We start from the raw sequence: 142,133 nt of genomic DNA on the forward strand, positions 1-142,133 counted from the left end.
AGACCGCAGAGCAAAATGTCATGGGAAGTCATATTCAGGCCAGGATGGGGCGGTGGCGGGTGGCGGCTGGGGGTGAAGTGATTGATCTGTGACCTCGAACTCAGCCATAAGATATTGTGGTGAAGAACGTGTGGGGTGACACGGATAGTGGTAAAGGGAGGAGCATGAGTCAGTAACAGAGTCTGTGAAAAGCTGTGGGAGCAGAGGAAGTGTTAACAACATCACAAGTAGGAGCAAGTCAAGTTTACCACGTCAGGAAGCAAAAAGGACTGAGAGTAGGATGATGGTAGGAGCCCCGGAGTTGATGGGATACAGACATCCTGATCATTTCATCATTAGAAGTGAATGAAAGGAATTGTTCATCCACAGCATGCCGTCCCCACCGAGCTGATATGTGTTACCTCTCTCTTTACGTCACTCTCTTTTATTAGTCGCCTTTGATGAGTGGCCACCGTGTGAAAAGCTTACATTTAGAGGAGGGAGTTCAAGGATAATAAGCTATGTGTGGCTCTGAAATGCAGCACTTGTTGCCTGTGTGGTGTGTGTGTGTGTGTGTGTGTGTGTGTGTGTGTGTGTGTGTGTGTGTGTGTGTGTGTGTGTGTGTGTGTGTGTGTGTGTGTGTGTGTGTGTGTGTGTGTGTGTGTGTGTGTGTGTTGTGTGTGTTGAGATGTGCATCTTTCTTGGCAGATTATATTTAGAATTTAAAAAAGCATTCGAATTTTATCTGATTATGCCATCTTGTGTTTTTGAGACAGAAATGTATTGACAAAAACTGCAAACTAAAAACGTTTGCGTCTTCCTCTACAAGCAAGATGACAGAGAGAGAGCAATGCGCAGTTATGGATGAGGAGGTTCAGACATAGAAGTTTTGTTGGCACAATATTGACGGAGTGACGCTGATAACAGAGAAATCTAACCCCCCCCCCCCAACACACACACAAACACACACACACACACACACACACACACACACACACACACTTATCAGAAATATGTGGACTATTTAAAGTCATTTTTCTATCCATGCGTAAGAGAGAATACCCCTCCACGACCCCGGTTAAACGTTCTGTTCTGATCCACGCGTGGAGATCTGTGTCCCAAGTGACAGGTCTGAAGGGCACCGAGTGTACCCAAACACTTGGATGAGCAGCTCTTCTTTTTTTTTTTAAGCTTTGTGAGAGAGAGAGAGAGAGAGAGAGAGAGAGAGAGAGAGAGAGAGAGAGAGAAATCATGGATTGTCTTTGCAGACGCACGCCTACAGGTTCTAATTACGCGCCACCTATGCGGAGTGATTTCCATAAACTATGACCAAAAAAAAAAAAAAAAAGAAAGAAAAAAGAGTCAATTTATTACACAAGCATGACACGTTCCTCACAAACACTGTATAAAGTTTTGAAATGCTGGCAAGAAGTCAGACAAAACATCATCTACAGTATTACTCATTTTACTTCGTACATTTTGGGCTTCACTTGCAAGCACAGCGCTTTGTCACTGCATAACAATCAGATGGCTGAGTGTTGGTGGTGCAATAGATGGAATTTTACTGAAAACGGATTTTGCTTTTGAACTTCCAGATATTTCTTGACAGGAAAAAAAGAAGAAAAAAAAAAGTGTCATTCCCGGCTTTACTCGCTCTCTCTCTCTCGGTGTGATTACGCCTCTGGAGGACGTGGATTAAGTTGTTTTGGAGGAACAAAAACAACAACAACAACAACAAAAAAGATCTATTTCTCTGATATCTGTCCAAGGGTGGGGGGAAAAAAAAGGCAGCATCCTTGTCAGAATTTTACAATGTAAGTATATTTGGAGTGTTTCAAAAAAAAGAAAAAAAAAAAAGAATTAAAAACAAGAAAAGAAAAAGGGTGGAGATGGGTTTCTTTTTTTTTTTTAAGCAGCAACAAGTTCCTCAACTTGACAGCCAGACGTAGGGGCGCTATTAATTTGCTATTTGTTTGCGTAAAAAGCGATCTGGCGGGGTGTATCGTCCTTATTTGATGAATCGAAATGACCATTTCTTTCTAAATAGGCCAAACGGTGAGCCCATAACCCATAAATACACGATATGGATAAATGTGCATTTCTTTTTTCTTTTCTTTTTTTTTTTTAAATTATTATTATTATCATTCTTATTATTTATTTGGTGTGTGTGTGTGTGTGTGTGTGTGTGTGTCGTTTGGATCCCCGATGCTGATTTAAAGGTGTTGAATCGTTGACCATACTGATCTCTCAGGGAAATAGTATCTCCATAAACTTGGATCGCCGTCGCTTATTTCAATCACGTAAGACCCCCTGATGGCGTTTGTCCTGGCGTGGGGTGTTACGTATATGTGTTCAAGCTTTAGTGACAACCGGGGCTTGATGATATTTGTCTTTTAGTGTGGAGCCACCGAGGTGTTGCCTGAGATATTGGAAAAGGGTTATTAGATTCATAAGTCAGCGGAGTGGTGGGCGATCTACTGAGCACAGCAGAAGTTCTCATATGATGACTTCAAACAAGACACATTACCTACCAGCATCTGTTGGAGTGAGTGGATATTAAGACACTTCTATCTCCAGGACAGCGTAGGGGGGGGGCGAGAGAAAAAAATGGTAAGTATAGCAAAAAATGGAAAACACACGGCATATATATATATATATATATAACGGAGGATTACCGGTAAATAGTCGTGCTTGCTGTTTTAGTCAAAGGGAACGCATTGCTTGGAAGGGTTGGACTCAGATGCTTTACTTGAGTAACTCAGTATCGAGACCCATGTTTGATGAGGCTGGTGTTCACAAAGCTTGTGTGAAACAAGATTGTTGTGGCATTTTCTTGGATATGCCGGTACAGTGAGAGAGAGGTAAGGAATTATTGCATTGTGTCTGCGCGCAATGTGTGGATGGGATGTAGGCTGAGGTCTCTCTCTCTCTCTCTCTCTCTCTCTCTCTCTGTGTGTGTGTGTGTGTGAGTGTGTGTGTATTGGCAGCGAGGGGCTTTATATTTTATGCATGTATGTATGTATGTTCTTTTTGTGGCGTGTCCATGTTTTTAAAGCAACATGTGCCACTTAGGTTTTCCTTGGGGTTTTTGTTTTTCCTGACACTTGCCATAAAGCATGACACACGAAGGAACAATAGGGATCAGTGCGAGCGGTGCCGGTTGTAATTCGGCGTGAGAGAGAGTGGAGGGGTGGTGGTGGTGGTGGTGGTGGTGGGGGGGGAAGTATTTTTAGGCGACTACTCTGAATCGAACCGGCGTTTGTGATATAGGTGTCTGTTATCTGGGAAAGGAAATGTCCGACCAACATGTGATCAAATATTAAAAAGGACCGGTTTGGCAAAGACAAGGAATACACGTGACGAGACGCGGGGAAGCAGCAGTACAAAAAAAAAAAAAAAAACAGTTTAAAGTGGGCGCTCAAACAAAGTCTATAATTTCTTGACCCTTCATAGTTACCCTGACTGTGTTATGCTTTCAGCACGTTGGACAGAGGCACCGGAGTCGTGCATGGACTAAAACGCCGAGTGGACGCCAACTCTCTTTCTCTCTTTTCCCAGCCCCCTTTGCCAAACCTTGGATTGTTTTTTCAACTTTTGGTAAGCTTATTCTGAGGGCGCCTGTGGTCTGTAAATGGAAATTTAACGGGATACGAAAGACCGAGAGAAAAAAAAGGCAAATTAAAAAAATAATATATATATATGTATATATATATATATATATGTATATATATACATATATATATATTATATATATATATATAGGAGAGGAAAAAAAGAAAATCGCTTTCCATTTAAAAACAAACAATAACACACACAAAAAAAAGACTTCGTGCTTTGAGATGTGCTTTTACAGAGCATTGTGAAAGTTGAAATTGTTAGGTCGTCTGCACACAATATTCTGGGTATCTTATAACCCCCCCCCCCTACACACACACACACACACACACACACACACACACACACACACACACACACACACACACACATACACACTGCGTTAAACTTTGGGACATGCAAGTCTTGGTCGCGGAGATCTAACCACGCATGCAGTGGTTGTCAGCCCTCGTAAAGGTAAGAGCACAATCCATTGTTTCCATGTCACTCTTCTGTTCCTGTCGTCTTTTACCAGCTTTTTTTTTTTTTTTTTTTTTTTTTGGAGAGGGGGGGGATAGCTCCTCTCTTCTAACTTCGTCTTTTAGAACTACAGCATGCATCCTTCGCCCTATCGGTGCTTTTATTGTGGCCATCAGTGACCGAAATATCTCCGATACGAAACCCGATCCGGGTGGCCAATATCTCCCAGACCGTCTTATTCCTTCTAAATTTGAACCCGATGTCTATTTATAAAATACCGTGGCCAGGCGTCCGCATTCGGATGAACTTTTTTTTTCGTGTGTGTGTGTGTGTGTGTCGGGGATTGTTTGTTTTTTAAACGGAGCTTTTTTTTTTATTTCAATTTTTTTTTTTTTTTTTGGGATGCGTTTCTGGAGTTTCCGAACACTGCCTGCTGCAACATAATTTGCGTAATCGTTGCGTTGTGCCTAATCATGCTCCCAATATGGAACTTAGACGCTGCAGTGATGCTTCCAGCCTGCATGAAGCTGCTGCACATCCATCCATCCATCCATCCATCCATCCATGCATCCATCTATCATCTATCTATCTATCTATCTATCTATCTATCTATCTATCTATCTATCTATCTATCTATCTATCTATCTATCTATCTATCTATCTATCTATCTATCTATCTGGATGTATTTTCTTGTTTGCTCTGCTGCATTCGTGCTTTTTTTTTCCTTCTTCTTTCAAACCCTCTGGATTTTGTTATCGACCAAAAATAGCCCTACACTTTACCCCCCCCCCCCCTCACCACCACCACCACCACCACCACCACTCCCTCCTCCCTCCATCACCCCCCCCTTCCTCCTCCTCCTCCTCCTCCTCCCCGTCATCGCCATCAAATCACTTGTGTTTTTACTACGTCCGCTCCACGGTTTCATTCATAAGGTGCTTTTCACTTCACCTGCTCCCCTACCCCCCCCCATCCCCCCTCCCTTCTTTGTCCAGGCGCGGCTCCGTGTCGTCCTACCAGGAGCGGGCCACGGATGAATCATGTGTGAGAGACACACACACACAAAAAAAAAAAACCACACACAAAAAAAAATGAATTGACTCTTAATCGCTTTGACTCGTGTCTTTTTTTTTTTGTGTGTGTGTGTTTTTTTTCTGTCCAAGCCTGTCGGGTTGACAGGACACACTTTGCTCCATCATTCCCGGGTAACATTACGTTGAAGATGGGCGTGGCTAGAGCCGCATCCACGGACAGATGTTACTGCTGAACGTGATGGAGAGATAAGATGGCTTGATGTGCAATTGTTCGAGAGGCGTCAATTTGTTTCCTCTCCCTCTCTCCCTCTCTCTCCCTCCCCCTCTCTCTCTCTCTCTCCACCCCCCCCCCCTCTCTCTCACTTTTATTTCAATTTGCGACACGCCTGAAACGCGTCACGTGTTGCTGTTAGATGTAGATGTTCGTCACACCAAACAGCTCTGGGATTTTATTTCCTATCCTGAAGGATTTGTAGCTTAAAAATTCGTCTCGCACTGATGCAGAAGCGGTGGATATTGTCTCTTTCCTCTCTCTCTCCCTCTCCCCCCATCTCTCTCTCATCTCTCCCTCTCACACACTCCCTCCTTTTTCGGCTTCTTCTTTTTTTTCTTCTTTCCTCTGGTCAAAGATTTAAGATTTCTGATTCAGGACGGAGCAATTGCGAGGCAAAACAAATGCATGAGAAGAGAATACCTCCCCCCCCCCTCACCCCCACCCCCACCTCCAATGCCCAGCAGTAGTCCTGTTTTAATCAAGACTCCGCCGCCCCCCCCTTCTCGTAGGCTGCATTTCCAAATAAATACTCCGAACGAATGAATTCCTAATTGTTTTTGGATGCTTTGACATCTCCGTTAAACATTTTCGGTCGCCCCCCGCCCCCCCCCCCCGTAATGATGCGCTCAAACCGGTTTATATGTATTATAGAATATTACCTCTCATTTTGAAAGACATCAACACCAAAAAATATTTTTCATTATGCTGATAAAAATGCTTCTTTAATTGTCCAAAGGCTGCGTAGCCACGAGAAGAGCCTCTTTGTCTGGTTTATCAATACCACCAATAGCTTTATTATTATTATTATGAATCAATAATTTATCCAACGAAACGTGAGCGTTTTATTTGATTTTAAAATCGAGGAGGGATAGAAGTAAAATACTTCAATTAAATATTTGTCTTTTTATTCCCAGACGCCGCCAGAGAGTCGCGTCTCTTTTATGCAAGGCTCTTTTCCGGTTGTATTTCATTTAAAAACGGGATAATTTCTTTGCATAATACTCATTTTTTTTGGGCATGTAGCAGTATTTCTATTATTATGATTTTTTTCCTAACCGAGACGTGGGATTATGTGGGCGTGGGCGTGTTGGGTGGAGGAGGAGGGATGAGCGGAGGCGGGTTAGGAGGGGTCTGTGGGGTGGCACGACACACTTTGTATGTATGAAGGTTTTTTTATAGCACTTTTCTGCAATGTACGTCAGCGGATCAGTCCATAAATGGGGCTGCTCGGGTGTGTGTGCGGGTGTGCGCCTGCGTGCGCCCGCATGTGCGTGCGTCTCCGCGTGTGTTATCTTTACCGAGAATCTCCCCCCTCTCTCTCTCTCTCTCTCTCTCTCTCTCTCTCTCTCTCTCTCTCTCTCTCTCTCTCTCTCTCTCTCTCCCCCCCTCTCTCTCTCTCTCTCTCTCTCTCTCTCTCTCTCTGCACTCTCAGCTCTGCAGAGTTGGGGTGGGCGTCAATAACAAACCTGATGGTAGGTTTTCATCGCAAACATCTGATGATTTTTCTTCCCGATAGGCCTGTTTACTAAAACGGAAAAAAAAAAAAAGATTTGCCCGGATGAGATTATTAAAAAAAAAGAAAAGAAATCAACGTTAATAGAACATTAGATCGTTTCCTATAGCTAGAATGTTTGCTGTCTTTTTTTTTCCTATCATGTAAATGTATGTGCGTGTCGAGCGTGCGCGCGCGCCTGCGTGTGTGTGTGTGTGTGTGTGTGTGTGTGTGTGTGTGTGTGTGTGTGTGTGTGTGTGTGTGTGTGTGTGTGTGTCGTTCATTCCGTTGCGATCAATTCGTGCACTTTGAGGCGCTAAAAGGATTTTGTGCTAAATCTGGTTTTCAAAATTAAGAATAAATTTCCTTTAAATATAAATAACAAAATTGCCTTTTAATTAAACTCGGATTGGCCTTTACCTTTTTTTTTATATATAGTCCTTTCATTCATTTCATTCATGAAATGTTTCACTTTTCTATTTATCCAAGATGGTGATCTAATATAAATTATAAACAGGCTATTGATTTGTAAGGCGTTGCAGCAATCTTTGTCACTCCTTGGGAGGGCGGGGGGGGGGGAGGTGTCGTGATATATTTAGGACGAAAATTAATTATCCTAATCATTATGGAAATTTAGGCTACGTTACCCGCCGACGTCACCTCCACCATCATTTGCGTAGCCGACACCTTCATCCAATTGACAGCCTTGTTTAAGCGAGTTAGGGCGGGTGTGGGGGCGTGGGAGTGGGGGGTGGATGGAGGCAAGAGGGTGGGGGGGGGTTCCAATGAGCCTTTATTGATCAGTTTTCGTCACCGTGACGTGATTGGGGTATTATTTTAATGTTATTTTATTTTATTTTTTTATTCTAATCCTCATAGAAGACAAAGTTATTCTGTTTGTTACAGACATCTCGGATCACTGCGGGGATACAAGGTTCCATGACGCTCATTGGCGCGTGCACGTGTTGTTGCCGTGCGTGTGCGCGCCCGACCGGCGCGTGCATGTGCGTGCGCATGTGTGTGTGGGGAGAGGAAATGTTCGATCAAATGTAAATGTGTGTACTTTTGCCGGCAAACCATTGAGGTGTGTGGACATGCTGTGAATCCAATCAAACCCTCGACAAAATAAAACTCATGCAGGATGTCAGAAAAAAAAAAAAAACAACTTCCTTGTAGATCTTATTTTTTATTTTTTTCATCTTCTTCAAAAGGATCGTTTGTTATTCCTGTAAGTTCATTGAAAAAAAAAAAAAAAAAGAGACTCAATCTTGCAGGATGTGTCATATTAAACCAAACGGGAGACAATTTCAAGCCGCTGATACAATTTTGTCTGCAGCCTCATTTGTGTAGCGGATATAGAAAAAAAAAAAAAAAACAAACACAAAAAAAAAAAACCTTCTGTCTGAGTTGGACCAAATATTTCAGCATTGTGAAGTAATTTTGTGTCATGATTAGTGTGTTGTCCTCCAGCAGTGAACCTTGGAAAGGTTATTGATGCTGTGGTGATATTGGATTGGGGTGGGAGGGGGTGGGAGGGGAGGAAGGAAAGGGGAGGAGAGGAGAGGGGGGGGGGAGGCAAAAGGCAAGAAAAGAGTCAGACAGACAGAGAGAGGCTTCATAGGCTGTGGACTGATTTACAGTCTGTGCTGCTGGTGAAATCGTGTTGACGTTCGGATGAGTGTGTCGCCGCTACATGTGTTTAAGCTTTCAGGAGGATCTTCTGAGGGTGTCATGTGATCAGAATGAAGGTTATGACATCACAGGAGAGACGAGATTGAAGCCTCTCCAGCGTCTGATTATAAAAAAAAACAACAACCCTGCATTCAGTTTACCCATTCACCAGTCTGGAGTTTTCTCAACTGTTCTCCTTGTCTCTCGTTTGACGTCATCCATTCACACACACACACACACACACACACACACACACACACACACAAAGCTTGGTTTGACGTGTTTGCTGCTTGAAGGTGCGATGCCATTCTTCTTTTGATCAGCATACCCTCATCTCCTTTTCTTATGTCCTCTCAAATGACTTTTTACACAAAATGTCATTTGGTGTGTGTTGCACGATTCCTCTTTTTGCACAAGGAGCTAAATCTCTATAAGAGAAGCTCTCGGCAGTGCGGACCTGTCAGCGTCACGCTGCATTTGAAAGGGAGAAGCCTTGAAAGGTTATACAAGTGTGTTGTGTTGTGTTTTGTTGTGTTGTGTTGTCAGCAGCTGTTTCTTTTGTGGTGCTACAAAAAAAAAAAAAAAACACAAATAAAGGTTGTTTGTGGGGAAGATGCGAGGAGACCCAACTGTTCCCGTGCCTTTCTCCATCAGAGGTCTGATTAGACCCTGTAGAAAGTCACCACATTAGCATGGAAAGATAAAAGGTTTCATTACCAACACCTCAGATAGTTTGAAGTCATTGTTACTGGCACAGCCACGAGAAATCTTAAACCAGAAGAAATCTTACACCTCAGCTCAGATGAAATAGTTGTTTCTAAGTTTTCAGAAAAAAGACTCCCGGTTGGCTTCCAACAGGCCGACGCTTGACCCCGCAGACAGACGAGTCAAACAGATCCTAAGTCTGCTCGCAGCTCCTTTTTCCTCTCCCAGCTGTTCGACATTTTGCTATTTTCATTCAGAAATCCAGTCCTGAAAGCTTCAGTCACACTCACAGAGCCCTCCCTTGACAGTCCACCTTCAGTAGTGTTGTATTTGCAGAAATGAAACAGACCATGTTGTTGTTTTTGCTCTTCTAATGAGATGCCAAGTGATTTATTTATGAATTATTTGTTTGGAACAGCCCCCTTGAGCAGTGTGCATTTTATATCCTCTTTGGAGTCATGTCGCTCAGTGATTGCTGATGCAACTCTTTGTCATCCAGAGTTTGCCCTCACCTCCTGTGAGCCTTAGGGGAGGGCTATATCTATCTTGGCATGTCCCCGGGTGTGTTGGAGGTGGGAGTGACTCATTAAGCAGGTGTGAGCATCCACTCCGATGCTGCTGCATGCCAAACAAGAGCTATGCAGCTCATATAAGCTCATTCAGAGAAGAATTGCAATGGCCAAAAAACACACACATCACAATAAATCTTTGCACTGGAGGAGGGCCAAGTCGCAAGGATAATGAGCTGCTATTTCCCCCATTATGCTCTTGTTTTCATCAGAGGTGGAGTTTCCAAAATGTTCATCGCCGATGAAAAAAGGTTGTGACTCCACTGACGTTTTTTATTTGAATTCTACGTCATTAAGGGGTTGAATTGCTCCCAAATTGTTCCCAAAGAGGGGAAACTAGGGGAGGGGGGGGGGGCTGAAGGAGGGGTAAAGCAGTTTCATCCTCAAAGTGCTGCCTGTACATGATTGAACCATGTTTGTTTTAGCTGACATTTGGTAATGATAACCTGTGAAAGCTGGTCGCTGGACTTCAGAGGACTTGCAGGGGTGTCATCCATCTGTTGTGGAGAAAGCATGTTCTGTTAACTTCACATCCTCCCGTTCAGTTGTTGTATTTATTTTTTTTTAAAAAGCCTCCTAAAAATAGATATTCCCTTTATATATACAGTAATAGAAATGACTCATAATTGCAGATTGTATAATCTTCATTTCATGGTGAGGCTTATTCTTAGACTACCAAGGATGTAGGGGAATAGATTTGTATAAAGACTCGAGCTGCTTGGATCACATTCTGATCAAACAACCAGTTTCTCTACGAAATCTGATCAATTCTATCATCTTTATCGCAAGACATGTTTCAGTTTGTCATCCTTTAAAAAGGCACTACATGTACTTGGCGATGTACTTCGCCAAGACGCGCAAAAAAAAAAAAAACCTTTAAAAAAATGCGCCCACCTCTTCAGCTCCAGTGCGCAAAAAAACAAACAAACAAACAAACAAACAAACAAACAACACAACACGGAAGTGCAGAAGCGTCCGCTTGTGCTTTCTATACAATGCCAGACATTATGTTGTGCATGCAGGCTGCAAACAACAGCAGATAATGCACACTGAAAGCGCATTAATAGTTCCGCCTCGGGGCTGCTTAAACAGGAGTTGTGTGGCCACCAGCCAGCCAGCGGCGGGTCACATGTTGCAGCGTCATTGTGTAGTAAAGTTACTGTAGTTGCAAAGAGGCTCCACATTTGAGCTCCAGAGCTTCTCTCATCTCGTCGCTTGCTTCCGCTGCCTTTCAAGCATGCGACCACAACTTGTGTTTCAGACGATCTCCAAAGGAACCGTACAGCCATGGGAGCGCATTACCTCATCCATGCAATTTCCACCATCAATAATTTAATCTATTTGCTCCAAAAGCTGAAGAGATATCCCCGAAGCTTGTCGGGAGAGCACTGAGGAGGGACAAATATCGCTGAAGTAGCTCACATTTACTCAGGGAGTTGTCCAGAACATCCCCAGATGACACGACTGTCCTGTTGAATGGTCTGCTTTACGACTGGACAGTAGAAGGTACGTGTGCGTAAACCTGTTTTCAGCTCTTTTTGTTGGTGGAGTTTGTTTGTTTGTTTGTTTGTTTGTTTGTTTGTTTGATTGATGCTGCGTGAGGAAGAGGAAAGGTGTGTTTGTGTATGTGTGTGTGTGTGTGTGTGTGTGTGTGTGTGTGTGTGTGTGTGTGTGTGTGTGTGTGTGTGTGTGTGTGTGGTGATGGGAGGGAGTTGAGGAGGAGGAGGAGGTGGGGGGGACTAAAAGTAGCTCGATCAAGTCCGGTTATCCTGCGAACAGCCTGAGAGGGGATATGCGTAACCTTATCCCGTCGTTCATTAATAAAAAACGGAGTTATTATGTTGATTGGGTTTCCAGGCCAGAGCGAGGCTTGGCAGATGTAATCTAGAGGAGGGAGGAAAAAAAAGACAGTTTCATTATCGGGGCAGTCTGAGTAATGGGACTTCTCAGTAGTATCTGTCGTAAACAACAAAGTGGAAACACTCCAGTGTCTTTGTGGATGAAATCAGCCACGTCTGAACGTTTAAGGGCAGCTTACGTCCCCAAATAACCGGTCTATACGTGCTGCCTTTAATATCCTGTACTGTGAACAAACACAAATAAAAGCCCAGACAGGTTTTTTTTATTATTCGTTTTAATTTATTTTTTTTTCTTCAGAGAGGGGAAAAAAAAAAAAACTTTGATGAACTCATTAAGACTTTATAGGAAACCCGAGAACCTAAACGCCCATCTACGTTGGCCAAGATAGACTGTTGCGTCTACTTGTTGGTGTGTTGTACGCTCGCACTGAATAACTTCAAATTACAGGCCAGTATGAAGAAAATAAAGTCACATTTATAGGGTGGTGGAAAACACAGCTCATTTGTGACAGCTTCGTGTGAAAATATGTTGGCCAAGAGTATATCCGGATCATAGCAGACCAGGGCTTGTTAGATGATGGTTTCAAGATGAATTCCTGATACACTTTCCAAAAATGTAAATCAGGGCCATATTGCGACTAAATGGACCCACCGCATAGTGAATTTAATAACCTGTTTACAATTACGCAAAACCAAAACTGCTACTGCGTCCAGAGTATGACACATTTCATCTATCTATCTATCTATCTATCTATCTATCTATCTATCTATCTATCTATCTATCTATCTATCTATCTATCTATCTATCTATCTATCTATCTATCTATCTATCTATCTATCTATCTATCTATCTATCTATCTATCTATCTATCTATCTATCTATCATAAAAAGGGAGGGAAAGAGTGATGAGGGGAAGGTGGAGGGAGGGAAAAAGAAGCGGCTCTTATTATTTCATGGTCTCATGCGCCATCTAGTGGCCACAGCCAGGAACTGCAGCGTGTTTCAATGAGAGTTGCCCGTCTTGTCGGTCGGTGTTCGGTTTCAGGGTTGCTGATTCATGGGTTAATCGAACCGTCAGTGGTAAGACTGCAACTGGAAATGTGCAGCTTTGATGTCTGCGTGTTCTTGTCCTTTTTATCCTTATTGCGCTCGTCCGCTGTGGCGCGCAGGGCGGGAAACGGAAGGGAAGCCGCGGCCCAGTTTGACAAGCCCGGATCACTCAACAGCCGCCTGAACGCAATGCTTTCTGTGGCAGGAGGTGGGATCGGCCTGGTGGTTGGGGTGGGGGCAGATATAATCCCTTAGAGGTGCTTATGTGTTGGTATACGTGCTCTGAAACCGTGTCAAATGGAAAGCAGAGCTCAAGGTAGCAAGCTCCCACATGTGTCAGCCACTACTGCAGATGACTCTTAATTGCCTCTTTCAAGTGCTGCATTGGGGCAAACCTCTGGTACAAATTTTGATATTGTGCACCATATGTTTTACTTTGTTAGTTTGGCATTGCGCTATATGTTGAACATGACAAAACATGTTGCAGGAGAAAGTAGCTCCTGCCAACACTGTTCTGGAGGAATTTAACAACAACAAAAAAAGGATGGCCTTTAGGGAACAGTAGAAGCAGAGATCAGTTGTTGCCATGGGTGACGCGTTTTCTTGCTAAAAAGTGATGGTGAAATAGTAATATTTTTGTTTTCTGGTGAGGATGAAGCCAATACGCACGGCTAGGAGCCTTTTTATGACTGTGCCATGCTTGTCTATTCATGCGTGAGAGAAACTTTTCAGCATCTCTCAAAGGACGCATTTATCACTTTAATCCCCACCTGGCAAAAAAAAAAAAAAAAAAAAAGAATAAAGGTGAGGGTAAGTTACATATCGTGTCCTGAAAGCGGATGAACAGGTGGTCATCTGGAAACGTCAAAGCCCAACAGCAGACGCCAGTCCGCGCACTCACCTGCTGCTATTGTTCCGGGTGTTTCATGCTCTAGATGGATTGTCATGAATAAAGGCGTGTTTGAGCAGCGGTTATTGCAGGGCTTTATCCTCCTCCAGTCCATGTTAAGTGATTTACGTGTTTGGTCTAAAGAGCTGTCATACTTGGAAGGCCGTGACGCAGCTGGGTTGGTGGGAAGTTACTGGATTTCATTAAATGTTTTGAAGAATCTAGACAGAAATAAAAGTCTAAGTAGATAGAAATGTGCTCAGACACTTCTTTGTGTTTATAATGGAATAAAGATCTTTAATGAAGATCCATATATTCTTTCATATAACTATATATAGTTCCTTCCTGGCTTTATTATTCCATCGGTTGCATTAATCTCATGAGCCGCCTCTTTATTAACAGTGATACTCGGCAGTTCACAATCAAATATTCCTTTACTGGATGTATAAAAGAAGAGCAAACCAATCAGTTGTCACATTTAGCCTCTCGTAGATAAAAGCCAGAGATTCTCCGCCAGTCCCACAGCAATTAAATGATTCATTGGCTTTATTGCATTTTAACAGGATGTTGATTGAGAGCATGAGCCATATTGATTGCCCTGATGGAAACAGGAAATCACAGAGATACAAATAAAATCATTTGTTGTTCCCGGTGTGAGGATACCCGGGGAATGGCATGTAATTGCGCGCCGTTGAGTGGCATTACCCCCAGCAACCTCTTTCCCCTCCATCCTCTCCCCTATGGAGACCTGTAAGAGACGTCATCTGTGGTTGTTATGCTGCGAAATGACGCTGGCACTCTCTCCACCCCCCCTTGCTACTGCAATATTACCCCTGTGGTCTGTTACGGAAGATGCAGCACTCTTCGTCTGCACCATTTCCAGCACGAAGTTTGACGCCAAACAGTAATCAGCTCTCTGCCTTCATTTCCTTCATGAGGAAGTGGAACCATTTGAGCGTGAAGCTGATAATAATATCAGCCTAAATACATCCTACACATAAAGCTCGTGACTGGCCTGGATCCCATAAACCTACACGCTTTTTCTTTGCTGGGAATCCTCATAGAAATTCTTGCTGGAAGGAAAACTTTAACAGTATTGAAGGGATAAGAGCTCACGTCTGTACGCTACACAAACACACACACACACACACACACACACACACACACACACACACACACACACACACACACAACACTGATAATGAACTCCTTATTCTTGGCTTTGTCCTCATTGTAGTTTTAATTGGTGAGAAGAAAAAAATACCCCCATCTTCCTGCAAACATACATCCAGCCCCTTCCCATACCCTCCCTCTAACACACACACACACACACACACACACACACACACACACACACACACACACACACACACACACACACACACACACACACACACACACACACACACAGTGGAAGAGTAAGTCACAGAGCTCAGGGAATGAGTGGCTCATTAAGAAGAAGGATGAGATATTCTGACTGTGAGATTTCCAGCACATCTATTTTTAGATGAGATCTCTCTATGCCCGTCTCCATGTTGTTGGTCAATTGGAGCCACGGCCCCAGATACCAATTAAGAAGGAAACAAATGCTTTTAAGGTGGGGGTGGGGCAGGGGGGGGGGTGTCGTTCCTACCTATTAGAAAGGTCCTCGTGTCCGTCCAAAGTGGAGGCTGGGGTGTGTTTGCTCTCAGTGTTTTCCTGTATCAAGTCGGGACATGCCGACTGCAGTCAAAGCCTCGGTCGGGCTATTTTTAAATGAGCCTCTGTGGAAAGCGAGTCGTCGATTTTTTGTCTTTTCATTATGTTTGCGTCTTTTTTTTTTTTTACATATATGGGACTGTTGGATGTCTACCGGCTCAATTCGCTGTGAGTTTTAGAGCATTTTAAAGGTTAGGGGGTGTACGGTATTTCCACCAGGCCACACCCTGACCCGGCAGCACTAAAGACAGGATCGCATCAATATCCATGAGGGTAAGGGTCAGCGTCAGAGTGAAAACACAGACCGGGATGGGGTAATAGTGAAAAGCTAACACATGATCTCTTCAAACAAACACAACCATCCTTTTGTCAACACAACCACCGCTTTTCTCACAGTTTACCCACCCGGATGCTTCCACCGGTCAATTCAAGGATGGATTTATTACACAATACATTGGTTTAGACAACTAGAAGCCTTAAGGAACACAACACAACAACACAACACAATGATTCAGGTGCGGACGGATGAAAATTACCAGGTTGGAGACAGACTTTGGTTCATTTACACCTTAAATCATCTAAAAATGACCACATACACTGTTAGATTTTATTTGTTTGTCACCTTACATCATCCTAAACATTCCCAACAATGTTCCAAAAGAAAAATAACAACACATTTTTATTTGAGGTTAGTGTGAGTTTCACTTTGGATTACCTGTCGCCTTCGAGAACACAGTTGGATGGAAGCACACGAAACACAACGCGCCTCATTCACCAAGTGTCAGGTTGATTTTTTTATCCACCTTGGTTTGTTTTACATGCAACTTCCATCTTGTTTTGATTGACAGACCCCAAGAGGAAGAAATGATGTACTGTCTTCTTAACACTTCAATAAGAAAAGCTCGTAAATATTACCAAAGCTGTGTGGATGTAATGACATCTATTTGTGTAATGTTTGTGTAATGGTGTCTTTTGTAATAAGCGATCTCTCTGATGCTCAGCACAGCTTTTGTGCGTCGCTGCCAACAAATAAAAATCTAAGCCAGACCTCACATAGGAATAGAATGCTTACAGTTTGTCAACAAATTGAAAACACCAATGATACTGTGCAAATATCAGTTTAGTCGTAAAAAAAACAAATCATTTGTAATTATTCCGGAGCTTCTGGCTCGCTTGTTGGCTTAGGGGAAAAAGAGGAGCGGGCCGAAATGACAGGACCGGCTTGAGTGGTGCATTGTGGATCAAGAATGAGCCAACTTTGTGGAAAATGCTCTTCAACTGACCCACTTGTCCCCCCACCCCTTGTCTTGTGTTCTGTCTCCCCCTCCAGTTCCACCAGGTTAGAAGAGTGATGACCATCCTGTTCCTTACTATGGTTATTTCATACTTCAGTTGCATGAGAGCTGCGCCCCTGAGAGACGCCCCGGGCATGCGGGGCCATCGGACTGAAGGCTACTTGGGCGCCGCTGCAACGGCCCCCCGAGGCCACGGGACTCCACAGAGCGAGGGCGGGCCGGGCCAGCGTGGGGAGCTGCCCTCCCTCACAGACACGTTTGAGCAGGTGATAGAGGAGCTCCTGGAGGTGGATGGAGAGGCGGCGCAGCTGGGACAGGGGGCTGATAAGAGAGAGGGTGGTGGTGGTGGGGGCCCGTCCTCTGTGGTCACCACGGAAGCCAAGGATGTTGACCTGTACGACTCACGTGTGATGATCAGCAACCAAGTGCCTTTGGAGCCGCCGTTGCTCTTTCTTCTGGAGGAATACAAAAACTATCTGGATGCCGCTAACATGTCCATGAGGGTGCGGCGACACTCCGATCCCTCACGGCGTGGAGAGCTCAGCGTGTGTGACAGTATTAGCCAGTGGGTGACAGCTGTGGATAAAAAGACGGCAATAGACATGTCTGGGCAGACAGTTACCGTCATGGAAAAGGTCCCTGTCCCCAATGGCCAACTGAAGCAGTACTTTTATGAGACCAAATGCAATCCCATGGGGTACACGAAGGAGGGCTGCAGAGGAATAGACAAGCGGCATTATAATTCCCAATGCAGGACAACCCAGTCCTACGTGCGAGCGCTTACCATGGATAGCAAAAAGAAGATCGGCTGGCGGTTTATAAGGATAGACACTTCATGTGTATGCACATTGACCATTAAAAGAGGGAGATAGTGTATAAAATGTATAGATTTTATTGAAGAGTTTAAAAAAGAGAATAAAGAGAAAATATCTATTTGTATATATACATAACAGGGTAAATTATTCCGTCAAATGAAAATTTTATGGACTGCATGTAAAAAAAGATGAAGTTTATACAGTAAAAGTAATACTACAGTCTATTTATTGAACATATTCATGACCTTGTAAACAATTAAAAAAATCTGATCAGTCATTTTGCGCCCAGTTTAAATTACTATATCACATTCCTCAAGACATTGTGATTTGTTTTCGTTGCCAAGAATTTAAAAAAAAATGAAGGAAAAAAAAACAGGCAAGGAAAGAGAGAGGACAGTTCTATCTTCAAAAGCTTGCATGCTGCTTCAATTGTGAATTGAGAAATTCTCCACTTACAAAAAAAAAAAAATGATATGATGCTGACTAAAAACATTCCATTACATATTCAGCAGAAAACAGTTTTCCTCTCAAGTAATTTATCTGTTTACTGTTCTAAACTTCTCAAGGTAATGTTGGAATTACATACTATGTCAAGGTGCTGTTGTCAAAGCTTTGCTGTTTATTTTTTTATCCCCACAAGAGGACGAGATATATATTTAAAACATTATATATATATATATATATATATATATATATATATATATATATATAATTTATTCATTGACATGTTTCTGGGTTAATAATATTCATTTTGTATGTTGTGAAGTTGTTTGCAATATTAAACTGAAATATTTGAAGAAATAAAAATGACTATAGGCAACTGAAAAACAAAATCAATGTCGATAAAGTTTCAACCGTGCTTTTCCAGGCCAGATAAACTTTATTATACAGAAAGGCACACATACAGAAACATGCATGCGCACAAACGCTGCCAAACAGCAGCCAGATTAAATTTAGGAATGATTAGCAATGATGAATTTAATTATCAAATCTTTTTTAAATAATCCCTATAACAGTGGAGCCACTGGGTAGAACGTACAGTGCGTCCTCGTTCCTCGTAGTTAATGCATTCCAGGAACCACCCGCAATTAACGAATTCCACGATAGAGCGACAAACTATTTGTTATTATTTATGGTAACGTAAACCTTTATGAACCCTCCCCATACTGATATTAAACCACCTTCTGTCTGTATTACCTTTTCCCACACTCTTACCGACTGTTTAAAGCACTTTTGTGTCTCACGTAACTCCGAGACTAACGGAACATACCGCACTTCCGGATGCCGTCAACCAATAGAATGCGCGTACTGTATCACGTGACTGCCTACCAAAAATCCGCGATGAGGTAAAGTCACGAGCTTTGATGCGCGAGGGCGCACTGTATACTGTATAGTGATAATGGTGATAATGCTGCACTGGGGAGGGAGATTTTTTTTTTTCATCTTGGTGTGGAAAAATGTTCCTAAACCACTTCCTGCTCCTTACTAGCCCAGAACAAGACCACAAACCCACTCTAGGTCCATTTGCACTTAGCCGTTCATACCTACCTAATGGTAACTACAGCAGCACAAAAGATCATTTACAATTATAAGAACTTAACATCACAGGAAAAGTGCCTACACATGCAAGAGTCGACTACACAAATAGGTTATGGATTATTAATGAACCATGTCTGACAGTAGCATTGACCTCACCCGCACTTTTGTGTACGTTTAAAATATGCACCTGACCTTTTCTTTATCGAGGCATGCTAATCCCACCTTTAGACATGTCTTTACTTCATGCAGCTGCAATTCACTGCGAACAAAATAAAGGAACAAGTAACTGTTTTGGTATCTGGGTTGAAAGACCTCTATGGCTTCACATCAACATTCCCTCCGACAGATCGTAACTCAGCAAGGTCCAGATGTCACAGATACCTCCACCAACAAGTAACTAGCAACAGATTCGAATGTGAATGAAATTCTGCTGGGAGATGGCCTATGGAATGGGGAAGAGGTAATGAGATTTTGAGGTGGATCCAGATAAAACCAAAGATTCAGGGATTATTTTTCAGCCGTGGTGGAGGGATACGCTCTTTGTGTGTCCTACTTTAAGGTGGAAGCGGGATAACAATAAAATGTGTTCAACTAATCTAAGATCAGGGAGCATCCATGAGAGAAGAGAACACACACAAACATGTGAAAAGAAACAAACCAACGAAGTCTCATATTTGTATTAAATGTGACCCCAACCACTTCCCTTAACATCTTCGTCAACCTGAAGGTAGGTGTGACCTCTGAGATTTGGAAGAACAAAATGCTGGAAACGGAAAGCAGAAGAAAGAAATTCCACCGTCTATTTTTCTTGGACCCTACTGAGGAGGCTGATGAAGATGCTGTAAGTTTTTATATATATATACATATACACACACACACACACACACACACACACACACACACACACACACACACACACACACAAGCTCAGAACAAATAGTCTCCTCTTCATCTGAGAAAGATGACAAGCATTCAGTTGTTCCTCTCCAAAGATCCATTATCATAAATCTCCAACAAGAGGTATAGTGAGATTTCCTGTTACTGCTGCATAAGTTGTTCTATTACGTTACGAGAAGAGACTGCTCTTCAAATAAAAATAGCTTATGATAGAACAGGAATGATCCGATCATGTCTGAGAACTAACACGTCCCCAGCACACAGGCCGATGAATCAAACGCTCCTCTATTATTACATTCTGGGTCTGAACATTTTCATTCATTATGAGTAAAAGATCAGGGTATTTTTGTCCAACAAAGCTTAAGCAATAAAAAAAAATCTGCCATCCACCGATCAATTGCTAAAGTAATACGCAATATGCTCACAAATCAGTTGTCTTTGAGTCGGAGTGAAGCCTGTGTTTGCAGAGAAGGCCAAACCATATCATCTGTTATGATCATACATCTCACATGTGAACAGATTTGCCGTTATGATGTAGTGTGCATTTGTGATGAATCTTAAATACAAAAGAAAAGAACACGTTTAAACAATCAATGGACACATTTTATCAATATAAAGGCAAACATTGCTGTGTTCCCCCCGTTCAAGTGATATCACAGCATGTGTGTTTCATCAGCTGTCAAAGGAAAAACCTTTTGTATGTCATCACCAACTGGGGTGTGGTCAGAAGTGAATCATACTTGATTTTTTTGATTTTTTTTATTTTTTTTATTTTTTTAGCAGTGCAGCAGCAGTTTTCTGCACTTCTTTGCTCCAGCCTCAGGTTTTGCTGCTGACGAACAGGGGAGGGCAGCAGAGGGAGAGTTCCTCCAAGGTGTCAGCAGAAAGCCACAGACTGTCTGTTCCATGTCACCGACACACGGGATATCATGCAATAATCCCCTACTACTACTACTATTTAGGACCTGGTCTCATTTTGTTAGCTGTGGCAGCGTTAAATCGTGCTGTTTGCATGACGTCACAGTCTGCAAATTTCACTTTCTCACGACACTGACATCAACATGATGGGAAGAACGAACTAAAAAGGCATGGATGAGCTGTGAAATACTCATGTGTGCTAAATTCAGTCATCATATAACTATGTGTGGATAAGGCGTTACGTCATATTAAATATAACTAATTCTATGAAAGTATGGTGTTTATTGATGACTTATGTGGACCTAATAATTTAAACTGTAGTTAGGACAGAGCGCTCGACTAATCAAAACATGCTGAGCGAGGTGGGTTTTCCATTTTACGAGGTTTCCTAAACGTACCGTGACACTGGCAGCTAGCCTAGCCAGCTAACTTAGCTAATCTGATTTATCATCCCTGTTAAGCACTTGTAAGGCTAGACAGGATTACCGAATTTAGTTTTCTATATCTATCATTTGACGGAAGATTTATCAGACGTCAAACAGCTCATCATTTCAAGAATGGCATCGCTTGGGGAGCCCGTGCGATTGGAAAGAGGTAAAGTTAATTGGCTAGCTAGTGGCTAGCTTGTGAAGGTTCGTTGATGGGGAGACATTAACCTAGCTTAATTAGCGTTAGCCAAAGCTAGCTGGTGTTTTGTGATGTTTACTTTCTTGTGTTAGTCAGCTAATGTCGCGTTAAAGATGCGCTACGGATAGCTACATGTCGGCACCGAGCTAAAGTAGCAATAATCTGAAAGGCCAGTTTGTTTTAGCTCTATTAGCGAACTAGCTATAGAATTTGTGGTAACAGAGTAAGAAGTTAGCCTAGCTTGTTTGCTAACATACAGCGTTTGTTTACTGTCATAAACAAAACATCTTCGTGCACTTGAACAGTTTAAACGCCATTAGCATCAGGATCTGTTGTCGCAGCAAACTTTGATTGTGGCTCATTGTTCGTCAGCTCTGGTCGTGTCTATCAACACACAATGGGCAGTGAGTTGGAGAGGAACACACTTCCATTATTAAACGTTATTGAAAAGGTGAATGCAATGGTAACTAATTATTTTATCCAGGTCACACAAACAGATCTAGACTGACAGAGCAATGGGTCCCGCCATGTAAATGCGACAACATAAATGAGATAGACTAATGACGAAAGTGCTTGTTATTTATTTCGACTTTATGTATTTCCCCATCACTTCTGGTGACTGAGGATTTTTAAATCAAATTTAACTCTTTTTTTTTTAATGCAATGTCACCCTTTATTATGGTCTATATCGTTTTATTTTATTGTTTCATTGCTCTAAATTTCCCCCCTGGGATTTTGTGTTTTATAGTTTTATTCTGTGGCCTGGAGTCTTCTATCTGATATTGTCTTTTGTATTTTCATGTTTTCATTCCATTAGTTTTTATGACTCATTTTTTAGCGTGACTTTAATTTTTCTTTTCTTTTTTATTCGTCTTCTTTTTATTACTTTTATTTTGATGTGACTTCATTTCATTTTTCTTTTATTTTCTTTTATTGTTTTTACTCCCTTTGGTTGTATTGCTTACATTTTGTGATGTGATGTCATCTTTTTATTACTTTACTGTCTTCATTCTCTTTTTTTCTTCATTTACTCTCATTCGGATCTTTCTTGCTTTTATCATCTATGCATTTTGCATCTTTTTATCCTCTTATTTTTAAATTGTCTTGTGATCATACATTTTTACGTCCTGTCTTTTTTTTTGTCTGAAAAAGCACTTTGTAAGCAATTGTTTTTAAAGTTAACTTTAAATTTTTGAATAATTTTTATATTTATAGGTGCAGTATAGCATTCAGCACCATATTTTACTCTGGTTCTATTGATTTGTGGTACTAGTATTTGACAGAATATTCCAGCTTCAGTGATCATCAAATTTCATTTTTCACCTGGAACAGAGCATTCATTGCTTCTATTTGCAGACTTAACTTAAAGGCCTGGTGATGATCTTTGTGTTCTTGCAAACAGATATTAACCGTGCTGTTGAACTGCTTGATAAGCTGCAAAGGACAGGAGAAGTGCCCCCCCAGAAGCTTCAGGCGCTGCAGAGGGTCCTACAGAGTGAATTCTGTAATGCCGTCAGAGAGGTGAGATGCTGTGTTGTCCTTAAGTGATTGAACTGTGAATGACATTCGTTAACTCGGCCAAGGATGTTAGGTTTTCACCGGGGTTGGACTGTTTGTTGGTCAGTAGGACTTCTCAAAAATGCTCAGTGGATTTCCTTGAAACTTACTAGAAATGTGTTGCGTGGAGCCAGGAATAAAGCTGTTAAATTTACTGAGGGACTAAAGATTTGCTTGAATTGCTAGAACATGTGAATTTCACCGTTTTTCCTATTTACACAGAAACTGCTGAATGTATTTTACACAAACTTAGATGAAAGGTGGGATGAAGTAATTTTACACATGTAAAGGTTGTGGTAGGATATAAACATTGGAGGCCTGTCCTCCACAGAGCACCACCGATTGTCTGTTCTGAGTCTGGTTTAGCGTGGACAGCCATTTGAGGAATGTGATAAAATGTCTCTTCAGGTTTATGAACACGTGTACGAAACTGTGGACATCAACAGCAGTCCTGAAGTCAGGGCCAATGCCACAGCTAAGGTTAGACATCCCCACCCACACCCCCCGCGCCTCAAGACAATGTGTGAAACGCACGAAGTGTGATTTTACATGGTTCATGTGGTTTATTATTAGGCTACTGTGGCAGCCTTCGCAGCAAGTGAGGGACACTCTCATCCACGTGTCGTGGAACTGCCCAAGACAGAGGAAGGCCTCGGTTTCAATATAATGGGTGGGAAGGAGCAAAACTCACCCATATACATCTCTCGGATCATCCCAGGAGGAATCGCTGACCGGCACGGAGGCCTGAAGAGAGGCGATCAGCTTCTCTCTGTTAACGGGGTGGTACGTTCAATGTTCACGGCTCATTCCACAATATTAGATTTAAAGCCAACGTACAGTAGCTGATAAAATTAAGACTTCAGCACATGGGACGAGAACAAAACGTCCTTAAAAAGAGGTAAATTGTGAGAGCACACACCCTGTTGCCTTTTTAAACCCTACATGGGGATTTTTAAATCTCTGCTTTATTAACTACAACATTTAGAGGTTGTTATAGCTGCACGCTATGCATGCGTTGCATTTCCAGGATCATCCATTTGACTGTGTTTGCTCTCTCATAAAAAAATTTCCAAATTGCAAACTTTTTATATGGCGCGTCTAGCCCTGCTGCCAAAGCTTATGTTATATTCACTCGAATACCCATAAACTGCTGGGATCATTGTGCCTTCCAAGGTTACTGCATACCTATTGCTTAACGGTTTCCCGCAGTATATTGCTTTTTGGATTATGAAGCCATAAAAGCGTGGACTTAACTGTGGCTGTTATTCCTCTTATAGTTGTTTTTGTTTATTTTTCAGAGCGTGGAAGGTGAGCACCATGAGAAAGCTGTGGAACTCCTCAAAGCGGCTCAGGGCACAGTGAAGCTGGTAGTAAGGTACACCCCCAAAGTACTCGAAGAAATGGAGTCACGCTTTGAGAAAATGAGGTCGGCGAAGCGCCGGCAACAGAACAACTATCCCCAGTAGGATCTTTTGTGTAATCCAGCTTCCTTGCCTCCCCTCCCTCTACCTTCTAGCCCTCTGGACGTACGTTCTGGTTCCTTTCTTATCCTCTTAAAAAAAACTAAACAAACACAAGTTTAGTCTGATTCCTGCTCACACATGTTTTGTTCCTCTCTTTTTTTCTGCACCATATTTAATATTCACTGTTGTAACACTGGGCACTTCAACTCTAGATAAATATAAGAATGGTCATGACTGTCAGTGTAGGTGGTCACTCACGTGTGTGCATTATTTTTGAATGGATAATTTGAATGCATATTTGAGCCTTTCGGACTCAACCACACAATTCCTTTGACTGGAAAGTTAGTGTTTTTATTTTTTCTATCACAGCTACTGCCGTTTGCCTCAGGGCATATCAGTTTATCTTACGTACTGTGTTCAGTTCTGTCTTTTTTTTTAATGGTTAAATGTTATGTGCTAGTAATTAAAACGCTTGCATCAGGAATTATGGAATGCTTTGTGTATGTTATTCTCACAAATGATGTGTTTAAGTATATACACTGCCTGACCAAAAAAAAAAAGTCACCATTTGGGTTTCAATAAGCAAATTGCAGGGTTATGATCAGGGGTTGCTTCGGTTGGTGAAGTCTAGGCTCAGCAATATTATTCAGCAAAAAAATTAAGTCAGCTGAGTATCTGAATGTACTGAATGACCAGGCAATCCCATAAATGGATTTTTTCTCCTGGATGGCACGATCATATTCCAGGACAACAATGCCAATATTTATCGGACTCCAATTGTGAGGAATCATTTTGACACATCAATTGGCCCCCACAGTCCTGAGCTTAACCCCATTCAAAGTCTATGGGATGTGCTGGAGAAGACCTTGCAGAGTGGTTTGACTCCTATTGTCAATACAAGAATTAATGCAATTCTGGACAGAAATAAATGCTGTGACGTTGTACGAGGTTGTCGAAACAATGCCGCGGCAAATGCGCACCACAATCAAAGCTACAGGCAGTCCCACAAAATATTAGAGTGTGTGACTTTTTTTTGGGCCGGGCAGTGTACTTAACTTGTGCAAAACCTTAAGCGATGCCGTTTTTATTTTATAGCTGCCCTGCAAGCATGTCGGAGTAAAGAAGTTATGGAGGTGTCAGTAAATTAGGCTTAGTTACATGTTTGGTGGGACAGAAACCACTAAAAGGACAGTTCAGAACAAAAGTAATGCATTACTTTCAGGTTCTTCTCCAACTTTGCCCTTTAAGTTAACGTCAAACCACTATGAGAAGCTCTGTTGGTGCTGAAAGTGATATAACGGAGCCTCAGTGACCTTTGAACTGCATTCCTGTCACCGCAGAGGCACACATTTTTGCTTTTATCAAAGTAATAAATCATAATCATAAACTTCTGAGTAACATGAGAGGGAAACATTGTGTTCTCTTTGCTGGATGCAGCTTTTACTGAGAAGTCGTTTAACGTTTGCATCCATCATTGACATCTCAGTTTAAGTCAAACTCATAATATGAAGCAGTTTGTTTCATCCACTATAATTGTGCTCTAGTCAGACTTCATCATTGTTTTGAGTCATAAAAACAGATGTTTGTAATTGACATATTATAAACTGTATGTTCATCAGGAATATAAACCATGTTTAGGGTACTGAGCTATAAATCAGCACATGATGAACTTTTATTTTGGTTCTTTTTTTATAATCAATATCACATAAGGAATATTTTTTATCCGGGTGTTTACTGACATCTTTGAAGGACTTGCTTTTCCTCCATTCAGAGACATTATGGACGTTTTGCTGCCAAATACACACATTTTTATTCTGATACGTACTTTTTAAGCGTATCATAAGACCTGATTGTACTAAAAGGGAGAAAGTAAGCATTCAGAAATTGTTCTCACTTTCCCAGCAAAGGAAAGAATAAAGTTGACTTCAGCGTAAATGGTTATCTGCAAGAACCCCTCATCATTCTGTGTTCGACAAAAAGTCAACCCCTAAGCGAATTTAATTTAATTCCAGCAATCTATTGATCAGTCTTTAGGTTCCACAGCAGATGTACCATCAAGCGTTGGATATAATGTAAGCTCGTCTTTAAGCCATATTTGTCCCGGCTCAGGATAAATGCATCATGTAGTCGAGACAGAACCAATGATTCACGTAACCAATGTCAATGCTGGATAGACGATGGATAAAGAAACCGCTTCTGTGGTCCTCTGCCGTTAGACTTCTGTTCTTCAAGAACTCTTGATGCAGCGTAGTTGAGTCCCACCTCATTGATGTTTAGCGTTCCCCATCGTGACGGGAAGTTTGTCTGGAGTTTGGTGAAGCGTATCGTCATGAATAAACATTGTGCACATTTATGCACAAGGCACAGCTGCTCAGCATCATTAATTCTTTAAAGCTAAGCATTTTGATTGGCCCCACTTGTCAGCACCCAAAAGATCTGTTCTCCTGATGCTTTTACCCCAACGCATCTTTTCTACTTGTTTTGTTATTTTATCAAAAGTCTTTACACATTCAGTGAGGTTTGATGAGGTCAGCTGCTTGATTCGGAAAACATCAAATGTCATTTTCACACTTAACTTTCTGACATTTAATGGCACCTCATCCTTTATAAAGTTAAAATGTGTTTTTTGTTGTTTATTGGTCTATCCGTGAAGTGGAACATGTTTGGCTCTAAAGAGATGATCATGTGATCGTTTCTTAATAATTGGAAATATAATTAGCCAAGAGCCCAAATTTAGCTCCATTATCACCATCAAGATAACCTCAAAGTCTGCTGTTCCCATAAATACGAAGTTTACTTGTGGCATTAGCTTCACACAATTTAGCAGAGAGTGTTTTGCATCTATTTAATTGTTACTTTAATATTGTCTATATAGTACTTTTCTATTGCTTAAAATAGCTTAATAATGACTACACTACATGACAACAGTGTAGCCCAGTTGTATTGCATCCTTTAATTCATTACTCCTCATTAAAATTTAATAATAAAATTGAAGTATCTATGCAAGGTCTTTTACAACATTCAAAAATATTATGTAATTGTGCACCTCTTGTAATAGCTGTCATTTTATCACAATGTCACTATAAATTACCACTTTGAAGCAGCAGAGATGCATTATGGGGGCCCCGCATTCAGAAACACAATGTGTAATTCTCACAGGGGTAATCACGCAGACCCTTTGCAGTTAAAACGTCCAGGCATTAGCCTTGCTTCCTACCTAATGATTGTCAGGATGCATGCAGAAGAGAAAGTGTGTCTAGCTAGCGACCATTCCACAAGCTACTGTTAGCATACTTCTGTTATGAGGCAGATAAATGAGTAGCAGGATTGAGGTTGTACATAAATGTTGAAGAGTCTTAAAATAATGTATAGCTCGTCTTTTGATTGTGTTCTGGCTTTGGCTTGCTTCAGTAACTGCTTGAACTCATGTCATACTGAATCAGGAAAAAAAATGTAACGAGGCTTGGAATCGAGCTCTCCACTGAATGTTAACCATTGTCATTTAACCGAATCGTAACATTTTGAGAAGTACTGTTCGGTATTCCTCCTGTTTTTCTTGTCTATGTATTGGGATGGTCAATAGAGTATTTTTTATAATACTTTTCTTTTTGATATTTTTCTCAATTTTTATAAGTGATTTTCCTAAAAACAAATATCTGGAATGATTGGTACTTGCGTGTCAGCCGAGCCTCTCCGAAAAGCAGCACAGACGTAGACGAATCCCTGAGGCCTCTTCAGCTGTACGAACTCACAAACGCAAGATCGAAACATCTTTTCTGAAATCTGAGCTGAGGATCCTTCTGTCTAGTACCAAGACCAAACGTGCAACAATTGTGAAATTTTTGATAATGTTTAGAAATGTTTTAGTCGGTGCTCATTTAGGATAAATATTTTGAGGTTGTGTTGTGTTATGTTGTGCTCTCTGTTTTCCTATATAAGTTACTGTTACATTGATGTGGAATGTAAAGTGTTGTGATGTAGAACAAACTGGTTGGAAGCTAAATAAACACTATAAAAATGTGTTGCTTTTCAGTGTCTTTTTTTACATTTACATCACAGATTACAGATTTAGTTCAGTTTTTGTCCGCTAGCATTCAGAATAAAAACGTGGTGGATTAGCAGCGAGACGACATTTGATCCCATTCTTTAGCAATGAAAACCAAGAGATGTCTCTGTTCCTACTAATCAGAACCAAAAGATGTCTCTGTTCTTAATAATCAAAACCATCGCTTGTCATTTACTGCAGGTTTAGCTCCAACATCTAAGACTCATTTTCGAAGACATATCTACACGGCAACACTCAATGATGGTCTTCAAGTTTCTCGCTGTTGGTCACGCCTGACACATGTAAGGCAGATGTTTTTCAAGAATCCATCTTTAAAGAGATCGCACACGACTCACATTAAGAGTTCTTTTTGATCTTGATGGAAATGCAGAATATCAATGTGTCAGCATCACTTACTGCTGAAGGGCTGGAACCAGAATGAACTTGAAATTCCAGGTCTGGAGACTAACAGGTGGTGTTCATCTTCTGACAAATCTGACACAACTGTTGTTGACGCACGCTGTAGCTGCTACTCCAATAAATGCCTCTCTGCTTCAGTCGTCCTCTATCGCTCTGTCACCGTAATTATATGAAGGGGAGGAAACTGTTAATGGAAGCAAACTTGAGCGTGTCTTGGTCGTTGAGGACAAAGATGACATTTCATTTTTGATTCCTGTTGGATTCAGTTTTTTATTGATGGTACTTGAGTACCTCCGCTCAAGGACACCATGGCAACACCGAGGCCGTCAGAGGTCGACCATCACCTCTCCAGCTACCAAACTACTACCCATGAGATGTACTTCATATTTCTAACCTTTGAATCTTGATCCCTCAGCTGGCTGATGAGTATGACCTCTAATTATGATTAAAAGTCAACAGGAAGAAAAGATGGTGTGATTTTACCATCAAAAGGTCAAAGGTCAGCCTCAATGCGATGTCAATCTGCCTTTCTGTCTTTTATCAACACCATCAGGTGCGAAATGGAGCTTCTGAGCGTATTACTGAACTAGTGATACTAAGTTCAGACACCCGCCTTGAATCTGCAGCAACTGCAGAGAGCTTTTGGTTTAAATGTGTTTGTGAAGCGTCCATATTTTGGAATGTGTTGCGCTTTGGGTGTTTGCCACCATGTCTGTCTCTCTCTCTTAAATTAGCATTGCCATTAAAAAATTAGGTTAAAGAGAAATTAACTGGAATCATACACTTTACGTAGAGATAACTTTCATTGTTTGAAAAAGAAGTACACTTTATAACTGTTATTAAATTCCCTCACAGTCATTACTACACACAGAAGTACAGTATATGTAAAATAGAACTTAATTGGTTGGTGGAGCCGTGCAACTGGGAGGCCATAATTTTAGTTCTCATTAGTTGCAAATAAAAACTTCAAGTAACACAGTCCCCAAAGAGTTTTTACTTTCCAACAACAATAGTTTCCTTGTTGTACTGACACAAGACCCTTCCCTGTCTTCAGTTTCTCCATCCTTTACCGCAAATGAAGTTCTGCGGTTCAAATTAATACCGTTGAGCTAAATTTTTGGTAGCTTTTCTAGGATTAATTAATTAAACTGCAAAAACTCCAAAACTGTCAAATGTATTTTGTTGTTTTATTATTGATGTGTATGGAAAAAGAAACGATTCCATAACACAGTTTAGTCTGAAACCATTTTGTCACAGAACACCCCCCCCGCCCCCAATTGGTTTAAATTCCTTGTTATTTGATGTTGCATTGCATCTCCATCTCCCTTAATGCAAACTCTGGATACAGTTATGTTCACAAGACTATGTCAGTCAGAATCCTAAGTGCACAAATTTTTTTATATACCTTCATTAAAATTGTCTGCAACAGGAGCTCAGTGTTAAATCAGTGGCTGGTTGCCTGGAAGAGAATAGTGCATGTGACAGCAATTCATTAGAGGTGGTTGTTCACACTACAGCTTGAGATCAGAGCACAGCTGCTGGTTTCGCATGGTGTGGATCAAATCCATCGAAGACTGTTGTGCCACCTCATCTTTCCTGCCAACCATAATCAATCACGCCCGGGACCGGGTCCAGCAGCAGCAGCAGGGGCTGAGGACAGAGCAAGAGGCCGGAGTGGACTGGGAGCCCCGCCAGCAGTCGGAGTGCCAATAGATGAAATTGATTCGGGTTAATAAACTAGGGAGTAATGCAAAAATACACAAAGTTTTGCGTAAACTGTTGGACGAATGGAAAGTGCTGAAAAATGGATGGAGAAATGAGACTGCTTTTCTCTGTCATAAAAATGTGGGCACTAAAACAGACGAGATAATTACGAAATATGTAATCAAATCAAATACTGATGAAATATATCAACTATGATAAATTTAAGATTATTGCAAGAAAACAGATATTAGTCCGATTTCAGATTTGTCAAAAATCTGAAATCAGACTAAAGCAGCCTTAATTAGACAATTTTTTGTTCTTAATAATCTGTTTATTTGAAAGCAGTTTGGGTTAAATCTTTTACTTCTAGTCTTAGGTGGATCAAGTACAGATTTCATGCAAAAAAAACAAGGAAACAAAAAATGGCATCATGCCAGTTAAAAATGTTTGCTACATTTTGCTATATTTCTTCATTTAGCATATTTCATCGTTAATATCTCTTGCATATCGGTTCATTTTAATTTGGGTGTTGTTAACAAAATTATCCTCCTGGCTACCAGGAAAAAAAATATTGTCCAATCACAATTATTTTTAAATAATGGTCCCTCACCTAGGACCTGTTTGTCATGGGTGACCCTGCCAGGGGCAAAAAGCCCCAGACAACTTAGCTCCTAGGATCATTGAGACATACAATCTCCTCCACCACGATAAGGTGGAGGGGATTGTGAATACTGCAAACTTTTTAAAAAATATATTTTTATCATAACATGTGCCCATTATAGTGGGTGGGTGTCTGTCTGTCTGTCTGTCTGTCTATTTCAACGCCATACATGTAAAACTGAACCTTGATGGTAACCACTTAGTCCCAAAGACAATATCAGAAAGTCAACATTTGAATGAGTTTAACATCAGCTTTTAACTTTCCATCATCACTTTTGCTTTGTTGTGCTTATTTGGAATGATACTTCGAAAAGCAATTCCCCCCTTTGGAAACACAAGTGAATACCTTGCACTTTATGCACATCACAAAAGTTCTGCTCTTGCAGCCGGATCTGTGACACCTTGATGCATGTGTTTCATCCACCATCTCTGGAAGATGAATGGCGCCGTAGTGTCTCACAGCTGCATTTGGCTGCGGTTTCCACTTTTGACATGGGGGAGTGGAGTCATCTCCACTGTCACTTGCAATTCCTGCTTGGGCCCAATCCACTCTTCAGCAAGGAGCAGTCAAGGAACTTCAGTGGTTCCTTCCCCAGAAACTGCCTTTCACTCCTACACTGAACCCATGAGTTGGTGATTGCCAGGTCAAAAAAGTGAAAAAAAACTTCACGCACTGTCCACTTCCAAGTGCGAGACGTCATCCTGCAGAAACAACATTCGGTCGGCCAAGTCCACGTCACCCATGTTGGTGTTGTACTCAGCAATTGCCAGTGGCCTTGACACCTAAACAAACATTTTTGTCATTCTTGGACCATCTTCTGCGTGTGTCCTGAGGTCTTTGACCATAGATGAAAGCTAGTGCATGGTTAGATTTTTATTTATTTTGTTTAACCTTTATTTATCCAGGTGAGTCCCATTGAGATTACAGATGTCTTATGCAAGGGAGCCCTTGCCAAATAAAAGCACCAGCTTTGATCTACGGTCTTACACTGTTCCTCTCCCTCGTCTTTCTATCTCATACGGTTCCTGAGTGCACAAAAGTTGAAATTTGTCCTTGACCTCAAGGTCAAGGTCATCATCTCATTTTCATACACTTTGCCGCCTGAGTAATCTGCTTTGTTTTATCTTTTTATCTGCAATGGTTGCAAAGATATTTGGTGGACAAACAAACAGAAGAACGAACGAATGGACGAACACATGAACACTGACAATTATAATACATCACTGCTCTGAAGCGGAATGTAAAAAGCAATACAGTAAAGGGAAAAAACAAAATTATAATGTGTCTCAACTTGTCAAAGAAACTGAGTATTTTTTTTAGAATACAAATTTAAGATGTACTTTGGATCCTTGCTCCACAGTGGACGCCGACTGGACTTAGATGTGGACTGTTCTGTTTGATCTGAATCCTCTGCATCTGCTTGCCCTGCCTGAATTACATCCTCAGAGCTCCCAGAATCATCTTCTTCTGCATCTGGTTCAAACACTGCATCTTGATCTTCTTCATTGGATAACTCAATATCTGAGTTTCCTCAACAATTCTAAGTAAAAGTCTCTCTGCTTTTGAGAATGACTCCCTTTCTTGTCATTTGAAAAAACAGAACAATTTGGAGGAAATAACTACAAATGTCCACTCCAGAGGACATTTTTTAAACAATAAAATACTATGCTAAAATGCAGTCAAAATAATTGAGACAATGTTAAAAATTTTGTTAAAAGACTGATACAAAATATGCCAACAACATTTCAAGCCAAAATTTTTTCACCTTAAACACCTTTATTTAACGCTTATTTTCTCCATGTGTTGTAAGTGCATAAGTATGATGCACTTACTTTTCTTCTTCCCATAAAATGCACTTGCACTGATGGATTTAATGAGAAAGAGAAAGGTACCAAAGCCCCACCCTTTCACATTAGGTATCATTGAAAAGCCCTAAACATCCTTTGTAGATGACAGCTGCCGTTAATTCAGTATTGTGCAGTAAATGGGAGATATTCAAGTTTACAAATGTTCTCTACAGAGGACAAATTTGAACTACAGTACTGGTAGTCAGGAGGATTACATACTTTCATTAATTCAGCATGTGATCAATTGATGTAAAAAGAATAAAAACGTGTAATGACGCATTACATCCTCTATATTCATACTGATGAAAGTCGTTATAAACCTCAGGTGTTTCCTTCCAACATTTAAAACACATAAAAAGCTCTATCACTGGAACTTTGGTGGCGTTGACTTGAACACTCCGGTACACCAGGCGACCATCGAGTCCCTTTCACTCTTTTAACGGAGACGAAGAAGAAACGAAAGCGTCTTCCGCTTTCTTCCAATGACGTAACTTCCTTTCTGTTTGTGCTAGCGCTGAAGTGAACACGCGTTCGCCTTTCTAGCAAGTGAGTTTTCTTTTAATGCCTTAATAAATGTGTGAATCACAAAGAAAATAAGTGTGTTATATCAACGAGTAAGCAACCCTCCAACATAGGTAGAAAATAAGTGTAAAATAAAGGGGTTTAAGTTACATTGATGGTTTTCAACGATGCATAGTCGGTTATTAGCATTTAGCTAATGTTAGCGGAACACTAGCGCGCCTCCACATGTGTGTAAAGACCAGGACTTGGGTGTATTGTTTAACAGTACACTGAGTGACTAGCGGATATGTCTGTGTGTCGTTTCAGTTCTATAAATAACAATACATGGCGCACATTATGTTCTTGCTGTTATTTTCCAAAGCATGGTAATTTCTCATGATGGTAGCTAGCACATCCGTGAAATCTGTCATCAGTGTTGTACTGATTCGAATTTGACCTATTAACTTTTCGAAGTTCATACACTCCAGCTGATTGTTGAAGAGTAGTTTCGGGTGAAAGTTAAGGCTGTTTGACAACTGACAAAACTCAAATGTTTCCCAAACTCTAGATTGTGTGGATTTGTCTGGTACAGAGGTTTTAACTTGTCTTTATATAAGAAATGGGATTAAACTGGCATGTTTGTTTTTGTTTTTTGGTCAGTGATATCTGTTAAATTTGGTGCTCACAGCTCCTAAGTGTCCTGGTTATTTTTTAGGATGCGTTACGTTGCTGCTTACCTGCTCGCTGCCCTGGGTGGCAATGAGAAGCCTGAAGCTAAGGACATCAAGAAGATCCTGGACAGTGTTGGCATTGAGGCTGATGACACACGTCTGCAAAAGGTATAAGTATCCTTCTCCTCATTGTTTTTTTTTTTTTTTGGTGGTCAGTTGTGATTCTTACAATTTTCATCTGAACAGGTCATCTCTGAACTCAGCGGCAAGAGTGTGGAGGAGGTCATTGCCTCAGGTGGGTGTACTTGATACTACCGATCAAAAATGTGGGGTTAATGGAGTTGCTTCTTTTTCTTGTAATTATTTGGTAAGATATTGTGACGAATGACTGGATCATGAATAACATGTTATAGCATGCTTGAACTTAGCATCTTGGCTCTCAGAGCTACTGTACCACCACTGATTTTAAATCCTGATAAAAATTCTACTGTTGCATAACATTGAAAATAAAAAAAAATCTTTGCCTCAGGGGCATCAAAACATAATTTATCTTGTTTTCAGCAGTTGTGTGGATTAATAGTGTGTTGCTGGCACAAGCTTGATCAAATCACAACTTTTATTTTTAACTGTTTATTCTGGTGCTGTGATAATGCTTTGGTATTAGTATTGGAATTCTATAACATATACAACAACAGTGCAAATGTCATGGGAACTGTAATAGAATTCACTTGGCAAAATGACATACAATATATTTAAGTGTTGATTCTTATTGTAGAAAGAAGTGAACTGATTATATTTAGTGATCATAGATATTATTTTTGACTTGGCAAATACATATGTATTTGTCAATGTCATTGTGTGTGCTTCATATCTGCAAACCCATGTCCCCTTAGGTTGCAGTAAGCTGGCCAGTGTGCCAGCAGGTGGCGCTGTAGCCGTTGCCAGCTCTGCAGCTGGTGGCGCTGGAGGAGCCGCAGCCTCTACTGCAGGTGGGTTTGAAGCTTAGCTTTTACCTTCACTTCATGTTTTTTTAGATTTTCTTGGATTTTAATGTTTAACTAAAAAAAAGTAATCCTGATGTCCACCTGGACAGAAAGTTGTCTTAATTTGTTTGTTACAGTTATAAATTATTGGCCTTGTATTAAACCAGTAACTGACATTAAGATGAATGACAGTAATTGCATGAGTTACATTAGTGACCTCGTGAACATGTCTTTTAAATGTGATAGTAGCTGGAAATGATACCAAACGATTCTTGTTTTGCAGTTGAGGAGAAGAAGGAAGAGAAGAAGGAAGAATCTGAGGAGTCTGATGACGACATGGGATTTGGCCTCTTCGATTAAACTTTTTCAAAAGACAAATAAAAATTTGTTTAAAAAAAGTCTTTTAAGTGTCTTTCTCTGCACAGTGTATGAATAAAGTAGTTGTGGCATGTTATCACTAGAAACTGGAATTTGATCAGTATTAGTGGAATCTGTGTTCTTATGACTGGTATTTTTTTGATATGATAAAAGGCTAAAATACCTCATTCCAGACTAAATATTAGACACTATACCCATTCACAACGCTAGATGGCGCCAGATATCTTTAAAGCGAATGTTGAACTGAACTCCCCAGGCCAAAGCGAACCCCTGTCACGAAGAAGAAAAAAAGATAGGGGTAGCACGAAAAATAAAAAAGAAAGCGGTAAGAGAAAGAAGAAAATTAGAGAACAGAAAATGGAGAAAAGTGGGTCGGTCCTCGGATGGTAGCAAGGTTGGTGCCACTCACCATTCATTTACAAATATGATTGCACTTGAGTTTGCATATTCAAATGTTCAGATATTAAGATGTGATAGACAGTTTTTGCACAATTTGAATGAGGCAAAATAACATGCTTTTTCTCTCGAATATATTGTTATCATTTGTTTCAGATGTACTGATGTGTTTACACAAATTTCCCCACTGGGAAAATAAAGGTTTATTATTATTAGTGTAATTATTTTCTGTATAAAAATTAAATTTGGTGTTCAAAAAGTCGTTTTTCAAACTTGAGTCTTGATAAAGAGGGGGTCGTCTTATTTTCGGGCCAATACGATATGTCTTCTTCTTTTCCTTTCGGCTTTTCCCTTCAAGGGTCGCCACAGCAAATCAATTGCCTCCATCTAATTTTGTCTTCTGCATCCTTTTCTCACAGCAACTACCTTCATGTCCTCCCTCATTACGTCCATAAACCTCCTCTTTGGTCTTCCTCTAGGCCTCCTGCCCGCCAATTCAAAACTCAGCATCCTTCTACCAATATATTCACTATCTCTCCTCTGGACATGTCCAAACCATCTCAGTCTGGTCTCTCTGACTTTATCTCCAAAACCTCTAACATGTGCTGTTCCTCTGATGTACTCATTCCTGATCCTATCCTTCCTGGTCACTCCCAGAGAGAACCTCAGCATTTTCATCTCTGCTACCTCCAGCTCTGTCTCCTGTCTTTTTCTCAGTGACACTGTCTCTAGACCAAACAACATCGCTTGTCTCACCACAGTTTTGTACACCTTTCCTTTCATTTTAGCTGAAACTCTTCTATCACACATCACACCTGACACTTTTCTCCACCCGTTCCATCCTGCCTGTACACGCTTCTTCACCTCTTTTCCACACTCCATTGCTCTGGACTGTTGACCCTAAGTACTTAAAATCCTCCACCTTCTTGATCTCTTCTCCCTGTAACCTCACTCTTCCACTTGGGTCCCTCTCATTCACACACATGTACTCTGTCTTACTGCGGCTAACCTTCATTCCTCTCCTTTCTAGGACACACCTCCACCTCTGTTGCTTCTCCTCCATCTGTCCCCTGCTCTCACTGCAGATCACAATGTCATCTGCAAACATCATAGTCTATGGAGATTCCTGTCTAACCTCGTCTGTCAACCTGTCCATCACCATAGCGAACAAGAAGGGGCTCAGAGCTGATCCCTGATGCAGTCCCACCTCCACCTTGAACTCCTCTGTCACACCTACAGCACACCTCACCACTGTCTTACAGTCCTCATACATGTCCTGCACCGCTCTCACATACTTCTCTACCGCTCCAGACTTCCTCATACAATACCACAGTTCCTCTCTGGGCACCCTGTCATAAGCTTTCTCCAGATCTACAAAAACACAATGCAACTCCCTCTGGCCTTCTCTGTACTTCTCTATCAACATCCACAAAGCAAATCCTGCATCTGTGTTACTCTTTTTTGGCATGAAACCATACTGCTGCTCACAAATGTTCACTTCTGCCCTTAGTCTAGCTTCCACTACTCTTTCCCATAACTTCATTGTATGGCTCATCAGCTTCATTCCTCTGTAGTTGCGACAACTCTGTACATCTCCCCTGTTCTTAAAAATGGGCACCAGCACACTTCTCCTCCATTCCTCAGGGATCTTCTCACTATCTAAGATCCTGTTGAACAACCCAGTCAGAAACTCTACTGCCACCTCTCCTAGACACTTCAAAACCTCTACAGGTATATAATCAGGAACGACTGCTTTTCCACTCTTCATCCTCTTCAATGCCCTCCTCACTTCATCCTGACTAATCTTTGCTACATCCTGATCCACAGCAGTCGCCTCTTCTAGTCTTTGTTCTCTCTCATTTTCTACGTTCATCAACTCTTCAAAATACTCTTTCCATCTTCCCATCACACCACTGGCACCTGTCAATAGACTTCCGTCCCTATCCTTAATCACCCTAACCTGCTGCACGTCCTTCCCATTTCTGTCTCTCTGTCTTGCCAACCGGTATAGATCAGTTTCTCCTTCCTTATTGTCCAACCTAGCATACAAGTCATCATAAGCTCCTTGTTTGGCCTTTGCTACCTCTACCTTCACCTTACGCTGCATCTCTCTGTACTCCTGTCTACCCTCCTCAGTCCTCTCAGTGTCCCACTTCTTCTTGTCTACTTTTCTTCCAGATGACACACCAAGTACTCTCCTACCTGTCTCCCTCATCACATTAGCTGTGGTTTTCCAGTCATCTGGAAGCACATCCTGACCACCCAGAGCCTGTCTTAACTCCTTCCTAAAAGTCATGCAACACTCTTCCTTTTTTAGCTTCCACCATTTCACCTTCTGCTCTGCCTTTGCCCTCTTCATCTTCCTCACCACCACAGTCATCCTGCACACCACCATCCTATGCTGTTTGGCTACACTCTCGCCTACCACTACTTTGCAGTCACTGATCTCCTTCAGGTTACACCGTCTACACAAGATGTAGTCTACCTGTGTGCTCCTACCACCACTCTTATAGGTCACCCTATGTTACTGCCTCTTCTGGAAGAAAGTATTCACTACAGCCATCCATCCTTTTTGCAAAGTCAACTACCATCTGTCATTCTGCGTTCCTTTGCTGGATACCAAACCTGCCCATTACTTCCTCATCACCTCTGTTACCTACACCAACATGTCCATTGAAGTATGCACCAATGACAACTCTCTCACTTCTAGGCATGCTCTGTACAACTTCATCAAAGTCCAACCAGAATTTCTCCTTCTCCTCCAGTTCACATCCTACCTGTGGAGCATACCCGCTAACAACATTGAACATCACACCTTCGATTGCTAGCTTCAGACTCATCACTCTATCTGACACTCTTTTTACCTCCAGGACATTCCTAACTAACTCCTCCTTCAAAATAACTCCTCCATTTCTCTTCCTATCTACACCATGATAGAACAACTTGAACCCCGCTCCTAAACTTCCAGCCTTGCTACCTTTCCACCTGGTCTCCTGGACACACAGTATGTCTACCTTCCTTCTCTGCATCATGTCAGCCAACTCTCTACCTTTTCCTGTCATAGTTCCAACATTCAACGTCCCTACTCTCAGTCCTATATAGTCTTGGCGCTCCTCTTCTCTCTCTTCCTCCAAACACACTTTCCTCCTCTCCTTCTTTGACCAACAGTAGTCCAATTTCCACTGGCACCCTGTAGGTCAATAGCGCCGATGGCGGTTGTTGTTAAACCGATGGCGGTCGTTGTTAACCAATGGCGGTCGTTAAGTCGGGCCAATACGGTATGTACTGGGGGCCAATACGGTATGTACTGTATATATAAAAATGTTGTTTAGGAATTGGCTTCAAAGTCAAGGCTTTGTTCAATACCTTGTCCCCATAACTGAAATTAAACTGATATTTTTCTTCAAGGAATCAAAATGTGATAAAGTGACCTCAGAGTCCAGATAAAGCAATTTCAGTGTTGAACTTTTTCCAGAACAAGCAGAGCATTTCTCAGTAAGCTTGTTAGTCATGTCCTGGTGTTTGACATAATCCTGTATCTTTGTCAGTCCCTGACTCTCCATTGTTTTGTAATACCACTAGCTTTCTGCTCTCGTGAGGAACTTCATCTTGGTCCCTTCGTCTGACTCTGTTGTGTAAAATTTACCAGCTGATATCATTCACCCAGTCATTGTCATGGGATATTGTGAAATCCATAATAAGGGGATTTACAGTCTATATCTTGTTCCAACACGCTGCAATAAAACAAATCAGCTACTTATCATAGATTCATGAGAAGATGAAATAAAAAAAATCTAATAATTTCCACACACTAGATATGATTACAACATAATAAAATCAAACTGCTTCAATTAAATGTAAACTTGTTGCACAAAAATGTAAAAAAAATAAAATAAATTCACAGCTTCATTTAAATATTGGGAGAAACATTTATTAAATGTTCCTAAAAAAACATGTTTAGAAACATAAAGATGTTGATTTTTCTTTTAATGTTGGTTATTTATTTCAGTTCCTTACAGATAACTTAAAGTCTACTTTAATTACAACAGAAGACAAATAAATGGGCTGAGGTGAGCAAGAAGCTGATGGTACTACTGTATTATGCTTACTTGTGCTTCCAAATATTAATATGTTCATCTGATCAATGGTTACATCCCGCTTCAAAGCGGGGATTTATTGTAATTGTCAGTATTTGTGTGTTCTTCCATTAAATCGTCCGTTCGTTCCTTCATATGTCCACCAAATATCTTCACAGACAGAAAGATGAAACAAAAAGCAGATTACTCAGGCGGCAAAGGGGATGAAAATGACATGATGACCTTGACCTTGAGAAAACTAGGTCAATGTCAAATATCAACTTCTGTACACTCAAGAACCGGATAAGATATCATGATGAGGGAGGCCAGTGTGAGTAAGACCATAGGTCAAAGCTAGTGTTTTGATCAATGACAGTAGGTCAGAGCACTAGCTTTGGTGTTTGACCTATGCAAGTAGATCAGGGTAAAATTTTGAATTCTGGGGTGTCGCAGGATGTTGCAGTCTGTGACTGCCTTGTTACATTTATAACAACCTAACACACGCAAGCACACGCGCGTGCACACACACACACACACACACACACACACACACAGGTGACACCCTATTCATAAATATTCATATATCATAAATAATTTTATTTATTTTTTTAGATGACAACACATGTTAGATGTGAAATAATTCTACATTACTAAAGCCTGAATTTTTTTCTGTGTGGTCATGTTCATACTCAATACCACAGCTTGTGTTGTTATTCTCTTACATTTAAGTAATGTTTTATCTGTGAATTATGACTATGGTACTTCCTGTAAATTCCAGTGTTGTATATTTGCAAATTAATGTTGAAATTCTGTAATCATAGTTAATATTGCAGTTTTTAGACGTACAAATTAGAACGTATAAAAATGTGAAATTACTTTATAAGTTCTGCACTCTGCACAGGTACTTTAATGAAATCACAAAATCATGTACTGTAGCTAGGACGTGCCAATATGTGCCTGATTTGAAGACTGGACTGAATGTTTTATTTTCATGAGTCATCATTTGTTATGACTTTTGCCATGCTTTCCTTGTTCTGCTTTATCTGTCCGCTCCACCTTGCTTGGTCACCACGTCAGACATGGAGTTATTCATTTTATATTTCCATTGTATCATGAACTGTACGTGTCAGTAACCTTGTTTGTTCAAAAACAATGTTGGAGGATAGACGTATTATGCAAATAAAAACGAAAACAAAATGTCAGAAGCAAGCAAATTGAATTTTTTCTTTTTAAACATAGGATTTACACGTGTTTTTTTTATTCGTAACGAAACACATTTCAGTGAATTCACATATGTCCATGTTAGGTTGATATGACATGGTTCATTTACAAATATTAATCAATAATTACCTGAAAATCAAATGTGTGTAAACTCAGTCAACACGTGGTTTACAACGAGGTCATGTACTATTAATGATGAGATTAAACTAAAAGGGGTCATTAAAATAGAAATGTGTTCAGGTTGAAGGTTTTTTTTTACAACCCAATACTTAACAACAAACTACAGTACATAGATCGTAAAATTATATTCACTTAAATATCACGTTTCAGCACAGGGTAAAGTGGAAATCTACAGACTCCACAAACACATGTACGTACGGAAAAACAACAAATGTTCATGTCCCGCCCTCTTCCTGCTAGTGACGTCACGGTCGCGACCGTTCTCATTTATATTGTGGTTCCCGCTGTAGTCGGTAATTAATCGTGTTTCCTGCGGACAGTGAAGGTTACCTGCTTCAACAGTGCTTGAACGGAAACCTTTCTACTGTCTTTAACCAGTGCTTATTTCGATCACCCGCTCTATCATCTTTAACTACTAATCAAAGCTAATTTTACTTTAAAGCATCAGCTAGCCAAATCATCTTAAACATCATTAGCTTGCTAGCTAGCTGAAATTGTTCTGCCAGCAACGCAAAGCACTTGACTTTCCACCTCCTCACAGACGCCTTTGAGAATTGGTAAGATCTTGTTTTTATACATTTCTCTATCTTGTTTCTATTGACTGACGTTAAAAGTTGAGCATAGGCAGAGGAAACGTCCTTTGTAAGGGTATGGTTAGTCGTCTCGTCGCGGCCGTCTCCCATTGAGGCTGTGACGCAGTTAGCTCTTCGGCTCGTAACGTTAATGTCCAACGAGTCGAGCGTAATTTAAGCTAATTCCTTATCATGTGTTAATATTACATATGTTATTAGCGTGACGTTAAAATTAACCACATTGGATTGGAATTCTAACTTCTCTCCGTCGCATGACGTAGTTTTATCACTGCTCGAGCTGGTTGTAAACAGATGGAAGATTGTTGGTTTTTATCTACGTGGTTACGTTTGGCGGGTCGTGTTATGGAGTCAATAAGGAGGTTTGCTAGCGAACGGACGCTTCTGTTCCGGGAAAGGGGCCTTTATGTCTGTGTCAGACCACGTTTTATAAAACCTGCTCACTGTGAGATCATTTGTTTTCTATGTACACCGTTTTCAGTCATACAAATTGTTTCTGAGTTCAAGAATATTGAAAGTGTTTGTGTTTGACAATTTACCCTGAGGTTCATTTCAACAACACAAACTGTGATTTCACAAAGTTGTTATGAATGAAATCAATTTCATTTTTTTTCAATGAAAGTTCTCAACTAAAATGTTAAAGAAACAAATACAAAACTTGATTTTCCATCTACTGACACTTAAGTGTCATTACTTTTCCACTTCCAGGAAAAAATATGAAATTTGACTTTAACATTCAGTTGATGAATAAAATTAGTTGAAACCATCTTGCAGCTCGTACTATTGAGTTATTTGTGGTATTCATAAAGATGGAAATGTCAGTATGTCAGAAATTCAGGAAACAAAATTGTTACTGTAAATAAGAAATAAAAGAAGTTAACTAGTTCAAATTTTAATGTATTGCATTGAGAAATTGCAGTTTTTTTTAATTTGGCCATTTGGTTGAACTTTTCCCTTTTCAAATTAAGGTGATTTCTTAAGATCAGTTTTCCTGCTTCTGTTGTATTGGTATTGGAATTACACATTCTTTAGACCTACAGTACATCTATACCTGTCTCTTGTCTCGGTCTCTCTCTCTCTGTCTCTCAGCAGAGTAAGTTTGAGTTGTTTGTTTTCTATGTTTCAGAACAATGAGTTCTCTGGTGAGACAGAACTTCCATCAGGACTGCGAGGCAGCAATCAACAGGCAGATCAACCTGGAGCTGTATGCCTCCTACGTCTACCTGTCTATGGTGAGGATGTCTACCTGTCTATCGGACCAGGAATCGAGTTTGCATAGTGTGAACAAATGAAAACGCTGAAGCATGACAGCAGATAATAATATGGGTAGCAGATGTTAACGTGAGGGCAACAGTTACAATGATAGGTGTTATTACTGTAAAGCATCTATGTTTAGTGGGCCACAATAATGTGTATTCTGACAGCCTGCAGAGTGCACCCTACAGATGGAAGTACATGTGAATCATGAATAAGCATGGTCAGCAGAGAGTAGGTTATAGCAGCGATGAATAAAGTCATTCAGGACAAACATCTTCATTAAAGATTAACTGGAAAAAAGTGATAAATGACGTGTTTGAACAGACATGAACTGGATGATCGGTGTCCATAAACCAAAGGTTTAAGTCCCTTTAGGGATTATGTCAGAACACAGAGCAGTGTCTGCCCTGAAAAAACAAGCCCTACAACCTTTCAGTCCCTCACACAGCTTTATGGCCAAGTTTCCTTATAAATGTGCTTTTAAATTCTGTGTTTCAGATTGAATTCACTGCTTTATGTAGCATGAATGTTTTGTTTAGTTCAAAGCCTATGGGCTTTAAATATAATTTTTTGTGTAGATATTACTACTTGCACCAAAATGTTATTTTTCATTTTAAAGTGTGGGTGTATGAATAGTTTTTTGTTGTAGTTTCTTGGTTACAAGGTAGAAGAGTGTAATGTTTTCTCGGTTTGGTTGGAATTTTGTATATCTACATTCTACTCTTGTCTTTACAGGCATACTACTTTGACCGGGATGACAAGGCATTGCACAACTTTGCCAAGTTTTTCCGTAATCAGTCACACGAGGAGCGGGAGCATGCTGAGAAGCTAATGAAAATGCAGAACCAGAGGGGGGGAAGGATCTTCCTACAAGATATCATGGTACGAGCTCACATTTGATGTAAAATTTTTATCAATTTGTATAGTTTCAACTTCAACGTGGGGTGTGAAAACACTTTCTGGTTATTATCGCGCAGTCCATGTCATTAGGGCAGCAATGGGATAAAAGATAAGAAGGGTGCGAGTCCGCTGACCAGCTTATCTGCCACAGACACACAAACACAACCCATTTAACGTCTGTGTCAAATGTTAAAATTTGACTTCATCGTTAAACTGTAAAATATCTTCGATGTGGACAGAGAATTTCCCTCCATTGGCCTTTTTGACATCTTCTTTAATAAGTGTTCCTGATCTGCTGTCTATTGCAGAAGCCAGAGAAAGATGAATGGGGCAGTGGTGTGGAGGCTCTGGAGTTTGCTCTGCTCCTTGAGAAGAACGTGAACGAGTCGCTGCTGAACTTGCACAAGCTGGCCACAGATCACAATGACCCACATGTGAGTATTAAATTACAGCAGGACAGCAAAGCACCTTCATATTCAATGGGCTGCTTGTTTCAGCTCTAATTTGAGTATCTCTTTCTCTCAGCTGAATGATTTCATCGAGACACACTTCCTGGATGAGCAGGTGAAATCCATCAAAGAGCTGGCAGACTGGGTGTCAAACCTGCGGCGCATGGGAGCTCCTCAGTGTGGCATGGCGGAGTACCTGTTTGACAAACACACCCTGGGCAAAGAAAGCAGCTAAACCTCTACATATATCACTTTCTCCAACTTCCTTTATATGTGTATTTGGTTTTTGTTTTTTTGCTTCCAAATATGAAGCCATCTGCATGCTATTGGCACGTCCTTTAAACCTCTTTATATTCGGCATAATGCTATTGTAGATTTGACCAAATTAGTGACATTTGTACTCCTGCTTTTAGAGCTGTGAGCTACATTTAAACCTATCCTCAGGTCATGCACTTCTCTCTGCAGTCAATGCCTGTGCTGTTTAAGTGTTTTTATGCCAGGATCTGTTCATCCAACAAATAAAACGATCCCTCTGGATTCTGAACGGTGTCACGTTATTTAATGTTAACTGTGGAAATTTAGATTTAGATGTACTTCCTCAAGTGTTAAATATCCTCAGTGATGTGATGTTTCACTTGTTTTTCCAGAGAAACCAGAAGTAGGTGTTCAGGTGACAGATGTGCGGTGTATTTATACCTGTTGGAATCTATTACTGGGACTGTTGTCAGCTCTATCATTATAGCCCTCCCAAGTGGGCATTATATACGTCTTCATTATTAATAATGGTATATAGTTTATTGACATATCAAATCACAGGATAGAATTGGAGAAATTCAAATTGAGTTATTCCTAAACTAATGGACGGCCCTTTTGCATTAGGAGGCACCTGACTGCTTGACGATTTATATGAAGAATGTGATTAGTTTTCAGTTTTAGAAAGCAGACTCTCCCCGATCAAACGAGCAGTTTGATGTGTAATTGTCTCTGGTCAGTTTCACATCATAGTATATCATAGACTTCCTCAATCAAGTATTCTATGGCATGTTTCTTGAATTTTTTTTGGCCCCCATACAAAAATAAATAGGTGAATTTTAAATGATACATAACTGACAGTTTAAAGAAGATTCCATACATTTTGTTTGTTTTATTATACCGATTATCAAACTTCCTGGAATAGATCCGTTTAAATGAAAAGCCCCTATAATCCCTCTCAAACTGGTTCATGCTTCCTCCAGCTCTACCAGCACTCCGTCACAGTCTTTAGGGTGGAGAAACATCACTGGTTTACCATGAGCACCGATTCGAGGCTCGGCTGACAACATTCGGATGTTCTTCTTTTTCAGGTCCTCTATTGCAGTGTTGATGTCGTCCACCTGTAATTTATAGGAAAGTAGTTATTTATAGAGATTCCTTATAAAACCTTACTGCTTGTGAATAAATCATTTTGAGGCTAAAAGACATCTGATATGTCTGACTTATATTTAAACTCAGTTTTTAGTACTGTAACTCTTTGATTCCTACATCATTACTGCTTTTAATGCTTAAATTAAAAAAAAAAAATCACCATATTCACTATATTTGTCTTAGGGTTAAATTAGATATATTTAGTATTTAATACTTATGTGCACCTTAAGGATGTAAACAGGTGACCGTCTCACCTCAATACAAATATGGTGCATCCCTCCAGACTTGTTTTTCTGTAAGAAGCCAGCGATTGGGCTCTTTTCCCCCAGAGGGTGAAGCAGCTCCAGCTTGGTGTTACCGAGCTCCACAAACACGGTGTAGACTCCATGTTCAGGCAGGGGCACCTGGCCACTCACTGTGGCCCCCAGGACATCCCGATACAAAGCCGTGGCTTTCTCCATGTCGGGCACAGCTATGGCAATGTGGTTGAGTCTCCCCAGCTTCCACAGTGATCCAGGAACACCCTGACGGAGGTGAGCCGTCGTGGAATGCGACCTCAAGAGTGTGAGGCGAGAACATCTGGAAAGACCTGCTACTGGATAAATAGATGAACAGCCATGATTTATTGAATGCCCTTCTTTTCACCTCAAGTAGCTTAGAAACTGGAAGAAATTTTTTTTACATCATCGCATATACCATGTGTGGTTTGTCAACCTGGTGTTGTTTCCCAGAGGTCATTGCTTAACTGCTAGCAGGAGGTCCTATCTACGGGGTGTCACAAAAAACGCGCACACCCTGTAGCAGCTGATAACCAAATTGTGGGGTTTTTGCAGATTAAATTCATTTAAAATCAATGATGTCAGCAAGACTAAGTTTCAAAGAAAGGAAATTCATTCTAAAATGCCACTGGAAGTATGAAAATGCAGTTGAAGTGCAGACTTGCCGCACAGACTTTCTTGGCTTTCACTGAAACGTTCCAAGAACTCTGTCTTCCTTTGTGGGGCTCATTCATGTCCATGGTCTTAGGGAAAGAAAGCACCCTGAATGCTCATCCAAATTGATTTGAAAAGTGTCTTTATACAAAGGTGCAAGATTTCTGTTTTGGTATGATTCTACTGATTTAAACAATTATGGAAAAAAATGAATAAATAAAGGCAAAGGAGAAAAAAAACTGCATAAACTAACTGATGCCTATGAGGAAGAAACCTTCTAAACTCTGGATTTCAAATAAAGGTTTGGACATTTGTGCTGCACTGTGAGTTTAATGATTTATACACACAAGGAATATTAAAGACTAATCAAACAAACTGCGAAGGCAGTTTTATCATTTTCAAATATGAGACGAGACAAATAGTGCAGCAGTGAAGCCAACACTGGTCTGAGAGCCGGACAGGACCATAAAATGCTTTTAGTCGTTATCTTTGCCTGTTTTCTGATAAGACAGTCGCCACGAAAACTAACACGCACCCAAACTGCGACGTAACCTTACATTTTGTTAAACTTTAACACTAATTTTATTTCCTGTAAAAGTAGAGCTATAAGTTTGATAGTTAATAAAAAACAATTACTGGTATAAACCAACCTGCAACCTTCAGTATGCCGGACGCCATCTTTGTATGTCGGAACCAAAGCACCGTCGGAGGTTTCGGGTAGAGCCTGTTTACCTGTGGCACACACGCGCTCACGTGTGGGGGAAATGATGGCTACCGGAGCGGTACGGAACGTGTTGGACGAGTGTCTGAAGAAACTGAATTCTAGCACAGCAGAACCAGAAAACTTTCTGAGGCAAGTGTTTGCTGACGTCATGTTTGCGTCACGGAAACTGTTGTTTATTAATGTCGCTGTCATTGTGTCAAGTTTGAAAAGAAGGGGAGGGTTCAGCTAGCTAACTGCTAACCTGTGCTAACTGCACAGATGTTAGATGGTGAGTAGAAAGAGTCACAAATAGCATTTTTGGTATTCTAGGTGGGTTTTTTGGAGGATATTTGGTATTTGCGAAGTTGTTGTGGTCATAACGGCCTGTTTTAAATAAGATAGCATCGTTACACGTTTGTAAACGGACCTGTTCAGAAATTATTTTTGACACGGGCTAGGAATGTCTGCTAATAAACCCAATAGCCTTAAAAATACTGAACTAACTTGGATTTTCTATTTATCTACTACCTTACATTAGCGTAGTTTTTAGTGAAGGACTTAGACGTACTGTATGTATGACCTAGTACAAGTGCTGCAGCTGTAAGAATCATACTGTTATGACACATGGTATTTTTTTAGATCATCTGAGATAAACAAAATAAGAATAAATAAAGGAAAGCAAAAATTCATTCATTGAAGATTTCAATCTGCGCCTCAAACATTATGGATGCCCTTTAAACAATAAACACCAAAAAGCTCTCATGTGCTTTAAATTATACTCCAGAGCTGCCATACTGATTGTGTCTTTGTGTCTCTTCAGTCTTCAAGATGCAGTGGCAGCAGAATTTACCTCTGTCACAAAGACCCTGTATGATCTCCACAAAGCTCAAGAGCCTGCAGATTATAAAGGCAGCCCTCTGGCCCAGCTGGTGGTGGAAAACTTTGATGAAGAGCAGATCTGGCAGGAGCTGGAGCTACAGAACAATGCTGTACTGAAACACTTAACAAATGCCACTAAAGAAGCTTTTTCCAACGAGACATTAACATTGCTAGCAGAGGAGGAGGAAGAGAATAGTGACATAGAAGACATAGAGACTGACAGTGAACATTTCGAAGAAGATGAGGAGAAATCACCAAGAACGTTTAAGAAAATGGCTGAGGAGCCCGAGGATAGCGCAGAGGATTACACAGATGAGGACTCAGATATAGATTTTGATGTAGATGCTTTAGAGAAGCGAGAGAAACAGAAGACAGGCCTGGGAAAGAAAAGCACCAAAACAAAAGTAATTCCCTCTGAGGTTGATGATAAATTCTTCAAACTGTCAGAGATGGATTCGTTTCTGGATGATATGGACAAACGAGAGGGAAAGGAGGATGCAAATGAAGATGACATAGACTATTTCCAGGACCTGCCATCTGATGAGGATGAAGATCTCAGCATTGATCAGATGCTTTCTTCCAAAAAGAAAAAGAAAAACACTGTATGTATTTTTCACTTTTTTATTGCGTCTTCATGGTGCAGAACACTGAAAATATATGTTGTGTTTCTTTCAGGGAAAGAGCTCCAGGAATCTCAAATACAAGGACTTTTTTGATGCTTTGGAGAGTGAACCAAACAAAGGAGATGACCAGTCTCTTGGTGAGGATGATGGGGCAGATGAAAGCCAGGAAGAAGGTGACCAAGACATGACGGATGAGGAAGATGATTATGTTGATGAACAGGAGGGTGATGATGAGTAAGCGTGATTCGATTATGATTATGCAGTGCATGTAATTAATGTGGGAGAACATTTGGTTAATAAGTGAATTTGGTTCAGTCATGTTTGTTTGCAACCTTTTCCAGGGATGAAGAGAGAAATCAGTCCAAAGCATCTGGCAAGAAAGTGACTTTTAACCTCTCTGGTGACGAGGGAAGCGAGGGAGAGGATATGGAAGACATTTTTGGAGGAAAGAGTCTAAGCACAACAAAATCGGAATCAAAATCATCCTTTGAGAAACGACAGGAGAAGGTAAACGTAATGAAATTTCAGCGTGACTGAAACATTAGCCATCATAACCGCTGAATTATTGAGTTGCATTGAAGGATCTGGATTAGGGTTAGGGTCATTATACTCTATACCAGGGGTATTCAATTAAAAGTCACGGAGGTCCAGTTATAAAAATTTCCTCTGAGCAAAAGGTCCAAACCCAAGTCCAGTTTGTGTCTTATAGCCGGCCCCTATATCCACATTATCATTTATTATCATTTTTCCATGCAGAATATGTTTAAGTGAGTGCGCAGCTAGCTCTTTTACCTCACCATAAATAAAAGTAGACCCAGGCAAATACATTTCAAACCTTTATGTTAGATTGAAGAACACAATAACCTCAGAATTAAAAATAAAGTGCAAAAATAGCTGAATAATCATTTTTCTCTTAAATTAAAAACGTCTCGGCCTAAAGAACTGAAGGCCTACACTTCAAGTAAAAAAAACATTAACATGTTCAGAAAGCATAAATAAAAACTGGTTCTTTCAGGGGAAAAATGCTAACAGAACTTTCTTCATGAGAGAAAGGGGCATGTGGCCTGCCAGTCATTTACTTGTACACAAGGTTACTTGTGCAAAAAGTGTGCACAGAGCACACCTTGACTGTTTTGGAAAGCTCCCACCGTTTGGCACAGCCCCCCTCTTTTCCCAACATGACAAGGTGGTGGAAAAAAAGAGGGTGGTGGTCTCTCTCATCTGTGGTGTCAGAGACCACCCGCTTCAGATCTATGTCCCTCTTTGTCAGTATCTTATTGCTGCATACATGTCCCCTCCTCTTGTGTTAGTGGTGTTACACTCAGCAAAGAGCTCCTTGTCTTTGTGAAGGAACCCAACACACACAAAAGCTGGACATTAACATCTGTAGACTCATCAGTGGCCACAGATATGCATGAATAGCTGCTCTGAGTAGCTGCATCAAAATGTTAATATTTCTGATTTTCTGGTTGCTGTTGAAGTTCATATCGGGATACATTTGATTTTTTCACACCTCATCTTTCTGTTTTCCCTCAGATAATGTCTCAACAACAGCGTTTAAGCACTCCTTCACAACTGTCCCATCACTAAAAGATGTTTTATGTTGCCCCAAACTCCACCATGCCTTTAGTGAACATTCGTTTGCATTTTTCTCGGTTATTTTTCCCTCAGCTCGGACTTAAGGGGATAACTTGGCTCAAAAGCTCTGCTTTGTTTCATAGTGGCACTTCACGTTACCATTTTTAATTCATGCTACGTGTTCAGACTATATGAACTGCCTGACGGAGGAATAAACATAAATTTCGTCCACTCATTATTAACCAGCTGTTTTCCTCATTATCCTCCCTTCGTTTGGAGCGGTGCGGTCTTCACGTCTCCCTTCCTCTGTACTCCTGTAGCAGTAAACTCAGTGGTAGTGGTAATGAGCCGTCTCACTTCCTGGTGCGTTGACAGAGCAGGTAAACCGTATTACCGTATTAACTGGAGGAGCAGCGCCCACCGTCTGTAGCTGCGACCATCAGTTAAAATGCTCCAAGAAAATCTACTCTCATGAATGTATCATGGAGTGGTCACTGGTCCAGACAGAACCATCATTCAGACCGCGGTCCGCCATTTGGTTACTCCTGCTCTATAGAAACACATTCAAAGTCTTGCTTGGTAGCAATTTACTTTCTCCAATGCTCTTGACATTTATAGATGTTTTATTTGTGCGACACAGTGCTCCCTCCCGTGCACAAAATGCAAACTTTGTTGCACCCTCTGCAGTTCTACCACCAGATGGTGCTGTTACGACACCTACAGGCAGTAGGAAAATCCATCCATTTTCTGCCGCTGTATCCGCCACAGCGGGTCACGGGGAGCTGGAGCCTATCCCAGCTGGCATAGGGCGTGAGGTGGGGGACAATCCGGGCATGATGCCAGTGCACCGCGGAGCCACACATAAAGACAGACAACCATGCATACACACACTCAATTCTACGGGCAATTTGGGAACGGCCAATCAACCTGAAGCGCAAGCTTTTGGAGGTGGGAGGAAGCCGGAGAACCCGGAGAGAACCCACGCAGACACGGGGAGAGCTTGCGAACACCTCATAGTATGACACCTACAGGCAGTAGGAATAGTCACACATAAAGTTGTCATTTCCCTTGCCGTGGTCTGATACGTCTTAACATTAATATGCTGGATTAGAGTCCCATCTTGAAGATGACTTTATTGTGTAGTTGATAGCGCCACCTCCTGGCAACAGCAAGTACTCTATAAGATAATCACATCACGTGTGGGGTACATCACACAGTAGCTGTGAGAAAGACAACGGAGAGAGACAAAGGTTTTTGGGTGTGAAGGGCTGTCCGACGCTGCTTGAGGCTTGAATGGTGTCCTTTTGTTCCAATCTAAAGATGTCAAAGAATATTGAGGAGCTGGAGAAAGCAGCGTTGGGACAGAAGGCCTGGCAGTTGTGTGGAGAGGTGACGGCACAGACTCGTCCAGAGAACAGCATGCTGGAGGAAGATGTGGAGTTCGACCAGATGTCTAGAATGGGTGAGTGACTCCGCTGTCAGCTTGTCCAAATGGAGAAATTCCTTCTGTGATCAACTGCAAATCACACTTTTTTTTTTTTCTTTGCTCTATCAGCACCTGTGTCCACAGAAGAGACCACACTGCACCTTGAAGACATCATCAAACAGAGAATTAAAGACCAAGTTAGTGTCACTTTTTTGCATTTTAAATTAATGTGTGGCGTTGCATTTCTGTTGCCTGCCTAAAGCTGACATATTTGTCTGCAAGGCGTTTGACGATGTTGTCCGGAAAGAGAAACCTAAAGAGGAAGTGTTTGAATACAAGAAGAGGCTAACGCTGGACCACGAGAAGAGCAAGCAGAGTCTAGCAGAAATCTATGAACAAGAATACCTCAAGCAGAATCAGGTTCCACTTTTATTTCGTTCTCCCCACCGTTTTGATTATTGTTAGCCAGTTCTGTATTCACGGCTGAATTTTGTACTCTAATTTCAGCAAAATAAAGAAGAAGAGAATCCAACCCACGTAGAAATTCAAAACTTAATGGACACACTCTTCCTCAAGTTAGATGCTCTCTCCAACTTTCACTTCACGCCCAAACCAGTAAGTTTTGCCTTTTCGAATTTTTCCAAACCAGTTTGGTCTGAAGATTTGGTTCAGATCAGGAGGATGAAACATCTTTAACATGTTTAAATATGTTTTCTCATCAATAATTTCATTGTAAGTGTTTTATAAATTACTGAAAAGTTCTCAGCTTCAGGGGAAAGGGTGGCATGAACCTCCCATCAGTGGTTGAATATTAATAGTTCAGCTGAAAAAAATATTTTCCTTCCACCAGCTCTCCCAAAAAAGAGCACTTGCACAAAATGAGATGAAAAACAAGCTATTTTAAAGGGTTCATTCATTTTGTCTTCTGGTCCACAGCCTGTTCCAGAGGTCAAAGTGGTGTCTAACCTTCCATCTGTTACAATGGAGGAGGTGGCTCCGGTCAGTGCCAGTGATGCCACGCTACTCGCACCAGAAGAAATCAAGGTGTGCTGTCAATTTTCAAACATTTATTTTGATCTCGTTATATGAAATGAAGCACCATGTGTCATAATGCTATCCTCTCACTAAAGGACAAGAACAAAGCAGGAGATATTTTGGGTGACACTGAGAAAACATCAACGGACAAGAAGCGTGAGAGACGTCACAAGAAGAAGGTGAAGCGCCTAAAGATCCAGGAGAAGGAAAAGAGTCAGAAACTTAAGGAGGCCAAAACAGCTGGGAAGAACCACAAACCTTCAAAGGCTGAAGTCGCCCAGAACGTCAAGAAACTCACAAAAGGAGGCAAAGCCACAATACTGAAGGTGAGTTATTTCTTCCACAGGTCAGTGTGCATTCAGTGCCTTGTCAGTGTGACGATCTGAACAGGAGAAAGAGGAATGTGATCACTGACTGCTCCAAAGAGTTAAATGAGCCAAACACCAGGGTTTGGACTTCAATTACAAAATGACGTGATGATAAACTGCAGACAGAATAGAGTTTTGGATAGAGAACATTCATGCCCTTAAACTGGACATATGGGAATACCATTGTCTGCAAAATGTGTAGTTAACGTGGGTTTGGTCTATCCATACACACTTTCCCCAGTGATTAGTGATACAACACCACTGAATCTTTGTGATGCATTATTTCTGATACAACTACCCAAAGTGACAACCAGCTGACACACATTTTTGAAATCATCACTAATAACAATCACATAATCGTGTACTATATGCAGTAAATATAACACACCAGCCATGTTGCTCCATTGTGAAGAATTTAACCTTCAGTACTTGGAGAACAACACGTCTGTACTTCCACCTCATTGACACTCTGAATATTTTAACAGGTAAATTGTTACGATGTTGTGGTTCGTCTTTTTTAAATTGTCAAATTGATCAGTCTTTGCTTCCACTGTCAGCAAATGAAGAGCAAAATAAACATGAATGAATTCCAGTGTAATACAGTGTGTCTCTGTTTACGACCACATGTGCATTCCTCTGTTCCAGGATGAAGGAAAGGACAAAGCCCTGCGATCATCGCAAGCTTTCTTCTCTCAACTGCAGGATCAGGTCAAAAGTCAGATAAAAAGTGCCAAGGACCAGTCTGCAAAGAAAAAGAATCAAAAAGTCGTTTCTGGTAGCAAGCTCAAGTTATAGTAACTGGTGGTTTGTTGTGGAATACCAGGTTTTTATTGTACAGATCTAAATCTGCAATGTATTACAACCAATAAGCCCTTCTTCAATATTTCTATTTTTTTTTAATCAAATTGATTTAATGTCCAGATGTGTTTGTGTAGAGGATTTTCTACTGAAATAAAATTCAAGTCACATGAATAGCGCCTTTATAGCGCCTTTGTAATCTCTTTCTAACTTTGTAATTACAAACTGCTAAACATTTTCCATAATTTGTTACCTAAGTAAAAATCCAAAATATAAAATACTGAGTTCACATTAGAAATCAAAGGACCTTTGATTAAAATCAATGCTGGTTTTCAAAATTTTCATATATTGGTTTTGCAGGGTAATATTTGTATAATTTTAAAAGATTTCTTTCACCATATTGGTTACAAAAAAACTTACTGAGGAGCATAAGTATTTACACCCCCTGTGACTTTGCAAGTTCTCTCACTTAGAAAATAGGGAGAGATCTGAAATATTCATCATAGATGCATTTCCACTGTTAGAGACATAATCTAAAAAAAAACAAAAAAAATTCAGATATCACATGTATGATTGTTTTAATGATATATTTGTATGTTACTGGGATTCGTAAGTATTTGCATCCATGAGAGCAATAATTAGGACTCAAAGAGCTGTCAGTCCACCTTCACCCCACAACTAACCACCCACCCACCACCCCTTTGAGCTCATTAATGTCACCTGTGCACCCCACAGTCGGTCACAATCCAGTTGCTACCATGGGGAAGACCAGAGAGCTTTTCATACCAGAGACAAAATAGTCGATCTCCACAAAGCTGGAAAAGACTGTGGGGCAATTGGGAAGCAGCTTGGTGAGAACAAATCAACTGTTGCAGCAATTGTTACATCTCATTTCAAAGCGGTGATGCATTGTAATTGTCAGTGTGTGTTTGTCTGTTGGTTTGTCCACCAAATATCTTCGCGACCGTTGCAGATAGAAAAATGAAACAAAAAACGCATTACTCGGGTGGCAGGGGATGAAAGGGGATGAAAATGAGGTGATGCCCTTGAACTTGAGATAAGTAGGTCAAGGTCAAATTTCAACATTTGCACACTCAGGAACCGAATAAGATAGATGAAGGAGAAGACCAGCGTGAGACCGTAAATCAAAGCTGTTGCTTTGATCTATGAAAGTAGGACAGAGTACTACCTTTGATCTTTGACCTATGCAAGTAGGTCAGGGTAAAACTTTGAATTCAAGGGTGTCACAGGATGTTGCAGTCTGTGACTGCCTTGGTTCTAGTTAGAAAATGCAAAAGGCTAAACATGACTGCTAATCTACCTCGGACTGGAGCTCCATGTAAGATCTCTCCTGGTGGGGCATCACTCATGATGAGAAAAGTGAGGAATCAGCCCAGAACTACATGGCAGGAGCTGGTCAATGACCTAGAGAGAGCTGGAACCACAGTTTCAAAGGCTACTGTAGGTGGAACACTACAGCGTAATGGTTTAAAATCGTGCATTGAACAGAAGGTTCCCCTGTTGAAGTCAGCACATGTGAGGGCCCCTATAAAGTTTGCCGGGGACCATCTGAATGATCCAGAGGGTTCATTGGAAAACGTCGTGTGGTCAGGTGAGATCAAAATGGAACTTTTTGGTGTAAACTCCACTCGTCGTGTGGAGGAAAAAGAAGGATGAGTAAAATCCCAAGAACACCATCCCTACTGTGAAGAATGGGGGTGGAAACATCATGCTTTGGGGGTACTTTTCGGCAAAGGGGACAGGACGACTGTACTGTATTAAGGAGAGGATGGATGGGTTTGGGTTAGAGTGGGTGAAACACATTTTTCCGACCATAGCTTCTACCAAACTGCGGAGAGGAAAAGGCAGTATGTTAAAATTAATACTTCTAAATAACATTTTTACTCTTGTTGGTATAGCATAGAAGACAATTGTCACATTTTTTAGGTGTGGCTGGAAATTTATATGTACTGTAATTTAAAAAAAATTAATACAACATGACATGAGTTGTCCATTATAATAAAAAGGTTCAATGACCAATTAGAGAAATATAGTTATTTGTTTTTGTACAGTATGTCCCGATTATTCCATATTAAATATTTATGATTAGAAAAACTATCATTCCGACTTGGGTCACTGTTCCTGACGTCACAGAAAGACCCCGCCCCAGAGGAAAAATCCCATGACGTCACGAAACATTATCACGGAAGTGAACCAGGCGACGAAACCCTGACAGAAACCAAGAAGAGTTTGTGTACGCTAGGATACTAAGAGGTGAGTTTAGTATGGATTTACTGACCATTCATCTATTTGAACTAGATTATCGAAATGAATTGAGTGTGTTCGATCAGTTTGTTTTTTGACAACGTTAGGTGGCAGCTAGGTGAGTTAGCTTGCGCAAACGACGACAACAGCCGACAAACACAAGGCAAGTTGCTAGTTGGGGCTGGAAAACAAAGCCACAGCGTAGTATTTGTAGTCTCGTTTAGTTTCGTTAATTAAACACTCCAGGAAGTAAAAAAGATAAATATCGTCACGTTCTAAATAGCCTAGCTTAAGTTACGACGTTAGCTAACTTTCGCATCAGGCTAAAGCTAACTTTTTTTTAGCTCTTCGGCGTTAAACTAACTTTCAACAAGCTAGCCCGATGGTTTTACTCGTGTTGTGTTTGTGTTGAATCCTTGGAGTCATTCCGTCACCTCCTTGGGTTTGTCAGGCTCACATGATCACATGAGTCACCGGGTCAGAGGTGGGGGCGATCCGGCGGATTGTATGGGTTGGTTTCGGTCGTGTGCTGCGCTTCATTTGTTCCCCTCACGCCCTCCTGTTCACAGACACTCCCAGCAGCATGTTTGGCTGTAGGTTCGATAGACTGAAAGTCAACCTCCGGCTTGTCATCAACCGACTCAAAAACCTCGAGAAGAAGAAAAGTAAGTTCTAACAAGGCATAAAACACTGGTGCTAGTGACAGGTGATGCTCATGCAGTGTGTTGTTGTATGTAAGAAAATTGTTTTGATCTCTTTCCACTCAGCTGAACTTGCTCAAAAGGCACGGAAAGAGATTGCTGATTATCTGTCATTGGGTAAGGATGAGCGGGCACGGATCCGTGTGGAACACATTATCAGAGAAGACTATATGGTGGAAGCCATGGAGATCCTGGAGCTGTACTGCGACCTGCTGCTGGCTCGCTTTGGCCTCATTCAGTCAATGAAGTAAGCAACGCAGCCGAGAAGATTCAGTAATGCCACTTGTTTCCCGACACACGGATGCACAAGGATTATGATCGTCTGTGTGGAATAAGGAGGGACCATTTCTTTGTGGATTCTTAATCTATTCTCTTCTTCTTCAATTAGGGAACTAGATCCAGGTTTGCAGGAGGCAGTTTCCACCCTCATCTGGGCAGCCCCTCGTCTTCAGACGGAGGTGCTTGAACTAAAAGTTGTAAGTGAAACACAGTGACTCCCTAAACAAAAATGACCATCATGGTAAAGAATTATGTGACAGCGTAGATGAATTAATGAAACTGCTGCACAAGTATTTTTCTTAAAATAACAACCATGCTTGAAAAAAATATTGTGGAAGCCTGACTTCCCTTGGCTTCTGGGACGACGCGCCATTGGGTATTTCACCATTAGTAGTTGATTTTATTTCCTTTAGTCTATCACTGTTTTTTGATTGCTTTCTTGATTGAAAATTAAAATCATTAATGGAATGCATACTTCACCCTCACAGAAAGAATGAACTTTTTGGATGCATTTCATTGTTTAACAATGCATCGTTCCCGCAAGTCTTATGACCTGGTATCTATCCTCAAGTGCTAATCCCCATTTGCTTATTTGCATACCCAAAGTAGCTTCAAGTCACAGATTTTATGCTCTTGGAAATCAGTGCTATTGTACTCACCTCTCCCTGTCATGTTTTCTGTTGTGTACCTGCAGCTGTACTTGACAGCCTGATCACTAAATGCTCGTTTCAGGTATCAGACCAACTATGTGCAAAATATAGCAAGGAGTATGGCAAGCTCTGCAAGACAAACCAGATTGGCACAGTTAATGACAGGGTAGGTAATTACTTCAATTATATCCACCGTCTGGAGTCAAGTATGTTCAAGGATGTAGTGATCTGCGGCTTTGCTGCTTTTCATCTAAACCTATCGAACGTGTTTCCAGCTGATGCACAAACTGAGTGTTGAGGCCCCTCCCAAGATCTTGGTGGAGCGCTACCTGATAGAGATAGCCAAGAATTACAACGTGCCATACGAACCTGACGCTGTGGTCCGGGTGAGCATTGAAGGAGGAGTCACTCGCGCTGAAAGATGAAGTCGCACGTCGTTCATTCATCTCTCATCTAACCTTTCTTTTAACAGTCTGAGGTGACTCTCGGAGAGGAAGCAGACCTGATTGATGTGGACATTGACAGGAAACGTGGAGGAGGAGGAGGAGGAGGAGGTGGTGGAGGAGGAGGCTTCACTGCTCCTGCTGCTGGGATGCCCATGGGCATGCCCATGCCAATGCCCATGCCAATGCCGACACCTATGGCACCACCTTTCAACTATCCAACTCCCAAAGGAGCTGTAAGAGACTCCCAATTCTGTTTGTGTGTGTGTGTGTGTGTGGGTGTGTGGGTGGGTGGGTGGGTGTTAAGGTTTTGCAAGACGTTAGAGTGCGATAGAAGGGAGTGATTGGGATGTAATTGAATAGCATCACCTAACCTTGAAATTCATTTAAGTTCTTAAAATTTAGGATTGTACATCATCACTATTAAATACGCTGATTCAAAAAATATTTATGATACAGCAAGAACGTCGGGTTTTTCTATTCAGTTGGGTTAATAGATACCGATCGCCCAAATCAAAGGAGTTCATCTGTCCCCCGTGTCAGTTGTAGTGGTGTGAACACAAGCACATACATGCATAGTTTTGGATCTATTATGTTGACGCCACCGACTGACAACAGCAGAGGAAGGTGAAACTAAAACTGTGGTAGTCAGAGGATCGCTGTTGTTTTCCCTCTGAGTCTACACCCAGCTGGCGACCCAAGGTCACTTCCTGACTTGTTTTACCTTCTTTCTTCAAATTTGCACCTGACTTTTTGTTTTCTCCAGGACCAATTTAATATTGGAACCTACAACAACTTTCAGCAACCGATGGGAGGAGGGCAGCCCCCTGAGCTGCCCAGTTGTCCCCCCACATATGAGTCCGTAAGTGACTGCACTTCTTCCCAAGCCCATTCCCTGTTCGCTCAGATGGACACAAGGACAGGGCAGGGCAGGGCACCACTCAGGGAAGAGCAGTTCATTCAGTTTATTTGCAGTTTTGCTTCTGCTGTACTTTTTAAGGCTATTTCTCAGAGAAGGGACAGATTCTGCTTCATTCCCTTACCTTAATGGTAGCAGGGGTGAGTTTACTAACTTTGAGCTGCGCTGAATGCTTTGCAGGAGAGCTTATGCCGGCCCATCAGTCATGAGGTCGTTTGCAAGTGAGGATTTTGAATCATCTAGATTACGCTCGTCCTCAGAGGTTTGATGGAAAGTCAAAGCTTCCCATATAACACCTAAACCATCCTCAAAAATTAAAAAAAAATCCAGTTGCTTCTGTTGAACAGCTGAGGACTAATAATGAGGTCTATTTTAACACAACACTTTTCAGGTGATGGTTTCTTTAGTATCCCCTCCTGTCTTCCATTTCCCACTCACTTTTCCATAAACATAATTGTAAGGCTACCTCACTGCTACTTCAGATTATTTCATACAGTGTTTCACTATGACACCGTCCTTTACACGCTGTCTTTGGCTTCCAGATTGATGACCTAACTGACAAACCCTCTGTTCCTTCTCAGGCTGTAGGTGAGTTCTGAGTCATCATCGTTTCTTTTAATTACGTTGCATTTCCCCCCAACCCTCTCATGTTTGTCAAATCCATAAAGCACCACGTAATCTTACTAAAAAATGTAGGCATGAAGAAACTTTCAAACATAAATATCCAAACTGACACATACTGTATATCAAGGCCTGAATTTAAATCAATGCTTTCTTTTGCTTCCCAGGTCCTCACCCTTCCTCTAGATTATTTGACAGCGACACTCTTCCAGAACTTCCCTCGACTCCCAGCACGCTCCCCAGCAGCGACGACAACAAGGACGTCATCGACTTTGACGATTTGACACGGCGGTTTGAGGAGCTAAAGAAGAAATACTAAAGGATTTTGCAGACACGTGAAGGTGTGTGTCGTCACCGACACGGCTCAGAACAAAAAATGAAAAAGGTTCTAGGCTCCCCTTCAATATCAGTTTGATCTCCCCCCTTTTGAAGTCATTTTTTAATAGATAATGTAATCTACATACTTTCTTGCCTCATTTCTATAAATATGACCTGTGTGCTGATTTTTGATTCTCAGTACACCCCATGTTTTCATTTCTTTCTGTTCTGCACACCATGTATATTTCTGTGGGTTTATTCGACCGTTTTATCGAAGCTCACACCAACGTTTAACGTTTCCCGGTTGTCTGAGTGATATACTGTCTGATCAAACTTTTAATTTTTACATTTCAGGTTTTTTTTTGTTTTTTTGTGGTTGTGTAAATATTTGCGGCGCTAGCGATTGTACTTTGTACGTGCTTCGTCACTGTGATTTCTTCACCCTGTCACCCTCTTTTGCCTCATACCAGTTTAACAAGTCAAACCAGTCGCCTCGGTTTGGTGGAAAGCTGGCATTTATACTCACATAGACCTGGGTTCCTCCTAGTCCGTAGTCATACATCAGCCATTTTCCATTGATGTCACCTTTAGGGGTGCTGAATTACTGGCGTAATGCGACGCTGCTGTGTTCCAGACTGGGAGGCTTTAAACTGTGATTTCACATCTTTTTTGATTGACCAGCTGCTAAAAAGACAGAGGAGTGACGACATGGATGGATGTTGGATCATCTTAAGTCGTGTTCCAGAAAAGATGTGAAGTTTGAAAAATAATCCCACGTGGTGTAAGTGTTCATGGAAGCCTTAAGGTGGAAGAAAGTTTTCAAATTGTTAACTTCCATAGTGTCCCGTCACCAGACGCGAGTGACATTGTGGTGATGTAATGGTACAGATAATATCAACACAGTTTGTAGTTTGGGATGTAACAGCATAACACAAGATTCCCACCCAGAATATGACGTAAGAGGAAAAGGAAAAGAAAAATATAGTCTGTAGTCAACAATCTTATTTTTTTGTTAGTTATCAGAACACACAGAAGCCATATTTACAGCCATATTTATTTATGTCCCCGTGGAAAGGGCATTTTGAAACACTCCACACTTTAAAGCTTTATTTATACCTGGGGAAAGAGGTGTATGGTGACACACATTACAGCGGTGGTGGGACAGGTGATGTATAGTGACAGAAAAGTATATGGCAATCTGTAACATGTACAATGATATTGATCGACCTTTGAATGATTGACAAATACAACGAAAAGCAAGGTAGTTGCAGTAGGTCTGTTTTTATCCACAGTGGCTCTCTACCCATTCTGAATGTCAGTAAATACCATCATGTATAAACTCCTGTGACAGATGCGTTGGATGCTAACATGTAAATATTAACCCCTGAAGTAGTCATTTTATTTTGGGCCTGTGTGCATGTGTCTTATACTGGAAGCGCACCACGACATTTGCCTTGTTGCCACTTCCATTCAGAGGCCTTCCTTTCTGGGATTATACATTTAGTGTCTGCGTTATGTATGCATTATTTATTAGATTTCACTTTGCTCTAACCAGGAAGAATTCTCTGAAATTTAAGGATTAGATTAACGAGATGAAAACAAAAAACAGCCCATTTGTAGACAGTAGGGCAACTTTTTTTTTTTTGGAGAAATCGTAGTGAGCGTTTTGCTTTCGATGTGATGATTGCAGGAAACACACCAGGCTCTGCTCGCATAATAAATGCACAGTGTCCATCAATAAAATGATTGAAAGTCACATTGAAAAGCCTAACGGCTGGTCATACACTGCTTTTTATGGGTTTTCAAATATGTTTGATATAGTCAAGAGTAATAATCAACAGAACGCTGATGTAATCCATACGTTTTCTTTGTTGGATTGTTATTTTAAGTGTTTCTTGTTGCAAAAAGGATGTTATTTTTTCCTCTCTGTGGACAGAATAACTCAACAGTTGAATAAAGATTATTTGGAACTGGAGTTTATGGATTTTATTCATACCGACTCACGATTCAAAAACTGGTGTAATGTCAAAGGATGACCAGCAGGGGTCCTCAGCGTAAATAAGAAGAACCTATTTCATTACTTAAAATAAAAAGGTGGTTTTTGTGTCTAATACTACCCTTAGCAAAAAGTATGGAATCACCAGTATTGAACGAGCACTCAGACATGTAGAACAAACCCAGATAAAAATAGTGGAAAAATAATTACGTTATACATAAAGGCAACTCCTCGGCATTCAGAAACACTAAAAGAAATGAAGAAAAAACATTTTGTTGGGCAGAAAATGTTACTTTTATAGAGCAAGTGCAGGGAAATAAATATGGAATCACTCAATTCTGAGGAAAAAAATATGGAATCATGAGAAGCAGACAGAGAAATAACAATCAAAACACATCACTAGCATTTAGTTGCACCACCTCTGGCTTTTATGACAGCTGTGAATCTCTGAGGCATGGACTTGGTGAGTGACAAACGGTATTATTCATCAATCTGGTGCCAACTGTCTTTGATTGTAGTTGCCAGATCATCCTTGCAGGTCGAAGCCTTGCTGTGGACCATTTAAATTTCCACAACAGGTTTTCAATTGGGTTGAGATCTGGACTATTTGCAGGCCATAACATTGACTGGATGTGTCTTTCTCCAAAGAATGCTTTCACAGTTTTTGCTCTGTGGCATGATCCTCTTGGAAAATGATTTCATCATCCCCAAACATTTTTTCAATTGAAGGTATAAGAAAGCTGTCCAAAATGTCAATGTAAACTCGTGCATGTATTGAAGATTTAGCCACAGCCATCTCCCCAGTGCCTTTGCCTGACATGCAGCCCCATATCATTAAGGAACGGGGATTTTGATGTTTTCTTTAGGAAGTCCTATTGGTAAATCTCACTGGAACGGCACCAAACAAAAGGTCCAGCATCATCACCTTGTCCAATGCAGACTGGTGACTCATCACTGAAGATAACCTTCATCCAGTCATCCACAGTCCGTGATTGCCTCTCCTTAGCCCATTGCAATCTTGTTCTTTTCTGTTTAAGCGTCAATGACGGTTTCCTTTTAGCTTTCCTGTATGAAAATCCTTTTTTCCTTTAGACGATTTTGCACAGTTCTGTCACATACATTGACTCCAGCTTCCTCCCATTTCTTCTTCATTTGTCTTGTTGTACATTTTCTGTTTTCAAGACATATGGCCTTTAGTTGTTTGTCTTGACGCTTAGATGTGTTCCTTGGTCTACCAGTACGCTTGACTTTAACAACCTTCCCATGCTGTTTGTACTTGGTCCAGATCTTCGATACAGCTGACTGTGAACAGCCCACATCTTTGGCAACCATACGTGTAGTTACCTTCTTCAAGAAGTTTGATAGTCCTGTCTTTGGTCTCAGGAGACATCCCTCTTGTTGGAGCCATGATTCTTGCCAATCCACTTGGTTCAGCAGCCCTCCAAGGTGTGATGACTGCACTGTTTTTAACTGCTGACTAACAAGCAGATCTAATCTGAGGCAGAAATTGACTGGGTGTGTCCTTATTTTCTACTCAAAATGGAGTGATTCCAATTTTTTTCCCTCAGAATTAAGTGATTCCATATTTATTTCCCTGCACTTGCTGTATAAAAGTAACATTTACTGACCACCACAATGTTTTTTCTTCATTTGCTTTTAGTGTTTCTGAATGCCAAGTAGTTACACTTTTGAAAAACTTCATTATTTTTTCATGCTTTTTATCTGAGTTTGTTCTACATAATATAATGTCTGAGTAAGTGCTCGTCCACGACTGGTGATTCCATACTTTTTGCTAGGGGTAGGTAGTAGTAGCAACCAAATGTTATTTTACAATAAGTGCATTAAATTCATATAGAAAATGAATTTATTAGAGAAAGAATTGGATTAATCAAATATCAGTTGTATGTATAACTGTGTTTGTGTGTGCGTTTATGGATTGTACAATCACACAACAGACTGGCCTTGGCAAACCACAAAGTCTTTTCAACATGATCACATCTTTACACAAAGTGAATTGAGTCAGCCGCTCACTGACGGCATGAGATGCTCTTCTGCCTGAGAGTTGGGAAGAGAACGAGCTCATGTACGTGGAGGGACGAGACACTGCAAAGCAGGAATAAATTAATTTAATGCACCTTCAAAGATTATTCCACTTTATCTTGCAAAGGAAATGATTCATGTTGTGGTTTTCTGCGCTGATTGTGAAGTTAGAGAACGTCTAGTACAGGTGATGTGGGGTAGCTTGTTATTCTCTTACTAGGTAACTAATGTCTTTGATTCCATGAAGACACAAAACTGCAGCTTTTCAGTTAAAAGTCATTGAAGTAAATAAAATGAGGTTTGAATAGAGATCAGTTTATTCACATTGAAACACACAAAGTATCAATAAATGAAAATAATGAATCAATCAGTGTGATTGAAGCGGAGAAGGCATAAGATGGGACGTTAGTGTCCACAGATCTGCTCATATTACCACTTAGCTGCCCTGTAGTTAGATCTGCTGCTTGAATCATTCAGAAGGGAACGACATGCTGACGCAGAGAGAAGTAAGCATGTATGATGACGAATCCTGACATGCGCTTTCAGCAAGTCTTACACTGACAGCAGCGAAATGAAATAAGTCTTGAATTAGTAAGTAGCTCCTATATGTGAAACGAGAAACATCCTCCTACTCCTCCAAAAGTGAAAGTCCATGTTGGTGTACAGCTGAGGATGAACCAGCAGGCTGTGGCTGTTCAGGCTTTGAAGGCTAAGCATATCAACATTTTCAAATGTAGTAACGAAAAGTCACTTGTGCAAACAGTTAATATTAAGAGTAAAACAGCAGTTAAGATATACTGTACAGTATATATGAGATCCTTTTAAACACCACTGAGAATAAAAATGCTCCACTATAACCTGAATTAAAAGGAATTAACAGTTATACATATATGTACACACACACACACACACACACACACACACACACACACACACACACACACACACACACACACACACACACACACACACACACACACACACACACACACACACACACACACACACACACACACACACACACACACAAACACACACACTCACACACACAGCGTTTATATATATTCAGCAGGTTTTGCAGGTTGACAAGAAATGATCGGCCCTCTATACTTTTATAAATACACACACATGCATCATCCTGGATAAACATCTTGTGTAAGAAGACACACTTTGACCAGAGCAACATTTATTTAACCATCCATTTCCTCTGACTCACCAATTCGAAAAAAAAAAAAAAAAACACGTGCAAAACACCAGAGTGTGTTACATAGTTTTTATCTTAGAGATGGAAACGTCCAATAAGTGCCAAAGAGTGTTTAAGAGCAGGGGATGGGATCAGAGACAACGTCTTTGTTTGCAGCTGCAGCTTCTTTCTTCACAGCGTGTCCCTGCCCGAGTAACATCTTAGCTTGTTTTGTTGTTCTGTTAAGTGGAAGAGAAGAAGCAGAGAGGGAGAGAGCAGAGAGTTGAGAACTGAAAAAAAGGTAGAGCTAAGGATAACATTTATTTGCTTTGACATCTAAAGCCTTTTAGTTCTTGACATCTGTGGTTCATCTCTGCATCAAATAATCTGGATAAAACTATTGGATGAGAGGCTTTTTCTTCAAGCTTTTGCTAGAAGTTGATTTTATTTAGCCATGACCTGGATAGCTGAGAATCTCCACAGGCATCAAGGACTAAGAGGTTTATATTCGTCAAAACAAATATATTTATTATTTAACCATCTCTGAAGCTGATGTGGTGAACCCGTATGTGAACAGCAGCCGCCATAGTAACACCTTTTGAGTGAATGTAAGCCTCGTTTAGTTCCATGTTGGTCTCCACCAACCAGTGAGAATAATCTGCTCAACCAGGTAACCAGCTAATCATTGGCTCGCTTGTTTGATGCCGTGTGGGTGTTGATAGAGGACGATCTATAATTCTGTGTAGGTTTGCCACTTAACTAGTCTGTAAAGCCACTGAATATAAAAGAATACTGATTATATCAGTTTAAAGGTTAATGCAAAGCATAGATGTGAACAATCTAAATGAAAACATGCTGCATAAACTGTTTTCTTACCCAACAGCACTTGCTCAACTTCTTCTGTCTCCTCCACGGCGACAGGTTTCAGCAGCAAAGCAAAGAAAACAGCAAGACCAATGACCTGTGAATGCAAACAATATCAAGGTTGCATATGTTGTACACAACTTTAAAATATTACATTTACATCTAGTCTCTACCTACCTTGAGAGGCTGCAGGATAAAGATGCTCTGGAACAGCGAAAGGGCCAGAGACATGACCCACTTGATGGATGTGGATTTGCCGTATTCCAAGCCATAGAGAAGGGTGAAGAATGTGGACACTCCACTGATGGACAGCAGCAGGAACCAGCCCAGGAACACACACCACCAGGGCAGCCAGCAGCTTGCTGACTTCTTCTTCACTGTCACAGAGGGAGGGCTGCCCAAGGAGGAAATAACGGTACAGGGAATGTTTTGTTTCTCCTCAACAATGCGAGACATTTTCTCTAATTAGACAGAAACTACTGAAACTATTTCAATGAAATGTTGAGTATTTATACTGTTAAATGTTAATAAAGAGCTTGACTAGTTATGGACGGTCAAACACTGTGGGTAAATCTTGCTCTTGATTTTGTATACGATCTTAACTGCAGCAGGATTTAAGTCCATGTTATCAATTACCATAGAAACTGGTCACATAAAATCTTGTTTATGCACAGTACTTGAGTAAATATACTGGGACAATTTCCACCACTGTGTGTCTGTGTGTTGACCGGATTGCTGACCAGTAGGCCAAGTGGCTGGTGAAGACCATGTCCGCCTTGCGCACCAGCAGGTTCATGAGGTTTTGGAGCTGATGATACTCCTCAGGGCTCTGGAAGTTCTTTGGGTCCAGTTTCTCCAGGCTGGTCAGGAGGTGACAGAGAGCAGCTAGCAGGAACTTACTGCAGTACACCCAGTGGGGGTCACTCTCACTCTCCCCTTTGACGGGATTACAAACACATGGGGTTACTGCGTTTGGACAGACTCATCCTGTAAACCTCAGGAGTTTTCTGTGCCCTAATCAGTCATGCTTCCATTCGTGGGTTTGATTGTCTCTTTCATCATTAATCTGATTGTTTCACAACCTTATTTACCTTAACTGCACATGGCAGACAGTGAAATTTATTTGTTTTGTCAAACTAGACCAATAGGAGCTAATTAAATTGTTTATGCAATATTAACAAACAAGTAAAGATATACTACCTTGCATAAGTTGAATGAATTCATGCAACCTGTCCAAAGCAGCGAAAAGGTCAGGGGTAGACACGAGACTCTGCATCTCTGACATCTTATTTCTTGGACTTCTGCTAACCAAAGTAATCACTTCCTCTGTATCCTAGATAGGATGCAACAGAGAACCAATGCTACATCTGTAACAACTGACTCCATAGACAGGCAAGAGAGCATTAGTGGTACAGTAAAAGATCAGCAGAAAGGGCTGAAGAAGCAGTTAATGAAACGTCAGCTCAATGAAAAGTGACGACGTGTCACGATCGCTCAAGGAAATAATGCCTGACGCACCTTCAGGATACTTGGTATGTCAGTTGCATGGAGATTTGATTTCCCCTCAGGCTTGTCTTTCTGAGACTGTGAAGTAACGCGAGGTCTGATGCTTCGAAAGATGGTGATGATGAGGATGTTTATGGGGAACATGAGGAGACCGCTCTGTATCCCCACCATCACCTCCTGCCAGGTGATTTCCAATAGGCCTTGAGAGAAACAAGACACAGTCAGCGATGGGGAGAAATCAAAGGTCCATTGGGTTCATTGGTTTTATTTTAGCCTTGTTCAACAGAAAACCAATAGAAGGTATTCTATTGGTTTGAAAACAGGTATATTGTTTGATTTTTTATCCACCTGTGAGGCAACAAGTGGGTCACAAGGCTCCTCCATTGTCTAATTCCACACGTGCTCTATTCCTGCATTGATATAGAGCTGTATTGACATACCCACGGTGACTCTGTTACTCGTAAGGATGCAGAGGTGAGGAGACAACTACACACAACTTCTGCTCCAGTATAAGTTGTTTGATCTTTGACCTCTCTAAGTCATGGGTTTGCTGTTCAATTAAACTTTCTCTCTAGATTCAAGACACATCTAAGATATTTTAAAACAATCATTGGACTCACCCAAAGAGAATTTTGGGGTATCTTTTTGGGCAGGAATGTTCCAGAAGGCAATATTGATGGCCATGGTGCAGAGGAGGAGGCTCATGCAGCACGACACCCTCTGGGCACGGGTAAAGGGACTTCGTGAAGGAGGATCCACTATGGACACCCAGATGTGTTCATCCCTGAAGCCGGTTGATGTTCTGTTTGTGAAAATATTCCTGTCAAAGAGAGAGAGAGACAAAAGCACAAATCGTGTAACTTGACTTTTTTCAGAGAGCTGAGTTGGTTTATTTCAACCGGTTTAAACAGTTCCAGGTCTGACCTGAAGCAGGTAATCTCATTGTTCTTTGCAACATTAAAGGTCTTCTTAGTCATGGCGTCTCCGCGGTCGCTGCTCAGCCAGCAGTTGCATAAGAAGTGCCACACCTTTCGAGCTTGGAGGTCTTGTACAATCACTTTGTTTATGTACCTGTTAAAGAGGCACATTGAATGGAAGTACATTTAAAGCTTGCATCCCAGAGACGCACACTGTCTGACGATCGTGTGTCCCTGTCAAAAAATGTGTATCCAAGACCCAAGGAAGCACGGAGAACACTGTATTCATCTCCAACGCAGTGGCAGCGATTGACCTTCTAAGACAGTCGACATCTTCCAGGGCTCTCTGGTTTGGAACCAGCAGCCTATTTCTTCTTGCCGCCATGTCCTTGTGTCCTCACCGTCTTCATCACCATGCGTAAAATATGTTGTGACGTTTCCATGTACCTTTTACTGTATTCACAGTGGTTTTCATGTAAATCTTGTCAAAGCCGATATTTGTGTAATTGTACATGATTGTACATTACGGGAGGTGATAACAAGTGAGTGTGAAATAATGAGACCAGACTGACATTTAAAAGCGTCACTTTGGAGAAGTCTGAACACTACTTGTCCCCAACCACAGATTCACATCCATCAGTTATCCACTTGTTCAGCTGGATCGGTTCGAGGATGAAAAACACACAACTACAACATTGAGGTCCAACGACAAGATGATGATGCTACACAGACACGTTATACTAACGCCCAATCAAATGATATCTCTTTCAGTCAGCTGCCACGCACCAAAGACTGTCTATATTTGAAGATATCTTCACTATATTTGGGTTGTGTGTTTTATTGATTTTGTCCTGATCTGGTGTAGCACCACACATAACATGCTCAGCCTCTCGTACCATGACGGGTGACCTCCGGAATTGTCGTGCTGCAGCTTGAGGTTTCGCACCTCGCCAAGCGGGAAGGGTGTGGCCAACAGGAACATATCGACAGCTCCTCTCTCAAACACCGGCTTGTCAGGATCTGTGAGTTTGTGTGTGCAACTTTCCCCCTCTGAGCCAGTCAGCTTCACTGTCACCTGCAGGAAAGACACAACATGCTGATGTAACGGCACTGGGTTCCGACATTCGTACCCTCAAAACAGATGGTGTAACCGCTTTACTGTGCCAGTCAGAGCCGTTTGTTCCAAACATAGTTGATGTAGCTGTTTTGTGTTCATAAACTCTCACCATCTTTTATTACTATTTCTGGTTAGCATTTTTAGCTTTGCCATTCAATGCATTCACGTGATATACAGTATTACCTCTCTTTAAAGTAGTGATTATTGTCAGTGTTTTTTTAAAGAGATTTTGGAAAGCACAAATATATCAGATGAACTTTTGAGTGTTTTAGCACACATGCTAATTCTTGACACTTGTCTGTCACAGTCTTCCAAGTGAAAACTAATAACAAGAGTAATTACATTAGTAATAATAAAGTATGGAGCAAAGACATCATGATCCAACAATAAACCAGAGGTTAGCTGATCAGTGATTTTAACCATTCGATTCAGTCCAGTGTTAAATCATTATTATTGTTATCTAGTTTTGTAGATATTTCCAGAGTTTGCAGAAAATATAGACCGGCCTAAAGAAGTGATACTTACCGGGATTAGATCCTATCTTACTGTTAGGTCTGAGAATGACCGCTAACACTCACATTAGCCGTGGTTCCAGCGTTCTTGCGATGGCCAGTCTGAAAACTGATCAAATAGTTGTACAGAGCGCCGGGATGATTGTCCTCCAACAGAGTCAACTTCCTCTGATGGTGTAAAATAAAACATTGTGGTGCGTTAATACAAACGTGTTCAAATGTTCTTTGTCTTTATTCTGGCACTTACAGAATTCTGTGTTGAATTCTGTTTTGATATAAGGAGTTTTGGACAGGCCGACCTTAGAGCGTGACCTGCGGTCGGCGTAGCAGGCCCAGAGCAGAGTGATGAAGTAGAGGCCGAAGAACGCACACAGCAATGCCAGCACCACATAGTTCTTAGACACGGTGGAAAACAGCTCTGCTGTGCGAGATATGTCCACGTGGTTCGGCATCACGAAGAAGGAACTCCCAAAGAGTGTGAGGTGGTTACACAGACAATGTGTTTGCACTGGTGTGGTTAAGATCCCCACCTAAGATAAAGACAGCTCATCACTGACATGTAATGGTTAGTATTACTATGGCATTAGTCTAAAAACGTGAAGAGTTTCAGATTTTATCTGGGTGGCAAACCACCTGGCATCCCTCAGAACTCCACGTCTCCTCCTCTGGGTCCCAGTACAGGCACTGGCTCGCAAAAAAAATGATCTGCAGCATCACGTCTTCCTCCACAGTGGAATTGACTTTGATGTGAATATGCCAGGTTCCTGCAGTCCGTTGTCGCATCTCTGGGGTTATCATCCACAGATAATCTCCTGATGCACAAAGCAGTCAACATACGTTGAAAGAAGTAGAGCCACAAGTAAAACAAGCCGAGAAAATATGTGTCTGTTTCTATTTTGTAATCAAACTGAGAGTGCGAAGCATCAGCGATCGCTTTCATTACCCGTTTTGCTCAACGTGGCCGTGACGTTGGAATTAATGCGGTTAGAAGGTGACCCTTGGTACAATGTAAGAAGTAATGAAACACTACTGTTGGGCTCCACCCTGAAGATGACAGTCACATCAGGGTTTGAGATGTTGATTGAGGTCGTTAAACTATGGTTCTTTTGCCACACGACGGAATGATTCATGTAGGTTGTAGCATTTGGACGTGGCATGAAGATCTAGAGAAATCAGATATAGCATTTTTTTATTAGACCGATAATAAAATCACAGTTTATATGCCAGATAACATAAGAGTAGTATTTTTCTTTGTAGCCATTGATTTAAAAATAGGCATGTGGGCTCTGTGAGGATAACGGCCCAGGGTCAAACATCTTGAAAGAGAGGGATGTTATGTGAAGAAGAATCAAACAAAGACCTATGGAGTATTTCTCTTTAACACTTAAAGTAACCTTCATAACCTCAAAAATATTTAAATACTGATCTGTTCTGTCAGTTTGGATTAATGCTTTCCAGGAACTTATTGAGGAGCTGGTGGGGTGCAGATATGAACTTTAACATCTTCATGTTAAAAAAAAAATGATATAGATGTTTGAAAATTACAAGATTATTTGAAACCAATGTTTCTGTAAAGAAGATGGATGGACTTTTTTAATGGATGTTATTTATGAGCAATGGGCATAATTTAATTGAAAACAGGAGGCTTCTAAAACTTGATAGTTAATTTTGATCAGTAGCTATAATTTACTTCTGGAACATGCAAATGACACAATTAGAAAAAATTGTTTCTTTGTCTCAAATGGAACAGAATATTTATTCCTAATTCTTAGCATGAGTACATTTATTACGACTATTTTTATGGTCTCTGAATCCCTGCTAATGCCTCTTGTGATCTGTGGTGGGGGCTTAATTTAAAAAATGCCTGTACCTCTATTAACTCTGGTAAGTTTTTCAACTTTATATCTGCGTTTCCACCATTGAGCAAAAGGCTGCAAACGGTTCCTGAGACGTTTTTGTGAGACGGATGGGGATTCCTTGAGAACGTGGCCATCTGCGGAGGAGGATTGCTCTGTTAACAAGGATGCAGGTGACATAAATGTGGAAACGTGGAAACATGACAGCAAAACGCACAAACCTGAGTGACGATTCTGTCGTGTCGTCCAAGCTGGGGCTTAAGCGCAGAATATGATGGGAGTTTGATGAACTCACCATTTGCTATTGAACCCAGCACTACATTGCTGAGGTCAGCAGGTTTGAAACTTAGGGAGGGAAATAAAACGTTGCATGTCTTGTGACAGTTTATAAAAAAAAATCACAAGGCATTTGAAGAAACATCAGGTGGAGAAAACACTAACCTGCTCTGATAGATTGTGCCGGTTGAGTGCTTGATAATAACCTCTTCTGTGGTTGCAAGACCAAGAAGCATCGAAATGGTCCGAAATATCTCAAAAACATCCTCAAACAAAGACTGGAGGGAGACAAAAGTGCAACACAACTGATTGTGATGGCAATAATGGGGACGAAATGAGTAAGATTTCTAAGCTTTGAGCTCACTGCCGGGTTTGGGTTGTCGTCAATGTCACATTTGGTCATTGAGAGTAGGAGGATGCCGGAGCTGCAGTTAATGATGTGACTTAGTATGTCACTGTTGTTTAAAGCAAATTCTGCAGTCAGGTTTTTTGTACCCATCAACAAATTCTGAATGAAACTGTCCTGTAAGAGGGAAAAACAAACTGAACTGAAACACAATATGTTAGTCAAAATTTTGATTTTACAAACTTTCAAAAACAAATCCTTAATGTGTTTTTGGGGTTTCAGTTAATGGAATAAATGGTTCACTTTTATTTTGCTGTATAATTTGATAAAATTCTGAAATTGTAACTGGAGATGAATGTCCTATCTTGAAGGTACCCACCCTGTTTTCATTTGTTGGTTCCCCTGGTGTTGTTTCCATTCGCCTCAGTTCTTCACCTGCTGCCTGTTTTCGAAGAACAGCAATTATGAACTTTAACGTGTAAAAATAAGCCATTTATTTATGATTCAAGGATCAAACAGTCTCACCCTCAACAGCTCGTGAATGTCCGCGGTGTTCACGGCATTTATAGCTCTTTTCAGTCCTTAAAGATCAAATTTTTTTAGTAGACATATGCTCACTTTTGCTCGTCTCTTTCATGTTGTAACTGGAATGATGGGAGACGTGAGTCCGTCTTACTTACTAGATCGGGTTGCATAAGAGGAAATGATTGTCTTCTGCATAGAAAAGACAGAAAACATGTTACAAATAAAGCAAGCATGATTATTTCAGTCAATTAGTCCTGAATGTAAAACATATCTTACCTTTGTGTGTGATGAAGATGACAAATCTTAAAAATAGAATGACATTGTTCACAAAAAATCATATACATTTAAACCATAATGAACAACAAGGCAGGCAGGAAGGAAGGAAGGAAGGAAGGAAGGAAGGAAGGAAGGAAGGAAGGAAGGAAGGAAGGAAGGAAGGAGGGAGGGAGGGAAGGAAGGAAGGAAGGAAGGAAGGAAGGAAGGAAGGAAGGAAGGAAGGAAGGAAGGAAGGAAGGAAGGAAGGAAGGAAGGAAGGAAGGAAGGAAGGAAGGAAGGAAGGAAGGAAGGAAGGTGCTCACTGTGGGTGCAGAGGAAGCCTCGTCTTTGGCTGCAATTGGGTGTTGTGATGAGTTGGAGAGGATTCAGCTTCATGAATGTGCAGTAGTCTACACATGAAAACACACACACACACACACACACACACACACACACACACACACACACACACACACACACACACACACACACACACACACACACACACACACACACACACAATTAGGACATATGGATTCCTGATCTACAGCTGTGCAAAAGTTAATGAAGGTAGTGTTATAGCAATTTTTCATAATGATAGAAAACTCAAAATATATCTGGGTTCCATCAAAACCAGTCATCGGAACCAGTGGACAGTCCTCTAATTTTGAATGAGTTAATAAAGACAAATACAATACAATATATATATATATATATATATATATATATATATATATATATATATATATATATATATATATATATATATATATATATATATATATATAAGATGCTGAGAGAACTTTGCAACTTCAGCCTCTGCCCTGATTTATCATCATTGTTATGCAGTAGTGTTTGTCTTTTGGGATTACTTTTCAGTGAGAGGAAGGGAGATGCAAATGAGACCTAAATCCAGTTTTGAATGCAGTCAGATTAAGTGCTATTGATTCTTTAAGGAAGGTTGTGTTTTCTGGTTAATAATTCTAATATCCATCCATCCATTTTCTTATCACCACTAAATCCGCTGTCTTGGGTCACTGGAGCTGGAGCCTATCCCAGCTGGTTTAGGGTGTGAGGCGATGCCACTGCACCACGGTAATTCTCATATCACATTTCTAAATATCTCAAGTATTAAATTTTTCTCTTTAACAGTTTTTTTAAGGAAATACTGCATATCCTTATTTTATATTCTTTTATACTGTACGGCAAAGCTATAATGTAAAACACAGATCTATTTCAGAAGTTTGTCTAATTTTGTTACATCATGTATATGTTTATATTACCCCATGCAAAAGCATCAAAAAAATCACAAATAATATAAAAAACAAACAAAAAAAGAGCAACAAATCAATAAAGAAATAAAAATTAAAAGAAACAAATGAAATACTACTAAAAGAAAATTGAGATTATTGTCCTCACCAGATTCCCCTGGGACCCCCTTCCCAAGCCACCAGGTAAAGTTGCTGATGTTTCTTCTACTGTTGATGTTCCTTAAAAAAATCTTAATTGAGCTGTTCAAAAGTTCTCCTCCTCGCTTTTCACAACTGCTACTGGCTTGAGACCAGTTTTTGGATTCTTCCACAAACTCAAAACAAAAATTTCCAAAAACAAATTCACAGGGCATTGGGAAGGCATGACCTGGACACGATTCGGAGTTTTGCAATGAATATAAAAATCCTGAAATCCACAAAAACACAGAGGCCCGGAGTAAAATAACCATGGTTTCTCTAATGAACAGAGGTAAAACACATAGTGCTGTGGGAATGGCGGTCTGTGGATCCAACTGAGTAAGCTCAATTCCATTTGTCACATGGAAATTAGGCACCTTCCTGCAAAAAACCTCAGCAGACGTACTCAATACATTATGGAAATCTGTGCAGCCACTCAAACAAGATGCAAAGTGTGAGGAGTCACTAGAAACACCAAATGTTACAGTAGAATCTTCTCTCTTCTCTCTGACCTCCTTATATTTCCTATTAATGTGAAAATCTAATTATATAAATAAATTATTGTGATTTTTTTTGTTTGTATTTGTGTAGTGTCATAGGCTCACCTTTACTGTGCAAGTGATTTGTGTTCCTGTGATTTATTTGTGAGCCTGTTCAGTCAAGGGAAGGGGAATGGTCGGGTAGGTGTGAATTTCTACCTTGATTTGCATGTACAGTATACAGCAAGTCTTTCATAACTTGAAAAGTAATTTAAAAAAAAACTTTTCTGTAATTATTGTGTTTCCGTTATGACGAGAACTTATTTTACATAGATAAATTAAATTGTTTTTAAACTGAACAGCGTTTTTCCGGTGGTACCAGGGTTGTGATTGGTCAACCAAACCCCTGCGTCAGTTCCGGCTTTCGCCACCAGGACTGAAATATCGCGAGAGTCTGTGGAGGAAGTCGCGCCCGCGTGTGATTGTGAAACCTGTCAGGACGTGAACTCAGTCCCCCGATGCAATGAGAGCACTGGGTCAATGGCGGGACATCTGAAGGTAATCTCAGAGACGAATGAATTGTTGTTGCGTCTGGCAGAGGAAATATATTAAAATATTCAATTATTGCCTCGATATTGTTTAATTTTTCAGTCGCTCTTGGGGAAAGTAGCATTAAACAACCCTGTTAGCTCTTATGCTTTATAATGACAACACACGACCACAAACATGTCTTTGGAAAAATGAAAGAATTTCTGCCATTAAACTGCACACATTCAGAAGAATTAGCATTTGTGTATGGAGTTTTTTTTGCTAAAGTATTAACTTATTAACTTAACAGACCCCTGCTCATATCAAATGGAGTGAAATACCTGTATAAAGAAGACGTAAAGACCAAAAAGCAAAATCAGAAGGTGGGGTACATCCCGGATAAGACGCCAGCTCATTGTTAGGGCTCATGAAAGACAGACAAAGTCACACCTGCAGACAATCCGGTGTGAACAATTCACCTGAGCTGCATGTTTTTGGTGGTGGGAGGAAGCTGGAGAACATATGAACCCTACACAAAGGAATTGAACCTGGAACCGTCTTGCTTTGAGACATAGATAGATAGATAGATAGATAGATAGATAGATAGATAGATAGATAGATAGATACTTTAATAATCTTGGAGGAAATTGCACTTCAGAAATGACCCCTTCAGATCTTATATAACATGTTAAAGGCCCTTCATATCCACACAGCTCCTGGCTGATATACCTCTATTAATGGGTAGAACAACTCTAAATAAATCTTTGTGTTATAGGAGGTTGAGAAATTCACCACAATGAAGCAAAGAGAAAGAAAGTTTTGGCATCTTGTTATTTTTTATGAATTGATTTCTTTAAACACTGATTTGTCGGGAAAAACCACAAGTGTAACTTCTGGATGCTGCTGTTAATGATGGCTCAGTTGCAGTGGCCTCCCATTAGCCTGATGCTCATATACAAACAATGAGCTATGTAATTAACCTGCGGCATAAACCCTAACCTAAATGCTGCTATGGATCTATAAGCGGTATTTGCAATTCAATATGTCTTCATTTTTCACTCATATGAGCAGAAGCAGCTAAAAGACGCTGTGAAGATCATCAGCTCAGGTAGCCTTCTGTTTGCCTCATACCTCACTGCGGTTGGAGATGAACGTTTCTACGCCAACCAGCTGATGCCCCTGCTGCAGAGGATTGTGGGGGCGGAGACGGCGCATGTGTTGGCGGTGAAGATAATCGGTTTGGGTTTGGTTCCTCTGAACCGTTACCAGGACCCAGCATCATTGGTGAGCAAGAGTCCACACTTCCCACCGTATTTGTGTTTCTCAACAGTGTGATTCTAGATGCTGATGAGCTTCCTTGTATGTGCCTGCAGGAAGTAAAGGTTTTAGGATTGACGTTCAAAAACCCCGTTGGCATCGCAGCGGGCTTCGACAAGCATGCAGAGGCTGTAGATGGGTTATACAAGGTGGGATTTGGCTTCGTTGAAGTTGGTACAATCACTCCCAAACCTCAGGAGGGGAACCCCAAACCTCGTGTGTTTCGACTCACCGCAGATCAGGCGATTATCAACAGGTACATTTTGACAAGTTCTGCTTTTACGTACAGTAGTACCTTGAGATACAAGTTTAATCCATTCTGTAACTGCGCTCGTAAGTCAAACAACCTTTCCACATTTAAAATAACTTGAATCATTGAAATCGTAAAAAAGTCCTAAACCACCTAAATTATGAAAAATCACATTTTTTTATCAACCAATAAGACATACAGACTTTGCCTGTGCATAATTAGTTATATTTAAGTTATGTAAACAAAAAGTTTGAAAGGAAACAAAGTCACAAGAACACAAAAGGTCTGTCTTTACCAACGAAATGAGATCCGGTCTCAGCTGATGTTTTATCCATCCGCCGTCTAGCGATGGTGTTCCGCTGTATGGCTCGTATCTCAAATTTTTGCTTGTATATCGAACAAAAGTTTGGATAGAGCAACGATTTGTATCTCGAGTCACTCGTATGTCAAGATATTACTGAGGTTTCTTTTTTTGTTCAGTGAATGACTAAAAAAAATGGCCGCGAGTAAAGACTTTCCTGTTTTTGACAAGTTCTTCACGGAGAATTCATTTACATTATATAACGGTAAAGAAATCGCATAAGTCTTAAAAGGATATCCTTAAGAATGAAAACAAGAGAATGTAATGTTTCTCATTGTTATGTTGTCGGCTCAGTTTGTTTTTCAGCAGCATTTCATGAAAACATTCCAACCTGACTTTCATAAAACATGAAAATGTGCATTATGGGACAATGAGGAAGTACGGTAATTACATTTTCAATTAGCTCTGATTGTGTACAGAAATGAGCTGTATAGCCCTGACTCACACAATCCAGCAGGATGCTGCAATGTTACTGGATCTCATGAAACACACACACTCTTACACACACACACACACACACACACACACACACACACACACACACACATCTGCAGCTATAATACACACATTACACAAGAAGCAGAGGAGACGGAGCGGGTCATGAAACCTGGTTGCTGTGTATTCAGTCTGCCGTGATGACTGAGGGGTGAAGCTGAAACTGACCTGTTATGTAACTCCTCTTTTTCGACTGCCTGTTTTTCTGGACTTGAAAACATGAATTTATTTTGGTTCTATTCAAACCTGTTGCTGCCGCCGTTACCAACCGGTGACACATCTGACCGTGTTTGCAAGACAGAACAAAAGTAAAGGTGAAAGGAACTCAAAACTACAACCCCCCAAAATTTTTATTTTCCAAATCTGTGATTATAGCAGGTTAAAATGATCCAATTACATCTGTTCATCAGATATTTACATTAATTTTTAGCATTTTTTTCTAGGTAAATTGCCTTCAACACTTCTTTTAGTGGAATGGTACAGATCTTTCATTTACTCTACCTCTCTTTGCAAAGCATTCAATGAGAAAATAGGTTGTTTGCATGAATTTTATTGATTTATTTTCAACAAATAATTAATCTCTCAAGGTCAATCATCATCAGTGGACTTTGAAGAATCTGATATTCTTTTTAACATATCCCAGACTTCCTTTATTTTAAGCTTTTTGTGTTAAGTTCTGGTGATCAGGTTCATTCTCCAGATTGTGTGGTGTTGCAGCTTTTCCACAGATAACCTTGAGAGAGTGAGTCATAGTCATCATGTGGAATATCTATAAAAAAAACATATTGTATGTATATACCAAAACATGAGCTTAAACGTTTTCCGTCTCGTTATGATCAGATCAAAATTATGAAGTTTTTCTTTATTGCAATTTTATCTTTAGACTTCATCCATGATTATATGGAAGCCATTCCCGCAGGAAAACTATTGATGGTTGAAATTTAGGTAGGTGAACAAAAATCCAAGGTGTTTTAATTTATGCACAAACAATGCCACTGAGAGCAGATAAACATCTAAGAGGTGACTCTGGTTTTGTGAAGCGGTTCCACGGGAGAGAGTCATCACTACATTAGAGCCCAGAAGAGAAACGTTTCCCACCGGCTACTGACTGATCCTTAACTGGAGGAAAATGTTGATGTATTTAACGATAAAACAGTCATTTAAAACGTTTGTGCTCCTGTGTGTGTGTGTGTTTCTCACCAGGTATGGATTCAACAGCTGTGGTTTGGAAGAAGCACAGCTGAGGCTGAAGGCGAGAGACGCCTCACGGCAGCAGCTAAGCAGAGGTTAGAAAACCCGCTCCGTGACTTCTCATTTCAGTTATGAGTTTAAAATGTCCATTATTATCTGTTGGCTGTTTGGTTTCCATTGTTTATCATTTGTGTATTTACTTTAACGATCTTGACCCGTCCTTGTTTCCCTTTTTAGTATTTCTGAGCCATGCCTGCTTACAGCTCATTTAGCAAAACAGTTTCGGCTCGAGCTGAGTCACGAGTGGGATGAGGAAGCCTGTGTTTGTTCTTGCCTGAATTTCCCAATTTTATGTGTGTGTTTGTGTGCATAGCTGGCCTTCCCCTGGGCATTAACCTGGGGAAGAACAAGCTGTCCCAGGATGCAGGTGCAGACTACCTGGAGGGGGTGAGAGCGCTGGGGTCCCTGGCTGACTACCTGGTGGTCAACGTCAGCAGTCCGAACACGCCGGGTCTGAGAAATCTGCAGGGGAAGGCTGAGCTCCAGCAGCTCCTGCAGAGGGTAGGATCTGACTATGTGGGGACACAACAGGGATAAAAGCAGGAACACAATGAAAATTCATCTTCTGACCTCGTTGCTCAGTCTTCCACCTTCTGAAAACTGTTTGAGTCACTATTGATTGTCTAATACAAACACTACGTCTCCCTTCGGGGAACATCAAGTACATCACAGACAGATTTATGTTATCAATACAACTTCAATTAAAGCGTGAATGCTAGGTTTGAAAGCATTCTTTGGATTTGTACAGGTGTTTGGCTTTAAATCTGGTGTTATGTTCCTCTTTACAAGAGTGACTTTTTAACCCTTCCCAGCCATGGAGAGAAAACAGCTCTTCGTCTTCTGTCCACTGGTTTTGTCTTCCTCTCTGTCACACCTGCTATCCTCACATTCTCATGATGTGCTCAGGTGTTGAAGGAGCGCAATGCCCTGCAGGGAGAATTCAAGCCTCCGGTCCTTGTGAAGATCGCTCCTGACCTCACTGCACAGGACAGACAAGACATCGCTGACGTTGTCACTGAGGTGGGGGTGGGGTCACTTTGTTTTAGTTTATATTTTCTTCTTTAAAGTTCGTCACACGAGTTGTTATCATAACATTCTTTGTCATATTGCTGTTTTCAGTTTCATCAGTTTCAGGGACATCGATTTTATTTTTTGTTCATTTTTAGAATATTAGTCCTGCGTACAAAATATACAACTCATGACATTTATTCTTCAATCAGTCTGCTTCTAATAATCTTGAACCTGTAGCTTTTTCTTTTTTGGAGTTGATTATATTCTGATTCCTTCTAGAATTTAGGAAAACACAAACCAGAACACCCAAGTCCAGATCCTAGATTGTGTCTTACACATGCTCTTATGCAAACCACACAAATCTCTTTCAAGGGTGGAGCACCTTTCTTTGAATAACAACTGGGTTCTTGACTCTACAAGCCAACTTTAAGATCACTAAAATTAGCATATTTATTTAATAATGTGTGTGATGTCTGTGAAATTGAAGCTACTTAGTTATGTACAAGTTTGTTTTTAAATCAGCGTCACATTTAATGGCAGACCAGAGTTTTTGTTTTGTTTATAATTTTAATTTCTTAATTTCTCCGCCCATTACGGATCACCCCCGTATGGAGGGTAACACAATTTAAAGAGGACTCACTACATTACCCTTAAAGGTTTATAGGTTTGCCGTGGGAAGCGTGTTGGTTCTGCTCATCCAGCCACAGGCGGTATGCAAACATTTCCGTCTGCCTTTGCAGCTGGGAGTGGACGGATTAATGGTGTCCAACACCACGGTGTCCAGACCAGAGACTCTTCAGGACCCAAACAAGTGTGAGGTTGGGGGGCTCAGTGGCCAGCCTCTCAAAGACCTCTCCACAAACACTGTGAGGGAGATGTACAGCCTCACCAAAGGTACCTGTTTACTGATGGGTGTCCGTTTCTGATCACATCAGCACAACGTTCACATAAAATACATTTCTAACCATGGCTTTGTAGGTACAGTGCCAATTATTGGAATCGGTGGTGTGGCCAGCGGGCAGGACGCCCTGGATAAGATCCGCGCTGGCGCCTCGCTGGTTCAGCTTTACACAGCCTTGACCTACCAGGGTCCGCCAGTAGTGACAAAGATTAAGCGGGAGTTGGAACAGCTTCTTGAGTGAGTATGACTGAATTAAATTCCAGGCAAATCTTTTGAGGAAAAAAAGTCACATTGCAGAAAGTAACTCGCATTCAAGTGAAATCTTGTAATGCTGCCGTTAAATAGCTGCATGCCAGGAAACACAGGCAATAAAACAATGAGACAAGGTCCCAATAAACCCCCAGGTCACCAAAGGTTATTCAAAGGAGTCAACAGAAAGTTATGTCCTGATCTCCTCTTTACCCAATGAAGGTTTGTCTCACGTATTTACAGTTTTCAGATTATTATGTGCAACTGATCAGACTCAATAACAAAAGTAGTAATGTCATCAATAAAGTATAAAAACATACAGAAAAATTAAATGCATGTTATGTATTTGATAAAATGTTAGATTTTAAATCAGTTGAATAAATAAACCTACATTCATACATATCTAGGAAAGTATATAAATGCACCCTGAGGCTGCTGCTTTGGTAAAGAGTTGTTCTCTTGTACGTTCGTTTGCTGTCATTTTCAACATGAATATTTTCCCACTCCCTACAAACAAGCTGTTTTTTTTTTCTTGCGTTGTATTTTTCAGAGAACAAGGTTTCAGCAGCGTATCGGAGGCTGTCGGAGCGGATCACAGGGAAGCGAAGGGCTTGATTCATAAATGCAGCTCGCAGCAAAAGACAATAACCGTTGAGAAAGACGTAGCACCGCTGGCTGCCCTGACCTCCAGCTAGACGGAACGTTTCCTGTACGGATGCTGTTTGCCCGACTCCCTCGCCGTCCGTGCTGATTTCTACAATGAGATGGTCTAAATCTGCTAGTGTTACTGCAAAGTAACCGTAGAAATGCTGCGCACACAACATCTCAGCTCCTCTGGTTTTACTTGAACATTACTGTAAAGAGAATTACGAGTCTTTAAGCCGTGATAATCCACATTAAGGAGCTGAGGTTTCAGATCCATCCTTTGTTTGAATGTTTTAGCTGTTAGTGCATTTCGTGAACATGCTGACACTAAAGTGCCACAACTTTCCAGATATTAATTTCTTTTATAGGTGAAATAACTTGTCTCGTACGGAACTTTAGACATGAATTCAAATGTCGACTTTGTGTTATTAGCACATCTAACAGTCTGCATAAAAACTTAATTTTCGATCAGCATATTTATTCCTTGCCGTGTTGCAGGATTTGTTCCAGGACTGTTTGTGAGATCTCAATTTTAGTCTGTCAAACGACCTGCATTTACAAAATAAAAGTCTAATTTTTCTTAATTGCTTCCTGTTCAGAGAAAGAAGATTCCACAGAGATCATTGTTCAAATCAGAGCCGGGCTTATAAACAGACTGTTTTCATGAACCATTGCAAAACTGTGGCCTTAACTGTCCTAAATGACACAACCTTTGTGTCCTTCCTGGCATTAAAGGTTTTACTGCCATCTGATGAGGCATCCATTAATTTAGTGATTGGTTTGTAAAAGATATTGTCAGCCAAAATAAAAATCACTGATTTAATTATCTCTGGAATATTGAATTGTCACTTCAAATCTTTTAAAGTCATCCAATCTACTGTGAAGACATTGAGCAGCAAATTTCACGTTCTAGATTATTAGAATGATGATGTGTGTCATCATCCAGATAAAAAATGTCAGCTATTGGGTGGATTGCTGTTCTCAATGGAGAAAAAGTTTTGCCCCACTCTTCAAAACTATGTATCTGGACTTGACCCAACAAAGTTCATGCTAAAAGAGACAAGAATTTCACATTTTGAATCCCCAGCTGCCTGGCAATGCAGCAGTTTTCGAGTTAAGTCCGACTGAGGTCGGCAGGTGGAAGTCGAGAAATGTGCACGCGCCTTTGATCAGCCTAGAATTTGAACAAAAATATATTTCTTGGAGCTGGAAACACAGATTACTGAAAGCTAACTGAAGCACGTGAAGGCATGCTTGTAAGCAGCAACCCCAGAGCAGAGAGAAGATCTGTGCATTAACTTGCCAAAGCCATGAGACAGATGTTGCCATCCATATGGAACCGTGACCAGGAACACAGAGGAGAGATCAGTGCTAACCTCAAAGCGGGAGCGTTGAAGCCTTGCAGAAGCAAATCTCATTGTGTGGAGGAAATGTTAATGCGCTGAATTGAATATTTTACATATTCAAAGCAGGAATATGCCTTAAATCTAACATGAGAACAAAGTGGGAAAAAATAAATAACCTAGAGAAAAGCTGCTCCCTGGGGATTCTTGGACTGAAACATAGAAAACCTGTTAGGAGGAGATAAACCAGAACTTCTGAAACACATTTTCCTTGACTCATTATGAGATTTGCTGCCTCAGGCATATGTTCAAAGTGTTATTTGTAGTTTTCTCTCCAGTATAAATGATAGTGCCACTGTGGTTGAGAAAAATGTGCTAATTTTTATGAAACACAGACCTTCTTGTTGAAAGGATTCCTTGCAACATGTCAGAATTATGTCATAATAATCGGCTGTGAATGGACAGAGCAGGTGTTCTCCTGCAAGAATCGAATCATTACCTGTCGTCCACCGTCAAGAATTTTTCTTCTTGGCTAGCAGAAAGGGAGCAACAACTTCAGTTTGATTACAGAACCGTATGTTGCAGAATAATAAATGAACAGACTCCATCATTGGTGTCTCGCTCCCCTCTAAACAGATTTTAAAAAAGAAACTTCTACAGCTGGTAGAATGTTGGAAATAAACTAGAGGAATGCAGAGCAAAGATCGAATACGGAGCTTCTCATCATTTGTGACGCCTTGTCCTCCACTGTGACGTCAAAATTTATTTTAATCTCATAAATGGGATGTGGAAAAACTTGAACAAGGGGGGTTAGTGATAGTAAGATGGAGGGACGCACATTTTCTTGCTTGGTATATGTGAGAACATTTCAGAAGAAAGATACTAGATGCTACAATTTTATGTATATATTCATATAAAATATATTCTAAAAACAACATCAGGACAGTACTTCCTTCATTCCTTTATTATTAACCTTTATTTGCAGTTCGTTCACGTTAGAGGCGTTGATAGACTGCTGGATCGCATGAAGCATGATGGTTAACTTGTGTCTATGTATGAAAATGAATTCACACATTGTGAATGAGTTCTGAGCCGCCTTGAGGACTGACTGTTGAGCCCAGTGTTTATCTGCAGTTTCTGTTATGAAAGCTGGTGAAGTCACAGTTGTGATGGAGGCAGACGGAAGAATGAACGACGGTTAGACCAAACAAACACTGATCGAGGTGCGCGCTGACACAAGGGGGGATACGTCTATATAAATCTACTTCTCTACAACATATAAAAATATCACCCTTATTTCATCAGAGCTACGTGCTTTAATCATCAGTCCATAATATATACATTATGTATTTGCTGTGATAATTCTAAGGATTTTTTAAGGTGAAGCTCACATGTCTGAAGGAGAGGGATTCCTCATCTGTGGTTCTCCCAGAGGTTCCCTCTTTCATTTCCCTCTATATGAGTTTTATGGACTTCTTCTTCTTCCTAACACGTTTGGATTCAAATGAACCAACAGTGACGTCACCTGACAGGTAATGCTTATATGCAACTCACATTCAGAATATAATAAAATCTCAACGGTATTTAAACTACTGGTGACAATAAAATGACTTCAAATGCCTCCCAAATATCACCTGTTCTATATTTAGTATTGTCCTACTGTTTTTTGCAGGTCTGACATAACTACTACCTCCAGTAAAGTAAGGGAACGCTCACTCACTCAGACATGCAGCAAAGCCATATGGGACTTCAGCTGTTATTAGCCCAAGATAGCATAAAGGAAGTAGACCAGAATGACTGCAGCATAACCCCTTAATAAATTAACTGGGCCTATGCTAATAATAAATACAGCTGCGAAAATGTAAAACCTAATTCATTCTATCCGGATAAAAACGCTGTATATTTTTTAAATCCTTTCAAATTATACTGTAATTTTAGGTGTGTTATCTATTGTGGGATTCATGACTCCCTCTTCTTGTGATAAATATTACAGAGCAGCGTCTCTGTCTGAGGACAGGCTGGTAGTGACAGGACCACTCAAGCTAAGTGCAATACTGAGTCTACTGAGGATCCTACAAATGAAGTGTGCAGGTAAGTGTATTTATACAGGACGACATCAGCCCAAACTCCAGGTAGATGTGACACCGGATCAGCTGTCAGCTGTCTGTTCATGCAACCGAGGTCCGGCGTCGTCCCCGGGGGCCACGCGAATAATCTAGCTGACATCTGCTAGCCGTATGTCAATGAAAGATAGACAAACTGCAACAGAACCGGTCTTTCTGAGCTCACAGAGGCGCTTCTTTTAACGAAGATAAAAAGAAAATTTATAGATACTCATATGAGTAATTCATGACAGACAATCAATTACAGCCTTGAATCAAATCAAACCTGCGTCACACTAGAGCAATTTTCAGATGTACATACAGTATGTATGTATGTATATATATATATATATATATATATATATATATATATATATATATATATAGAATGGTTGACTGAAGGCAGGACAGTCCTGATCATGAAAGACCCACAGAAGGAATCTACCCCATCCAACTACCGGCCAATAACCTGTCTCAGTACAACATGGAAGCTCCTGTCAGGCATCATGGCAGCTAAGATGAGTAGGCACATGGATCAATACATGAGTGGGACACAGAAAGGAATTGGTAGTAACACCAGGGGAGCCAAGCACCAGCTACTGGTGGACAGAGCAGTACACAGAGACTGTAAGAATAGGCAGACCAACTTGTGCACCGCCTGGATTGACTACCAGAAAGCCTACGACTCAATGCCACACACGTGGATACTGGAATGTCTGGAACTGTATAAGATCAACAGGACACTAAGAGCCTTCATCAAGAACGCAATGGGGAAGTGGAAGACAACCCTGGAGACTAACTCCAAGCCAATTGCCCAAGTTAACATCAAGTGCGGCATATACCAAGGGGATGCACTATCACCACTGCTGTTCTGCATAGGCCTGAACCCCCTCAGTCACATCATCACAAAGAGTGGCTACGGATACCAATTCCGAAGCGGGACAACAATCAGCCATCTCCTCTACATGGATGACATCAAGCTGTATGCCAGGAATGAGCGAGAAATTGACTCACTGATCCACACCACCAGGATCTACAGCGACGACATAGGGATGTCATTCGGATTAGACAAATGTGGCCAGATGGTATCAAGAAGAGGCAAGATGATCAAAACTGAAGGGGTCAACCTACCAGGGGGCAGGATAGTAGACATCAAGGACAGCTACAAATACCTTGGAATCCCACAGGCTAATGGCAACCATGAGGAGGCCGCAAGGAAGTCATCCACAGCCAAATACCTCCAGAGAGTAAGGCAAGTCCTGAGAAGTCAGCTGAATGGCAAGAACAAGGTCCGAGTCATCAACATGTATGCACTGCCGGTCATCAGATACCCCGCTGGGATCATAAACTGATACTGGCAGATAACAGATACTGGCAGATAACAGATACTGGCTGACAAACCGGACATAGTGGTGATGGACAAAGAGCAGAAGAGAGCAGTGGTGATAGATGTGGCAATTCCAGCTGATGCCAACATCAGGAAGAAGGAACACGAAAAGATTGAGAAATATCAAGGGTTGAAAGAACAGCTGGAACAGATGTGGAAGGTTAAGGTTAATGTGGTCCCCGTGGTAGTAGGAGCACTTGGGGCAGTGACCCCCAAGCTGGAAGAGTGGCTCCAGCAGATTCCTGGAACAACATCTGAAGCCTCAGTCCAGAAGAGCGCAGTCCTAGGAACAGCTAAGATACTGCACAGAACCCTCAGACTCCCAGGCCTCTGGTAGAGGACCCGAGCTTGAGGATGACACACAGATACCACCCCACAAGGGTGAGAGGGACATATATATATATATATATATATATATATATATATATATATATATATATATATATATATATATATATATATATATATATATATATATATATATATATATATATATGCCTGTACACGCTTCTTCACCTCTTTTCTGCACTCACTATTGCTCTGGACTGTTGACCCTAAGTACTTAAAATCCTTCACCTTCTTGATCTCTTCTCCCTGTAACCTCACTCTTCCACTTGGGTCCCTCTCATTCACACACATGTACTCTGTCTTACTGCGGCTAACCTTCATTCCTCTCCTTTCCAGGACAAACCTCCACCTCTCTAGCTTCTCCTCCACCTATTCCCTGCTCCTAAACTTCTAGCCTTGCTACCTTTCCACCTGATCTCCTGGACACACAGTCTACCCATCTCCTCAGCATCATGTCAACCAACTCTCTACCTTTTCCTGTCATAGTTCCAACATTCAACATCCCTACTCTCAGTCCTATACTCTTGGCGTTCCTCTACTCTCTCTTCCTATGAACACACTTTCCTCCTCTCCTTCTTCGACCAATAGTAGTTTCCTCCGCTCCACAAAGTGGTGGAAATTCTTCCTGTTTGTTATTACCCCCCCTATAAATACAGGTAAGAATAGGCAGGACTTCCTCTTGTCACCAAACACATGCTGCTGGAAGTTGGTGATGTATATTGTGTGTCTTTTGATATTTCATTGTAAGTTAAGTTTTTCTTTATTGAATACAATTTATTGTGCATTCAAATTGAAGTTTGAGTAATGTTAATTTAATTATGCATGTAACTCATTACATGTTTGAACCTATTGTTTATTTGGACATAATATGGTAATTATTTTCCTGCTTCACAGAACCATAAGCATACGTCATTGGCACTCATCCAGATTGTCACCAAAATAAAAGACTTGAGTCCTTTGCTTCCTTTGTGTGGTCAGTTAGCTGCCAGCTAGAGCCTTAATTCCCAACAATACTGATACTGTAGCATTTCATCACTACAATTTCACAGTGCGCCCTCGCGCATTCGCGCATTAACACTTGCAACTTCACCTCATCAAGGATTTTTAGTAGGCAGTCACGTAATGCCGTACGCACATTCTATTGGCTGACGGCATCCGGAAGTGTGCTATGTTACGTGAGTCTCGGACTTCCATGAGACACAAAAGTACTTTAAATAGTCAAAGAGAGCGTGGGGAAAGGTAATACAGACAGAAGGTGATTTAATATCAGTATGGGGAGGGATCATAAATGTTTAAATTACCATAAATAATAAGATAAACAGTTTGTTGCTATATTGTGGAATTTGTTATTCGCGTGTGGTTCCTGGAATACATTAACCGCGAGTAGCGAGGGAGCATAATATATATAAATACATCAGTCGAGCCCTAAAAAAGACAGGATGTTCTTTGAATTTTGAAAACTATGAAAACCAGAAAATGCTGTTGGCATGTCTTGACTGACTGAAAATATCGTAGTCTGGTAAACCTGCAGGGTCACTGAGTCCATCTTGGTCCAAAATAGACCACTGAGCCAAAGGAAAAGGACTGGTCATGGCACGAATCAGTGTTTGGGACCCACAGACGGCACAACTGCATAAGGAGACCATGTATATATTTATCATGGGGTCGGGGGGGTTCCTTTCCTTTATTGCTGAAGGAGACCCAAACAGTGTCTCCGTTCAGTGCTGTGGATACGTAACAGTAAAGGTGGAGCAGGGATGGGATGAGGCAGACAAAGCCATACTGGTATTTGCAGTATCATCTCAGATCATTTTGGCTCCTGTGAGTCTGGAATGGACATAGCTTGTTGTTGCCCCCCGTGGAGAAAACGCAGCGTCACTCCCACCCAGCCCCTCCTGTCACCCCTCTCGGCCATCTCTGCCTTTGCCCTTTCCTTCGCTGAGCCAAAAACAGGCACAAGCCACAGGTGATCTCTGTGTTTTATCGGTTCTGACACACATCTCTTGCCCTAAGAGCTTAGAGAGGCAATTAAAAATTCATTAGGATGATGAAACAAGAGAGGATAAAAAAGAAATGGGACAGACAATACATAACCTTGTGGAGGCCCCAAAAAGCTTTTGACCTATTGTCTACAATGCCTCTCACTAGTGGCGATGTGTGTGTTTTGTAGTTGTGTTGTAACTATAGCGATACAGAGTCTGTCTAGTATAGAAAACAAGTTTGACCTCATATTACCCTGAAAATTACGAATTAACGACTTTTATTTAACAGTGTCTACCTTGTGTTCCTTGCATTCATTTTTAAAATCTCCCTTGCAGCAGCTGTTTTGCTCTCTTCAAGACATTTGACCACATTTAAATGATTCTGACTAACAAATAATTATCCTCCCTGCATTTGCTTACTTGCAAATTAGTATTTACCTTAGTTATAAGACACCAAATTTGCATTTTCTTGGTTGAATCTTTTCGACATGACAAAACATCTGCCATTCTTTACACACGGCATTAAGCAGCGGCAACAACAGTTTCACTCACATTGTCATTCTTTGTTCGCCGCTCAACATGAACAGTGTCTTTCTACGGCCGTGATTGGTCGATTGTGCTGTGGGTCCCTGCAATGCCCCGGTCATGGCATTAAAAAATATGTGAAAGTCCTATGATTTCTGTGGATGTAATCTGAATGAATCTTAATCAACGCCTACCTGATTGTCTTCATCGTTGCTTCTCCCTCAAACAAGAACATATATATGCTTATAATTTAAGACCAATCAATCAAACTACCATTACCATATGGAGAACATTCATAGGACATTCATGTCAGGGATGTATCGGTAATGACTCATGTCGCCTCTGCATAAATGTAGGGAATCTGCACTCAAATACAAATCAGGCTGTTCGGATTAATATGTAATAATTAATGACCGGATGCATAAATAATGCATGAGATTAATAATAACATACATCCACACTAGAATCTTTGGCTCAGTCTCTTTTTCTTTTTTCTCTCTGTCTCTCTCCTGCTCTGTGACAAACTCTTGTTTCTCAGTTCAGGGTTTGCTTTTATCACATCAGGGCCGACATTCAGCGTTAGTGTCTCAACCCTTTCTATCTGATCCGCTAAGGTTTTGTCAAATTACAAGATCACGCTCCAACAGATGGAATGAACTCTATCCATCTCAGAAACTTTCACACTGCTCATGCACAACTTTGGTCTCCAGGTAGGAACTATTTTGAAGATATTGTAGATAATTAAATACCCGGCACAGTCCCTCATTTTTTCTGACACTGTGAGTGTTGGGACAAATTTCAGCACCATGTTTTTCTCACATTCCATATTTCCTGCTTTTATTGTACTGCATCCATCTATTATTTCAGACTTCCTGTCCCTTCGCTCTGATTGTCGGACCGACCCGATTGTCATCACCTGTGTCTATGCTCTTCCCTTCTCCCCTCGAATTTAGTCTATTTCCCAATCCAGTGATCCAGATTAATGAAGCACCTTCTGTGCAACACTCACCAAGTCATCCCAACACAGGAAGTAGATCAGCTGATGTAATGTCCGCTAGACGTATCAGCGGTAGCGGACATTCGGACACTGACCTCTGGTGTGGATCCCTTCATTAAACTCACAAATTAAATGTTCCCAAACATGTTTATTGTTACCAGATGTGATAACATCACCTTTTGATCAATTACACACTACTCATCCAACATTCTACAGTAATTCGATACCATCACATTTATAATCATTGTGGTTTCTTATGCAGACCCAACAACAACAGTAATTTCAAACTGTCACATGATCGTCACACTTCAAAGTAGAAAAATAACATTTTAGCTGGAAAGTGGAAAAAGCCTGAAAGTTTGAAAGATTGCAAATTATATGTTGACATGTGTTTTCTTTTTGTTGACCATTAAATTACCTGATTTTGCTATTTGTTTGACTTGCATTATATCAAAACACACATGATGTTGAAATGATGAACATCAGTCAGCTTTAAAGAAGAAACATATTTCTCTACATTCTTGCTGAGAGTTTGACGAGAGCATTGATATAACTTTCAAGTCTGCATGTTAATTTAAAAAAATCTGCAAGCGGCAACTCTAACACTAATTAATGATTTCAAATTGCTTAATCTAGAGAAAAAAAGTCATCATTTCTTTACATTTTGACTTTTAAATGGTTCAAATAAATGAGTGTTTTTTGTGTTAGTTGTTTTCCTTTGTTTCTGATCATTATGCTAAGCTAAATGAGCGAACTGACTAGCTGTAGGTCCATGTTAGACAGGAGTGACAGTGATAGCAATCATCTATATGTAAAAGTGCAAAGATGAAAAATTTTCAGTGTTACGCTGTTTTATTTAATTGGCACTTCATGGTTCAAATGGCAAATATGTATAATACTCTCATTTTTATCAAAATTTAGCATTTTAGTTATTTAGCTCCTTTCTGTTTCAATTGTGACGGAATAAATAAATCCATTTTATGTCATCAAATTCTACTCAAACCCATGAAAATATTACAATAATGTCAAAATGTACAATGCACAAACTTTACAATACCATACACAAGACTTACAACAGACACTATTATGTGACAAATACATTATACCCTGAAAGCATGGGTAGGCACAGTATAAAGGTCTGATCTAATCATAACAATTTTATACTAAATCTCTATGGTTGGCTTCCCATTCATTTAGTCTATAATCATTTTTTTAATTCCACAATTTATTCCTTCATTCACATTTGTTTTGACGAAAACAAGCAATATCATAAAATGCTAAAAACAAACAAATAAACTCAAGATCAACATTATTTGACACACCACATTGTAAATGATTCAGGTAAGTGCATTTCTAATACTTGAGGCAGATTATCATCACAGTAGGTTGAAGTTAAATAATCAAAAATAAATGTCATAACACAGAACCAAATCTGACACATGAATCATTCCCTTAAGTTAACTTGTCCAATGAAGAGGCAGTACTTTCCCAACACAGAAATGACACCTCTTGTAAAATAATACACAATAATTTCACAACTAACAAAATGAATGATTAACTGCATGGTTATTATAATTGTCAGTGCAGAGCAGGTCTAGTTCCTGAAGTTGTTGAAAGGGTCAACAAAGCCCTCTGGCGTAAAGATTTAGGAAAGATCTTTGATGATTGTAGAAGAGGAGACCAGAGTAGAGGATATGGATCTTTGTGGCAGTAGAATGGCTCTTTCTTTCAGATGCATAGTTAGAGGTTTTGTTTGTCTACAGATAAAATCATACTCAAAAATTTTACTTGTAGGTACAAAGCATTTAAATCCTTTTATGATCGAACAACCTTTTAATTTAAAATGGGGTTTTCTAACAGATGGTTTAATGCTTGGGACATATTCAATTTGTTAGTCTTTATGATTGATAACTTGCTGCTTATTGAAAAGTACTGAAAGAAGAATAAAGATTTGGCCTGGAAACAGTTTCCATAGCTAAGCATAGCCTTGTTAAAAATTCACAAATAGGAGGCACGAAGACGCAACTAGTCTGGGTCTCCAGGTTTGTATAATTTATACAAGAAATCAAATAATCCAGCAGTTACCTCAAAACAAAATTTTTCTTTTTCTACGCAAATAAATGAGGTTAGCGATCCTTGTGCTTGGCTAAGCTAACAGGTGCCTCACAACTGCTACGAATTTTCATTATAGGCTTCAAAAATTAAATTGTTACTTTTGAATTCACATATACCTCAGGTCTTCTCGTTGTGTGGGGGAGACGGATCTCGAAAAAGCAGGGTTACACCCTTCCTGAAACGGTGGTCCCTGACACTGTAGATAACTACATTACAACAACTATTACCTGTCAGAATCCAGAAGGCAAAGAAGGAAAAGTTACACCAGGTGTATCCCACCACATTCCCGAGGACAAACACTGCAATTGGGGAAAAGGATGCTGTAAAGGCAAATGTTAGGATGCCAATAGTCTTTGCAGCTTTGATGTCTGAAAAGGAGGGCCTGTGAGGACACCCACTTCCTCCTACTCCTTCAGTCAGACTACCCTCTGACAGAAGTTTGCGTTTTCTGGAGTACCGTCTGATGCTAGTGAAAGACATGATATTGACTGCCAATGTTGCACCGAGCAGAGTGAAGTCAAATGCTGGGAATAAGAGCAATATATTGGCATCCTGCGGCAGCTGGTTTCCAAACATAATAGGAGAGTAGTTACACATGCGACTGCATTCATTGTACTCTAAAGTGAAGTTCCTGCTGAAGATGAGGGGTGCAAGAGCCAGCAGAAAACTGGCAGTCCAGGAAAGTACGATAAGGAGCAGTGTTCGTCTCCTGGTCACCAAGGCGTCTTTGTGGAGTGGCCTTAGGATGGCCACGCTTCGTTCCACTGTCAGGAGGAAGATGTTGCTGATGGAGACAAAGGTGCATCCAGCAAACACTGGGCCAATCAACATGCATGGCTGCCAAGGGTTCATCAGTCTGCCGGGGGAGGAGGAAATAGTTGGAGAAGTAGAACTACCCTGGTACCAAACTGGGGGTACATTAGTCACCATCAGAGAGACTTCAGTGTAGACAGAGAAAGGAACCACTAGGACACCGACCATCAAGTCTGCTACCGCCAGAGAAACTGTCAGAGAGACACAACAATGACACCAATGACAATAATCCAATAATCCAGACAGCATCTATGTTGTTATACAAGGTTTTACACATCCATAGCATTAAATTAAAACTTTTTTTCAACGTATGAAATACAATTCTAATTGGAAAAGTATGTGATAAAATAATTACAATCATAAATATGGTAGACGCAATATGGCCACGATTTACATTAGATAAGGTTCTGGCCTGAATTTCTGCTGTGAGGAACCTTATCTGTTGATTAGCGTTGTGAAACGAGGCAGAATATTGACAATGATTTACACTGAAATTAACCTCCACCCACAAACAAGTTGGTAAGATTGCAAGCAACATTCACCTTTCAGGTATCCCTGTGGTGTTCTGGACTGCCTTGTTTGCACAAATACTGTAAGGGTGACCACATTTCCAACCACAATTACAAATGCCAGGCTGACCATGAACACCACTGCCAATGAGCGATTGAGAAGTCCGCAGCAACAAAGGGAACAAAGAGGTGCCAATTGTTGTCTGGAACCCACTCCTGTGTGAGCAGCTGTAGTCAGGTTAAACAGAGACTCTGTTGATTGCAGCAAAACTGCTGTACTACCGCAAACACTGATGTTGGGAGGCAAAGCAGTCATGGCCCAGGACGGACTGGCTTTACCCCTGGAGATGCGTAGGTGGTAGGTCCATTCAGGAAACCATGCTCAAGACAGAGAAACTCTCCTGATGAAACAAAGAATAAGATATAAATCAAAGTTATTCAATTTCACACTGTCAGTGAAAGTTCAAAAAATGTTGAAGGATCAAGCAGAATTTGGCAGAATTTTGGTTTTTGCATGATCAAGGGCAACCAGCTGACAGAAGAAAAAAAGAAGGAATGGATGGATGATGAACGGACGGACAGACAAACAAAAGAATGAACAAATGAAAGTACGGACAAACGATGGCATGGATAAAGAAATGAATGGATGGAGAAATGGATGGAGGAACAATGTTAATGTTGCAGAACTAAATTTACCCAGAGATTTCAAACCTTGTAGTTTTTCTATGGATGATTTAATAAAAGTTGGATTTTTCAGAGATAAATCAATCTGTTATCTACGATTCCTGAGACAGCAAGAACAAGAAGGACAGAGTTTGGTTTTGTAACTTCCATTCTACTTTCATGGCGTGCTTGTTATGTGACAGTGCTAGAAGCACCTCAACGCTGTCATCAGTCATGCAGAAACTCTAAGTTCAGTACCAAATGTCCTTCTCGGCTGACAACTACATACACGATTCCTTCAATCATTTATGTGTTCATCGGGCTGCAAAAGAAAAAGGTGCTTGCATCCAAGAAAACAAAGCGTAACAGGAATGGACATATTCAGATCAGACCAAATCCTTGGGTCTCACTCTGGATCTGGATGCAGAAAAACATCCGGAAACCCTGGAAGCAGTGGTTTTATTTCAGAATAAAGAGACTTGCAGGAAATATAAATTAATACAGAAATTTCATTTGAAAGGACTGGAGCTAATTTTCACAACTTTAAAGTCAACATTTTATCCAGCGGTTTCTATCAGAGGTTAGGGTTAGGGTTAGGGTTAGCACTGTATACAATTCAATGGTACTGATCTAGCATTGAAAACATTTTTAATCAAATCTTATCCTACCATGCTTCAAACCTTTCATGTTTATTTTTTTAAAATCTTCTCAATTTTCTCCATATTAAAGTTCATCTGAGTTCAAATCGTTCAACTTGTTTCCCTGCCATCTGTCTAAACCAACAATGGTAGCTGATAGAATGTTAGATATCAAGTATTTCTGGATCCAATCAATGACCTTTCTGATTTCTCAGCACAGTTTAATGTAGTTGAACTACTGGTTCCGCTAAGAAACCCTGACCACCAAGGACATTTTTATTTCTTGTACCTTTTTCCTCAGCTTCCCAGAAGACTCCTGTGGTCTGATTTATTTATTTTTTTGTATCCAGATTGCCCACTTTTATCACTCCATGATCCTTGAATTGAGAATGCCACATGGATCCCAGTTGGCTTCTGTTCCTGCCTCAGGTGAGACCGCTGACCTCAAAATTCAGTTTTGAGAGCAGCTCAGGCAAATTCCGTTGAATGACTGCCTGTTTGCTCATTTGATACTCTTGTTTAAGGCTTCTGCGCCGCTGAATACTCTAGATTTGAGATTTATTCTGTCATCATACCAGTGTTCAGACAGGACAGCATGAGCTCTGACTCTTAACACCTTTCAAACAGGATGACTTGTCATCTAATGAGAAGCAACATTCAGTTTTATTTTAGCATGGTTATCTAATAGCACGGTAAATCAAAAAAATTAATTCTTTGAGTGTTTATAATATGACTGTTCTATAAGTCCAACCAAAGCATATCCTATAACTCTGTGTTAGTTTTTTAAGATTATGGATTAGATTAACCATAACTACACTAGCAACAAAACCCAGATCAGACATTTTGAGCACCACCACAGTGTAAGAATAAAAAAAATCACGGCTTTAGGCAGTTTTCCAGTTGTAAGAGGGTAATTCCTTGACTGTTATTGAATGTTAATTGCCTGATTGTAATGGTGGCAATACAAAAGAAGATGTATTTTTAGAAAAATAGAAAATGAACCTCATTAAGAGGATTTTTAGCTTTACCTTGAGTGAAGATGACAGGCGGAAGTATCGCCTGAAGCAACACCACGGGCATCATGAGACAAGCAGCTGACAGCAACAGGAGCAGCAGGCACACACATGCACACGCACACACACACACACACACACACACACACACACACACACACACACACACACACACACACACACACACACACACACACACACACACACACACACACACACACACACACACTTGTACAATTGCAGACATTTCATCTGTGTTTTGGGCAATGGGAAGATGAACCTCTACCTATCGGTCTACAGCCTGTCCCACAGCTCTATGTTGTACCAGCAGAAGAAGGACGGATAACAACTTTATGTGTTTACTTTTTTAAAGTACAACTTGCAAACTCAAGATACGTCATGTTTCAACAGTTCAAACCTGTCGTCGATATGAATAGAAGGTTAAATAGAATAGAAATGTGGCCCATAATGTCATAATGTCAAAGTTTTCATCAGCCGGCAGATGACCTTTAACCTGATGGGATGGCCATGGTAACTTAATCTGCACAAGATTCCGAGACTTAAAGAATTTTGCTTAATTTACTCTTAATTTTAGAAAACATATATCAAGTCAGTTACACTCCGCTGGTCAATTTAACTGTTTTGATTTTACAGGTGATCAATTGATAATGCAGGGATTCATGGGACATGATCTACTGATGGGTTAGTTCCCTGAGACCAAACTCCCAATTCACCACCTTAAAGAACATTTTGATTATTAGTCACCAGATTATGAAAGGTTTCCTGCAGTCAAAACATGCAGCTTTCATGAATTACCTTCCAAAAACACAACTCAGAGACACTCGGTCTTTTTAAAAGAAAGGTGAGAACTTCTACTACAAGAAGTTAACGGAAACTCTAATTTGTGCCTTAGATTTTTTCTTTGGCTTGTTTTATTACTAAAATCACAACACAGTCTGCCCGTGTTCCTCGTTGTTAATGCGTTCCAGGAACCACATGCAAATAACGACTTCCGCGTTATTGCAAGGAACTATTTATCTTATTATTTACGGTGATTTAAATGTTTATTAACCCTCCCCATACTGATATTAAACCACCTTCTATCTGTATTACCTTTTCCCACATTCTGACAGACTGTTTAAAGCACTTTTGTATCTCACGGAAGGGCGTTGCGTTCCGACACTCATGGAACATAGCGCACCTCCAGGTGCCGTCAGCCAATAGAATGCGCCTTCAAATGCGTAAGGATTACTGTACCCCAGATAACACTCAGATATTTTGTCTTCGTCTCTGCGGTGCACCTGCAGCGGCTGTTTAGCTGAAATATCATTTTAAATTCTTCACGACTCTACATGATAAGAATTTTTTTGTCTTAACTGGAGTGGGTGAGTGCGAGGGTGAGGAAGACGACTCAGATGACCCGTCACGCATCTTTTTGTGGAACCGCAAACAGAACCTGAAGGAGAAATCCTGATGACCCTTTTTGGGCGTTGTCCAGCCAGCCTCTCTCATCTGAGTAAATCCTGGTGTGATACATCACTAATGGATGGAAGTACATTCAAAGGGTTAATGTACTCATTTTGTAACAATAATACCCATCATACTCCGCGAGACGAGGCTAGATCAAGTATGCTAAGCCCCCAGTGTTTGCTGTCTTTTTTTAACCTACATTCATTTGATGATACAGAAGATTACACTTTTTTACAGATTTAATTAACATTGGCTTTTGAAACTTTACAAGATCTCATCCATTAGCTGAAAGAGCAAAGGAATCAAAGGATTGCTTTAGATTATCATAATTATAATTTTTTAAAAAGTCTGACTATATTTTGCTGCAATATCTGTTTTGCTCTGCTGATATTAAAGATATTAAAGATAATCGAAAAAACAAATTGAAAAAAAAGTTTTTGTTAACTGCCATTCATCTGGAATAAAATTCAACCAGTAAAATATACTTAACTGATATTAATCTAAAATCCATCCATTCATTTTCCTCCGCAGGTCACGAAGAGCTGGAGCCTATGCCGCGGAGCCACACACAAAGACAGACAACCGTGCACACACACACACACTCACTCCTATGGGCAATTTGGGACCGGCCAATCAACCTGAAGTGCATGCTTTTGGAGGTGGGAGGAAGCCGGAGAACCCGGAGAGAACCCACACAGACACGGGGAGAACATGCAAACTCAGCACAGAGCGGGACTCAAACCCGGACCCGCCATGTTGTGTGGCAACAGCGCTACCCACTGCACCACTGTGCCACCCTCATCTAAAGTCCTTCTGATAATATTTGGTATTGATTTTTAAAATGATTTTCGTAGATTTTTTTTTATTATCGCTGTGAAGACCGCTTGCAATTGTTTCTTAACATATCTGATGTCTGTATCTATGTTTTGCGTGCGTGTGCGTTTGCCTATGTGTGTGTCTGTGTGTGTGTGTGTGTGTGTGTGTGTGTGTGTGTGTGTGTGTGTGTGTGTGTGTGAGTGTATTTGTGTCTCATATGGAGAGTAGGAGGGAGAGGCTTACTTTTGACAATGTTTGTCTTCTTATAATTGTTTTCATTATTTTAAATTCTGTGAATCACTTTGTGTTGCATGTTGTATGATTTATAAATAAAGTTGATTTAATTGCATGTAAAGAGGTTTCACAATGTCCCCACCAGAACTGCATACGAGCTAATTTTGTCATTGTACTTCCGTGCATCAACACCACAACAGATTGTCTAGGAAAAGAATAATTAAATGTCACCACGAAAACCACCTGACAATTAAATAAAGGTGCAAAGGAGCAGTAAAGGTGTGCAGCTTATAATCGGTTTCTTCATTTTTATGCCATCTTGATTTGAACATATGCCACTTGGACCCACAGCTCTGACTTCTGCCAGAATTTCTTTCTTGTCTTATTTGAAGGAACTGTGTCACTTTTTGCTGCAATATTTTTATTCGAGCTCTTCTTTATAACTATTTGCTCTCTCCTTCATCTTCTTCTTAACTGTTACTCTTAGATAGTGACATGATGTGGAAAACATGAATGCACCAAACATCACTTTTAATAGAACTTCTTGATAAAAAATGCTTCAAATACTGTGAGACCTGCCACGCAGCGACAATTCCAAAAATTATTGACTGATTTTAATTGACAACAAAAATGAATAAAAAGTCAAACCATGTTTGAATGCATCTCTTTGTACCCTTTAATCACCTAGATTGGCATAACAAAGAATAAGTGGAGAATCTACTTTCTGGTCATGACACTACACGGAACCCCTGTTATTGAACGAAAAGACAGATATGGAACTATTGTAGTAACTCCCCCAAAAGGATTGGAGACATTTGAGTCTGATAAATCAATGATTTTGCTCAAGCATAAATTCATTAAAGACATTCTAAGGATCCTTCCATTGGCAGGCTGGAGCCATTGTGTTGAAACAGCTGCATTTACGTCGTTAGTCATGCATGCAGTGTACTTCCTTTGACAGGGCTGCCTCCCTGAGTGACAGACCAGGCATATATGGGACGACCGTGGGGGCCTGGTCGCGGCTCTCAGGCCAGGTCACCCGATGCATAGCGGGGTCACGTGCTGCAATAACGCGCAGAAGTGCCGGCGGCCAACTGCCACAGTACATGAGCAGAAAGATGACTTTATGTCTACATCTCATTCTGTCATTCTGTCTGTGTTTGTTTCACTTGTGTGTGTCAGATGAGTCCACAAACAACACTTTAATACATACACACACATATACCCGTAGTTTGTGTATCAATGTCTCTGGAATGGTTTGATTTAATGGTCTGCTGTTTGGAATTGAAGGGGATGTATTTATATACAGTATAATCACATTTTCATTTGTGTATAGCCTTAATTTTGTCAAGAAAAAGAACCCAAATCTTTGTGGCACAAAAACATGATAATTAAGTTTAATGTTTAACAAAAGGATGAGGTGCTTTGAAATGTCTGATGGGATTAAGCGCTTCACAAGAGGAAGTGTTGTAGTGTTAAGGTGGCTGCTCGTTGAATACGTTTTTTGTGGTAAATGGAGTCTTGATATAATTTTTGTTTGTTTATACGTACAGTCCTGACTGTGCCTGACTGTTTTTGCCGGGTGTTTCGCTGTGGACTTTTGTTGTTTGTCTCAGTCGGTGCTGCAAGCTGGGCACACCTGAGCCAGGGAACGCGAACGCCCTGACAAACAGACTGGAGTATCCCCTGCCACTCGATGCTCTAGTTCACAAACTACCGGAATGCCCCCACCAAGGAAAAGCCCGACACCAGAGGAGTTCGAGGAGATAAAACTCTCTCTCAATACTTTGTGCGGCGATGTGACTGCGGTCAGAACTCCTGGAGGAGGTGAAACAACTACACCTCCAGAATGCAGAAACGGATAATCGTATTGTGGATCTGGAGTGGCGAGTGGACGAGCTGGAGCAATACTCCCACATCAATGATGTGGTCATCACCAGCATCAACATCAGGCCCCGCTCATATGCACCTGGGTGGCCGCGGACAGAGGGGAGCCCATTGAGCAGGAGACACCATCGGTGGAGCAACAGGTGGCTTCCTATCTCCAGAGCAACTAATATTATGGGAAATTACTAATATTATGGGAAATCAAATCACTAGTGGCCTATTTATATGTGACATAACTGACCACTTACCAGTTTTTACTTTGTATAATGGTAATTTCAAGAAAACTAAAGACACTACAGCAAAAATCTCTAAATGAATATTAACTGATCCAAGCCCTAAACAATAATTTGGTGCTCCAGGATTGGACTTCAGTGTGCAGTGACCCTAATGTGGACAGTGCTTATTGTACTTTTTTAGACATCTTCACTTCCATGTATAATAATCACCTACCTGTGAAAGAATATGTTATGAAGCAAAAATGTCACAAAAGGCCTTGGATTACCAAAGGGATAAATGATTAAAAAAAATAAAAATAAAAACTATCTCTACAAATCTTTTATCAAAGTAAAAACAAAAGAAGTGGAACAAAGATATAAGAAGTCCAAAAATAAATTAACTGATATCATAAGAACAAGCAAACGATTACACTCAAAAAAAGTTGCATGAAAATAAAAACAATGTAAAAGGACCTTGGAAAAAATCCTCACAGTTACTTTATTGATGAAATGGTGATTTAATATAAATAATGTAGTAAATAAGTTCAACAATTTTTTTGTGACTGTTGGCCCTAAGTTGGCTGCTGATATTCTAGATAGTGGAATTGCAAAGTCAACTATTGGAAATAATGCCTTTTCATTCTTCCTCTCAGCTACAAATGAGCAGGAAGTGACAAAGATCGTGCAGAAGTGTAAGAGTAAGTCCTCCACCGACTGTCATGACATTAGCATGTCATTGGTTAAAAAAAATTATATTAAATATTGTCAAACCTTTAACTTGTATCTGTAACTTGTCATTCCAGACTGGCTGTTTTCCAAGCAAAATGAAAATTGAATTGAATTGAGTAATTCCACTCTTCAAAAATGAAAACAAACATGCATTTAATAATTACAGACCAATCTCACTTTTGCCTCAATTTTCAAACATTTTTGAGAAACTTTTCAACTCTCGACTTGTAAAGTTTCTTGAGAAACATCATTTAATTAACGAAGGTCAGTATGGTTTTCGAACCAAAAGAACTACATCAATGGTAATAACAGAAGCTATTGAAGATATAACTAATGCACTGGAGCAGAAAAAGTATTTAGTTGGTCTCTTCATTGTTCTGAAAAGGCATTTGATACTATTAACCACATAATATTACTAAATAAAATGGAAAGATATGGATTTAGGGGGTTGGCTGGGGACTGGTTAAAAAGTTATTTAACAGGGCAGGTACAGTTCGTAAAAATGGGTCAACATTCATCAGATGTACTTGGCATTGCTTGTGGTGTCCCCCAGGGGTCAGTGTTGGGGCCCAAACGGTTTAATCTGTACATTAATGATAATTTTACCACAACCAAAGTTCTGAAACTCGTACTCTGCAGATAACACAAATATATTTTACAGTAGTGATGACTATTTTGAGTATTTAAACACAGTAAATGGAACTAAACACAATAAAATAATGGATGGACACAAATAAATTATCTTTGAATATAAATAAAACCAAGGTAATGATGTTTGGAAATCGCAACATAATTTCTGAACAGAAAATAAGTATTGATGCCACTCAAATTGAATTTGTAAGTGAAAATAAATTTTTAGGAGTTGTAATTGATAGTAAATTGTCATGGAACCCTCATGTCAGACACATCAAAACAAAAATCTCCAAAACCCTCTCAATTATAAATAAAGAAAAACTATACCTTAATGGAAATGCACTCCGTACTTTATACTGCACCTTGGTCCTCCCAAACCTTACATATTGTGTTGAAGTTCAGGGAAATACTTACCAGAACACAATTAATCCTCTGATCTACACAGAAAAGTGCAGTGTGGATCATTCACAAGGTTGGTTTTCTTGAACATACTCATAACCTGTTTACGCAGTCAAAGCTACTAAAATTTGATGATCTTGTACAACATAATACATCAATAGTTTTATATAAAGCATTCAACAAATTATTACCACCAAACCTCCAACGATTTCTTATAACTCCAGTCAGGGTTCATAACATGAGAGGTTTTGGATATTTTTCATTGCCGAGAGCTCAAACCACGCGTAAACGTCTTTGCGTGTCTGTGTGCGGAGTGAAACTATGGAACAATCTGGACTCACAACACAAGAAATGCCAAAGTACTAATAAATTCAAATCGTATCTGGTCAAAATATAGAGATGAGGGTCTTTAACTCAAACTGCTGTTCTGTTTTGTTAACATGTGCTCAGGGTTCTTTACCATCGTTGGTATTTGTCAATTACTGTTGTTGGCATTTGTCCATTACCGTTGTTGGTATATAGTGCCTTCCTTATATTGTTGTTTGGAATTGCTATTGCAATGTGATAATTATTGTTGCCCTTGGTGATGCCATCATCATGCAATTAATTTGTGGTTGTCCTTAAAAGAAGTAGCAATGAAGCGCAGTGTATTGATCTCTGAATCAGGAACTGGGGTGGGATTACGTAAATTTTCTTCTTCCCACTCCCTTTCAGGCAGAATTGTATTGTTGAGTTATGATCTTTGCTTATTTATTTTCTTATTTAATTATTTTGTTCATTTTTTTTTTGTTTTGTCTTTTTTTTTTTCCTTACCTCGCCTGAAATAAATGAATAACTAACTAACTAATAAAAATTGATTAAATTTAAAAAGGTAAACATAACAGACCCAATTTAAACACCTGATTAATGAAATCTATTTTATAGTCATAGCCATAAATGATGCCTCCAAGGCTTTGGCCAAATATATGGTTCCCTAGCAACAACATCAAGAAAACAATCGCTTAAACTAACGAAGTGCTAACAAACATGACATCCTCCCCACTCATCAGCTGAAAGCTTGCATCTCAATGACGAACACACAAGTACAAATGCTCCTGACTTTTTCATTATAAATGCTTTTAAATGATTTATGCCTTAGAAATTATTTTTTGAAGATCTTTGGTCAAAGTTTAATCAGAGACATTTGCCCAAATTTGACTTTGCACTCAAAAACGCCTAAACAACATAAGACTGGAAACAAAAGACAGACTTTCAATATAAAAGACGATTTTAAAAAAAGAGTAAATATCATGTAAACATCATTTTGACATCCTGGGTTGAGAGAACATCAGTCTTCATCAGATTTTCACCAATAACACTCTTTAAAATATCCTTTTAGGTGCATCAACATGAAAAACACCAATATCTGTGGTACAAATGTGTTTGCATTGAGAGGCAACAAATAAACAGAGGATTCTCCAACAATTAATTAATAAATATTTCCTGTGTGACTTATTACTTATGTAAGGTTTCCAGGGTTTTCCTTTGTTTCCCATGACAGCTTTGTTTATGGTCTGTCTCACTGGAGCTGTTTCGATGACTATGACAGAAATGACTGTATTTGTTTGAAAAGCCAGAAACAAAATCTGTCAAAATTATGAAATAATCCAGCAATGCAGCGCACTCATTTTGAAACATCACATAATCACAAATATGAACTTGTGTTCTCTTTGTGTGTGGTCAGTGTTGTTTAACACACATACACCCCCCCCCACACACACACACACACGCACACCATCTTACTGGTATTTCCACCGATCATGAGGTTGTCATGCCGATAGAGGATGGAAAACAATCCAGTATTCTTTACTGACTTACAGGAAGTAAAATCCAGGTAAAATTCCTCAAGTTGGTGAAGTGAAGCGGAATCCTTCTCCTCATCTTTCTCCTGAGAAGCACACACATCCTCTCTCACACTCTCCAGCTCTCTGTCGCTGTGATTCAACCTCTTCCTCTCTCCCTCCTCTGCCTCAACGCTCCAGAGCTCAACCTCCAGTCCCCCCTGCTCCTCCTCCTCCTCACTTACTGCCCCCCCTGCCTCTGCTTATTACACGCACATGTTCCTGTCCTAGGCTTCAAGGTAAAGCACATACTGACGTTCTCTCCATCTTTTCTCCTCTTGCCCACCCTTTCTCCTCTTCTGGCTAATTCTTTCTCTATTACAGCCTCCATCCCTTTTGATGGGATTCAAGCCCACACTTCCTTTTATTCTGCTGCCGATGTCATCTAGTTCCTTATTTCCAGCACAGCATTGATAAAATGTGTTCATTCTGTCATGGGTGTTGCTCTTAATGGCTTGTGTACATGGCAGCGATGGCGTCTGACACAATGGCCAGGTGGCACCCTCTTTGTTGGGTGGAGAGCAGACACTCCGCTGTTAAGTGTGACCCCTGCCCTTATCACTGGACACACTGGGCAACACTTGACAGGATAAAACATAGATTTTCACTTGCTAGGATGTTTTTGAAGTGAAGGAACAAACATGAATGTGTGTGTGTGTGTGTGTGTGTGTGTGTGTGTGTGTGTGTGTGTGTGTGTGCGCAGCACTAAAGCCTGCTGGCAAACGTCATGACATGAGCCGTGGTGGAGGTCATGCTATGAATAATATATCACAACGCATAGAGCTCTGTTTTATTTATCATGTATGAAATAAGTTCCGCAAATAATTACTTTAGATCAGAATTTTAATTTTATGTTATATTTAACTGGTACCATAGAGAATTCTTCACCTCTCCACTAGCATATAATATAAAAATGTAATATAAAATTATCATACCAGGTGGTTAAAGCATCACTTAAGATATGAGTACAGTTTAGTTTCATTTCAAAATATATCAGGTAAAAAGATGTTTTTCCCATCAACTGTACTCAATATCAATATCAATATGGAAACAGTTGGGTGGTGATTTTTAAAAAAAATCTCTTTACTGACTGCACATTTATTTCACTTGAGGAGCTGAAGACTAGAACATACCCAGATTACAATCTCCAGAATGGGATCTGGGATTTCAAGCCTGCAGTTTTACTAGAAATATTTTCCCATCATTTCCTCACAAACCATCCAGGGACCTCCTCGTCTTAATTTAGAATTCAACTCCTTTCTCACTCAACCGATCAAGGTTGAGTGAGAAAGGAAATAAACTGGGGATAGAAAACTGGCAAGGAAAAGAGAGAGAGAGGAAGAGAGAGAGAGAGAGAGAGAGAGAGAGAGAGAGAGAGAGAGAGAGAGAGAGAGAGAGAGAGAGAGAGAGAGAGAGAGAGAGAGAGAGAGAGAGAGAGAGAGCGAGAGAGAGAGAGAGAGAGAGTGGCAGATGGACCAGATAGAATTTGCAGTCTAAATTGTGCTGAAGTGGGGGCAGGATTTCCATTTGGATTTCCTGTCTTCCATACTTGTTCCCCACCTGTTGAGCAGAAGCACAAAGACAGCGGCAGTATCGTGCAGCTGAGGAGAAGAGCTGAGGACAAATGAGGCAGAGCAAACATAAATACAGAGGAGGAAGACGAAGCATATTTATTCCCATAGGGAAATTATTTTTTCCAATCTTCTTTGATTTTTTAAAATATATTTGCCAGTCCACACTCCAAACATTGTCTACGCTAGTAGTTCTATACCCAACCACGCACAACAGTAATGACTACAGGTACACCTCTGGTTTTCTAATTTCACAACGAACTGGCCTATTGATGAAACTACCTGGCAGTAAGTACGGAACAGAGCACAGAACTGATGATCACACACAAAAGTATATTTGAAAATGTAAGCCAAACAAATCAGACCACTTTTAACCTCCATGTGAGAGTAGCCAATGTCCACAAAGGAGACGACAGAGAGTCCAACAATGTTTGTAAGTTTGCACACCGGTGGCCCATAATTCAAATAAAGCATCCAAATCAGGGCAACGAGGCAAACTCCAGAATCTGACAGTCACAGGATTGATCTACTGGCAGTACAAGGTCAAGGCAAACACTGGAAATCTCACCACATTACAAGACACAGGTTTAACCAATCAGGGTGGGCGCCATTACATGGGACGGAGGGGCAAGGAACATAGAACAGGAGCAGGGACTGAAAACATAGATGACTAAAACAAAAAATGTCAATTTAGCAATTTTTGGTCCAAGTTGGATAAGATGGTATGTGGTCCAGGTGTCAAACAAGTTTCCAATTCCGATCTGTAAATTAGAAACCTTAGTAGAGATGGAGAGTAATTTAGGGTTAGGGTTAGGGGTTAGGGTTACATGTTTGAGCTGTATGTAGGTTTGATTGAAAAGGATACCCACAGACATTTAGCGTCATGGTGGCACTACAAGAAGAGTCAAAGCATCACCACTAACTAAAGAGTTCATACTCTGAGGAACATGAATGTCTGTAAAAGCAATGAACCACAGACATCACCAGCTTTACAGCATACAAATATGTTCTGGTCTGTTAATCTGCTAAACAGCATAATATTGATTCTATGTTCTATCATAGATACTGAAATTCACAGATGGCGGTACTTCAAGAAGACAAAAGCGCCCTTGATAAAAACCTCTCTGATTGACAGTTTTAATTGCACTTGCCTCGATTCAGCAAGGCAAACAAAGCTATACTCATTCCTGCTCTTGGGAATTAAGGTTCTAGCTGGAGCCACACTGATCACACAGGAAGCAAAGGTTGTCCTCAAGTCTTGTATTTGCTGACAGGTCTGGATGAGTGCCAATGATGTGTGCTAATGGTTCTGCAAAACAGGCAAATATTTACTATATTGTGTCCAAGAAACAGTAGCTTCAATCATGAAATTAGTTAAATGCCAAATTAAATACACAATAAATTATATTCCATAAAGACAAACTTAACATTGAAATATCAAAGACTCACAGCATAAGTATATCACCAGCCTCCAGCTGTATATGTTTGGAGACGAAGAGAAAAAGTCCTGCCCATTCATGCCTGTATTTATAGAAGAGGCAATGATTGACAGGAAGAACTTCTACTGCCTTGTGGATTGGAGGGAGAATGTAGTTTGTCATTTTTTGTAATTTCTAGCAGCCACCAATTTGTGATTTCTTCAGTGATTTCAGGGAGTCTGATTTATCTGGAGACTGGGCCTAGGTACTCTCGACCAGAATGCTTGGGAAAACTGTGGGTTAACCAACATCACAACTTGACCTGAATCCAAGTTATCCTTGTCAGTCTCCCATTTCTGTCTGACTTGAAGGCTTGGGAGGTAGGATCTAACAGAACTGATCAGCCAAGATCTAACTATGGCGCCATCTTCTGTTGCTGAGGAGTTCACTGGCACAGTACATTGCTTGGGTAAGAGAAGAATCAAGTTGCCACGTCAACATATTGTGTGTAACTGGATCTGTAGTCTAGAGGTAGGCAACAGCACCATAAATGCGTTCTGATGAATCACAGATGATGTGGATGTGGGACTCTGAGATAGCTGCATTGACAGAAGCATAAATAACAGCGAGGACGTGGATGTCAGGGAGATTTTGCAATTCCATCTCCCATGTCTGCCATTTTTCCAATAAGCCATGAGATTTGATTATGTTGTCCCATCCCCTTTCCTGGTTCTATAGATCCTGTACCAGGATCTTTGCACGTGCTACATGTTGTTCTGAATGGTAAGACTTGCCATTCATAAACAGTGGGTTCCTGGTCCGGTTGCATCTCTCTCCATACAAAGTGCAGTAGGGGCTTATCCTCATCCAAAAAGTGTACCTGATGAAACATTGCTGTAATAAATCCACAAATGGCAATAGCATCTGAGTAAGACTCAAAGGAGGGAGGGTCCAAATGTTGGTCCAGGCAGAAGACATTTGTTTAGATTTTGGCCCATGTATTCAAAGGAGCAGTCAAGAACAACTCTGTTGAGAATTGGCTCTGTGACTGTAATAAGATGAGCATAATCTGAGCCAATTAGTACAAGGGGGCATGCATGGTCAACAGGTTGCAATGGAACATCTGAGGTGGTGATACTGTTCTTGTCACTGTTTCACAAGATATGTGTGTTGTGACAAGCCAAGATTGTCTGCAGTGAATGCGCTAATGAATACATGTCTATGTGTTGGTTGATTAATAGGGGAAATGTCAAAGGATACAGATGCACCATTTAATTGACTATATCTTGTCTTACTGTGCGTAGCAAGATGGTCCCAGGATGAGTTGTGAGGTCCAAAAATTGAACAGCTTGGGGAAGAACAATGAACCTGTCAGCACCATCATCAAGGACTACGTGTGTTACGGTTTTCTCCCCATTGTGGAGACACACATTTACAACTTTCAGCATGACTTTATGGGAACGATAGGGTTTGTCCATGTAGTAATTAAGATGTGACCGCCACATCTTAAGTCAGAGCCATTAGCACCTTATAGGGACAGCAACATTCTCACCAAAGTATGGATGGAAAGGGAGAAATCATCTAGGGCCTCTGCAACATTCATGTGAATAATGGGGGAATTTAATCTTGTTAGATGGTCCAAAAAAAATCTGATATTTATACTGTTCACTGAGACATGGGTGATTTCCAAGGAGGTTGTCAAAAGCCATTTTCAATAGGACAAACTCGCTCTCTCAACCAGTCTATAACAAAGGAAGTAAAGGTCTTGGAATTACGTACTCAGAGGCTATCAGAGTTCATTTTACCTGATTTTTACCTCATTTCATTTGATTGTCAGCATGCACAAGTCTTGAAAGAGCAGGAGCAGGAATATATATTTTGGACGAGCAGATCATAAAAGGAAGAAATAGCGATATTAGGTGAAGGAGGGACAGTAACAGCTCTGCCAAATTCATCATCAGACAGGTTTTGCTGAAAGAAGTTAGACACAAACTGGCTGATTCAAGCTCTAACTCCTTCTGGCGAATGAGTCTATTAATCTGATGATTCTTTCCCTTTCCTGGTGTGCCTCTTCCTACCATTGCTGAGCAGCTTTTGCCTTCTCATCAATTAGTCTGCATTGTTCATCCAGTTCCTTTCCTCTTGTTGTCTTTCCAGCTCCTCCAGTTCACCTCTTTTCTTCTTTGCATCAAGTACACTGGCTTGGAGATCACTCAAACAGGTAGTGTGACCGCTACCAGAATGCCTACTTGTGTGAGATCTAAGGAAACTAAAGGTTGTTTTAGTATGAGTCCTCTTACTATGAGAACTACGGGAGGCTTGGGATTGTGTATATGGCCTTTGCTGTTGCATAGAATCAGGGGGCCCTATTGGCTTTACTGGTCTGGCCCCTGGGTCATGAACATGTGGGGTCAGGATGACTTTACAAGATACTAGATTTTACAAGACTTTACAAGACTTTACAAATCTCTTTACAAGAGATTTGGTCCTCTTTTTGAGAAGTTGGTAGCATGAGCTCAGGTGACAGGCCTGGCTCTGTTTGAATGGGTACAGATGACTTAGGTGACGTGTGACACCTTTGTGGGGTGGCTTCATCTTCTGTATGAAGCCAGGTTGCGATTGGTTCACCTTCGAGTTCATCCACGCCCATAGAGAGCTTGACGTTCAGTGGGCTCATCAGTAGGCCTTATATTGGTTGGTTATTTGTTGGCCAGGTTACTGCCTGGTGTGTGGCTCAGCTATCTGGCTCGAGGGACCAATTTTGTTGGGAATTAAAGTCGTAGCTGGAGACACACTGACCACACAGGAAGCACATAAAATTACTTCAATACATGATTAATTTAACATTAGTCAAACTGTGGTGAGACCAGCGATGTTGTTTGGTCTAGAGACAGTGTCACTGAGGAAAAGACAGGAGACAGAGCTGGAGGTAGCAGAGATGAAGATGCTGAGGTTCTCTTTGGGAGTGACCAGGATGGTCTCTCTCTCTCTCTACCTCTTTCCTTGACTTATCTCTGTCCCCAGTGTACTTCTCTTTCCCAACCAACAGGTCAAGGCGGATGACCGCCCTCCAGACCCTGGGTCCTGCCCGGAGTTTCTTCCTCAATGAGGGAGTTTTCCCCGCCACCGTCGCTTATGCTTGCTCTGGAGGGGATTGTTGCTTTCTATCTGTAAAGCGCTTTGAAATGTCTTCAGATGTGACTAAGCACTATATAAATAAAAGTTGATTGATTGATTGATTGATTGATTGATAGGATCAGGAATGAGTACATCAGAGGGACAGCACATGTTGGAGGTTTTAGAGATAACGTCGGAGAGGCCAGACTGAGATGGTTTGGACATGTCCAGAGGAGAGATAGTGAATATATTGGTAGAAGGATGCTGAGTTTTGAACTGCCAGGCAGGAGGCCTAAAGGAAGACCAAAGAGGAGGTCTATGGATGTAGTGAAAGAGGATATGAAGGTAGTTGGTGTGAGAAAAGAGGATGCAGAGGACAGGGTGAGATGGAGGCAACTGATTCGCTTTGGCAACCCCTGAAGGGAAAAGCCGAAAGGAAAAGAAGAAGAAGAAGTCCAAATTAAATACACAAGACAAACAACTTACATTGAAATATCAAAGACACACAGCATACGCCACCAGCCTCCAGCTGCATGTGTTCAGAGACAAAGAGAGGAAGTCATGCCCATTCATGTCTGTATATCTACAAGAGGCAATTGATTGACAGGAATAACTTCTACCACCTTGTAGAGTGGAGGGGGAATCTGGATTGTAGTTTTTGTAATTTCTAACACCTGTGCTCATTAAATCTTTGATTCTCAGCATTTATTTAATTAAGAGGGATCCTCACATTTTGTTAATGTGATTTGTGCTTAATCTAGGATGTCTCTAAACTATCCAGCAACACTAACGTATTACACTAACTAAACACTAACGAGTTTTACTGAAGATAGGAAACGCCAATGTTCTTTCACACCTGACCGCCACGGATCACCTGTTTACCAGCAGGTTTTAAGAAATCCTGTGCACTTGTTTCTTGCAGAGAAACATTTAGGCGAACTGGAAATGTTCAGCGTGTTGCAAAAACTGTTGCTCTCCAACGCAGAGGTAAAGTTGTCTTGTTTACTTTTAGTCAACAGTTATGCAAAGATGGTGCACACAATCCAAACAGTTAGTTGGCATCTCGGTTCGCAACATTTGGAATGCTGACTTGTGAAATAGTTTGGATGGGGTTATTTGGGGGTTTTTTAATCAATCGATCATTTGCTGAATCATGAATTCTTTTCATCTCTGTCTATGGAATCTGTTTACAGATTGAGAAAGACTAGTAAACCAGTTCTTTATGTTCTTCTACTGGTGCTCACAGGCCCATGTAATATTGTATGACTGTGGCCATACCCCACTGACGCCAAGTTGGATTTCACTGGATTCCAGGAATCAGCATTTTTTGTGCCAAGCACAAACATCTGGGGCACAGGCTCTGTCTCAGGTATAAATATGCCCTGGTTCCAAAATGCAGCACTCGAGAGGAGAGCTTATCCTTGAGAAGATGAATGCTACCGACAAAACATGGTAAGTTGGAGTAATATCTAATATACTCTATGTAAAAGTTTTTTCAAAATTTTTCAACTATCTCTGCTCCTGCTTTCAAATATCTTAGAAAATATTATACATCTGCAGTAAAAATAGTCCTGTAATAACTTAAAACTAAAAACCTGTAGATAAAGTTTTATGCTCACGACAGGAGAGGTGAGTTTTAATAATTTTACTGACTAAACTGATAATAATCCAGTAACATTCAACTAACCAATATATCGACAGTTTTGTTGTTTCCATTGATCCTGATGATCAAAAGCATCTTGTGATCTCGTTTGAAGGTTTTCGTTGACCGTTCTCCTTCTGGCTGCGTTGGCTTGTTTGGCTCAACCTGAAGCTGGGATGAAACGTTCTGAGTCAGGTAACACTTACTGACAAAAGCACACTACACTTTGACCTTATAGTGGCACTACAGGAAAGGTGGTCACATAGATAAAAGTTCTGTCAATGCATTGACTTCCTCACTTCATCTCAAATAATTAGAGGCCAACCACCCATACGTCCATTCAACATGTTTAAGACACCCACACTGCAGGTAAACTGCTCAAACCGATGCTTAACTTGAGGCTCAACTGCACTTTCATTGATCATAGATCAGACAGGAACTTTGAAGTCAGTAGGATCAAGATGGTATGAAAAAATGCTTTACTTCAATTATAAAAGGCATTTACTGCGGGGCAATGTTCCACAAGTTGTAGGTGTGTGTGATACGAATTTAAACTGTATCAACAGGATGACAATATCCTTCAAATGCAAAACAAAACATATATGTAAATGTATGTGTTGTGCCTCAGCCTCCAGTTTGTCGCCGCTGCGATCCAGGCGAACGGTTGGGGGAATGATGGCCCGTCGCGTCCCCTGGCAGGCCATGGTTTACCTCAATGAAAGCATGCTGGATGGAGGTTTTTCAGGAGGCGCTCTCGTCTCTGATCGCTGGATTTTGTCGTCTGGCAGGAGTCTATTTATCAGGAAGAGTCGAAGGGACATTAGCGGGAGTCATCCCCTCATTCCTAAAATATACCTGGGAATCTCCAATCGAAGATATGCCAATGAATCAAATGAGTACACCGTAGAGAAGGTGAGGAAGAAAAACGTTCAGCTTTTAGGTGTTTAGCCAACTTTGTTGAATCAATGCTTCATACTCTTGACAGCATAAAACGCACCAGTGCACCAAATCTGAATTCACCGACATGCTTCCTCTCCTGCAGGTTGTTCTCCACCCACGCTTCCAGAACCAGTCTGACTGGGACAATGACCTGGCTCTTATCAAGCTGAAGAAGCCTGTGGTCATAAATGATAAAGTGATACCCATTCCCCTGCCAGAGAGAGGCCAGGATATCACCAACATTCAGTCTGGGGTCATCACTGGTTGGGGCTTCGGGGCCAACCTAACCCCTGCTGAAATTCTCAGATACCTCACAGTCCCCCTGCTCAAGAGCTCTGATTGTAAGACGGCTTATGAGCATGATCCTCTCACGCCAAACGTAGACAACAACATGTTCTGCACCGAACAAACCAAGTATGAGGAAAATGTTTGCCTTGGTGATGCAGGAGGTGCTTTAGCTGTCAAAGATAAAGAAACTGGGGACATTTATGCAGCAGGGATCCTTTCCTATGACAAGGCTTGCAGAGTGAACAATTACGCAGTCTATATGAAGATTTCCTCATATTTGCCCTGGATCCACAGCGTTATGAGAGGAGACACGGAGAAGTCAGCTGGTCAGCGTGCTGATGTCATGTCGAAGTTTCAGTAGCGGGAATGTTAGAATCACGGCTGTGGTATTTGGTCCCTCTTCGATTACCATGTGACACAAACGTCATTGCATCAATTTGTGTATGCAAATGATGTATTTCTAAAACTTTGTTTTACATAATAAACACAAATTTCTCTCCAAAGAAAAGTGTCACCAGTTGTTTTTTGCACATGGTCAGAAAAGACAGCTCATGTTTTAGATGATGCAAGATTTAGCAGTCACAAAAAAAAACAACCTAAAGGATCTTTTTGCCTCATATGTTAATTTAAGTTAATTTATGAGACTCTGTTATTGATTTCAAACCACTGGCCCTTACACTCAAAGTATTAATTTTTCTGCTACTTTTAAATGTGAATTCATTACATGCATTGAAACAAACAAAACACAGAATCTCATCTATCTACATTTATTATTGTTCATCATCACCTGACAAAACAAAAACTGTCAGGCCACTTGAAAAGCTCAATATATAAGATATAAAAGATATAAAAATCTTATGGTCTTTGCAAAAGAGCCACACATCATCATCTCTACCCTTTACAAGTACTTCAAGTCAAGTCAAGCTATCACATTAGCGTTGGTATATTGTTCTGATATTTCTTATCGTAAAATTATGGAGGAAGCTCTTTTAAAGTAGAAACATGGGAGAAGATAGGATATAAATGTATATTTGAACAACATCATCTGACTGATCTTTGGACTGAATAAGGGCAGAATGAGGCTTTAAAGGTATTAATTCCACAAATAAATGGTATTCTCTACACACCCGTCTGCTGACGTGATCCTGCTGTGTACTCAGCTGCCAGATTATGTACTCTGTCCTCAGACGCTTCAGCTCCAGAATTAATATTTACTGTACTTGCAGTAGGACACACATACCCTATGCTTTTCACAAAGACATATTAAAACAGACAAGTTTCCACATCACCTGAAGACACCCCTGATTACCAGGGGTAGGATTTGTTGACCAAAGATAAACTTTGATCATAAATAAATTTCTTATCAAACATTAAACAGATATGATCACCAAACAGAATCAGGCACTGGGACAGACTGCCTTATTATTTATTCATTCTCTCCCTTTGTCCATCCGTCCATCCATCAGCTCCCTTTGTCCTTAAGTCAAAGTACTACACCTAGCTGAATAAGTGTAGATAGAGTGATAGACAGACAGACAGACAGACACAGACAGAAAGACAGACAGACAGACAGACAGACACACACACATACACGCACGCATGCACACACGCACGCACACACACACACACACACACACACACACACACACACACACATACACACACACACACACACACACACACAGATGGATAAATGGAAACCAAACCACATTGTGCCCTCTGCTGGTGATAATCTGAGAGGGATTCAATGTCATGCAAATGCCACAACTGTCACACCTTGTCATGTCCAAGGCACTCCTGCCTCCCACTACCCTCTGCTGTCTGAGCAATGTAAATTAACAGTTGTTAAGGTTGGTCAGAGATGACATGACTCAAAAAATGGATTACAAATTCAGATATTTGCAATTGGAGAAAATTAAAGAATGCATAAAAACACTCTGCATGCATGTAAATACGTTGTTGTGGTATTCTTCTACAATAGTCTTAAGTAAACCAGGAAGTATCAGTCAGTGAAGGTGTCTCAGATCAGACGTTTAGTTACCAGCAGCACACACTCTGAATATAGTTATTTAAATGTCATGGGAATAAAGTGCGTGTTCTGAAACTCTCAGCAACTTTGGAAAATGCTGGAAAAGTTATGTAACCCTTCCATAGGAGCGTGGAGAATCTATACTGATACGCCTCTGCATCACAACTTCCTGATAATTTTTCACTCGATATGTTTAAACTTTGGATGATCTCACTTTCTTCACATTGTGCTTTTGTGTCATTGTGATAAGTGAAGATTAAATGTGTATTTTTTTTAGCCCCCATGAACTGATGCAATTATCACTGACACCGTCCTCGCCCTTCGGTCTCCTTCCCCTCAGCTGAGTCTGAAGCTGGCTATATAGAGAGGTGAGAAGAGGCTTCTCACATGGATGAAATGTGTGATCAAGTGTGTGTCCAGCAAACTGATGGAATGCTACAAGTGTGTGTGTGTGTGTGTGTGTGTGTGTGTGTGTGTGTGTGTGTGTGTGTGTGTGTATTTTATTAGCAAATGATACAACAAATAAAGTTGGATTGGATTGGACAACAGCACAGCCGAGTCCTTGTCAACTTGATTATTCAGTGCATGCTTAACAAAAATCAAACAATCATAGACAGGAAAAGAAGCCATTAAAAATATTTAGAAAAAGTTGCGATGGATTTTTGTCATTCACGGAAAAAAGCGAAACACAGCATTCTTTAGTGTCCAGTTATTCAACTTCACAGACACACGGCTTCAGCTAGCTATTAATGGTTCTTATAGAAATTTTTTGTGTGTGAATTCTGTAGGGGAAGGTTTTCTGGGTCAAGGAGTTATCAGGGGGAAATATCAAATTATCACAGGACTGTAGTTGTTAGGTGGAATTGCATTATGGGAAACTGAGCTGTCTTGGTAGAGGTTCATGCTATCAAAAGCTAATTCATTTTTATTTTTGGGGGGAATTGACTATTCTTTTCTTCTCTTTTGGATTTTTTGCCCGATGTAAGCTCATATTCTGCTGTTTCACTTTCCTGCCTAAATTTTATTTCAGTTTCTTTCTTTTCTTGATTTGATTTGGAAATGTTTAGGCTGAATGGAACAGTGGACAGTAGAACAGTACTGATAGATTATAAATCCACAGTTAACAACAGGGAATATATCATCCGTAAATTGACTGAGTAAAATAGATGTATTTGATTAATATCCAATTATATCCATGTGCGTTATCCTAACTGGGAGTAAAAACCCTATGAAACAGAAATATAACAGTACAAAAACTTAACTGTCCACCCCTCTGTACTGTAATATTTAAAGATATAGGTCCATTCTGACCTACCATCAGTCACATGACCATCATCATGCCTACCATCAATTAGATGACACCTCAAAGCCTGTGAGAATTAACACTTCTAACCAAGCTGATGCCTTTCCTGGAAATGTCAGGGTTCATACAGTTCTTACACACGCTGAAAAGTGTTCAGTACACATCATACAATGCGTACATCTGAACACACACACACACACACACACACACACACACACACACACACACACACACACACACATGCATGGGATATGGTGCGTGACAACACCTTCGTGAAGTGAGAAGATGCTCACGGACTACTCTTCCCTCTGGACAAGTTGCTTATTGATGAAACATTTGACCGGTCCTTTCGTTTTACTTGCTTTCCCTTCGTAGTGAAGCATCACCGACAACATACTGTGATTCTTCAGACTCCATTAAATTTCTATTATCAAGTCATTTTCTGCATGTAAGCAGGATTTATGAAGCTAGTTTCATTTCGGAAACTATTTATTTTAGTTTCTTAATCTCATCTGAATCTTAAACTTTCAATTCTGAGGGCCGGTCCTTCCTTTTGGATTCACAGATGTTTTTTAAGTATTGATTCTGCTTTGCTACTATATTTATAAATACTGACCTGTTGGCTTCCTTACTTAGAAACAAGGAGACAAATATGCTTCTTTAAATGCTATAAAAATATCAATCTGATGCAATATTTGAGGCTTTGTGTTGAAAGCAAGTAAAGACATGTGTGCAAAACAATCAAAAGAGCCATTGTGATTGACACAATAATGTTTCCCACATATTTGTACGTTTTTTCTCTATTATAAAGTGGGTAGTAATAAAAACAAAAATAAGAATTAAAGATGCTTTTTCTCTGTCCTTAGCTAACCTGTTCATTCCAGGAATTTAAAAATTCTTGAAGTGGGGTGATATTTAGAAGTAATTTAGCTCTTTTGGTTAAATGTTAGTAGGAATCTTCTAGGTTGTCCTATACTTTCCTGTTTTCCTGAGCACGAGTGTGACAATACTGAACACAACTACTATAGGAAACATTAATCAGTTGGGTCTGTCATAGGCCATTGGTTATTAAATTATGATTAATGTTGTTAGTTTAATAGGACGGCACAGTGGCACAGTAGGTAGTACTGTCGTCCCAAAGCAAGACCGTTCTGGGTTTGATTCCTTTCTTGTTGCATAGCTTGTTTATTTGGACACAAGTCTGAGTATTCTTATTGCGCTTGGAAAACCTGAGCCCAATGCTCAGCAGTTTACAGCTCAGTCATGGTTCCAGCTATCGAGATCCATGCAACTCAGTAATATCCATAGTAATGTACAGCAAAATGACTGTGGAAACTATTTGTATGGTGGGATTGAAGTTACAGGTTAATCTCATGACTATTTATGCCCACCATCAACCATGACCTCTGATGATGGACAAACATATTAACGTTTAAAGGGTAATGCCCTTCTAATAGCTATCTGGGTTCATAATTAACAACAAGGACTGCAGAGTTTCTGTACACCCACATGTAAATTCACACACACACACACACACACACACACACACACACACACACACACACACACACACACACACACACACACACACACACACACACACACACACACACACACACACACACACACACACACACACACACACACACACACACTTTTTTTCACAAAGACTGAAACCTTTCCCCTCTATTGTTGTGCTGGTTATGTAACCGTTGAGTATTAGCTTCTTTTTTCTTGATAATTATTCAACAGTGGTTCAGTAATGTCCAAAGGTCACTTAAGGTTTCTGAGATAATTGTAGTCATATTTTCTACTAAAACTGGATGGATGGATTACATAAGCACAGCAACAGACTACAACATGTTTCACAGCATCAGATGCACACATATGTGCACACCACACATGCTTGTTACACGAATGTTGTGTAATTATCTTTGCTTTTCCTACATATCAGCACCCAGCAGGGCCACTTATTTTGTACATACACAAAAATGCACTGGCCTTGATCATTTAATTAGGAATTCATCAAATCTTTTTTTTTTGTCTAAAAAGTCCCACTTAATTGTGTAAAGAGGCTGCTTATCTTAGCTTTGCTCATCATGATTCTATATCTTATACTTCCCATACAAACTCTGACGGCCAGTCCTTCATCTTCGATACACAGAATCTTCTGAAGTATTAATTCTGCTCCTCTGTGAACATGTTCTTCCAGTCTACGATTTTACCTGAAAGGAAGGAAAGGAACAGGGAGGCACAAATGAAGACCTTTAAGGATAGACAGAAAAAGTGAACGGTGACAATCCATATGAATAACATTATAGTGTAATTAAAACATGAAGAACCAAACGGATGACACCCTTGTACTGTGAACCGCTGCCACCACATCTGTATTATGCAATAAAGATCTATGGTTTGGAACGGAACCCCACCTTTTCTCATGAATGAGCCTTTCCTGTGGTTCAGTACTTCTTCAGTGATGAGGGTGTAGTTCACCATCTTGTTTTCCTTTATGACACTGAAGCTACTGTGTTTGACACAGTTGTTGACCTTGTCCTCCTCTAGGGGACATTGTAGGAAAGAACTCAGCCTCTTAATGACACCATGAGGTCCTGACAGAAGAAGACAGTCATTACCATTAAAGCCATCAGGAGTTAAAATTGGGATGGCAGCACTGCAATGACTGTTGCAAATGAACAATGTCTTTAAGGCAAGAATAATGAAGACATACCTGTGAAATTTTTGCAGACAGTCCTTGAACTAAGATGTCAATAGGAACTAGACATTTGTATTTGCCTGTTTATAAATAAACATACAGTATAAAGAAAGATTGATTCTCATTTACCCGCCAAAACTCTTCATTGGGTTTCTGCTCACGTAAATCACCTATGATGGGACACAAGAGTATATATGTCACAATTTTTTGCTATAAAAACACTGATAAGACTCTAAGCTGGTCATTATATTATATGAACACATAACATACATAATCAGCTTCCGTCTGAATTTCGTTTCCTTGAAGATTTTAAACCACAACATTCAAAAAAAGACCTTCTCTTCACTAGACTACATACATATTGGTGACACTGTCTGTACATTACCTCATTATAGTCTTACTTTACGTAATAAACTTATATCCAGCTACAGTGCGCCCTCATTCTTTGCGGTTAATGCATTTCAGGAACCACACGCAATTGAGTAATCCACGATACAGATCGCGATCTATTTATCTTATTATTTACGGTAATTTAAACGTTTATGAATCCTCCCCATACTGATATTAAACCACCTTCTATCTGCATTACCCTTTTCCACACTCTGATAGACTGTTTAAAGCACTTTTGTGTCTCAAGAAAGTCTGAGACTTACGGAACAGAGTACACTTCTGGATGCCGTCAGCCAATAGAACGCGCATACGCCATACGGTATCGCGTGACCGCCTACTAAAAATCCGCGATGAGGTGGAGTTACAATCGTTGATGGGCGAATACGCAAGGGGCACTGTATATATTGGTCAGGACTGATTTGTGTTTCTCTACAGACAGATATTGGCCCGAATATAAGACGACCCTGATTATAAGACGACCCCCTCTTTTTCAAGACTCAAGTTTGAAAAAAAGACTTTCTGAACACCAAATTTAATTTTTATACAGAATATAATTACAGTACATCTGAAACAAATGATTATAACAATATATTCGACGGAAAAAGCATGTTATTTTGCCTCATTCAAATCATGCAAAAACTGTCTATCACATCTTAATATCTGAACATAGTCGCTACGTTTCATCATTTTCTGTTATCTCTTCTCTTATTTTCTTCTCTTTTCTTTCTTACTGCTATTTTTTATTTTTCTTCGTTGTGACAGGGGTTCGCTTTGGCCTGGGGAGTTAAATTCAGCATTCGCTTTAAAGATCTGGCGCCATCTAGCGTTGTGAATGGGTATAATGTCTAGACCCCGAATGTCAGACGACCCCCACTTTTTCAGTCTTATTTCAATGCAAAAAACACTGTCTTATATTTGGGCCAATACGGTATATCTGTCGTCAAACCAATTCAACATGTAAATTTCACCTTGACTTTTGATCCCTGTAGGGCTGAGCTCAGCAGCTGATAAGGCAGGTGAGTGGTTAAGATTTGTGGGGTGGAAGAAGAGGCCTCCAATGCTTCTTTAAGATACATATGTTCTAGCCATGGAGTGCGAACCCACTTTGGGACCGTTTCAGTTGAGTATGAGTCCCATCTTCTAGTAATGAGAGTCCATGTGGTGCCTGTTGAATGAAAGAAATCATTGTTACTCAACACACCTCTTGGGTTAGTGACACTTAAAGACACTGTAGGTGTCATCTAATTTAATAAGTGTGTTCTTGTTTCGTACCTGATTTTGGGTACGTGACTATGATGATATCCGTGTCCTGAAATTGAAATGTCACAGCATGTTGCAAGGATTCTTGGGTGTGAAGGATTCCAGGAAACGTAAAACAATGAAACGTCTTCATGACATCTATCCTGGCTTTATATGTCATTGACAAATCTAGAAGTGCGCTTGTATCTGTCATTCTTTTTTTGCGTTGTCTTGATTTGCTTTCGTGATGAGTTTTTCCAACTGTTACTCTGTATGATGAAAGTCCAGTTTGCAGATGAACTAATATGACAGAATTCAAATGGAACTCAAACGTGTCAGTCAGTTTCCTGCTGCACTTGCCAATGATGATATCAAAATCTAGATGTCACCTGGCACCAAGTTTAAAGGAAAGAAACATTATATTTTGTATTGATCTTAAATATTTACTGTTTTTGCAGTAAATATTAGATTCCATTTCAGTCAGATAGCTTGTTTTAAAACATTTATTGGTATTACAGCAGCAGTACATATGACATTTCTGCTAGGATTGCATTGGTTTTCTTGGATGATTTTGAGGGACACTTTATGTTGTGACCTGTTACATCGACTGAAAACCCATCTCTTATATCATTCAACCATATGAGAGATGACTTATTCTTTCTTTGCTTCTGGTGACTCCTCTATATCTTAAACTTCCCAGACAATTCTGAGGGCCAATCCTTCATCTTGGACTCACAGAAGTGTTTGAAGTTTTCATTCTGCTCCTCTGTGAACTTATTTTTCCAGTCTTCAATCCTACCTGAAACATAGGATGGGAACAGGGAGTGAGGCACAAATAAAGACATTTAAGCAAAGGTGGAAAAGTGAATGGTCAGTAAGTATGTAAATGAGAACATAAGTACACGCTTGTCTTTATTTATCTTAAATCTGTTTTTAAAAATTTTTTTTTTATCTCTCATTGTTGATCGTGTTGAATTAAATCAACATGACTTGTAGGAAAGGCTTGAAGATGTGTTGTTTCTTATCTAAGAAGCTTCTTTAGTTCTGAACGGCTGGTGGGGAGATCCAAATATTAAACCCAGTCAGAGTGGTTGAGGGTCCTAATGAGAGTCATAATCGAGAGTCGTTGAAATCCAGACATATAGGTTTCAATTAATTTAATTAACAGATGGGTCTTTAACCCGGATTTAGATATACATTGAGTGTTTCATCTGATCTGAGTTTCCTGGGCATTTTTTCCCAGACATGTGGAGCATTGAAGCTGAATACAGCTTCTTCATGTCGAGTTCTGACTGCAGGAACTGATTAAAGACCAGATCCAGATGACCTGACGTTGACCTCTGGTTGTTTCATACTGAATCAAGTGATCACTTATGTATTTTGGTGCTAAACCATTCAGAGCTTTATAGACCAGCAACCTCTGAAGGTCAGGCAGTAAGGACCTCAAAACTGGACTGATGTGTTCCACTTTTCAGATCCTAGTGAGAACTCGAGATCTGAATGAGCTGCCGGAGTCTAACTGATTTTCTAGGTAGACCAGTAAAGATGCTGTTACAATAATCAACATGGATTAGTTTTTCCAGATTCTTCTGAGACATCAGATCTTTTATCCTTGTTCTTCATATGATAATAGGCTGAATTAGTGATTGCTTTAATGTGTTTCTCAAACTTTAGGTCTGAGTCTATCTCTACACCCAGATTTCTGGCCTGGTTAGTGGTTTGTAGGTGTTTGGACTGAAGCTCTGCAGCAAACTGCAGTCGTTTCGCTTTGGCTCCAAAAACATTCACCTCAGTTTTGTTTTTGTTAAGCTGAAGAAAGTTGAGGCACATCGAGTCATTAATCCCCTCAATGCATATACCAAGAGCATGATATACATTGTAATGTATTGTATATCTCTGTGTCATCTGAATATGGTAAGTATCAGTGGTGGGTGGTCAGGGCCAGAAAGGCCTTCTCTGCCGGTCTAACATAACCAGAAATCATGATAATCCATCCATCTTCCTCCGCTTATCCGGGGTCGGGTCGCGGGGGCAGCAGCTTAAGCAGGGAAGCCCAGACTTCCCTCTCCCTAGCCACTTCGTCCAGCTCCTCCGGGAGAATCCCAAGGCGTTCCCAGGCCAGCCGGGAGACATAATCTCTCCAGCGTGTCCTGGGTCATCCCCGGGGCCTCCTACCGGTAGGACGTGCCCGGAACACCTCACCAGGGAGGCATCCAGGAGGCATCCTAACCAGATGCCCCAGCCACCTCATCTGGCTCCTCTCGATCGACTCTGATTCTCTCCCGGATGACCGAACTTCTCACCCTATCTCTAAGGACACCCTGCGGAGGAAACTCATGTCGGCCGCTTGTATCCGGGATCTCGTTCTTTCGGTCACAACCCACAGCTCGTGACCATAGGTGAGGGCAGGAACATAGATCGACCGGTAAATCGAAAGCTTTGCCTTTCGGCTCAGCTCCTTCTTCACCACAATGGACCGATACAGAGTCCGCATCACTGCAGACGCTGCACCGATCCGCCTGTCGATCTCCCGTTCCATCGTATCCTCACTCATGAACAAGACCCCGAGACACTTTAACTCCTCCACTTGGGGCAGGATCTCATCCCCAACCCGGAGTTGGCACTCCACCCTTTTCCGACTGAGGACCATGGTCTCAGATTTGGATGTGCTGATTCTCATCCCAACCACTTCACACTCGGCTGTGAACCGCTCCAGTGAAAGTTGGAGATCACGACTTGATGAAGCCAACAGTACCATGTCATCTGCAAAAAGCAGAGACGCAATAGTGAGGCCACCAAACCGGACACCCTCAACGCCTTGGCTGCACCTAGAAATTCTGTCCATAAAAGTTATGAACAGAATCGGTGACAAAGGGCAGCCTTGGCGGAGTCCAACCCTCACTGGAAACGAATCCGACTTACTGCCGTTAATGCGGACCAAACTCTGACATCGGCCGTACAGGGACCAAACAGCCCTTATCAAGGGGTTCGGTAACCCAAACTCCTGAAGCATCCCCCACAGAACCCCCCGAGGAACACGGTCGAACGCCTTTTCCAAGTCCACAAAACACATGTAGACTGGTTGGGCGAACTCCCATGCCCCCTCAAGGACCCTGCAGAGGGTGTAGAGCTGGTCCACTGTTCCACGGCCAGGACGAAAACCACACTGCTCCTCCTGAATCCGAGATTCAACTTCCCGACGGACCTTCCTCTCCAGAACCCCTGAATAGACCTTGCCAGGGAGGCTGAGGAGTGTGACGCCCTGTAGGTTCCTGAATCCAACAATAATCAACACACCCTCCGGTCCCCCTTCTTAAAAAGGGGGAACACCACCCTCAGTCTGCCAATCCAGAGGCACTGTCCCTGACTTCCACGCGATGTTGCAGAGGCGTGTCAACCAGGACAGCCCCACAACATCCAGAGCCTTTAGGAACTCTGGGCGGATCTCATCCACCCCCGGGGCCCTGCCACCGAGGAGCTTTTTAACAACCTCGGTGACCTCAACCCCAGAGACAGGAGAGCTCATCTCAGAGAACCCAGACTCTGCTTCCTCATGGGAAGCCGTGTCGCCGGAATTGAGGAGGTCTTCGAAGTATTCTCCCCACTGAGTCACAACGTCCTGAGTTGAGGTCAGCAGCGCCCCATCCCACTATACACAGTGTTGATGCTGCACTGCTTCCCCTCCTGAGACGTCTGATGGTGGACCAGAATCTCCTCGAAGCCGTCAGGAAGTCGTCCTCCAAGGCCTCACTGAACTCCTCCCACGCCCGAGTTTTTGCCTCAGCAACCACCAAAGCTGCATTCTGCTTGGCCAGCTGGTACCCATCAGCTGCGTCAGGAGTCCCACAGGCCAAAAAGGCCCGATAGGACTCCTTCTTCAGCTTGACGGCATCCCTTACCGCCGATGTCCACCAGGTTCTGGGGTTGCCGCCACGACAGGCACCGACCACCTTACGGCCACAGCTGCGGTTGGCCGCTTCGACAATGGAGGCGCAGAACATGGTCCACTCAGACTCAATGTCCCCCACCTCCCCCAGAACATGGGTGAAGTTCTGCAGGAGGTGGGAGTTGAAACTTCTTCTGACAGGGGATTCCTCCAGGCGTTCCCAGCAGACCCTCACAATAAGTTTAGGTTTGCCAGGTCGGACCGGCATCTTCCCCCACCATCGGAGCCAACACACCACCAGGTGGTGATCAGTCGACAGCTCCACCCGTCTCTTCACCCGAGTGTCCAGACATGTGGCCGCAAGTCCGATGACACGACCACAAAGTCGATCATCGAACTGCGGCCTAGGGTGTCCTGGTGCCAAGTGCACATATGGACACCCTTATGTACGAACATGGTGTTCATTATGGACAGTCCTTGACGAGCACAGAAGTCCAATAACTGAACACCACTCCGGTTGTGATCGGGGGGGCCGTTCCTCCCAATCACGCCCTTCCAGGTCTCACTGTCATTGCCCACGTGAGCATTGAAGTCCCCCAGCAGAACAATGGAGTCCCCAGTGGGAGCCCTCTCCAGCACCCCCTCCAAGGACTCCAAAAAGGGTGGGTACTCTGAACTGCCGTTTGGTGCATAAGCACAAACGACAGTCAGGACCCGTCGCCCCACCTGAAGGCAGAGGAAGGCTACCCTCTCGTCCACCGGGGTGAACCCCAACGTACAGGTGCCAAACCGGGGGGCTATGAGTATACCCACTCCTGCTCGGCGACTCTCACCATGGGCAACTCCAGAGTGGAAGAGAGTCGAACCCCTCTCGAGAGGACCAGTATCAGAGCCCAAGCTGTGTGTGGAGAGGTGACATTCCATGTCCCAAGAGCTAGCTTCTGTAGCCGGGGATCGGATTGCCAATGTCCCCGCCTTCGGCCACCGCCCAGCTAACAGTGCACCTGACCCCTATGACCCCTCCCATAGGTGGTGAGTCCATGGGAAGGGGGACCCACGTCGTCCTTTCGGGCTGGGCCCGACCGGGCCCCATGGGTGCAGGCCCGGCCACCAGGCGTTCGCCTTCGAGCCCCACCTCCAGGCCTGGCTCCAGAGGGGGGTCCTGGTGACCCACGTCCGGGTAAGGGAAAACGTGTTCCATTGTTCGTACTCATCATTAGGGGTTTCTGAGCCATCCTTTGTCTGGTCCCTCACCTAGGACTTGTTTGTCATGGGTGACCCTGCCAGCGGCACAAAGCCCCAGACAACTTAGTTCCTAGGATCATTGGGACACACAAACCCCTCCACCACGATACGGTGACGACTCAAGGAGGGGGAAATCATCTCCCTGCACTGTGAGTGAACAGAAACATATAGTTAATAGACAGATGCGAGATCACGAGTTTCCTGTTCTCCAAATACATTTTGAACCAGTTTAGTACAGGACCAGAGAGAACCACCCAGTTCTCCATTTGCTGAAGTAATATAATATGGTCATCTGCATCAAATGCTGCACTGAGATCTAGTAGAGTCAACTCTGACATTTTTCCACTATCTGTATTCAGACACAAATCATTAATCACTTTGGTCAGAGCAGTCTCAGTGCTGTGGTACTGTCTAAAACCTGACTGGAAGACATCATCACTGTTGTTTTGTCTTAAAAAGTAATTTAGCTGATGAAAAACAGCTTTTTCAATTATCTTATCTAGAAGGGGAAGATTTGACATTGGCTTGTAGTTGTTTATCTTTGTCTGTCTAGATTCTCCCTTTTTAGCAGAGGTTTAATGACAGCTGTTATAAGTGTCATTGGGTAAATACCCATCATTAAAGATGGACAGAGCACCTGACCTGAACCTGCTGTTGATGACCCAACAGCTTGCCTAATATTTGATCTGTTAAGAATTTTGGCAAGGTCATTGCAAGCCTTAGTGGAATAAAGTTCAGGTGCTATTGACACAGAAGGGCAAATAAGGCCCCAGCGCAATGATTTTTTTCTGGTAATGATGTCAGAAAAATATTAATTCCTTGTATTCCTCAGCTCTAAATTATAGTATTAAAGTTTATTTTTATAGATTTAAGATAAGATACGATAAAATAAGATAATCCTTTATTCGTGAGGTGAGGTAATTTTCAAATGTTATTTATTTTTCTAAATTTGCGCTCAGCTTTCCAACAGTCTTTCTTTTAATTTTTTACCAGTGGAATTTCTCTTCAGAGACTTTCTTCTTTCAGAGATAATCTTCACCTTAGTGGGAGCAATAGACTCCGTACAATTTAGCGTGTTAGCATTAATGCTAGTGACCAGCTCATTGACTGAGGCCCCTGACAGGGCAGGTGTTGGACACAACACCTGGTTACTGGTTTTCATACTGGTTTTTATTTAATGGGGTACTGAAAGAGTGCCTAATGATGGACAGGAGGCACAGATAGCACAAACCATGGAAACAAGCAGAGACAGAGTTCTTGCAGACTCGTGCAGCACATCATACTTCTGCAGATGGGATTCCATTTAAGTTACTGAGATATAGAAAGGTGCTTACAAAACTCAATGTCCTGAATGTTATACTAAATTGTACATGTGTTGTGTACAATTTAGTAAGACAGTCTAACTTGTGTGTCTACTGAGTCAAAGGCTGTGAGACACAACCAACAACAGAGTGAAGACTACACAGAGAGAGAGGAGTAAAAGTGCTCACCTGTCAAGTGAATGACACAGTGTCCATCGACCAGAACATGGCCACAAGGGAGAATCATGGTTTACAGAACCATTGACTATTGGTTTGAAAGTTGTATCTAGTACCTACCTTCTAAGCGATGGACGGAAGTCGACTGCTGACATGTTTCCCAAAAGACGCATTAACACACATTACCAAAAAAAGGCACTAGCACACATTACAGTTAATAATAAGATAGTGTTTGATGGACTAAAGATGACTGAGGAGCACATATTCAGTTGGAACCTGAACCAGAATGTAGGCGGACTGAGTGAGAAATCCACCCTGGTGGTTAGCAGAGTTTATGAACTATGGAATACTGATGACTGATGAAAAAAAACCTCTTTTGTTTTGTATGTGAAAATGAGATTGCGATGTACTAAGCTTTTAGTGGTGAAGTCAAAAAATGTTTGTTTCAAGGTAGCCTAGTTACATTTATAAACTATTTTCACATTCTATGCTGCAAGAGTAATGTTCTACTATGTGACAAGTTACATCACATGATTTGTCATTGTGGTTGCTACTATAAGAACCTGTTGTGGTTAATGAGTTATGCACTGCAATTTGAAAGGTTTTAGTAGACCTTAATGTGTTACGTTTATTGATGTACTTTGTCCTTACGAATGTCTCTCTGCTTCTGCTTTACTTTTATACAATACCACTCGTCCCTTTTGGGTATTCTGGTGACTTTAACATCCAGTTCGAGCATCTACAGGTTTTCACTGTGTTCTGTATGTGTTCCTTCTCCTTCCCATCTGGTGTTGAGAGTACATTGTGTGCTGGTCTAGGATCCTGATGAGTCCTACTTCATGTAGCAAAGGGTACTGGGAGTTAAACTGTTGATATTGGTCTGCCTAAGGTGGGTTTCATGTGCGCATATATGCTAAGGGTCCCATTCCAACCAATCCACTCCGCAATTCATCAAATGTCAGATTTGACTCAACAACCTCCACAACTCCCACTGATTAAATATACAGTATAAAGAATTTTCCATCAGGTGTTCAAAACTGAGGAAGCTCTTTGAAAGAGAGGTGAAACATCTTTAAACGTTTTCTGAGTTCACTTAATACTTTGAACCAGACAACTGACTGACTACAAAGAGATGATCATGAAAGGTCCATGATATGTGTTGTGATGAAAATAATGCCAATCTTGCAAACAGAACCCCACCTTTTCTCATGAACGAGCCTTTGTTCTGGTCCAGTAAGTATTCAGGGAGAAGGGTGTAGTTCACCATCTTGTTTTCCTTCATGACACTGAAGCTGCTGTGTTTGACACAATTGTTGACCTCGTCATCCTCTAGGGGACATTGTAGGAAAGAGCTCAGCCTTTTGACGGAACTATGAGGGGCCTGACAGAAGAAGACAGTCATCATCATTAAAATCATGACAAATCATCAAGAATTCAAATTTCTATTTTCATACCACAATGACTTACAAGTGAGCAAAGTCTTATAGTCAATTATAAAGAAGACATGCCTGTAAAATAGCTGCTAATGGTCCTTGTGATTGCTGCTATTAATGGACACTTAGAATATAAATTGATTAATTAATTATCCCTTACCAGCCACAACTCTTCATAGGTAATATGAATCAGATTGATCGCTGTCTGACTTGTCCAGCCTTTAACATGGTCAAACCAGGATCCAGCCACCACTAAATAGTTTGCATAAAGAGATAGTGAATTGTACATTTCCTCAAATTATACTTTATCTGTAGAGTTGATCAGATTTTTTCCCACTCCTTTACTCACCTTTACCCTCCAGGAATTGATGTAAAAACTCTTGAAATGTGTTGATGCTGGGAAGGAATGTAGCTATGTTACCAAAATGGTAGTAGGATACTGCCACGTCTTTAGGGTTTCTGCTCACATATATTACCTGTGACAGAACACAGAGGAACGACATTGCAATGTGTGTTATAATTAAAACATTGTGATAAAATGTTAGACTGGTGGTCATTGTTTTATGTAAACTAAATACATAAACAAAATACTTTTCTTTTGGAAACAATTTCAATAAATAGAAACCTCTACAAAGACATTTGGAAAATTATGAAACGTACCACTGTCTTTTCTATTCTCATTTTCCTCCAACTTCTTCTTTTCCTTTCAGCTTGTCCCATTAGGAGTCTCCACAGCGTGTCATCCTTTCCCATGTCAGCGTATCCTCTGCATCCTCCTCTCTAACAGCAACTGTCCTCATGTCTTCCTCACTACGTCCATCCACTTTCTCTTTGGTCTTCCTCTTGCCCTCTTGCCTGATAGGTCCATCCTCCACACCGTTTTACCAATATACTTACCATCGCTCCTCTGGATGTGTCCAAACCATCAGTCTGTTTTCTCTAACTTTGTTTCCAAAACATATCACCTTGGTTGTTCCGCTGATGAACTAATTTCTGACCTTATCCAACCTGATCACTCCTGGGAGAACCTCAACATGTTAATTTCCTCTATCTCCAGCTTGGCTTCCTGTCTACTTTTCAGTGGCACTGTCTAATCCGTCTATCATGGCTGGCCTCACCACTGTCACTAATCCGTCCATCATGGCTGGCCTCACCAATGTCTCTAATCCGTCCATTTTAGCTGGCCACACCACTGTCTTCTAAACTCTGGCCTTCATTCTAGCAGAGACTCTTCTGTCAGATGAGACACCTGAGCCTTTCCTCTGCCTGTTCCAGCCTGCTGATCTGTTTCTTCACCTCCTTACCACACTCACCATATTAATTGAAAGTCCTCCACCTTCAAAATTCTTCTTTGTATAGTCTCACTCTTCTTTTTCCACTCCTCTCATTTATACAGAAATATTCTGTTTTACTTTGGCTAATCTTCACTCCTCTCCTCTACAAGGCACACTGCCACCTTTCATAATGTTTCTCCACCTGCTCCCTGCTTTCACTGTAGATCATACGGTCATTTGTGAACATATTGGTGTATGAGGATTCCAGTCTAACTTCATCTGTCAGCCTATCCATCACCACTGCAAACAGTAAAGGGCTCAGAGCTGATTCCTTATCAGTCCCACCTCTACCTTGAAGTCCTCTGTCACATTTGCAGAACACCACACCGCTGTTCTGCTGCCCTCGTATGTCCTGTACTATTCTAACCTAATTATCTGCCACTGCAGACTTCCTCATGCAGTACCACCATTCCTCTCTGGATACCCTCTCATAGGTTTTCTCTAGATCTACAAAGACACAATGGAACTCCTTCTGACCTTCTCGTCTCCATCAGCATCCTCAAGGCAAATAATGCCTCAGAAGATACTCTTCCTAGGCACGTAACCATATTGTTGCTCACAAATACTCACTTCTGTCCTGAGTCTAGTCTCTACTACTCTTTCCCACAGCTTCATTGTGTGACTCATCAAATTTATCTCTCTATAGTTCCTACAACTCTGCACATCACCCTTGTTCTTAAAAGTGGACATGGGCCCACTCTTCCTCCATTCCTCAGGCATCTCCTCACCCGATAGAATTCTGTTGAACGACTTGGTCGAAGACCTCTCCAGGATACTTCCATAGTTTCGCAGGAATGTCATCCAGATCAATTGCCTTCCCATTCTTCCCTTTTTTATTTATTTATTTTTATTTATTTTGCTGGTGATGGCGGCGCGTGCACACGCAGTAGCTCCTATCTCTCCCAATACAGTGTTTTTTTCGTGTTTTTTGTGTCTTGTCTCTCCGTGTGTTTTTCCATCTTTGTCACGTCCATCTTCGTCATGTCTATTTACCCCAAGGCGCTCATACTCCCGTGAGTTTCTGCTCGACATGCGCAGAACAACTTTTTTGGACTTCAGACCCAGCTGACGCGGAAGTGCTGCGTGAGTGCGGCCTGCTCAGGAGGCCTGCTCAACCACCGACCCCCACTCCTGCACCCAGCCCGCAGTGGAAGTGCCACAGGCAGAACATGCAGAAGCAGAAGCAGGGCAAGCGCAGAGGTAACCGGGCTAGGCTAGCGTCTAGCTCTCACCAGCCGGCTATCCCGACCATCACACTCAACAACATACGCTCTCTGGACAATAAACTAGACTACATCCGCCTGCTCCAATCGTCAACTAAGTCTGTGGATGAGTGTTGTGTCTTTGTATTTGTAGAAACATGGCTCACTGACAGCGTCTCGGACTGTGCCATTCAGCTGGACCGGCTAACATGCTACCGGGCTGACAGAGCGCTCGTCCCCCTGTGGCAGGGGACTCTGTGTTTACATCAGGGATGCTTGGTGCCGCAACACTGCTGTGGTTTGCACACACTGCTCTCCTCTGGTGGAGCTTATGATCATCAGATGCTGGCCATTTTACCTGCCCCGGGAGTTTTCTGCCATATTGCTGGTGGCAGTATACATCCCTCCCACCTCCAGTAACAACAGGAGTGAGGTATTGAACGATCTCTACCATCTCATCAGTGATCAGCAGACAGCCCACCCAGGTACTTTAAGCATGCAAACCCCAAGAGTGTGTTTCCAAAATTATATAAACATATCAACTTTGCCGCCAGAGGAGCTAACATCCTGGACAATGTCTACACAACACATAAAGATGCGTACAATCCCGTGCCCTCTCCCACCTTGGGGCGTCAGACCACACCACTGTTATGCTAACGCCCGCATACAGACCGCTCGTGAGAGCCATCAAACCTGTGAAAAGGCAGATACAGGTGTGGCCTGATGGGTTGATCTGAGGCACTCCGGGACTGCTTCTCAACCACAGACTGGAGTGTATTCAAATCGCAGCCACCCACTACAACACCACAGACCTCCAAGAGTACACGGAGACCGTCACTGCATGGATGATGTCACGGTCACCAGAACAATCTCCGTTCGAGCCAACCAAAAGCCATGACTGACAGGGGAAGTCCACAGGCTCCTGAGGGCATGGAACAGGGCCTTCAGAGTTGGGGACGAGGTGGGCCTAGGGACAGCGAGGGCCAACCTGTCACGAGGCATCCGAGTGGTCAAGAGATAGTACTCCAAGAGGATTGCCACCCACTTCAGCGACAGCAGAGACACCAGGAACCTGTGGCGTGAGATTCAGTCCATTACGGACTACAAGACCCTTCTGCAGTCCTGCGACAGCTCCACCACTCTGCTGAACCAGCTGAATGACTTCTTTGCACGCTTTGAGGCAGACAACAGCATCCTGGCACAGAAGAGTCCACCCCCTCCTGGCGACCAGGCGTTGACGCTTTCTCCGGACAGCGTGAGGCAAGTCCTCAGAAGGACCAATGCCCAAAAAGCCCCAGGTCCTGACAGCCTTCCTGGCCGTATCCTGAGAGACTGTGCTGATGAGGTCACAGATGTCTTCACAGACATCTTCAACATCTCCCTGACCCAGGCTGTTGTCCCCACCTGCCTCAAAGCCACCACCATCATCCCAGTCACGAAGAAGTCACCCCGATCTGGCTTCAATGACTACCGCCCAGTTGCACTCACTCCCATCCTCATGAAGTGCTTCGAGCAGCTAGTCATGCACTGCATCAGTTTGCTTACCAGTCCAACCGCTCGACTGATTACGCCATCTCCATTGCCCTACATTCAACCCTCACCCACCTGGAGACTAAAGACTCTTACACTAGAATGCTGTTTATCGACTTCAGCTCAGCATTCAACACAATCATCCCCCAGCAGCTCATCCACAAACTGGACCAGCTCGGACTCAACATCTCCACATGCAACTGGCTGCTGGACTTCCTGACAGGGAGACCACAGGCAGTTCGAGTTGGTAACAACACCTCCAGCACCATCACGCTGAACACGGGAGCCCCCCAAAGATGCGTATTGAGCCCCCTCCTCTTCACTCTGCCAACCCATGACTGTACACTGACTTCCAACTCCAACCTCTTCATCAAGTTTGCAGACGACACAACTGTAGTGGGTCTCATCAAAAACATTGATGAGACAGCCTACAGAAATGAGGTGAGCCGCCTGGCTATGTGGTACAAGGACAACAATCTCCATCTGAATGTGGAGAAGACAAAGGAGATTGTTGTGGACTTCAGGAGAACACACACTCAGCATGCTGCACTAACCACCAATGGTGCTGCAGTGGAAAAGGTCAACAGCACCAAGTTCCTGGGTGTGCACATCTCCGAGGACCTGTCCTGGGACCGCAACACCGCATTGCCTCCACAAACTGAGGAGAGCGAGAGCCCAACTCCCAATCATGCTCACCTTCTACAGAGGCACCATTGAGAGCATCTTAACCAGCTGCATCACCATGTGGTACGGCGCCTGCACCGTTTCTTGCCGTAAGACCCTGCAGTGCATCGTGAAAGCAGCTGAAAAGATCACTGGTGTCTCTCTCCCTTCCCTCATAGACATTTACAACACCCGCCTCACCCGCAAAGCCATCAGCATTTCAGGTGATCCCTCTCACAGCCTTTTCAGCCTGTTGCCATCAGGTAGGAGACTGCGGGCCAGAACCAGCAGGCTCAAGGACTGTTTCTTTCACTAGGCGGTCAGGAGGCTCAACTCCCTCCCTGCTCTGCCCCCTGCCATAGCCTTGAACTCTACCATCACACTGCCCTGCCCTCTCCCCAGCACCTGACTACTTATCTCTCTCTCCCCCCATCAACTCAGGGACTACGCACACGTCACTTCCCCTACGGGATTAAGGAGTGTATAGAGATGTTTACCATCCCCTGTGTTTCGTCTAATACTTCGTGCTGTACTGTCTGTGTTGTACTGCCTGTTGTACTGCTTGTGTTGTCCTGCCTGTGTTGTCCTGCCTGTGTTGTCCTGCCTGTGTTGTCCTGCCTGTGTTGTCCTGCCTGTGTTGTCCTGCCTGTGTTGTCTTGCCTGTGTTGTACTGCCTGTGTTGTACTGCCTGTTTACCGTGGGTCAGAGAGGACTGCAATTTCATCTGTGCTGTATGTCGTGCATATATGGTACATTTGACAATAAAGGTGACTTTGACTTTTTGACTTTGATTCTTCATTCTCCTTAGTGTCTTTTAACTTCACCCTTGCCAATCACTACTTCTTCCTGGTCCACCAGACTTGTGATTTCTCATTTCCCTCATTCATCAACTCCTTAAAGTATTCCTTCCAACTTCCCAGTACACTGCTGGCACCAGTTAACACATTTCATTCTCCAGCGTAAATCACCCTAACCTGCTGCACGTCCTTCCCTTCTGGATTCCTCTGTCTGGCCAACCTGTAGAGCTCTTTCTCTCCTTCCGAAATGCCCAACCTGTCACACATGTCATATGTCTCTTGTTTGGTCTTTGTCACCTCCATTTTGGCTCTAAGTCGCATCTCAATATATTTTTTTCACCTTTCCTCAGTTTTTTCAGTGTCCCACCTATTCTTCAATAGCCTCTTTCTTTGTATGTTTTCTGTACTTTAAGGTTCCACCACCAAGTCAATCAATCAATCACGTTTTATTTATAAAGTGCTTAATCATGGCAACAGACATTTCAAAGCACTTAAACAGACAGAAAAACCCAACTAACACTCCAGAGCAAGCCTAAGCAACAGTGGCAGAGGAAGAAACTCCGGGCAGGACCCAGACTCTTTTGGGTGGTCATCCGCCTTGACCGGTTGGGTGGAAAAGAAATACAATGAATATAAGGATAGTGTAAGAGAAAGAGAGAAATAGAGAGAGAATAGCAGATAGGCCAGATAGAGTCAGTGTCTTTATAGTTAGGCGATTTGATGCAGGCGCTGAAGTGGGGACGGGAAAGTCAGGATGCATTCACTGACTCCTAGGTTGCTGTCTTCCAATACATGTTCCCCATCATGTAGTTGGTTAATTCGAACCACAACAAGGCAGTCAGAGACTGCAACATCCCACGATACCCCTGAATTTAACATTTTACCCTCACTTCTGGCTTCCTGAAAATGTTGTTTTGTTTTGTGATTATATCTCATCAGGTTTCAGAGATGTGTACCTAAAAAGGTATACAGTGTGCTGTCGTTCCTCGCGATTTAGGCGTTACAGGAACCACACGCAATTGCCGAGAGAGCGGCAATAATAATAATAATAATAATAATAATAATAATAATAATAATAATAATAATAATAATAATAATAATAATAATAATAATAACCAGTACTTTATTTGTCCCTCTCGGGGAAATTCTTTTTACACTTCACACTCACATGTACATATATGTGTTAATTACACATGGGGTTACAGGTTACAGGCCCCTGAACACAGCACACACTAGGGGCCTGTAGGCATGCATTTAATAGAATGAGAGGACATACAGAGGTACAAGGGAGGCGGAGTGATGGGTTGCGCACGAGGGTTGCGCCCCAATGAGCATCTTGTAGGGGGGACGGCGCCTTGCTCAAGGGCACCTCGCTCAAGGGCACCTCGCTCAAGGGCACCTCGGCAGTGGCTAGGGGGTGAGCCGACACCTCCCACCGTCAGCTCACACTCCGATGGATGTTCTGGCGGGAGTGTGATTCAAACCCCCAATGGCTGGGTGATTCTGTCTTCAAGACGATTGCTCTACCGCTGAGCCACTGCCGCCTCAAAATAGGCAAAAAATGTATCTTATTATTTCCGGAAATGTAAACATTTATTAACCCTCCCCATACTGATATTAAACCACCTTCCATCTGTATTACCTTTTCCCACACTCTTATCGACTGTTTGAAGCACTTTTGTGTCTTACAGAAGTCAGAGATTCACAGAACATAGCGCACTTCCGGATGCTGTGAGCCTCTAGAATGGGCGTACAGTATCATGTGACTGCCTTCCAAAAATCCGCGATGAATATAAAAGTTGAAATTTGAGCTTGACCTAGTTTTCTCAAGGTCAAGGTCATCATTTCATTTTCATCACCTTTGCGCCCGAGTAATATGCTTTTTCTTTCATCTTTCTGTCTGCAATGGTTGTGAAGATATCGGGTGGACAAATGGACGGACGGATGAACACCTGAACACTGATAATTAAATACATCACCGCTTTGCGGGATGTAATTACAGCTGTATGGATGACTGTATGATTGCACGGAGCAAGAAAGGAAACATAACCGCGCTGATGGATAGATGAGGAGTGATAGTGCTGGGAGTAGAGGAGCAGGTCCACAGCCGATGGGCAAATGAGGGGTGAACCAAGTCTCCTCATCCTGCCTGTTTCTCTAATCACCTTGGCTGTAATGGTCCAATCTTCTGGGAGCCTCTCCTGTCCACCAAAATCCTGTCTCACCTCTTGTCTAAAAGTGGCATGACACTCTTCCTTTCCTGACTTCCACCACATGATTCTCTGCTCTGCCTTCGTCTTCTTAATCTTCTTCTCCACCACCAGTTTCACCTTAAACACCACAATCCCATGCTGTCTAGCTGCACTATCCACTACCACTACCTTACAGTCAGGGACCTCCAGTGATGTCTGCATAAAACGTAATCCACCTGCGTGCTTCTATCTCCGCTATTGTAGGTCACCAAATGTTCTCCCCTCCACTGGGAGAAGGTTCCTATCCTTGTCAATCCTTTTTTCTAAGTCTATCACCATCTGCCCCTCCAGCTTCCTTTCCCCAATGCCAAATTCACTCTTCACTTCTTCATCACCTCTATTTCCTTCCCCAACATGTACATTAAAATCTACACTAAGCACAAGTTTCTTTGTCACTGGAATACTCCAACTAACTTCTTATACCTCTGTCTAGAATTTAGTTTGAATACTCCAACTAACTTCTTATACCTTTGTCTGGAATTTATCTTTGTCCTCCAGTTCACAACCTTCCTGTGGGGCAAGTTTCACCCTTATCACACAATCTGACACTCTGTTCACCTCAAAGACACTTTTAGCTACCTCTTTTTTAAATTTTACCATCAACACCACAGCAAATTACTTTGCCTGTTCTTAAGCATCTACACTTACTGCCTTTCCACCTGTTCTCCTGCACACACAGTAAATCTATTTTTTTCCTGATCATCATTGTCAATCAACTCCCTAGTTCTTTCCGTAATAGTTGCTACATTCAAAGTTGCCATTTTTAGAGCTTAGGACTTTCATTTCCTCTTGTCTTTCTGTCTGAGAATTCCCTATCCAAGTCTCCTTCATCTTTGACCCACAGCAGCTGAATGTCTGATCCAGCATGAAATTCTTTAAATGAATGTTCATATTTGTTTGGCAAAGTTTTATGCAGGATGCCTTTAATGCCATAACACTTTGTATGTATCCAGGCTTGGAACCGGCCTACAGTGGACACTGGCTTGTGCCCCCGTAGAGCTGCATTTAATTTGCCTCAAACATAGTGTCACGACGGCCGGGGTATTGACCCAAATGCAGGACATGGGCGGAAAAGCTTTTGTCCTTGATTTAATCAGAAACCTTAAACTCCAGACAGGCAACACAGGTGTGGAGCCGAGGCTCCTCCCACAAGTTTGGCCTCTCCTCCTGTCACACACCAGCACAGCCACACCAAACCGTGGCACATAGTTAGTTTATATATGCCTTTTTTACGCTTATCAGTTGACATATATAATGATACTGATTTTCTACAATTAGCTAACATTGACCAACATATTAGCAAGAGTGGTTTGTGTTTCTCTACACAGAAGAATTCTGAAGTGAAGCCACTAAAATTTGACCTTGGCTTTCGATCCCTTCAAGGCGGAGCTCAGCAGCTGATAAGGCAGGTGAGTGGTAAAGATTCGTGGAGTAGAGGAAAAGGCCTTCAGTGCCAAATCAAGATAATGCTTTTCCAGCCATGGAGCCCGAACCCAGTTTGGGACCATTTTGGTTAAGTTTGGGTCCCCTTTGCTGGTTATAAGGGTCACAATTTGTTGCATCCACGTGGTCCCTGTTGAATAAAAAAAGTCAATCATTGTTACTCAACGCACTTTTTTCGTTAGTGACACTTTAAGACATCTCGCTTGATAAGTGTGTACTTGTTTAATACCTGATTTTGGGTACGTAGCTATGATGATATCCGTGTCCTGAAATTGAAATGTTACAGCACGTTGCAAGGATTCCTGGGTGTGAAGTAGTCCAGAAAATGTAAAACCATGAAACGTCTCCAAGACATCTATCCTGGCTTTATCTGTCATTATATCTAGAAGTGCGCTTGTATCTCCCATTTTTTTTTGCGTCATCTTGATTTGCTTTCCTGATGAGTTTATCTATCTGTTGCTCTGTCTGTATGATGAAAGTCCAGGTTACAGTTGAAATCATATCATAGAATGCAAATGGGACTCTTACGTGTCAGTCAGTGGGTGTGTCCTACCAAACTTGCCAAATAAGATATCAAAATTTGGGTGTTGTCTGGCACAAAGTTTAAAGGAAAGAAACATTAAATTTTTTCTTGATCTTAAATATTTTCTGGTTGTGAAAAATCCTCCGCACAAATTAATTCCATTTCAAACAGATAACTTATTTTTAAAACATTTATTGGTATTATAGCATCAGGACAAATTTGAATATGGCATTTCTGCTCCAGCTGCATTGTTTTTTAAAATTATTTTGAGGGACATTCTATCTTAAGATCTTTTACTTGTTGACTATAGCATTGCTGCCATGTGCAAGGTTCTACTGAGAGCTAGTAGTATGTTTCACCTGTTGATGCAGAGAAGGAACATACTAATGTGTCCTCTGAAACCATCTTGGGAAGTACCAGGAGATTAGTATTTTACTCAGCAACCACCTGATGTGCAGTGAGTATATATTAAACAGTAAAGCATTAATTACTGCTTAAATAGTGCAGGCAGTCATAGGGTTTGGTCGATGGGAACTCTGAGATTAAGAGTTAAGATATTAACCGTTAAGTGTTACCCGTTATTCACATGTTTGTTTGAATGCAGAGTAGTGTATGGTAAGCAGTTACTTATGTCAGATGAGTATCCGGCACTGATAAAGCCTTTTTGATAAGTACGAGCATGATACGAGTGAAACTTGTCAATACTTGTCCTCGTGCTGATGGAAAATCCTCTTAACTGTCTTCACGCTCTGTGATTGGCCAGTCACACACAGTGCCCGCCCCTCCCTACAGAGACACTCTGCCCCACTCTTGCACACACACAGACATTCACATTTACACACAATATAACACACAGACATTAACTCTTTGTGCGCAGCTTCGCTGTAGCTCACATTGCTATCCTTAGGTTTTCTTAAACTTGCCTCCATTTCGGTCTATGTTAAGGAATAGGAAAATTATTTTAAGTACATAATTAAAACAAAAGTTTTGGTGGAATTATTATTTTTTTATGATCAATGCAGACCTTGGCTAAACAAAATATATCATAAGTCACGATGCCCTCACTTACAGTGGAAGTGAGGCAATCATAGACATCTGGGTGAATCTATATCAATGCCATTATATAAATATACGGCAAGCGACACCATAACAAGCCACCATTATCACACTTATTTATTAAGAACTCATCTCAAATCATATCATCATCATCAGATTCGGAAGAGGAGTTCCTTGTGAACCCATCTGGGGTTGTAATTATCCCCTGTAAGTACCCTGTAACTGCATTATCACTGCAAACTATAGAAGCCCCTATATGATACCGATCAAGGAGATAACCCCCCAGAATCTGAGGTAATTGTTGTAAATTAGTAGCACGCCCCGGGGGAAACAATCCTAATCAATTGACCTGTCTATCACTTTTGATATTGTTTACTTTTCGCGAGTCCTGTAATCACATGATAATCTGGTCATAAAAACAATTATACAAAACCTCCAGTAGCTCCAGACATGAATTAAGTATCCACTAAACCTTGGGAATTCAGAATATTAACTGAGTATTCTGAATTAACCGAATTCAGAACACTACGGGTTGTCCGAAAATGATCTTACCTTCAAATCTCTTTCAAAATCATCCGGGGTGAAGTGCTCTTGGCAGATTCTTGGATCTTTGATCATTTTGCCCCTGTTTATCCTTGCTTTCCATTGCTCTCTAATCTTTTCAGAAAGTATTTTGAAGAAAGATTCTTCAAAATACCTTCTTTTTGTCTAACTCCTGTGGTGCTGGAACATCCATTCACCTTACAGGTAACCATGATTTTATCAGATGTATCGCTGCATTGATTGTATTGTGCTGTAATAGTTGCCCTGACTGATGAAGCAACGGGTGTGGTTGATGACACATGACCCCACGTGACCCTGCTGAGTAACCCGACAGTGGAGTTGCTGCAGCACAGATTTTAAGGTGTCCTAACACCAGAGATGATGCCAGACATCAGGAATTTTTTTTTTATAATGATAATATAAATATATATATAACTTTTCAATG

At 41.2% G+C, this 142,133-nt stretch overlaps 11 protein-coding genes across 16 annotated transcripts; 8 read left to right on the forward strand and 3 right to left on the reverse strand.

The window, feature by feature from the left end:
* The first annotated feature begins 1,566 nt into the window (after positions 1-1,566).
* On the forward strand, positions 1,567-18,055 carry bdnf (brain-derived neurotrophic factor). 3 transcript variants are annotated; one of them, XM_068312876.1, is made up of 3 exons: positions 1,567-1,793; positions 3,459-3,576; positions 16,627-18,055. In XM_068312876.1, the coding sequence occupies exon 3, from the start codon at positions 16,648-16,650 to the stop codon at positions 17,461-17,463; it is 816 nt and encodes a 271-aa protein (XP_068168977.1). In that variant the 5' UTR covers positions 1,567-1,793; positions 3,459-3,576; positions 16,627-16,647; the 3' UTR covers positions 17,464-18,055. The 3 variants fall into 3 exon arrangements, with proteins under 3 accessions (XP_068168977.1, XP_068168959.1, XP_068168968.1); XM_068312858.1 differs by lacking the exons at positions 1,567-1,793; positions 3,459-3,576 and adding an exon at positions 4,032-4,050; XM_068312867.1 differs by lacking the exons at positions 1,567-1,793; positions 3,459-3,576 and adding an exon at positions 10,990-11,305.
* A 3,110-nt stretch (positions 18,056-21,165) lies between these two features.
* lin7c (lin-7 homolog C (C. elegans)) lies at positions 21,166-28,428 on the forward strand. The gene is made up of 5 exons (XM_068304769.1): positions 21,166-21,354; positions 22,790-22,908; positions 23,353-23,424; positions 23,518-23,727; positions 24,243-28,428. The coding sequence occupies exons 1-5, from the start codon at positions 21,318-21,320 to the stop codon at positions 24,408-24,410; spliced, it is 606 nt and encodes a 201-aa protein (XP_068160870.1). The 5' UTR covers positions 21,166-21,317; the 3' UTR covers positions 24,411-28,428.
* Positions 28,429-33,530: 5,102 nt separating this feature from the next.
* rplp2l (ribosomal protein, large P2, like) lies at positions 33,531-35,640 on the forward strand. The gene is made up of 5 exons (XM_068314125.1): positions 33,531-33,630; positions 34,301-34,424; positions 34,503-34,551; positions 35,150-35,245; positions 35,523-35,640. Exons 2-5 carry the CDS (start codon positions 34,302-34,304, stop codon positions 35,597-35,599), a joined length of 345 nt encoding a protein of 114 aa, XP_068170226.1. The 5' UTR covers positions 33,531-33,630; position 34,301; the 3' UTR covers positions 35,600-35,640.
* Positions 35,641-41,766: 6,126 nt separating this feature from the next.
* On the forward strand, positions 41,767-45,230 carry LOC137604684 (ferritin, heavy subunit). Its single transcript, XM_068328677.1, has 5 exons — positions 41,767-42,047; positions 43,207-43,312; positions 44,073-44,219; positions 44,546-44,671; positions 44,763-45,230. Exons 2-5 carry the CDS (start codon positions 43,211-43,213, stop codon positions 44,919-44,921), a joined length of 534 nt encoding a protein of 177 aa, XP_068184778.1. The 5' UTR covers positions 41,767-42,047; positions 43,207-43,210; the 3' UTR covers positions 44,922-45,230.
* Positions 45,231-45,810: 580 nt separating this feature from the next.
* mcee (methylmalonyl CoA epimerase) lies at positions 45,811-47,837 on the reverse strand. 2 transcript variants are annotated; one of them, XM_068328894.1, is made up of 3 exons: positions 47,673-47,837; positions 46,345-46,682; positions 45,811-46,059 (listed from the first exon to the last, which is right to left on the reverse strand). In XM_068328894.1, exons 1-3 carry the CDS (start codon positions 47,698-47,700, stop codon positions 45,907-45,909), a joined length of 519 nt encoding a protein of 172 aa, XP_068184995.1. In that variant the 5' UTR covers positions 47,701-47,837; the 3' UTR covers positions 45,811-45,906. The 2 variants fall into 2 exon arrangements, with proteins under 2 accessions (XP_068184995.1, XP_068184902.1); XM_068328801.1 differs by having other exon boundaries at positions 46,345-46,685.
* Positions 47,763-54,628, forward strand: mphosph10 (M-phase phosphoprotein 10 (U3 small nucleolar ribonucleoprotein)). Its single transcript, XM_068328548.1, has 11 exons — positions 47,763-47,875; positions 48,546-49,206; positions 49,280-49,461; positions 49,569-49,734; positions 52,126-52,267; positions 52,361-52,428; positions 52,514-52,651; positions 52,739-52,846; positions 53,168-53,275; positions 53,362-53,592; positions 54,280-54,628. The coding sequence occupies exons 1-11, from the start codon at positions 47,787-47,789 to the stop codon at positions 54,427-54,429; spliced, it is 2,043 nt and encodes a 680-aa protein (XP_068184649.1). The 5' UTR covers positions 47,763-47,786; the 3' UTR covers positions 54,430-54,628.
* Positions 54,629-56,604: 1,976 nt separating this feature from the next.
* On the forward strand, positions 56,605-62,603 carry ist1 (IST1 factor associated with ESCRT-III). Of its 2 annotated transcripts, none has more exons than XM_068319601.1 (10): positions 56,605-56,706; positions 57,267-57,362; positions 57,465-57,645; positions 57,787-57,874; positions 58,410-58,493; positions 58,603-58,713; positions 58,800-59,006; positions 59,537-59,632; positions 60,232-60,277; positions 60,478-62,603. In XM_068319601.1, exons 2-10 carry the CDS (start codon positions 57,281-57,283, stop codon positions 60,627-60,629), a joined length of 1,047 nt encoding a protein of 348 aa, XP_068175702.1. In that variant the 5' UTR covers positions 56,605-56,706; positions 57,267-57,280; the 3' UTR covers positions 60,630-62,603. The 2 variants fall into 2 exon arrangements, with proteins under 2 accessions (XP_068175702.1, XP_068175711.1); XM_068319610.1 differs by lacking the exon at positions 56,605-56,706 and adding an exon at positions 56,838-56,860.
* A 13,811-nt stretch (positions 62,604-76,414) lies between these two features.
* On the forward strand, positions 76,415-83,774 carry dhodh (dihydroorotate dehydrogenase). Of its 2 annotated transcripts, none has more exons than XM_068317067.1 (9): positions 76,415-76,506; positions 77,548-77,760; positions 77,850-78,049; positions 80,103-80,185; positions 80,464-80,651; positions 81,057-81,170; positions 81,902-82,055; positions 82,140-82,299; positions 82,862-83,774. In XM_068317067.1, exons 1-9 carry the CDS (start codon positions 76,489-76,491, stop codon positions 83,004-83,006), a joined length of 1,275 nt encoding a protein of 424 aa, XP_068173168.1. In that variant the 5' UTR covers positions 76,415-76,488; the 3' UTR covers positions 83,007-83,774. The 2 variants fall into 2 exon arrangements, with proteins under 2 accessions (XP_068173168.1, XP_068173159.1); XM_068317058.1 differs by having other exon boundaries at positions 76,430-76,506; positions 77,545-77,760.
* Positions 83,775-91,773: 7,999 nt separating this feature from the next.
* LOC137597582 (trace amine-associated receptor 13c) lies at positions 91,774-105,737 on the reverse strand. Its single transcript, XM_068318350.1, has 3 exons — positions 105,632-105,737; positions 95,111-95,478; positions 91,774-94,759 (listed from the first exon to the last, which is right to left on the reverse strand). Exons 2-3 carry the CDS (start codon positions 95,391-95,393, stop codon positions 93,873-93,875), a joined length of 1,170 nt encoding a protein of 389 aa, XP_068174451.1. The 5' UTR covers positions 95,394-95,478; positions 105,632-105,737; the 3' UTR covers positions 91,774-93,872.
* A 7,400-nt stretch (positions 105,738-113,137) lies between these two features.
* On the forward strand, positions 113,138-115,137 carry hp (haptoglobin). The gene is made up of 4 exons (XM_068317527.1): positions 113,138-113,212; positions 113,518-113,597; positions 114,031-114,314; positions 114,445-115,137. Exons 1-4 carry the CDS (start codon positions 113,154-113,156, stop codon positions 114,988-114,990), a joined length of 969 nt encoding a protein of 322 aa, XP_068173628.1. The 5' UTR covers positions 113,138-113,153; the 3' UTR covers positions 114,991-115,137.
* A 7,803-nt stretch (positions 115,138-122,940) lies between these two features.
* Positions 122,941-132,316, reverse strand: LOC137597845 (sulfotransferase 1C3-like). Its single transcript, XM_068318369.1, has 5 exons — positions 131,006-132,316; positions 130,695-130,821; positions 130,506-130,597; positions 130,113-130,293; positions 122,941-123,102 (listed from the first exon to the last, which is right to left on the reverse strand). Exons 1-5 carry the CDS (start codon positions 131,096-131,098, stop codon positions 122,984-122,986), a joined length of 612 nt encoding a protein of 203 aa, XP_068174470.1. The 5' UTR covers positions 131,099-132,316; the 3' UTR covers positions 122,941-122,983.
* Between the last annotated feature and the right edge of the window lie 9,817 nt (positions 132,317-142,133).

The sequence above is a fragment of the Antennarius striatus genome, chromosome 1 (genome assembly GCF_040054535.1).
Source record: "Antennarius striatus isolate MH-2024 chromosome 1, ASM4005453v1, whole genome shotgun sequence".
Lineage (NCBI taxonomy): Eukaryota > Metazoa > Chordata > Actinopteri > Lophiiformes > Antennariidae > Antennarius > Antennarius striatus.

Coding starts and splice junctions, on each gene's coding strand:
- ist1 (XM_068319601.1), top strand. CDS start 57,281: ATGTTTGGCTGTAGGTTCGATAGACTGAAAGTCAACCTCCGGCTTGTC. Junction 59,633..60,231: donor GTCCCCCCACATATGAGTCC/GTAAGTGACTGC, acceptor TTTGGCTTCCAG/ATTGATGACCTAACTGACAA. Junction 60,278..60,477: donor TGTTCCTTCTCAGGCTGTAG/GTGAGTTCTGAG, acceptor TTTGCTTCCCAG/GTCCTCACCCTTCCTCTAGA.
- bdnf (XM_068312876.1), top strand. CDS start 16,648: ATGACCATCCTGTTCCTTACTATGGTTATTTCATACTTCAGTTGCATG.
- dhodh (XM_068317058.1), top strand. Junction 80,186..80,463: donor ACGGCAGCAGCTAAGCAGAG/GTTAGAAAACCC, acceptor TTGTGTGCATAG/CTGGCCTTCCCCTGGGCATT. Junction 82,056..82,139: donor GATGTACAGCCTCACCAAAG/GTACCTGTTTAC, acceptor ATGGCTTTGTAG/GTACAGTGCCAATTATTGGA.
- mcee (XM_068328801.1), bottom strand. CDS start 47,700: ATGGCGTCCGGCATACTGAAGGTTGCAG. Junction 46,686..47,672: donor CGGCATACTGAAGGTTGCAG/GTTGGTTTATAC, acceptor CTATTTATCCAG/TAGCAGGTCTTTCCAGATGT. Junction 46,060..46,344: donor TGCACCATATTTGTATTGAG/GTGAGACGGTCA, acceptor TATAAATTACAG/GTGGACGACATCAACACTGC.
- mphosph10 (XM_068328548.1), top strand. CDS start 47,787: ATGATGGCTACCGGAGCGGTACGGAACGTGTTGGACGAGTGTCTGAAG. Junction 52,429..52,513: donor AACAGAGAATTAAAGACCAA/GTTAGTGTCACT, acceptor TTTGTCTGCAAG/GCGTTTGACGATGTTGTCCG. Junction 53,276..53,361: donor TCGCACCAGAAGAAATCAAG/GTGTGCTGTCAA, acceptor CTCTCACTAAAG/GACAAGAACAAAGCAGGAGA.
- LOC137597582 (XM_068318350.1), bottom strand. CDS start 95,393: ATGACTGCTTTGCCTCCCAACATCAGTGTTTGCGGTAGTACAGCAGTT. Junction 94,760..95,110: donor ACCACAGGGATACCTGAAAG/GTGAATGTTGCT, acceptor TCTCTCTGACAG/TTTCTCTGGCGGTAGCAGAC.
- LOC137604684 (XM_068328677.1), top strand. CDS start 43,211: ATGAGTTCTCTGGTGAGACAGAACTTCCATCAGGACTGCGAGGCAGCA. Junction 44,220..44,545: donor TCTTCCTACAAGATATCATG/GTACGAGCTCAC, acceptor TGTCTATTGCAG/AAGCCAGAGAAAGATGAATG. Junction 44,672..44,762: donor CAGATCACAATGACCCACAT/GTGAGTATTAAA, acceptor TCTTTCTCTCAG/CTGAATGATTTCATCGAGAC.
- LOC137597845 (XM_068318369.1), bottom strand. CDS start 131,098: ATGGGAAAGGATGACACGCTGTGGAGACTCCTAATGGGACAAGCTGAA. Junction 130,598..130,694: donor TCAATTCCTGGAGGGTAAAG/GTGAGTAAAGGA, acceptor CAAACTATTTAG/TGGTGGCTGGATCCTGGTTT. Junction 123,103..130,112: donor AGGCTCGTTCATGAGAAAAG/GTGGGGTTCTGT, acceptor CCTATGTTTCAG/GTAGGATTGAAGACTGGAAA.
- hp (XM_068317527.1), top strand. CDS start 113,154: ATGCAGCACTCGAGAGGAGAGCTTATCCTTGAGAAGATGAATGCTACC. Junction 113,598..114,030: donor GATGAAACGTTCTGAGTCAG/GTAACACTTACT, acceptor GTTGTGCCTCAG/CCTCCAGTTTGTCGCCGCTG. Junction 114,315..114,444: donor ATGAGTACACCGTAGAGAAG/GTGAGGAAGAAA, acceptor CCTCTCCTGCAG/GTTGTTCTCCACCCACGCTT.
- lin7c (XM_068304769.1), top strand. CDS start 21,318: ATGGCATCGCTTGGGGAGCCCGTGCGATTGGAAAGAG. Junction 21,355..22,789: donor GCCCGTGCGATTGGAAAGAG/GTAAAGTTAATT, acceptor TCTTGCAAACAG/ATATTAACCGTGCTGTTGAA. Junction 23,728..24,242: donor TTCTCTCTGTTAACGGGGTG/GTACGTTCAATG, acceptor TTTATTTTTCAG/AGCGTGGAAGGTGAGCACCA.
- rplp2l (XM_068314125.1), top strand. CDS start 34,302: ATGCGTTACGTTGCTGCTTACCTGCTCGCTGCCCTGGGTGGCAATGAG. Junction 34,552..35,149: donor GGAGGAGGTCATTGCCTCAG/GTGGGTGTACTT, acceptor ATGTCCCCTTAG/GTTGCAGTAAGCTGGCCAGT. Junction 35,246..35,522: donor AGCCGCAGCCTCTACTGCAG/GTGGGTTTGAAG, acceptor CTTGTTTTGCAG/TTGAGGAGAAGAAGGAAGAG.